A 109,271-nucleotide genomic window follows, 5' to 3' on the forward strand; every position below is an offset into this window, starting at 1 on the left:
ATGTATTAAGAATCTAGAATAGGGACTTAAAAGAGTTAGTTAATGGATTTTACCTAAAGTAGAGCCATACATTTTGACTCTCCCATCTCTTAGATCTCTTAGGTAAATAGGGCAGCTTTGTCTCCAATGCCCCTTCTGTCACACCCCCAAACCAAAACGCCGGAAACGTTCGGGGGCGAAGGACGTCATATTCAGTATCATAACAGTTCATAGAAAGGAAAGTACACACCACCATACATATATAAAGGTTTTAAAAATGTTTACATAATTGTATTATGTTCAAAAAAATAAATACATAAACATCTTTCAAAAGAAGTAATTAACGCCAGCGCGTTAATCCCCAAAAGTTGATTTCCAAACCTGCTTAGCGGTTCCCTGAGAATACAAGTTATTTCAAAGAGAAAGTGTCAACAATTGAATTGGTGAGTTCATCAGTGGTTTATAAAATTTGTATGCCATTCCAAATTGAGAGTATGTTTTCCAAGAAAATCCCTTATTTTCTTATAAAAGTGTGAAATGCATGAGAATATTTGTATTGAATAATGTAGATAGTTAAATCAAGAAAATCCCTTATTTTCCTATTAGTTGTTTGTTTTGTATACAGGAAAATCCCATATTTTCCTAAAGTAATAGTTAGCCTAATGTCCCAGACTAAAAACCGAAAGCAAATGACATGCTTTAGAAGGTTGAAGCATAGATTTATATAATAAAACCTATTAGAAGATTTCGGTTTGCTAGATGAAGAATAGTTTTAAAAGCTACTCATTCATTAATCAGAAGTACTATAATAATTGTATATCCGATGAGTTTTATAACCATACTAAACATAATATGCCAGTAGCGAAGTTCTTCAGGCGTCGTAGCGTTATGACAAACTGTCACCCCAAAGGACGGACTGTAGCTAACAGTCAGGGCGCGGGATCATGACTTCCCGTATAGATCTATACACATTTGACACGTTCTCCGAACGGGAGACTCTGGTTATAGACAGGACTTGTAGCGGTACCTTTTAGCAAAAAGGTATTATTTTAAGATATACACGTCTCACGGATTCTCAATTAAGTCTGTATTAAAGTAGTAGTTTTGTATGCAAAGTTTATCCTTTTTCACAATGTTTGACAAAGCATAAATCATAAGTTCTTTGAATGCATAAAATGATTTATTAAAGAATGTTACCCTTGATATGATGTATTTATATGTAAACGTATAAATAAAACATTATTTCTATTTATAAAACATATGGTATCCCAAGATGGTAAAGTTGTGTTGTGAGGTGTTTTGCATGATGATGACTTCATAAGATAGTTAAAACAACAGTATGAAAAGTGTAGCAAAAGATCGATGTTTCACACGATTTTTGTCATGTGTTTACTTGTATTCCCCCCTTAAAAGTGTTTAAAAAGCATTTAAAAATGTGGTTGTAGGGGTATGAACTCACCTGAAGGTTTGAAGAAAGCGAGATGGAAACCGGGCAGAATTTCGTCTCGGGAAACGGATTTCCTCGGGATTCTCGGGAATCTCGGGAGTAAAAACGACCTTCGGGACTTGAGCAAAATGACCGGGGCTTCGGGTTAGAACGGGCACGGAAAACGAGGCAAGAACGCACAAGAGAGGAGAGAAATGTAGCCCTTTCTTCGGAACCCTCGCATCCCTTTTTATAGGGGCTGGAACCGCCTCGGTACGCGGGGCGTACGCGTACGTCATGCATGACCGAGTCCTCGACTGCCTCGGATCTTGGATGGGACAAAGGGTAGCTTCGCATAGGTCGGGACATGGACGATCCGAGGCCTAGGCCTTGAGTACGCGGGGCGTACGTGGGTACGCAGGGCGTACTTCGGCCCTATCTGCTGACTCCCTTCGGATAATACCAAACAATTATAATTAAATTTATATTTAATTTAATTAATAAACTTCTAAAATTCATATCTTCTTCATACGAATTCCGTTTTTGATGGTCTTTGTATCTACGCGTAGGTGAGACTACGCTCTACAACTTTCGTTTAGACTCTGTCGGCAAATTTTGAAATTATTTTTATTATTTATTTTTAAAAGGGTCGTGTTTAAGGAATTTCTTTAGAAATTCATAACTTCTTTATCTGATGTCGGTTTTTGCCAGACTTTTTACCGCTGAATTACCATTGTCGAGACCTTCGATTCTCGTTTAGGTCATTCCGGCCAAAAGTCGCTCGATCTCCGATTCGAGTTTTTACCTGCCTGCTGCTAAGCCGAACTTGGAAAAATCATAACTTCAATATGCGAAGTCGGATTTGGGCGTTCTTTTTACGTATGATCACGGTTTAAAGACATCTATCAGAGTAGGTCATTAAATAGAAACTTTTTGGACATTTTATTTTCGAAGTTAATTTCATTATTACAAAAGTGGTTACAATAATTGACTTTTTAGGTCATTACATAGAGTTGAAATATCGGGTTGTCACACCTTCTCTTGGCAATAAAAGCAAATTGACTCTTTTGGAACAGCACACGGAACTACTTCTGACTTTGCCTTTATCTTATGATCAAACTTTTCGATCATGGCATGCCTTTCGTTGCCATTGCCTATATCCATAGAGGTCTGGAAGGCAGATTCACCAATCAACTTTGCTTTTTCAGTAAGCCAAATCATTGCTGATTCAGCAACAATAAGCATATAGGTGATATCGATGAGGGTTACGTCGTGGTTCATCATATAGTACTCTCTTACGAACTCACTATATGAATCAGGAAGTGACTGAAGGACCCAGTCAATAGCCATCTCCTCATAGACAACAGATCCCAACATTCTTAACCTATCAATGTGTAACTTCATCTCTAGGACGTGTACACACACTGACTTTCCTTCTTCATGTTTACTTGCCAAAAGGACTTAAGTGAGTTTGAACTTTTTAATCTTTTGAACTTGTGGGTTAGGGAGAATAATAGGAGGAGGTAGAGGAAGTGAAGCATGATCTCTTGTTCCCCAATCGAATCGTGGAATATCATCTTTATGTGAAAAGCTTGTTCCACGGGATTTGGGAAGACCATAGTTGTCATACTTTGACATCTACAAAACGGGAGAAAAATTCAAGTTAGTTGATTGATTGAATCCTTAATAAATCACCCAAATGAGATATTAAGGCTAGGACCCAACACAATACTCTACAATTTGGGAGAAGGATGTCGTAACCCAAATTGCAGAGCATTTGAAGGTAAGTGAATGACGATTCACTAATTTCCACCATGAAAAACGAAAAAGAAATTTAAGTTTTAAATCTATTGAAAATTCATAGATCTTTTGAGATTCATTGAACTTTTCAATGGCATGTTTAAATCTCGATATGCCCCTCGATTTGTGACTGGGATGCCGAGAATCACAAAACAGGGTGTGAATAACCATGCAAACTTACATGGTGCCCCCAATGTTACAGTCACCTATTCGATGTGCCGGTTAACCACACACGCTCCACCGAACTATGACAAACAATGAGTCACCCTTTGCTACCTTTACTTAGAACCATTTAGTGTGCCGGTTAACCACACGCGCTCCACTAACGTCTTCGCAAGGGCACAAAGTGTAATTTCGTAGAACTGCATCAATTCACATTTGCCTAAAGTAACTAAGATTGGGAATTTTGGAAAAACATTTAGTTACTTTATACTTCATTATACTTTTAATGGAAAGGGTTTGCCCTATCCTACCCGTTCGGCTAACGACCCTCCACCAATCAAGGAAGCGCTGGGTGAGAGTGGACACCCATTAAACGGCCATTTTATAGGCCATAACCTTATACCCCCTTATAGATCGGTTTCGTGAATGAGGCCTACTAACGGTAAGACTAGCATTTTAGTTATACATATATAATAATAGACTTTCAATGTTATATATATATATATATATATATGTATATATATAGTATAAGGGTGTATTTTACACTTTTAAAATACTAGGTGGTTTAATTTTATAAATTACACTTTTAATTTAAATATAAACCATATCATTATGGATTTATTAACTCTCTTTTAATTATACACTTAATTAATTTAATAAAACCATAAAGGTGTAATTTGAACTTTTCAAAATTAGGGTTTTAGAATTTAGATTTTTTCAAAATTAAACATTTTAATCAAACAATTTAAATTCCAGAACTTGAGGGAAAGTTTTGAAACTTTTCAAAACAATTAGGTTTTAATCTCACTTTAAAATTTTCGAAATTTAATACTATTTAAATTAAAGTTTTAAATATTAAAACTCTTGTTTTAATAATTATCTTGAATTAAACTATTAATTTAAATTATTAAATCATAAGGGATTATCTAAATCATAAAGGATAATTACCAATTAAACAATTAATTTATCCTAATCCTTTTAATCCCTCTAAAATTCAAAAATCATGGGATATGATAATTCAAAATCTTAAATTACCATATATAACCATTAAAGGATAATTACAAGATATAGGATAATCCAAATCCCTAAAATTTAGGATCTTATCTTGGGGAGGAGGCTAATTTCGAAAATCATGGAGTTTTCAAACCCCAGATTTCGAAATCTTGAGGCTTAAGGAAAGGATTTCAAAACCCTTTCAAATTTTCACAAATTAGGGTTAGGAAACCCTAATCTCGAAATTTCTTGCCTCCTAGGGTTTATTGGCTATAAACCCTAATATGTCAAGTTCATACAATTTTATAATACTAATTGAAAACGGTTTAACCTAAGGCTCTGATACCACTAATGGGTTTTGTACAAACAATCCTATGTGTACATGCAACCCTAGAATTGGATCTATGTTATCACTATTATTTATACAACATTATGAACACTTGAAGAACCCTAAAAGGCTTCTAGGAATTTCGAAATCTACAAGGAAAGATGAAACACATACCTCTTGTTGTTATACTCTAATAACAACTTAAATCTTGAATCTTCTTGTCTTTGAAAGCAAGTACCACAAGTGTAGTACCTCTAATGGCTCACAAACACCAAGAGAAAATGGAGAGGCAAGAGAGAGAGAGAGAGAGAGAGAGAGAGAGATAAGGTATGAAATTCTTCCCTAGGAACCCTAGACAAGGCATGGATGAATTTCATTTGCCAAGGGGTCTTTATATAGGTGTAGGGATTAGGGTTTCAGTCCTTATCCTTATCTAGTTGTTTGCCCACCAAGGAACAATAAGATAAGCCTTGAAAACCCTTATCCTTTATCCTTTGGACGATTTCAAGGATCCTTATCTCCTTGAATTCGTTCAACCCATATTTAGGATAACCATTACCATATTTTGTAACTATCACATAATTACAATTCAGCCCCTCTAGTTTAATTAATTACACTTGATCACAAAATTAATTCTTAATTAATTATTGACCAATATTAATTAAACAAATATGATTTCTCCTTTAATATATTATTCCTATAACATATTAATAAATCATAATAACTTCTTTCTCTATTATTTCTCCAGTCAAATTGCTCTGGTGAAGGCAACCCAAAAGGACCATGCACAATCGGGTCAAGTACTTGACAAATATGGTTACGGGCTTAGACACTAATCCAACAGGCTCTTCGTCGTTGTCGGCTGAAGAAGGAGAAGGAGAAGGGTGGCGGCTTCTTGTGGTCGCTGTCGTCGGTGGAACATCAGCAGCGGTGGCGCCATCGGCCGGGGGTAGCGGCGGCGACAACCCGTCTTCAACTGAAATGGTGTAATGGCGGTGGAGATGCGAATCCGACAACACCCCAAAGGTCGCCTGCTGTCAGTTGTTGGTCCCGGATCTTGGAAGCTCCTCCCTAACAGCTCTTTGACGATGGGCGCTCGAGTGTTCTTTAGCTGCGACAAGAGTGGCGGCTGGAGGGAGTGAAGGTGTAGGGTGGCGGCTAAGATGAGTGCCACTTTTAGGTTTAGGTTTTTAGGAATGAAGGGTTATAAACCCTGATTCATACAAGCTTCTCCCCATAATGACACCTTTAGCCCCTTATTCCTATTTTCTTTAAATTTAAATCCTTAATTTACCATTTAGGGTAAATTAAAACTCAATGGAGCACTTGACGTTCTTGGAGCACGTGACAAAGGAATGAATAATCTGAGAAAGGAATGGATCGTCTGACAAATAAATAGATCAAGTGCCAAATGAATGGATCGTACAGAAGGGGGTTTGGAGCACCTGGAAGAGGTTTGGAACACTTGGGAGTGATATGGAGCAACAAGGGGACCTTGTTGCGCCATATGATGAAGACTTAGGGCAAAAAGGATGTTGTTGCGCCAAGGGTACTCCTTCTTGCGCCAAGATACTCCCTCTTGCGCCATGGGGTATCCCTCTTGCACCATGGGGTACTCTTGTTGCGCCATGGAGTATGATGTAGTGCCAAGCATGGCCTTGTTGCATCATGTATGTTATTGTTGTGCCAAGATAGAGATGTTACTCCAACCTATATGCTCTTGTTCCACACTCGATGCCTCTTGCGCCATCCATATTCCTGTTGCGCCATGATGGCGCAAGATGGACCATCTTGGTCTATGATGAACCAATTATGTTATGAAGTACTCAATGATGCTCAATATCGTTCAAGGATGCTTAGAAGTTGGTATTGATCAAGATATACAACATGTTGTGCCACCATGATGGATGTTGGGCCATTAGTGTTCATGATGCACCACCTATGCATCATGATGCTCTACTATGGTCAAGGTGGTCCATCATTATGATGTCGATGCTCATGGGTTGTATGACATGGAAGAATGTTCCAGAAGATGTTGCATGGAATAATATGATCGGTTGTCACCATTCATGGGCCTATGGGCCAATGAGCTTGGCCCATTAGGGTTTTAGGTCCGATCCCTTAAGTATAAATAGACTCATATCTCCATCATTGTATGTGTGCATAAATTTCAAGAGAGTAATCACTATGAGGTTGAGAGCACTCCTTTGGAGCAGTTAGTAAGCAAGAGAGATTCTTCTGTTTTGAGAGCTCAAGTGAGGTGTAACCTTTACGTGTGATTGTATTTGTTCTTGGAAGTTAGTAAAATCCTCTCTCTCTCTCTCTTTATCTCTCTCGTTCGCCCGTAGATGTAGGTGACCTTCACCGAACCACGTTAAATATTGTGTTCACTTGATTTACATTTTCAAAAGTTTTATTTCTGCAAGTTCACTGAAGTCTGTTTTGATATTTGTCTGATGTGGTTAACTTGTTTTATTGTCACCCAACATTATGTTCTATCAAATCTGTTCGGCTAACGACCCTCCACCACCCAAGAGAGCGGTGGGTAAGAGTGGATACCTAATGATGGTTATTTTATAGGTCACTTCCTTAAACTCCACTTATAGTATGACTTTGTGAATGAGGCGTACTAGCGATTTGACTAACTTGTCTTATACATATAATATATAAATATTTTAATTATATATAGTATAAGGTGTATTTTAGGACTTTTCTAAAATAATAAGTTTAAATTTAAATTTTCGAAATTAAAATAAAAATTAATTTAATTTAAAATAAACTAATTTTGATTTAATCTTTATCTTTTAATTAAACAATTAATTAAATTAGGTAACTCATTATGGATTAAATAATTAGTTACAATTAACCAATTAATAAAATAATTCAAATTTAATCCTAATCTCAAGCCTTCTAATTTTCGAAAATAGGCTAGGGTTTATCAGGTTTTAATTGTTCGAATTTTAAGGCTTTTAAAATAACAAATAAAGAAACAAGTTATACCCTACAAGGGACACCTCAATTTTGAAAATGGGCAAATGAGGCTAGGGTTTCTAAAACCTTGCTAAAAACAAAAATATAAGGGTGGAGGCTAAGGTTTCAAGAACCCTAAGAATTTTTGAAAATTGCCTCCTTAGGGTTTAGTTTCTATAAACCATAATTTTGACCTATTTAACTTTGTGCAAGATCAATGAGAACAATGACTCTTATACCATTGATGGATTTTATAGGTTACAAAAATCTTATTTTGGCAGAAAAACTTAAACCCTAAGTTCACATGCAACCTAAAGGATTTATGTTCTCACTATGATTTGCAACAAACAACTGAATATCAAGAACCCTAAAAATACATTGCTATTTTCGAAATTATGAAAGGGTTATTAGAAAAACATACCTTTTGTTTATTATAGCAAATAACAAATATTCCTTCTTGATTGGTCTTTAGAAAGCCAGCACCAGAAGTCACGTTCATCTAATGGCTCGCACCCAAACCTTAACATTTGGAAGCTATAGAGGAGAGAGGAGGAGAAGGAAGAATTTCGAATCTAAGCTCTTAGAATAAGATGATTTCAAAATTCTAAACCCCAAATGATTTCATATAGGTATTAGGAAGGTTGTATGTAAGACAAATTCCTTTTAAATAACCCTTACCTCATTTCTTCCTCTTTAAGGCATTCCAAACTTCCTTAGAGCCCAAGAATACCTCTAGAAACCGTCCCCTCTATTGGAGGTTCTAGAATTGGTCAATGTTTAACTTTTGAACATTTTCACCTTTAGTCATTCTACTTTTAATTAATCTAATTAATCCCAAAATTAATTCCAATTAATTTCTGATTAATTCTTAATTAGATAATAATAATTTTAATTAATATATTATTTTCATAATATATTAATAAATCATTTATTTTGATTTCTAATTAATTTATTAATCATATAATAAATTAACAAATCAATCAATCTCTTTCTCTCTCTCTCTCTCTCTCTCTCATTCTCTCCAAAAGGCATTCTAGTCGATTACTAGGTTTGAGAGCAACCCAAAAGGATTTTGCTTATAGTTCAAAATTATACTAATCTAGTTATTGGCTTAGACATCTAATCTAACAAGTTTTTGATTAGACTTTTTCATCGATCATTAAATACAATATTGGAGCATCAATCCATAATAATCACCAAAAAATTATACTTTATCAATCATCCAATCGATTACAAGAAATCGATAATCCAATTTCATCATATCTCAAATTATGTTCTTTCTGGAATGAAACTTTGGTATCATCATTGTGAATCAATTATATAGATGATCGTGTTTCCAAAATAGAGCGAAACATGAAAGAACTTGCCAACTCTAACCATAAAAACACAAATCAATGATAATAAAATTGGAAATGAATTAGAATGCTAAAAACATAACATACATGGTGCGTATTGGAATGGTAAAGAGGGGCAGAGAAGAGTATAAAGTTGAAACATATCTCCTCACCAAATCAGCTACCAAAGCAAACTATAATCACTGTATTTGTAACCTATTGGACCTAATTCGATTAAAGAACATGGAAAAAAAATGAGAAACACACACAAGAGACTCGTTCAACACTCTTTCAATTCAGGACCAAGTTAAAGCTCTTGGTCTGGGTCAGAGGCACAAGATACTCACATCAAACACCTTGATCGGACCGAGTTAGATGTAAACGTCTGACCGGACCTGGTTAGACCCTTATCTAACAACCCCTTAATTGGTTATTGCATTGAAAGACTTTCCACAAATCCCGTCTATTAATGCAAATATACATTCTCAATACGTTTTCTATCCGTTAAAGTCGGACAACTTATACAAGGTTCCTATAATTAAGCAACTTGAAAAACTATCGTAGTGTGGAAATCAAATTAAGTTTGTTCACTTTCAGTTAATTTATGAAAAAGTTCTAACAAAAGGTTATCTTATGGATTCTCTAAGTATTTTAGGTGACTCATACAAGAAACCCTAAACCTACCTCTCCCCCTCCTTTTTCGGCAATCCCTCCTCCCTCATCCCCTTGTTCATATGAAGAACTTAAGACGAAAAAGAGTTGCTACACCAAAAATTGAATACAAGACCAATAAATTGATTGTGTTGTACATTATTGCAAAAAAAATCTTGGATGACCAAAACTAATGTTTATTGAGATCCGTCGGTCGATCATTCTGATTATTTGATCAAATGTAGGTTTGCAATCATTGATTTGCAAACGAAGATCGAAAAGATTTTGAGTATATCATCTGTTGGATTAGTGTCTAAGTCCATAACTATTTTGGTATGTACTTGACCCGATGGTGCATGGTCCTTTTGGGTTGCCTTCACCAAAGCAACTTGATAGGATGAATTATGGAGATAAAGGATTAAATATGATTTATTAATATATTATGGGAATAATATATTAAAGGAAAAATCATATTGTTTAATTAATATTAGTCAATAATTAATTGGTAATTAGTTTTGTGACTAAAAGAGATTAATTAAACTTAAGGGACTGGAATTGTAATTATAAGATAATTGCAATTTGGGCCATGGATTGTCTTAAATCAAGAGGTGGACGAATTCTTATGGGAAGCCCATAAGGAAATCGTCCAAGGGCTTGATTAAAGGAGTCTATGAGTTGCTTAGGGCTTAAGCAACCAAATTAGGGTTTCCTTGTTAGATAACCCTAATAGCCTCACTATATATAGAACCCTTAAGGCTCAAAAACGTGGGGAACTTCTTGTCTAGGGTTAGAACACGTTTTGGGCAGCCTCCATCCTCTCTCCTCTTCATCCTCTTGCTTATGGTGTTTGTGATCCATTAGAGGAGTGACACTTGTGACTCTAAGCCTTCCAAAGTCAATTCAAGGAGGATTTGGGATTGTTATTGCTACATAACAATCAATGTAATATCTTAAACCTATTCTCATGTTAATATGATTACTTGAATGCTAGAATTAGGGTTTATAGTCTTGGATAACTTGCATGTACAATAGAGAAACCTAGATCCAAGCATTAGGGTTTGTATGAGCACATAGGATGTCTTATGACCAAAACCCATCAGTGGTATCAGAGCCTAGACTGGTTTCTATTGTATTGATGCTTGATTTGTCTGAAAAATTCGATTTTTGGTGTTCTGGAGGCTGGAATTGCCGAGTCCATAGCTGAACTCGCCGAGTCCATGCAGACTTGACGAATCCAAGCCTGACTCGACGAGTCAACTCGTCAGATGGGGATATCTTTGCGATTTCTTGTTGTTTTTGCTTATGGATAGTTACCTTATCATATTAGATCAATATAAATCCGATATTATGATATATTTGACTATATTCTTGATCTAATTGAAGATATTTATCAATTAATAAGATAATTGTTTCCTTATGTGATAATTGATTAATTATTTTGACTTAATTGGTAAATTGTTTTGCAAGAAATCATTAAATAAATCAAATATGGATAATTATTTAATTAAATGTTAATTTAGATTATTTGTTATTTGATCCTTGTTGTTATGAAAAGTTTCATATTTTCCCCTTAGGTTTTATAGTTTAAATTTGAACCCAAAAGTTTTGTTGTTTTGAAATTTAAATAGTTAAAACCCTAATGTTTTGAAAAAAGGTTTCAAAACTTGCCCTCAAGTTTTGGAATTTAAATTTTGATTAAATGGTTTAATTTTGATGTATATTTAAATTCTAAACCCTAATGTGTTGAAATGTTTCAAAACTTGCCCTCAAGTTTTGGAATTTAAAAGTTGATTAAAAGTTTAATTAGGAATGTTAAATTCTAAAACCCTAGTATTGTTTTGAAAAAGTTCAAATCACACCCTTATTGTTTTATTAATTAATTAAGGTGTATAATGAAAGGAGGTTTAATAAATCCATAAAATTTTAGGTTTAAAATTTAATTGAATTAAAAGTATAATTGTTAAATTTGACCACCTAGTATTTTAAAAGTGTAAAATACACCCTATACTATATATAACATTAAAAGTCTAACATCATATATATGTATGAGTAAAAGTCAGTCTTACCGTTAGTAGGCCTCATTCACGAAGCCGGTCTATAAGGGGTGTTTAAGGAAATTGCCTATAAAATGGCGATTGAATGGGTATCCACTCTTACCCACCACACTCTTGACTAGTGGAGGGTCGTTAGCCGAACGGGTAGGATAGGACGAAACCTTCCATTATAAGTATAATGAATTATTAAAGTAACTAAATGTTTTCATAAAATTCCCAATCTTAGTTACTTAGGCAAAAGTGAATTGATGCAATTCCATGAAATTACACTTTGTGCCCTTGCGAAGACGTTAGTGGAGCGTGTGTGGTTTACCGGCACACTAAATGGTTCTAAGAAAAGGTAGCAAAGGGTGACTCAATGTTTGTCATAGTTCGGTGCAGCGTGTGTGGTTTACCGGCACATCGAATAGATGACTGTAACATGTGAGGGCACCATGTAAGTTTGCATGGTTATTCACACCCGCTTTGTGATCCTCGGCATCCCAGTCACAAACAAGAGGGGCATATCGAGATTTAAACATGTCATTGAAAATTCAATGAATCTCAAAGGATCTAGGAGTTTTCATAGATTTAAAACTTAAAATTCTTTTTCGTTTTTCATGGTGGAAATTAGTGAATCGTCATTCACTTACCTTCAAATGTTCTGCAATTTGGGTTACGGCATCCCTCTCCCAAGTTGTAGAATATTGTGTTGGGTCCTAGCCTTAGTATCTCATTTGGGTGATTTACTAAGGACTCAATCAATCAACTAACTTGAATTCGTTTTCTCCCGTTTTGTAGATGTCAAAGTTTGACAACTATGGTCTTCCCAAATCCTGTGGAACAAGCTTTCCACATGAAGATGATATTCCACGATTCGATCGAGGAACAAGAAATCATGCTTCACTTCCTCCACCTCCTCCAATTATTCTCCTTAACCCACAAGTTCAAAGGCTTGAAAAGTTCAAGATCACTCAAGCCCTTTTGGCAAGTAAACATAAAGAAGGAAAGTCGGTGTGTGCACACGTCCTAGGAATGAAGTCACACGTTGATAGGTTAAGAATGTTGGGATCCGTTGTCTGTGAGGAAATGGATGTTGATTGTGTTCTTCAGTCACTTCCTAACTCATATAGTGAGTTCGTAAGAGAGTACTATATGATGAACCGCGACGTGACCCTTATAGATCTCACCTATATGCTTATTGCTGCTGAATCAGTAATGGTTTAGCGCAATAGAAAAGCAAAGTTGATTGGTGAATCTGCCTTCAAGACCTCTATGGATATAGACAATGGCAACGAAAGACATGCTATGATCGAAAGGTTTGATCATAAGAGAAAGGCAATGTCTGAAGTAGTTCCATGTCATGTTCCAAAAGAGTCAATTTGCTTTTATTTCCAAGAGAAAGGGCATTGGAGACGAAGTTGCCCTATTTACCTAAGAGATCTAAGAGATGGGAGAGTCAAAACGTATGGCTTTGCTTTAGGTAAAATCCATTGACTAACTCTTTTAAGCTTCTGTTCTAGATTCTTAATACATAATGTGATAAGATTACAATTGATGTTTTGTAGGATCGAAGAAAAGAAAGGAAGCTTAAGGGAAGAAGTGAGCAAAATCTAACCGTGAAAGAATGGATTTCGATCGCATTTCTCGAAGATTAGATTCTTGAGCTACTACTGAGAGTTAGAATTAGATTCCTAAGAAAGATGTATTAGCATAGTTTTTCAATGATTGCATTGTAAGGACAAAATTTTTTCCGCAATAAAATAAATTTTGATTTTTATATTATTTATTTATCCTTGCAATGGCGTATATGAAGAATTGATGTTTGAATGTTTCTATTGGCAATAATGGAGTTGATTCTTAATTATGTTGTTTATGGAAATGTCGAGAATTTACCAAATATGAAGAGTTTCTCATCGCCCAAGTTTCAATTGGACAGACATTTGGAATCATGCAACTTGGTTGCACGATGAATGAGAAATTTCATATTTGGAAATTAGACTAATTCATTGACAAATTGTCAAATAAAGGACTTCAAGATCGAATACACAAAGTTGCGTGTTGATCAAGTCCACCATAAGAGTAACAGAGATATTCGTCATGATTTACTAAAGGTGTAGTAAATATGATTATACTTACAAGATTAAGTGTAATTCTGAATTGATTAAAGGGTTTAGATCAATAGCAGAACGAATAAGAAGAATCAAGTAGGCAGAAAGATAAAAGTTTCTCCATTCTAAGAAAAAGGGAGAGTACCTTTTATGCTTTATGATAGGTCTTAATGATTAAGAACCATATATCAATTGATCCTCTAAGCGAGTCTTAGTACAATTGTATGTTTGTAACGCCTGTGTTTCCGGGCTTGCCATTTTTAGCAATGTAATAGTCTAGGTTAACCTTTGTAACCCATTTTGAAATAATAAGATTGTATTATTTGAGTATTACGTGTTTTGTGCTTAATTGCTTAATTATGTGGTTTGATTAATTAAGAATAAAAATAAGCGTCAAAATTTAAGTGTAAAATAAACTTGATATCTTTGGTTAATGTTGTAGTAGTTGAAACGAGGTTTCCAAATATATATAGAACGCCCAAATCTGACTTCGTATGAGGAAGTTATGATTTATCGAAGTTTCGGCTTAGCGGTGTGCAGCCCGAAATACTCGATTTGAGATCGAGCGGTTTTGAGTCGAAGCAATCTAAACGAGGATCGAAGAACTCGTTGTTGGTATCAAAGCGATAAAAAGTTAGGCGAGAACGGACGTCAAACGAAGAAGTTATGAATTCATAACGAAGTTTTTCTGTCCCGGCCTATTAAAATAAATAATAAAAATAAAGTTAAAATTAGCCGACGGAGTCTAAACGAAAGTTGTAGAGCGTAGTCTCACCTTCGCGTCGATATAAAGAACGTCGAAAACGGAGTTCGTATGAAGAAGATATGAATTTCCGAAGTTTATTAAATAATTTGTATTTAATTTTAATTGGAAAATCCGGCATTATCCGAAGGGGAGTCAGCGATCCGATCCGAAGTACGCCCCGCGTACACCGAAGATGTCGACACTCGCAACAAGTGGCTTCGGATGACGAACGCAGTGACGAATTCGGACCAGTACGCCCCGCGTACTCCGAGGCTCCAGCCTCCTATAAATAGGAAGCGAGGGCAGCCGAGTTCTTTTGCTATTTTCTCTCTTCTCTCTCCCGTTTTGCATCGATTTGCGTGCCAGAAATATCCCGAAGCCCCGATAATATTCCTGAGTCCCGAAGCAAGTCCCGAGATCCCGAAGATCCCGAGAAGTGCGGTTCCCGAGCCGAAGCTCTGCCCGCGAGAAGTTCGATTTTTTTGAAGATCTTCCAGATCTGCTGAGATTTACTACTTCTGCAAGTCGTAGTGCTGTCTGATCATCTTCTGATCAAGTGAGTGTATACTACCTTTCATAAACACGATAATAATACAAGTATGGTTTAAGTGTATTAAGTATATTGTTGTTTATATGCGTGAATGTGTATTCACTTTCTTCTATCTCATAGATATGATTTATTCTCTATGAAATATGTGTTATGTGTGTGTGCCTCATCTGTTATGTGGAATATGTATTGATTAAAGCATGCTATACAGGTTTTTAAACTATGTATAAAAATGTATATTTTTATCTACTAATATGTTGGGTAGAACATGGGTAGATAGTTGGTGTGTAATAAACAGATGAGAGGCCTCGTTGTTGTTTGATTTAGTCATCTAGCGGAGCTTAGATGACGACCACGGACTTTTCTAGATAGTCTTGTGGAAACATTAGCAAGTTCGCCACCTGTAGGTGTTAATGAACTTGGGTGTTCATTCGCTGTACTCCATCCCCCTCATGGTTGCCTTATTTGACTTATATTGCTGAGGAACCCCCGAAGCATGTGTTGTCGCCCCGATGAAATATTTTTAGACTAGGTCCCTTATGTTAGTTGTTTTAGGGACATAAAGTGAGAATAACGAGAATGGGTAATTGGGTTATTGTTGGTTGGTGGAAATTAAATATAATTATTTATTGTGGGTTGAAAACCCTATATGCTCACCAGGCTCTCAAGCCTGACCCACTCAGTTTTAATTTGTATGACAGGAAGTGGCGCGAGGGCATAAGATGGATGAACCATCAAGTTGTTTTGTTTACAAGTCTGTATATATATATATATATATATATATATATATATATTTGTTGAATGACTTGTAATGTTATCGTTTATGCTTATTGGTCTGTATCGGAACATGACACCCCGAGTTTTGATTATACAATGAAAAATACATTTCTTTTATGAAATGCTTTGGTAAACATTGTTTTATCATGTTTTGTTTTTGGGAACAAATTCCGCAACTCTTTCAAATCAAAAGGATTTACTCTGAAATTATTTTAAAAGCATAAATGAAAATCGGTCTTTTCTGGCCGAGATTTTGGGGATGTCACAGTTGGTATCAGAGCATTAGTTTAAGCGAACTAGGAATTTGTAGGATTTCTAGACTTAAACTTAGAATGCTAAGTGAAGTTTTGAGATGTGTGTCTGTTATATTTTAGACACGAGCACTGGTTTATTTTAGGAAATTTGCCTAAAATGCTTTATGTGCTAAATGTTATATGTTGCCATATATGATATTATTTGTTCGGATCTATGGTCTGTTGCCGACCGGATCTAGAAACCTTATGTGTGTAGGATTCTAAGCGTACGTCTACGATATTAGAACTAGCATGTAAACGTTTCGGAGTGATAAGGAAGATTTGAATATCTATCATGATTGAGGATCTAATTTCACCTTATTCGGTGTGTAGATCAAAATGGTGAGAACCAGAAGTGGAGATGGAAATGCTGATGAAAACAGGAATCAACCACCAGTGATTGAACAAGTACCTGTCGTAGCAGCAGCACCTGAGCCAATAACCGTGGCTGGTGTGCAAATGATGATTCAAACAATGTTGGATCGTCAGATGGATGAAACTAGACGGTTGCTTCAACAGAATCGTGAAGAACTGTCAATTCGTGTGGAGGAGCCTGAATTAAATGAAGGGCACTCGGAAGGTGGAAACTTCAGTGGGTCTGTTGGTCAAGCCAACCCACCGATAGTTAGGCAAAACAACCATGATGGAAGGGACGATGGAATGGGATGCAAGTACAAGGACTTTCTAACTTGCAAACCATCGACCTTCAATGGAGGCAGCTATCTGGGCTGCCAAGTCTGTTGAGAACATGATTAAGGGGAGAACCACCGACAAGGTTGAGGTTGGTGAGAAAAGAAAGTTTGAGGGAACATCTGGTTCCGGTAAGAAAAGCAAATTTTCGAAATCTGATTCGAAAAAGTTTGGTGGAGGAAAAGGAGGCGAAGCGAAGTGGTGTGATAAGTGTAAGAAAAAGCACTTTGGGAAATGTAGCGAGGATGTAACCTGCTACAAGTGTGGGATGGTTGGACATTTTGCCAATGAATGTCCGAACAACAAAAGGATGTGTTTTGGTTGTAATGAAGAGGGGCATATTATGAAAGACTGGCCGAAGAAGAAGGAGGCAGCTAAGCCCAACATTCCACCAAAGCCGAAGGCGGGAGCCTTCCAGATGACACTTGAGGCTGCGAAAGATGAAGCTGATGTCGCTTCAGGTACCTTTCTTGTTAATGAATTACCTGCTCAAATTTTGTTTGATTCTGGAGCCAACTACTCCTTTATTTCGCATGAGTTTGGTAGAAAGCTAGCTTTGCCTGTTGATAGACTAGATGATGTTTTACTAGTCGAAGTTGCTAGTGGTAAGTTTGTACCTGTTAGTCATCGTATGAAAAACATCTTAATCGACCTTAATGGGAATAAGTTGCACGAGGAATTATTGTCTATCGAGTTTAATGGTTTCGACATCGTTTTGGGAATGGATTGGCTTAACGCCAATGATGCCGAAATTTTATGCAAGAAGAAGATAGTTAAAGTAAACCCGTCTGGGAAAGATTCGTTTATGGTGTATGGGGACAAACGCAGAGTGAATTCTGGAATCATTTCTCTAATGAAAGCCAGAAAGTGTTTGACCAAGGGATGTACATCATATTTAGCATTCGTGATCGATGCTAAGAAGGAAAAGAAGGTGATGCAGAGTATTCCAGTGGTGTGTGAGTATCCGGAAGTATTTCCTGAAGATCTTCCTGGATTACCACCTGATAGACAAGTGGAGTTCAGAATAGACTTGCTACCAGCAACCACGCCAATAGCAAAAGCACCTTACCGATTAGCACCGACGGAGATGAAGGAGCTGATGATGCAACTTCAGGAGTTATTGGACAAAGGTTTCATTAGACCTAGTTCATCGCCCTGGGGAGCTCCGGTGTTATTTGTAAAGAAGAAAGATGGAAGTATGAGAATGTGCATTGATTACAGAGAGCTGAACAAGGCAAAAATAAAGAATAGATATCCGTTGCCAAGGATTGATGACCTGTTTGATCAATTGCAAGGTTCGAGCTATTTCTCGAAGATCGATCTTAGGTCAGGATATCATCAGCTAAAAGTAAGAGAGCAAGATATAGAGAAGACTGCATTCAGAACTAGATATGGACACTACGAGTTCTTGGTTATGTCGTTTGGACTAACCAATGCTCCAGCAGCGTTCATGGATTTGATGAATAGGGTTTGTAATCCGTTCCTTGATAAATCCGTGATAGTGTTCATAGACGACATTCTGATTTACTCGAAAAGCCAGGAGGAGCATGGCGGACACTTGCGAGAAGTGTTAGAAGTTTTGAAGCGGGAGAAGCTGTATGCAAAGTTCTCCAAATGTGATTTTTGGATTCGTGAAGTCCAATTCTTGGGTCACGTGGTCAACCAAGAAGGGATAATGGTTGATCCAGCAAAGATTGAAGCTGTGATGAAGCGGGAACAACCGAAGAGTCCCACGGAGATTCGAAGCTTTTTAGGATTAGCCGGATATTACCGAAGGTTTATCCAAGGCTTTTCTTCGATTGCTACTCCATTAACAGCTTTGACCCACAAAGGAGCTACTTATGCTTGGAGTGATAAGCATAAAGAAGCATTCGAGAAGCTAAAGAAGAAGCTATGCGAGGCACCGATACTTTCTTTACCCGATGGAGTTGAAGACTTCGCTGTTTATAGCGATGCGTCTGGGGTTGGATTGGGTTGTGTTTTGACCCAAAGAGAAAAGGTGATAGCATATGCGTCTCGACAGCTGAAAGAGCATGAAAAGAATTACCCAACTCATGATTTGGAGTTGGCAGCGGTAGTTTTCGCTCTGAAAATATGGAGGCATTACCTCTATGGCACGAAGTGCAAACTTTTCACTGATCATAAGAGTCTCCAATATCTCTTTAATCAGAAAGAATTGAATATGAGGCAACGACGCTGGCTAGAGTTAGTCAAGGACTACGACTGCGAGATACTTTACCACCCCGGTAAAGCTAATGTTGTTGTTGATGCTCTCAGTCGGAAAGTCAATCTTGAAAGGAAAGGGCCAAGAGCGTTGAGAATTGAAGTTGTCTCGACTATTTTGGAAAGTATAAAGAAAGCTCAAAGCGAAGCTTCTGAAAAGAATGACCGAAAGGAGGAACGTTTGGGCAAAACGTTGGTGTTCGGTGTAAACAATCATGGACTGAAGGTGTTCCAAGATTGGATTTGGATACCTAAGACAGGAGGAGTCAAAGATCTTCTGATGGAAGAAGCTCACAAGACCATGTACTCGATTCATCCTGGTAGCACTAAAATGTATAGGGACCTGAAACCCTACTACTGGTGGCCGACGATGAAGCTTGATGTTGCAAAGTATGTGGCCGAGTGTGTCACTTGTGCGAGAGTCAAGACACAACATCAGAAACCGTACGGGAGTTTAGAGCCTTTACCTGTGCCTATGGGTAAATGGGAAGACATTGCTATGGATTTTGTCACTAAACTGCCCAGAACAAAGAATGGTCACAACATGATTTGGGTGGTCGTTGATCGATTCACTAAGAGTGCGCATTTTGATAGCAGCCAAGGAGAAATGGTCTATGGAGAAGCTTGCGAATTCTTACGTGAAGGAAATTGTGAGGCTTCACGGTGTTCCGTTAACGATTGTATCGGATCGTGATAGCCGTTTCACCTCGAGGTTTTGGAAAAGTCTACAAGAGGAATTGGATACCAAGTTGTGTTTAAGTATAGCTTACCATCCGCAGACTGATGGTCAGAGTGAAAGAACAATACAAACACTTGAAGATATGCTGAGAGCATGTACCCTGGAATTCCTAGGTAACTGGGATGAGCATTTACCTTTGGTAGAATTTTCCTACAATAATAGTTTCCACTCGAGCATAAAGATGGCACCTTATCAAGCTTTGTACGGACAGAAGTGTCGCACGCCGTCTTGTTGGTTTGAGGCTGGGGAAAAGCAGTTTATGGGACCAGAGATGGTTCATCAAACTGCTGAAAAGTTGAAAATAATTAGGGAAAAAATGTTAGCAGCTCAAGATCGTCAAAAGAGCTATGCTGACAAGAAGCGAAGACCGATGAATTTTGAAATTAGAGATTCGGTTTTGCTTAAAGTCTCGCCGTGGAAGGGACTTATAAGATTTGGTAAAAGGGGAAAGTTGAGTCCAAGGTTTATTGGACCGTTTAAAGTTCTTCAGAGGATTGGGAACCAAGCTTACAAGTTCGAACTACCAGAAGAACTGAATGGAATCCACAACACTTTTCATGTGTGTTATTTGAGGAAGTTCACGGGAGAAGTTCCCGACATAATTCCAATTTCTGAATTGAGAATTGATAAGAACAAAAGGTTGATTGAAGAACCAGAGGAAATTGTTGACCGAAAGACTAAGAAGTTGCGACGCAAAATGGTTGGGTTAGTGCTTGTCCGATGGAAACACACGAATGGGCCGAATCTCACCTGGGAGACGGAGAGTGACATGTTGAGTCGCTATCCGCATTTGTTTGTTGATGTGTGATTCCGGGGACGGAATCATTCTAAGGTGGAGAGAATTGTAACACCTGTGTTTCCGGGCTTGCCATTTTCAGCAATGTAATAGTCTAGGTTAACCTTTGTAACCCATTTTGAAATAATAAGATTGTATTATTTGAGTATTACGTGTTTTGTGCTTAATTGCTTAATTATGTGGTTTGATTAATTAAGAATAAAAATAAGCGTCAAAATTTAAGTGTAAAATAAACTTGATATCTTTGGTTAATGTTGTAGTAGTTGAAACGAGGTTTCCAAATATATATAGAACGCCCAAATCTGACTTCGTATGAGGAAGTTATGATTTATCGAAGTTTCGGCTTAGCGGTGTGCAACCCGAAATACTCGATTTGAGATCGAGCGGCTTTGAGTCGAAGCAATCTAAACGAGGATCGAAGAACTCGTTGTTGGTATCGAAGCGATAAAAGTTAGGCAAGAACGGACGTCAAACGAAGAAGTTATGAATTCATAACGAAGTTTTTCTGTCCCGACCTATTAAAAATAAATAATAAAAATAAAGTTAAAATTAGCCGACGGAGTCTAAACGAAAGTTATAGAGCGTAGTCTCACCTTCGCGTGGATATAAAGAACGTCGAAAACGGAGTTCGTATGAAGAAGATATGAATTTCCGAAGTTTATTAAATAATTTGTATTTAATTTTAATTGGAAAATTCGGCATTATCCGAAGGGGAGTCAACGATCCGATCCGAAGTACGCCCCGTGTACACCGAAGATGTCGACACTCGCAGCAAGTGGCTTCGGATGACGAACGCAGTGACGAATTCGGACCAGTACGCCCCGCGTACTCCGAGGCTCCAGCCTCCTATAAATAGGAAGCGAGGGCAGCCGAGTTCTTTTGCTATTTTCTCTCTTCTCTCTCCCGTTTTGCATCGATTTGCGTGCCAGAAATATCCCGAAGCCCCGATAATATTCCTGAGTCCCGAAGCAAGTCCCGAGATCCCGAAGATCCCGAGAAGTGCGGTTCCCGAGCCGAAGCTCTGCCCGCGAGAAGTTCGATTTTTTTGAAGATCTTCCAGATCTGCTGAGATTTACTACTTCTGCAAGTCGTAGTGCTGTCTGATCATCTTCTGATCAAGTGAGTGTATACTACCTTTCATAAACACGATAATAATACAAGTATGGTTTGATTGTATTAAGTATATTGTTGTTTATATGCGTGAATGTGTATTTACTTTCTTCTATCTCATAGATATGATTTATTCTCTATGAAATATGTGTTATGTGTGTGTGTGCCTCATCTGTTATGTGGAATATGTATTGATTAAAGCATGCTATACAGGTTTTTAAACTATGTATAAAAATGTATATTTGTATCTACTAATATGTTGGGTAGAACATGGGTAGCTAGTTAGTGTGTAATAAACAGATGAGAGGCCTCGTTGTTGTTTGATTTAGTCATCTAGCGGAGCTTAGATGACGACCACGGACTTTTCTAGATAGTCTTGTGGAAACATTAGCAGGTTCGCCACATGTAGGTGTTAATGAACTTGGGTGTTCATTCGCTGTACTCCATCCCCCTCATGGTTGCCTTATTTGACTTATATTGCTGAGGAACCCCCGAAACATGTGTTGTCGCCCCGATGAAATATTCTTAGACTAGGTCCCTTATGTTAGTTGTTTTAGGGACATAAAGTGAGAATAGCGGGAATGGGTAATTGGGTTATTGTTGGTTGGTGGAAATTAAATATAATTATTTATTGTGGGTTGAAAACCCTATATGCTCGCCAGGCTCCCAAGCCTGACCCACTCAGTTTTAATTTGTATGACAGGAAGTGGCGCGAGGGCATAAGATGGATGAACTATCAAGTTGTTTTGTTTACAAGTCTGTATATATATATATATATATATATATATATATATATATATATATATATATATATATATATATATATATTTGTTGAATGACTTGTAATGTTATCGTTTATGCTTATTGGTCTGTATCGGAACATGACACCCCGAGTTTTGATTATACAATGAAAAATACATTTCTTTTATGAAATGCTTTGGTAAACATTGTTTTATCATGTTTTGTTTTTGGGAACAAATTCCGCAACTCTTTCAAATCAAAAGGATTTACTCTGAAATTATTTTAAAAGCATAAATGAAAATCGATCTTTTCTGGCCGAGATTTTAGGGATGTCACAATGTTTAAGAAGAGGAATCAAGGATTGAAGAAATGGTTAAATCAAGAAGTCAATCATACTTCGTTCCAATAACAAGTCTTAAAGTTAAGATTGTGACATTGAGTGAAAAGTATTAAGAAGGTTTGTAACATTCATCAAATGTGGAAAGTTGTGATGTCTTGGATAAGACAAAGACCAAATAGGACCAATTTATGAAGAGTTTTGATTAAAGCTACACTAACTGTTGAATATTTGTTTGTCAAGAAATGTTTTGACAAGAGAATCTTATATGTCAAGGAGTCAGTGGAAGTCTTAATGGTCTTGAAAGGTTTCAAGAACAAATCAAATAAACCTTACCGATCATCACTAGCACACGAGTTGAGGTTTACAACCTATCGTGTTGACATTATTTTGTTTCTGTGTCGTTCCACTTGAGTTAATTATGCATATGAGTCCTATGAGCTCTCATTTTGAACGCATAAAAGGCAAAGCACCTTAATCAATGAAAGGTACATTGATAGGAAAGGGTGAGCTGCTTAACTACTTGGAAGACATGGTGGGCAGCTGTGCTACCATAAGGCAAGAAATTGAGATTAAGAAAGTTCGATCCATGTGAGGTTGAATTTGTCGTGAACTTTGGTTTTGACAAATTCACATGGATAGGAACAAATACACCGTTTTAAATCTAAGTGTCATAAGATTTCCTCCTTCATGGAAATGATTGTGAGGAAATACTTTCACTAAGAAAGATTTTAAGAAGATAGTGATTGTAAAATTGCATTCTCGAATTTGATTATGGTTACGGTATCCCTTTCCATAATTTGAATTGTGAGGTTTGGCAATTATTTACACACACATATGAACTATCTAAGGCAAAGGTGTATAAGTTCAAGAAGCCTTGATAAAAGATTATCAAAGCATTAAGTATTAGAAACATGAATTTAAGAAATCAATAAGTATTGTTTTTCTAAAAGTTTAGCTGTTTCTGAATACATGTCGAAGCTAGTGGGAGCATAAGTGTTATGTTTATAATAATCATCATGATAGTGGGAGCACAAAAGTTATGAATGTATGATTATTAAGGCACGTATTGCAAGTTGGCAATATTAATTATAGAAAACAAGAGTTATACCTTGCAAAGTCGTAAGGGTTGTAAGGTTGTTTTGCTATAATTAAGGGAGAGAATATTATGCTTCATTTTGAATCTAAAGGATTAGGTTGAGAAATGTTAATAAATTTAGTCAAGGGTACATAGTGTGTTCTTAAAATTTCGATTATGATTACGGCATTCCTCTTCACAATTCGAATTTTGAGAACATAGCAAATAAAACATTATGCGTCGTGTCCCATACGCTTCAGGTATAGGATCGATTGCAAATGCTTTAATGTTTGACCATTCTAAATTTTTCCAAATGTCGAGCGCATTTAGAGGGAAAAGGGACTAGAATTGGTTTTGACTAAAATAATTAAACAACTATCGAAGGACAATCCAAAGTTCGACGAGGATTGGTCGCTTGTGAATAGTTGGAAGTATAGTATTGGAAAATATGGAAATGTTTCCGTATTGGATGGACCATATCGATATCATTACGAATAGATAAGATTCTATTAAGAATAAGTTGTCATATGAAAAAAATGGAACTGTATCCATATTGGGAATTGAATATTGAAAATCTATGACTAGATTAGAAACTTTTATGCAAAAGGATGTTCAAAGGAAAGTACTTTGAGTGAGAGACATCATATCTAAGGAATTGTCTTGTAACAATCTCCGATAGAGGACTTTGTAATATCATTGGCAATAGTCTTTGTGACTTTGATGCAGTGACATTACAAAAGGACCATTGCATAGAATGTTAGAATCTAGCATATTTTATAAGTAACAAGAATTTGATATTCTCACACTTATGAAAAAGGATTTGGAGTTGTGAAATGAGAATGATTGGAAATGTGTTCAATGTGATCTATTTCACAAAGTAAGAACCATAGGTAAACATTGTGTGCATGCTAAGAGCATGGGACAAGTGTAATAATTCAAGTAAGAAGTTGATTACCCGAAACGACAAATAATGAGTAATCAATATGGTGATAAATAAAAGGTGTTTTATTTATGCTCAAAGGGTTGAGGCCATATGGGATTAGTATTATTATTGTGTTTCACATTTGCATGTTTTGACTTCCAGAATAATTGAATTTATTAAGAATAATCGAATTATTCGAACGGGCCACAGTCGTTCATATGTTGGAAGTAGATATGAATGAAGACTGTCGTGAATTGGTGTGTGGATTGTCTAAAAGAGTATTAGACATAAGCAAATGGTTGCTGCAACGTTCATGAGTGCTTATGAATGTGATTTGAGCATTGGATTAAACCCACGCTCATTTGGATCACTCCATGAATTGTATCACGAGTGATTGGTGAGACGATAACATCTTATATTCTTGAAACCGAGATGTGTGACTTGTATCTTGCAAATTGGTTGCACATTGATAATATGTAAACACACTAGTAACTTGGTGTTATAAAACATATTGTTGTGTGTGATTCGGTGAGTGAGTGCAAGCAAGCATTGTATCAAAGTTTATCCGTTCCTTTTATCTAAAGTAGGATAAAAGCGATATCTTTGGGCCCCTCGATGGTTTAGTGATGACAAACGTAAATGCTCGGACGAGATAGGGCTAATTTGATTTGTTCAATTAGTTAGTCGTCATAAATCGGGAATCGAGATATAGTACAAAGAGAATGATTTGAAATCATATCTCATATGATATCTAGAATGGAGGAATATATGATCCCTTATCTAAGGACACATGTATCTGATAGGATCAGAGATGACAGCGGCTTTGGAAAGCTACGATTGCAGATCAGGATCTGAAGTCATACACATAATAGTTATTAGACTTATCCAAGTGGGAGACTATTGGATTAGTGTCTAAGTCCATAACTATTTTGGTATGTACTTGACCCGATGGTGCATGGTCCTTTTGGGTTGCCTTCACCAAAGCAACTTGATAGGATGAATTATGGAGATAAAGGATTAAATATGATTTATTAATATATTATGGGAATAATATATTAAAGGAAAAATCATATTGTTTAATTAATATTAGTCAATAATTAATTGGTAATTAGTTTTGTGACTAAAAGAGATTAATTAAACTTAAGGGACTGGAATTGTAATTATAAGATAATTGCAATTTGGGCCATGGATTGTCTTAAATCAAGAGGTGGACGAATTCTTATGGGAAGCCCATAAGGAAATCGTCCAAGGGCTTGATTAAAGGAGTCTATGAGTTGCTTAGGGCTTAAGCAACCAAATTAGGGTTTCCTTGTTAGATAACCCTAATAGCCTCACTATATATAGAACCCTTAAGGCTCAAAAACGTGGGGAACTTCTTGTCTAGGGTTAGAACACGTTTTGGGCAGCCTCCATCCTCTCTCCTCTTCATCCTCTTGCTTATGGTGTTTGTGATCCATTAGAGGAGTGACACTTGTGACTCTAAGCCTTCCAAAGTCAATTCAAGGAGGATTTGGGATTGTTATTGCTACATAACAATCAATGTAATATCTTAAACCTATTCTCATGTTAATATGATTACTTGAATGCTAGAATTAGGGTTTATAGTCTTGGATAACTTGCATGTACAATAGAGAAACCTAGATCCAAGCATTAGGGTTTGTATGAGCACATAGGATGTCTTATGACCAAAACCCATCACATCGACCATAACAACATCAATTTTATTTAGAAGTTTAGCTATTTATACGATTATATATTTTACTATCAAAGCTAGAGCTTTATTTCAAGTTTCGCCTCAACATACAATTTGAAAGTGCGAGAAGCAACCATGCCACTATCTAACAAATAACATGTTACATATTATTTGATTTTATATAAATTAAATATAATAAAACCTTTAGTTAAATCTTTTAAAGAAGTTTGAAATATATATAAATGGAAAAATGGTCAAATTTGTAACGATTTATTGATTATTTACTTTGAGGATAGAAAATAAATGCTAATTTTACACATACTCCGAAATTCTTGTTGTACCTGTATTTGATTTTTTATAACATCCAAAATAAAATCCGCAAAATTTTATTATTGGATTTTGCTTATATTATTAACCTAGTAGTTAATGTCTTAATGAAGTAGACAAATTTATTAAATATTTAAAAAAGAAATATAAAATTATAAAAATAATCCCATCTGAAATATATATAAATGGAAAAATTGTCAAATCTTTTAAAGAAGTTTGAAATATATATAAATGCAAAAATTGTCAAATTTGTAACGATTTATTAATTATTTACTTTGAGGATAGAAAATAAATGCTAATTTTATACATATCCCGAAATTCTTGTTGTACTTGTATTTTTATACTAGTATTTGATTTTTTATAACATCCAAAATAAAATCCGCAAAAATTTATTATTGGATTTTGCTTATATTATTAACCTAGTAGTTAATGTGTTAATGAAGTAGACAAATTTATTAAATATTTAAAAAAGAAATATAAAATTACAGAAATAACCCCGTCTGAAATATATATAAATGGAAAAATTGTCAAATCTTTTAAAGAAGTTTGAAATATATATAAATGGAAAAATTGTTAAATTTGTAACGATTTATTAATTATTTACTTTGAGGATAGAAAGTAAATGCTAATTTATACATATCCCGAAATTCTTGTTGTACCTGTATTTTTATATATATATTTTTTGAATCGACAAATACAAATATATAATCTACACCTAAACTAACACCTAATTCCACCTATGTCCACGACGGGACTTGAACCCTCGACTTCAAGAAGGGAGGGCACCACCTGATACCGCTAGACTAGAAGCCCATTTATACCTGTATTTTTATACTAGTATTTGATTTTTTATAACATCCAAAATAAAATCCGCAAAAATTTATTATTGGATTTTGCTTATATTATTAACCTAGTAGTTAATGTGTTAATGAAGTAGACAAATTTATTAAATATTTAAAAAAGAAATATAAAATTACAGAAATAACCCCGTCTGAAATATATATAAATGGAAAAATTGTCAAATCTTTTAAAGAAGTTTGAAATATATATAAATGGAAAAATTGTTAAAATTTGTAACGATTTATTGATTATTTACTTTGAGGATAGAAAGTAAATGCTAATTTTATACATATCCCGAAATTCTTGTTGTACCTGTATTTTTATATATATATTTTTTTGAATCGACAAATACAAATATATAATCTACACCTAAACTAACACCTATGTCCATGACGAGACTTGAACCCTAGACCTCAAGAAGGGAGGGCACCACCTGATACCGCTAGGCTAGAAGCCCATTTATACCTGTATTTTTATTCTAGTATTTGATTTTTTATAACATCCAAAATAAAATCTGCAAAATTTTATTATTGGATTTTGCTTATATTATTAACCTAGTAGTTAATGTGTTAGTAGTTAATGTGTTAATGAAGTAGTTAATGAAGTAGATGAATTTATTAAATATTTAAAAAGGAAATATAAAATTACAGACATAACCCCGTCTGGTCAACCTTGAGAGCCCTCCTTTCCCTTTCTTTGGCGAGTCTCCCCATTGAGCAGAGAGAGAAAGATTGCTTTCAGACACAGAAGAGAAGAAAGAGAAAGAAAGAGAGAGAAAGAGAGAATCAGACATATTCATACAAAAACTTTTAGAGAGAGATTCAGATATATACATCCAAAGTTTTATAGAGAGAGATAGATATTGATCGAAGAGAGAGATATAGAGGAGGGGGCAAAGGTGCAGCATTTGGTCCCTGCAATACTTGGCAAACTCTCCTTTATTAAAGCGTCTCCGGTCTTCATCTTGTCCCCCATCCACCTTTTCCGGCAACTTTGTGTTTTTTAATATAGGTTTGTCTATTGGTTTTTCTGTTTCCGGCGTGTTACGTCGGCTACCACCGCCGGTCATCTGATTTTAGGCGTTTTCTCCGAAGAGCAGTTTTCGCAGCTGGAATAACAAGCCTGTATAGTCAGTCAAACATCTTTCGGATTTGATTGATAGTAAACCTAAGCTCCGATGGATCTCTAGCGGTGGAACTCGCCGGACATTAATTATAAGACTACGTCAGCCGGCGATTTGATTTCAACTAGCAATGAAAACACCGGCAAACAGTTCCGGATCCTCTTTAACTACGGCGAATCCAGGCGAAGGTCAGCTCAATATCCTCTTTCTCATCTTAAATACTTATCCATTACATAAAGTTTGTTTGAAATTCTAGTTTCACTTGAATGATTTTTCTTCTAATTTATCGGAGCTTCATAGCGATTTCAATTCCTTTCTCCGAAATTTTTCTAAATCTCCGATCGATTGGATTTTTTTATGAAACTTTATAGATTAAAAAATGTAGTAGTAAAGTTCCTTTTCAATCGTAATTTCTTTTATTTACTTTCGTATTTTCGAAATAGTTGGAGAGAAGAATCGGTTGATAAATCCGGAGCTATGGCAAGCTTGCGCCGGACCTCTGGTCAATTTACCGGCGGCTGGGACCCACGTCGTCTATTTCCCACAAGGCCACAGCGAACAGGTTTCAATTCTCATTTTCATTTTCGCTTTCCTAAGCTTTTGCTATCATACGCCTATGTAGACTAACATGAACCAATACTCGAACAAATTCCTAGGTTTCCATCATTTTCATTCACGTTAGCAATTTTGATAAAGTTTTCTTAGAAGAAAATTCTTCCATTGGTACCCATTCACAAATCTAGAAAATGTACAACTATTGATGCTTGACGTACAACTACTCCAAGCAGTACTTTCTTGGAAACTTTACAGGCCATAAATTAGACATTAATGGATAAGTTGCTATAAAATTTGTGTTTCAGAGGATAGTGATAGAGCACTAGCATTTTGGTTAGAACAGTTGTATTTACAACTAATAAATGCATAAGAAAAAAGAGGAAAACGAGATCGATATCAGTTCTGGAATCATTGTACAGTGGGTTGTTGGTAATGGCGTTGCAAAAAATCAAAATTAATATTATTTCAGGAAAAAAGAATATTTGTTTGTACTAAGGAATAATAAAAATGGTAAAAGTTTACAATATCATCTTCTAAAAAGGTATTTATTATTTACTTATGATATATCATGTTTCAATATTTTTTGTTCTTCAAGCTCGATTTACTTCCAAAAATGGTAGTAACAAACTTGCCTTGTAAAAGTATATTAAGTTACACCCATAAAAAAAACATGTCAAGTTTAAGGAAAGTAAGAGTTTGTTTATTTATTTTTTTATTTTTTTATTTTCATATTAAATGTTGTATGTATGGAACTATGGATAAAGTGATTTTGGATAATTATGTTTACAAAGTATTCGAGAAAATGACAACACTTTGGAAAAAAAAAATCGACGTTGAATTTCTCTGTTAAGAATAGGAAAATGATGGATATGTAAATGTAATTTTTTTTTTCCTTTGTAAAGGATAAAGGAAACTTATATTCTCATATAAATAAATAAATAAATATATATATATATATATATATATATATATATATATATATATTCTATTATTACAAAAGGGTATAAAAGAATAAATGAAATTAATGGTGGATTGCTAGATGCACATGGTATGGTTATGGTTGGTGAGATGGAACTTTCTTCTCTGCAACTTCTCTTTATTACCACAAGTTCAACTAATTAAAGCTTTGATTTCTTTTGTCTTTTTATGATGCAAAAACTTAATAAATACCATATGATATGCTTTCTTGTGGACCCCACGTGTCATTTCCTTCTCAAAATAAATCTTCGAGCTCAAATTACCTAATTGCCCTCTATGTACAAGATTATTAACGATTTTGATTATAGTTATACTAAACAAATCAATGAAAGTAGATTGTTATTTCTTGTAATGAACCCGATTTAATTTACTAAAATAGATGTAATTTTTATCAATAATAATTCGTTATAACTTATAATACATGTTTTCAGGTTGCTGCATCTATGAAGAAAGATGTGGATGCACAAATTCCAAATTATCCAAATCTTCAGTCAAAATTGTTATGCATCCTTCATAATGTCACATTGCATGTAAAGTCAAATACAAATTGTTTTTGAAACAAAAAAAAAAAAAAGAAAATACTTTATTTATTTATATAATTAACTCCAAAAAAAATTTAATTTTCAGGCTGATACAGAAACAGATGAAGTATATGCTCAAATGACCCTTCAGCCAGTTCCTTCAGTATGATCTTCAATGACTTTAACATTTGTTTTTCCCTTGTCACAAATTAAATAAAATATATAATTATTTAATATTTACAATTATTTGCAGTTTGATAAAGAAGCGTTATTGAGGTCAGATCTTTTAATGAAAGCACACAAGCCACAAACTGAGTTTTTTTGTAAAACTTTAACAGCAAGTGATACAAGTACTCATGGAGGATTTTCTGTTCCTCGTAGAGCAGCTGAAAAAATCTTTCCACCTCTTGTGAGTAATTTTTTTATAAAAATATACAACATTTTATGGTTTATGTAATAATAAGAAATTATTTTTTTAATAGGATTTTTCAATGCAACCACCTGCACAAGAACTTGTGGCCAGGGATTTACATGACAATGTATGGACATTTCGTCATATCTATCGTGGTAAGCAAATATTAAAATCAAAAACTTTAAAAAATAAATAAATATATTTTTTTTTTGAAAGAAATAATTTTTTGAAATACAGGGCAACCGAAACGACACTTGCTAACAACTGGTTGGAGTCTTTTTGTTAGTGGGAAGAGGCTTTTTGCAGGAGATTCGGTCTTGTTTATAAGGTAATAATGGCATTAACAATTTACCATATCAAAACTTTATTTATTTTTCATGTGTTATATAATAATATATTTATGAACAGGGATGAAAAGCAACAGCTTTTATTGGGTATTAGAAGAGCTAACAGACAACCAGCCAATTTATCATCCTCAGTTTTGTCAAGTGATAGTATGCATATTGGAATCTTGGCTGCTGCTGCTCATGCAGCTGCAAACAATAGTCCTTTCACTGTTTTTTATAATCCAAGGTAATTAATTGACTTAAAATAATTTAAGTCAAAATTGCAAGAAATAGCAACATACTTTCATTTATTTATTCATTATATCATCCTACTTTTACTTCTTTGTATTAAAGGTATAGAAGTGAAAACTGATTTGTATTTCAATGACATTGGTAAAATTTTCAAGGGTTAATCTCATAAAAAACCTTATATTTTGAGTTTTTTCTGGATTAAACCTCAAATTTATTTTTTGCCTTAAAAGACCTTGTATTTTTTCATTTTTTCCGAAAAAGCCCTCAACTTCGTTTTTTTTTTTTTCAACCTTCTAAATGCTTCCAAATAAATTAGTTTTTCTCGAAAAACCCCTCACGTTTTACAACTTTTTTTTTGGAAAAAAATGACTAAAAGGGTCAGACCGGAAAAAAATGAAAAAATACAAGGTCTTTTTCATGCAAAAAAAATAAATTTGAAGTTTAATCCGGAAAAAACACAAAATATAAGGTCTTTTACAAGATTCACCCATTTTTCAATGCTATGATGAACAAATTAAAGAAAGTACTTTGGTATTTGTGATTCATCACTCATGTGAATAAAACAAAAGACGAAAATGCCCTCATCCTCCCAGCTTTATCATTTCATTGATCTTGTAAACCAGGGCAAGTCCGTCGGAATTTGTGATTCCGTTAGCCAAGTACTACAAATCCGTCTGCAGTAATCAAATCTCTCTCGGAATGCGATTCCGGATGATGTTTGAAACAGAAGAGTCCGGAACAAGAAGATATATGGGAACAATTACAGGCATCAGTGATCTTGATGGTGTTAGATGGAAAAATTCTCAATGGCGTAACTTACAGGTAATTCTTATTTTCAATTATTAAATAAAATGGTTAATTTTATAAATCTATAAATTTATAATTAATTTACTATTTTAATTTTTGAGTGAAGGTTGGTTGGGATGAGGCGACTGCAGGGGAAAGACGAAACCGGGTCTCCGTTTGGGAAATCGAACCGGTTACCGCTCCGTTTTTCATCTGCCCCACAACACCATTTTATCAACCGAAGCGCTCACGACAAGGGATGTTAGGTACAAATACAATTGCCATGTCATACATTTTCCTTTTGTTTAGTTTGTCCAATGGAATGGAATGGAACATTCTAGAAGGAATCTGATTCCTTTCGTTTTGTTGACAGGTGATGAATCATTGGATCTTGACAACATATACAAAAGAACAATGCCATGGATTGGTGAAGATATGTCCATGAAGGATCCTGGATTAAGCTTAGTTCAATGGATGAACATGCAACAAAATAACCAAATCCAAGTCCAACCCAACTACTTAAACCCATTAACAGGATCTGTTCTCCAAAACTATAATGGACAAGATCTTTCGCGACAGTTAGGTTTGCAACAGTCGCAAATACTCACTCAAAACAACCTACAATTCAACCACCAAAAGCCACCACAACCCGCCCCCACCATGATGGTGCAGCCACCACAGTTCATAGACCTCACCCAACAAACCACTAGACAAAATCCAATCAATCAAACCCAAATTCAGTCTCAAAATGTTCTTCACCAACAAAACTTTCAACAGCAACAGATGGCGGCGGCAACGGCGGTGGTGGTCAACCAAAGTCAACAGAAAAACAACCAGTTTCCCGATCAACAAATTAGCCAAAAGATGCCGGAAAATCAGATTCAACTTCTACAGAAGCTTCATCAACAGCAACAATCACTTTTAGCACAACAAGATCAAAGCTTTCCGAGGTCGATTCCAACCACCCAAATGACCGAAATACCCTCGCAAGCACCAATCGCGTCACTACCTCAACAAACAATGAGAAATAACAATAACAACAACAACGAACACAACTTTCGATTTTCTCATCTTTCTCAACAAACAAAAGTCACAGGGCCAACGAATCACCTCGCGACAAATGGCAGCAGCTTATTGACTGGAACCGGAACCGGAACCGGAATCGGAATCAGTGATGACATTCCGTCGTGTTCCACATCGCCTTCAACGAACAACTCCATGGTGGTGCCGATTATGAACAGTGGTTCTGGAATGAACACAAGTGGATTGGAAATGATATCAGGGAATGGCAATTTTGGTAAATTTCAGCAAAAGCCAGATGTGAAACCTTCAGTGGAGGTTTCCAAGGTTCAAAACCAAGGATTTTTAGCTCCACAGACATATTTACACAATCTTGGTGGACCCCAAATGGATTATTTAGACAGTTCTTCATCAGCAACTTCAGTTTGCCTTTCACAAAATCAAATATCTTTCAATTCTTCACAGGCATTGCCATTTAGAGATACGATTCAAGATGGTGAAGTTCAAAATGATTCGATACCAGATATCCCATTTGGGGTGGAAATGGCATCCATGATTCCTGAGCCTTTGATTACAAAAGGAATGAAAGATTTTCAAAATAATATAAGTTCAGGGGGAGGTGGTATGATTTCAAGCTATGAAAACCCTGCGAAAGATACTCAACCTGAGCTTTCTTCTTCCATGGTTTCTCAGTCGTTTGGTGTTCCTGATATCACTTTCAACTCCATTGATTCCACTATAAATGATGGCGGGTTGTTAAATGGCGGTGTGTGGGCCCCACCTCCACAACCCTTCCAGAGAATGCGGACGTATACCAAGGTTTGATGTTAGCTTTTTAGGCATGTGAAACACAGTGTTGGGAGTTAAAATATAAAAGTGTTATTTGGATTGGTGTAGGTGTACAAGAGAGGAGCAGTTGGAAGGTCAATTGATATTAGCGCATATTCAGGGTATTATGATCTAAAACAAGACCTTGCTAGAAGATTTGGTATTGAAGGTCAACTAGAAGATAGACAAAGAATTGGGTGGAAACTTGTTTATGTGGATCATGAGAATGATGTTCTCCTTGTTGGGGATGATCCTTGGGAGTAAGTCCACTATATCATATAATCTACTTAATATATATCATATTCATATACTATTAGTCTAATATATTAACAATAACAATTTGGATTTTCCGATATATGCATGCATTTTCAGAGAATTTGTCAACTGTGTACGTTGCATCAAGATCTTATCTCCTCAAGAAGTCCAACAAATGAGCTTAGATGGTGATTTTGGCGGGAATGGTGTTGTTCCAAATCAAGCTTGCAGCAGTTCCGGTGGTGGAAAAATGTAAACAAAAAAAAAAAAAAGATTCCCAAGTTTTAACCTCTAGGTAATTCTTCTTAATTACTGTTATTATATCATTAGTCAGGAAGGGATTGGGAGTTATTTAGCCATTTATGGATCCACAATCTTGAGAGAAATGGAAGTAGCAGGTGTTAGTTCCAGAATATCTGTTTCTATTAGTATAGAAAATGTCATTATCCATTTGTACAAATAAATGCTTATAGACTTGTTTCTTATGAGTATCTAGCTGTTGAAGCCTTTTAATCACAGAATTTCTTAATGCTTAAATTAACTCAGTTTTCTTGATAATTGTTGTTACAAATAGTATCTTGTTTGGTTTTTCAAGTTTAAGTATTGGATAAACATAGGGGCTACCAAGTTACATTCATGTTGATAATATTTAAACAGTATTTTTAGTTAATTATTGATGCAATAGCATTTTATTTCAATGCAACCATGTTTTTTTTAATATAAAGTATATATTGAAATGAAAAAAAATAACAAATTAAATAGTTGTGAGTTTAAATGGCTTATTATTAGTTTTAAAGTTATTACCAAATAAAAAGATAAATTATGGAAACTTAAGTTAGGCCATGCTGTTTTAATGAAACAATGATCTTTTTAATGTACCAAAGCTAAAACAATTCGTATAACACAAATGTGATGAAGCTACCCCTCTAAAGACAACAAATGAAAATAGCTTCCAAGGAGCTTTGACTCTTAAACATTTAACCTTCACCACTGGATCCTCATAAGGCATAAAACAAACCATGGTTATAACAATTTATATTTTCAAATTATCTCTAACTGAAATGAAGAATGCCACGAAACCAACTTCTCAAATATTTTATTCAAAGCAAGTATGAAATTGAAAAAACATATAAAAAAACATAAACGAAAATTAACTCCATAATAACAACATATTAGAACATATCGATCAACCAAATTACAGAAAAAGACAACAATTCCATTTGTCAACCATTACAAGAGAGTTCTCGACTATCTTCCTCTCCAACCATAGTTATTAAACTTTTGTTGCAATTACACAAAAGAAGCCCATAAATGATACACAATATGTTGTTGCAATTTCATTAAAGCTAAAATTGCATTAAATTAATAAAAGGGTATAAGAGACTAACTTTCATGCTAAAATTGCATTAAAAATGGATTTATCTATCAATTACTTGAGCCATGAGCCATCAAGCAATGCAAATTTACATAGACATTAACAAACAGTTGGTTTGCAAATAAATAAAGCATTTCATGTCAAGAAACACCTAATCATCATCATTGGACATTATATAAATAAAACACTTATATGCACCATAAGTCAAATTAGGCTGCTATTTCTGATCCTAAACTGTTATAGCATATAAACAACAAAACCTATGGCATGGTGCAATAACAGATCAACGGTGGGGCATCAAAATAGTAAAAGATATCAAACCTTCGAACAGTAGACATCTTTGATAGGGGTGTTTGCAAGAAGATTGGACCGTCGATCAAGACACTAGCAATGTCGGATTTTCGACGGCAGAGATGGTGGCAGCGGCTGGAAGGTGATTTCGTTGCTATCTCTTGTGAAGTAGCAAAGTAGATAATGTTGGCGACTTGGTGGCAGAAGAAATCTTCATTTTTGTTGAGAGAGAGAGAGAGAGAGAGAGAGAGAGAGAGAGAGAGAGAGAGAGAGAGATTTGCTAGAACATCAATTCATAATTACACCATCGATCCACATAAATCATTACATGTATAAGACGCTTCCATTATCATGGACCAAAGTATATTTTACCTCTGATTACTAACTATTTCAAAAACCCACAAAATATACATTGTGACATCTCCATTTTCACGGTCAGAAAAGACCGATTTGTTTATGCTTATTTTTAAAATCAGAGTATCCATTTTAAAGATTAATATTTCAGAATTTGTTCCCTAAAAACATGATGATGATGATATTATCAAAGCATTTATAAAGAAATGCCTTTTATCTATATTAAAACATTGGGATGTCATCGTCAAAACAGAAATATAAGCATAACGAAATATTACAAGCCTTACAGTAATTAAACTAGTGGTCTAATATTTCTTGAATCTCTTAGCATAATGTATCTTTAATATCGCTACCAATGATAAAATAAACTGAGTGAGTTAGGTTGGAAAACCTGGTGAGTACATAGGGTTTTCAACACACAATATTATAATCAATATGTTTATTCATCAAAAAATTAACTCAATTTCTCATTCCCCGTTATCTTCTTTTATTCTTAAGGATCTTCCCTAAAGACCATTTATGCTAATAATTAGGGGTGAGCAAAAACCGCACCGCAACTAAAATTAACCATAAAATCCGCATAAACCGCAACCGCAATAAAAACTGATGGTAATGTTTTATGTTTTTCAAAAACCGCAAATTTGCGATGCGGTGCAGTTATTAGTTTTCAAAAACCGCACCGCACCGCATATATTACATATAATTTTTTATTATTAATTATTAAATAAGACAAGTTTCATGGATGAAAGATGGATAAAATACTAAAAGACAAAAGTGTTGGTTTTTTGTTATGTTTAACTTTGAAAAATTATGAAATTAGACAAGTTTAAGATATTTATTGTTAATTACGATTGATTTGACGTTTTTAAGACATTAGTTGTTTATGATTTAAGTTAATTGTCTTATACCTTATGTTTTTTTTATTATTATAAGTAATATGTTTGAACTCTTAAAACCGTTTGAGCTCTAAAATATGGTTAAACAGCACACAAAATAACCGCACCAAATTCATGCGGTTAATAACCGTAACACAAAAAAAAACCACACCGCAAAAATAACCTACCCAACCGAACCGCAAATATAACCGCACAAAGCGGTTTTGAAAATGGATTAACCACATTTGTGGTTAGTGGTGATGTTTTAGCTCATAACCACATCGAACCGCACCATGCTCACCCCTAACAGTACTAGTTCAAGGATTCCTCCTTGATACGTGTCAATAGGTTTCTTCTATATTTATTCCTAAGGATTTGTCCTAAGGAATAGGAACAAAGTCCATTGCTGCCAGGATTTATCTAATAGACACTAAATCCATAGATGCTAGTGTTATCCATTAGGGCACTAAATCCATAGCTGCGGATGTTCATCTATAAAACACTAAGTCCATAGTTGTCAATGTTCATATATAGGGTACTAAGTCCATAGATGTCAATGTTCATCTATAGGGCACTAAGTCCATAGTTGCCAGTGTTCATCTATAAGTCCATAGCTGCCAGGGTTTTTAGAGTACATATGGTGAACACGTCGTTCACAAACACCTATAGATTACAAGCCTGCTAACATTCCACTGGACTGTCTAGAATAATCCGTGGTCGTCATCTATACTCTGCTAGATGACTAGATCAACTTTCAAGTCAAGGCTTTTCATCATCTTACACCTCTCAACCTCTATATCATCTATCATCATCTATATCATCTTTCATCTACCCATCTTTACCCAATATATTTATAGGTATAAAAATACATATACAATTTAAATCAAGTGAAACATGTATAAATCGTTCATCTAGTATAGATATCAGGAACACGGATAATAAGCACATATAGCCTGTATTAATATTAAATACTTCATATCTATGTGTAAGATGAAAGTTGATGGGTTTTGAGCATATCTACATTCATATGTGATCATGCAACCCTAATTGTTTTGGATCTAAATTTTTCACTATTGAGCATACAAATATAAACACTGAAGCAATAACCCTAGATCTAGCATATACAAGTTTGATCATTACCTCACTTGTTATGTAGCAATAACAAGAACCACCTTGACTCTTAAAAGCTTAATGCCCCAAGTGTTGCACCTCTAATGGAGTCACAAACACCCAATGCAAAGGATGAGATGGAGAGATGAAGAAATCGGCCAGGGTTATCTTAGAATAGCATAGGGGCCGAAATTTCTTAGGTTAAAGGGTTTTATATAGTTGTGGCTAGGGCTGTAAACGAACTAAACGAACACGAACAAGGTCTTGTTCATGTTCGTTCGTTTAAGTTATCCGAACAACAAACGAACACGAATGGATAAACGGACGAGATTTTCTTGTTCATGTTCGTTCGTTTAACAAATTAATTTGTTCATGTCCGTTCATTTATGTTCGTGAACATGCTAAACGAACATAAACGAACAAATAATATAGCAATATAATAAAAAATAATTGAATATAGATGAATATAAATAAACTTAAACGAACGTAAACAAACATCATAAATGAACGTTCACGAACATAAATGAACGAACGAGACCATTGTTCATGTTCGTTCATTTAACTAAACGAACGATAATTTTTGTTCATGTTCGTTCATTTATTAAATAAACGAACATAAACGAACTTCCCGCCGAACAGTTCACGAACGATTCGCTGAACGTTCAGTTCGTTTACAGCCCTAGTTGTGGCTACTAGGGTTTTCAAGTGGAAACCCTAACACCTTGCTTAGGCACCAAGCAGCCCATGGACACCTCCTTATGAGGCCTTGGACGAAATCTATACGGCCTCCCTATAGGGTTTTGTCCACTCCTAATTAAGGAGTCCATCAACCCAGTTTTTGCAACTATCAATGATTTACAAAACCAATCCCTCCATTATTAATCTGTTCATTTAATCCCAAAATTAATATCAAATTAATTACTAATTAATAATATGATTTCCAAATAATATATTAATCTTATAATATATTAATAAAATCATTTTGAGTACCAATTTATTATTCATATAATAAATCCTACTCTCTCTCTCTCTCCATTAGTCATCTTATCAAGTTGCATGAGTGAAGGCAACCCAAAAGGACCATGCTACAAATAAAATCAAGTACATACCAAATATAGTTATGGGATTAGACACCTAATCCAACAGTCTCCCACTTGGATAAGTCTAATAACTATTATTGCAAGTATGACTTCAGAATTTGACTAGCAATCGTAGCTTTCAAAAGCCACTGTCGAACTCTGATATTATTAGTAACACGTCCTTTAGACAAGGGATCAAATATCCCTTCATTCTACAAGATATTGTATGGACATGAGACATAGATCATAATCATTCTCTCTGTCCAAGGTTTGTTTCCCGACTTCCGATTTATGACGACTGACCCAGACTACAATTGAACACATCAACTTAGTCCAGGCTTGGCCAACCACTTAGGGTGTCATCATAAATCATTGAGGGGCCCACATATATCGCTTTTATCCCATTTAGGGTAAAAGGAACGGATAAAATTCGACTCATATTCTTGTACAATTTACTCATCAAATCACACACAACAATACGTTTTATAACATCCAGTTACTGATGCGTTTACATGTTATCAGTGTATAACCGACTCGTAGACAACAACGATATGTCTCTATTTTAAGAATATAAGACATTATCGTCTCATAATCACTCATGATAAAATCCATGAAGTGATTCAAATGAGTGTGGATTTAATCCAATACTCAAATCCTATTTCAAGAGTACTCATGAACACTGCAACAAACATTTGATATGTCTAATCACTTAGACAATATACCGTTGCATTCATGGCAATCTTAATTCACTACTTACTTCCAAAGTATGACCGACTGTTGATGTTTTAAATAATCCTATTATTCAGGTAGTAAAACATGCGAAGTGAAACACAAGAATAATCTAATCCAATATGGTCTCAAAATTTTTGAATATAAATAAAACACTTATTATTTAATCGCCATATTAATTAGACCTTATTCATTGTTTAATGTTTTGACTAATCAACTCAATACTTATATTAAAACAACAATCATCCCATGCTCCAAGCATGCACACTATGTTTATCTATGGTCATTTCACAATTCCAAATCCTTGTCACAAGTGTAAGAATACCAAAATTTTGCCACCATTAGAATGTGTTAGATTCTAAACTACCATGCAATGATCCTTTTTGCAATGTCGAGGCTCCAAAGTCACAAAGACTTAGCCAATGATATTACAAAGCATTCCATTGGAGATTGTTACTAGACAACTCCCAGGAAATGAAGTCTCATATTCAAGGTACATTCCTTGAACATCCTTCTTGCTTAAAAGTTTCTAACTTACACATAGATTTTTAATATCCAACTCCCATTATGGAAACATTTCCATAATTTCCATATGACAATACATTCTTAATATAATCCTATATATTCAAAATTATATCAATATGGTCCATCCATTACTGTACTTCCAACTGCCCAACCAATCTTTTGATTAAACCACAAAGTGTCCTTGACAGTTGTTTAATAACTTCAATCATACTTGTTCTAGTCCTTTTTCCCTCTTAATGGTCTAGTTATTTGGAAAAATTAGAATACATGAATATTATAACATATGTGATTAATCCTATATCTGAAGCATATGGGATTCGATACATAATGTCTTACATAAAAACATGATACTTTATCAGTATTCTGCTATAATATTTCCATATATAGAATTTCCCATGTTGAATCATTTCAAAATGACATTCATATATGTCCATGACTAAGATCCATTAAAATTTCAATCTAAACTTTTAGATTCGAAACGAAGTATAAGTATCTTCTCCCTTAAGACTTATTATAGCAAAACAACTTTTCAAACTTTGGACTTTGCAAATTTGTAACCTTTGTTTCCTATGAATAGCATTGCTAACTTGCAACACCTTACATAATAATCATGTTCCCACTAGCATAACAATTATGTTCTTACCAACATAACAATTATGCTCCCACTAGCTTTGACATATACCCAGAAATCAGCTGGACTTTTAGAAATCAATACCTATTGACTTTCTTACCAAATTTCAGATTTCTAATACGTGGTGCTTCGATAAGTCTTTATCTAGACTTCTCAAGCTCATACACCTTTCATTAGACAACTTATGTGTGTGTCTAAACCTTTTCAGAACTTATGGCAATAAGTCCGAAATGTTCAAACTATTTGCCATTTATCACAATTTGAACTATGAAAATGGATGTCGTAATCATACTCGAATTTGAGAATGCAATTACCATAACTGCTTACTCTAATCCTTTAAAATCTACTCGTGAAAGTGTTTCCTCACAATCATTTTCATGAAATAAAGAAAAACCCCATGCCACTTATATTTTATGGTGTATGTGTTCCTATCCATGTTAATTTTTTCATTTCAAACCACCATTATAAGACAACGTTTATGACAAATTCAAACTCATATAGACTGAACTTTCTTGATCTTAATTTCTTGCCATCCGGTTGCACAAGGGCCTACCAACGCTTCCAAGTTATTGAGCAGCTCACCCATACAGATCAATGTACTTTCACGGATCAAGGTGTTTTTCCTTATGCAATCAAATGAAAAACCATAGAACTCATAAGTATTGCCAACTCAATTGGAATAGGCACAGAAACAAGAATATTTCAACACGATAGGTTGTAAACCTCAGGTCATGTGCTAGTGATTTCTAAAAGGTTCATTCTTGATTGTCTCCTGAAACTTTTCAAGACAACCTAAGACTCCCACTGACCTCTTGACATATAAGATTCTCTGTCAAGGAACCATTCCTTGACAAACAAATATTCAAGAGTTAGTGTGAGTTCTTATCAAGAAACACTTCATACAATTGATATTAGTTGATCTTTGTTTTAACCAAAACATCACAACTACCAATTTCAAATGTGCAAGAGTAAGAAACATTCCTACTCCACATTTCATGAGGCGTTATAAACCTACTTTAGTATACGTCACTCAAGGCACAACTTACTTTACCATCTCTAAGATCTCTCAGGAAGTGTGGGAAGCTTTGCTTCCAATGCCCCTTCAATTGGCAATAGAAGCAAATGGACTCTTTAGGAGTGACAAATGGAACTATCTCAGAATTTGCCTGTCTCTTACAATCAAACTTTTTGACTTTGGCCAATTTCTCTCCCTTAGGATAAGAAATCATTTCTGGATTATCACGGTTCTCATTGCCTATGTCCATGGAAATTTGGGAAGTAGATCTTCCAGACAAAGTTGCTTGACCAGTGCGCCAAAGCATTGCTGTTTCAGCAACAATTAGAATATATGTCAGATCGATAAGGGTCACGTCGTGGTCTGTCATATAGTAGTCCTTAATGAACTGACCATATGACTCAGGAAGTGATTGAAGAACCAAGTCAACAACCAACTTCCTCGGGAAAATGACACCCAACATTCCTAGTCTGTCAATGTGCAACTTCATCTTCAGAACGTCTGCACACACAGGACTTCCATCTCGATGTTTACATGCGAATAGGGCTTGAGTGACCCTGAACTTTTCGATTAAGACTCTTGCAACCTATGCATTGTTATTGGCTAACCTCATAAAATCATACGTCTCCCGTCTTCTTCAATATGTTCCCTTGTCGACTCAGTTTGTTTTTCATTTCACCGCCTAGATTTAGGTTAATGCTATACACTTCTCGTTCTCATAGATACCTTCATTTTCCAATAGAATTAGGCCTATAATGGAATTACTATATATGCACTTCGACATGCCCCTCCTGAATCTGTTGCCTTGTGTCGTTGCCTAAGTCGCCCATGCCCTGGGTCGGGCCTAGAAATTTAGCAAAACATAGATAAGCTAGGTTACTAATCGATAACATAAACACAGATGGAATCACAATGGTAAACTCAAAATCCTCAATTCAAAGCAAGGAAACTTAAGATTTATTTAATCACAAAATCAAATTTTAATTATCGTATATGTGGATCTGATCGTTCTTTTTCACTCGATGTTTTTCCATTCTCCTTTGCTTTTACTTATGGGCTCGATGTTTTCCAACAGTCTGAGAAATAAAAAAATCAAGAATAGAAGCTCTTTAAAAGAGGATATGGGCTTTATTCATGATGGTGAGAGAGTAGCTCGAACCTAAAAATGTAGTACCTTAAAAAAACTATAAAAAATACCTTCAAAAAAATACCATCAGACCAACCATTAAATCAAACTCAAAACATACATTAGACAACAGAAGAACATTGAATTGCCTATTCTTGAATCTACACAACTGAACAAACACACATGTTAGAATAAAAAATAAGAAATCATGGTGGAGAAAAAGAGACGATGGAAGACACCGATGTATCTACAAATTCTTGCCTTCGAGGGTGTGCGATGTTAGAGAGATGAACACAAAAGGAAGCCATTGTTGTTGATGCAAAACTCTTCCAAATGAAAATTAAAACTTTCAAAAAAGGATACGACTGACAGAGGGAAAGTGGTTACCATAGGACTCTATCACTTCCATTTCAACACCGTTTGGGCTAATAAAACTCTAGATATATTAAGATATATAGGAAATATTGAGGGATTTTTGTGATGCTAAATGAGAAGATAATGTGTATTCGAAGACGGGTGTGCCGAGATTTAATGGATTTGGGTTTGAATGTTGATTTTGATTTTGATTTTCATAATTTCTTACTTTATTTAGGTACAAAGAATGCGATGAGAATTAGAATATTTTGGCTGATTTTTTGGGATACCATTTATGAAACAAAATATTCAAAATGAGTGGGAAAACAAAGCATGGATGAACTACTACATGCCATGTGGCAAAGAAGAAGTGTAGAAAATTGACATGTGTCATAGGAAAGAGTCTTTTATTAAAAGAGAAGACACATGGATTATGTTATCATTAATTTTGGAATTATTATGGTAATTATTTAAAGTTGTTGGTGGACCAATTTTATCAATAAGTCAGGATAAACATTGACCATGTTTACCTTGTGGGTTGAGTTTCTGATTTAACTCAAGATTTCTTATATCTCTAATATCTTTTTCATTCGGCTGTATCTTTATCTATATAAAATATAAACACGTAATGTGTAACATACAATCTTTCAAGTAGCTTCAAATTCATCCCTTGGATTTTAATTATGTCATTTTTGGCCCTTGGTTGGGAAGGAAGTGGCAAAAGGAGGCCCTAGCGGCAAAATGGTGATATTAGGAACTTGAGTAGTACGTTGGGCGTACATGTGAGTACGCTAAGCGTACTAGGGAGTGCCCTAGTACGCTGGCCGTACACATATGTACATTGGGCGTACGAGTGCCGGGGTAAAACCCTAACTTTTATGGTTTATGGAGTATTTAAGCATCTTATGGACCATTTCCTCTCATCTTTTCCAGCCTCCAAGCCTTTGAAACGTTCTTAGAAAACCCTAGCCCATAAGAGAGAGTTTCAGAGCCTAAAGTGTGTTGTTGGTGTGATTGAATGAGAAGAAAGAGCATCAAGGAGTCAAGGAAGGAATCAAGCTTGTAGATCTGGGGTAATAACTATCTTGGGAAGCTTCAAAAGGTATAAAGCTTCTACCTTTATGCTTGAATGTTCTAGATCTCATTTGGGTTTCTTTTTGGTATTCTTCTTGTCTCAAGAGTACCAATATTATGCATGCTTTGTTTGGTCAAGTCAAACTGTCCTTTCAGACCTTAGGGTGGGTCCTAAGGCATAAAAATGAGGTCCCTTGAGTCTGGTCCCTAGTTCTTTGTAGGAAGTCTTAATGAATTAAGACCATGTATTAAGACCTTTATAGTCGACCAAAGTCTTAAAGTTTGAGACTTTATGGTTCTAGAGCACATTGGAGTAGTGGATCTGAAGTTTGAACTCAAGAGCTTGAACCATTAAGATCTTATGGAAGTTTTAAGACCTGCGAGAGTATGCCCCGCATAAGAAGGAGTACGCACCACGTTCTTGGTTATCATCACCGTTTTTCAGTCAACACGTGAGTCGCGTACGCCTAGTGTACCAGAGGAGTACGCCCTCTGTTAGGCCTTTGGTGATTTGGGCTTTGGGATTGGGCCGACTTTGGGCTAGTCTGACTTAAGACTTTGTTGGACTTTTTAAATGAATGTGTTTTGGGCCAACTGTAGGAATAGGTATTTGGATGAGGCCCAATTAGGAAGTTAGGCCCAATTTAGAAAATTGGGCCAATAATGGGCCTTGTATACGTGGACTTTTGGATCATGGATTTGGTATTGGGCTTTGGCCCAAATTAAAGAAAAGGAAAAATGGAGTATTACCCTATGTGGGACCCTTGGTCAAGATTGATATTCCAATTGTTGACTTAGCATTCGTTATCCTTGGATAGTTCGGTATTTTTCGGTAAGACAACGGTCGGAGATTTTCAGTCCAGTTCAACACTACTGTGAGGTTAGTTCTCCTCACTATACCCGAGGGTATACGACACCAAGGCCGACCCTTTGAATTTTTATCCAGATTTGTTACTGTTATGATATGTCAGATTGGTATCCTGGTAGATAGGATGGTTATATGTTGTTATGATCTGTTAGATCAATATCCTGATAGATATGATGATGCTATGTTTAGTGACTGGTAGTTCGGTCTGATTGTCTGTTAGGTAATTACCTGTTATATGTGCACATGCTTGATTGGTAGTTGAGGGTATTCCATCCATGAGGACTTAAGGCCTTTATATAGGGTACAACACCCAAAATTAGGATTTTATCATTATTCATGTATGCCCTGCGTACATATATGACGCCCAGCGTACACGACTGGAGCCCCATCCCACCTTCGCATGAGTACACTAAACGTACCAAGTGGTACGCCCCGTGTACTGCCCAAGGACCAAATTGATTTTTTAAACAATAATACAATAAAGAAACATACCAGGACTTGAGTTTTACATATATCATGTTTAAACATCATTTAATTTCCGGACCTTAAATATGTTAAGTACAATTTTCCTGGTAACATGCTCCCTAAACCTCTATTTAAAAGATATAACAATTTTGCATTGAAATGCCTCCATAATACCTTTCACTGTTATTGCTAGTAGATTTTTTTTTGAATATTTTGTATTTGTTTGATAGTATATATTGGGTTTTCACTATGCGTTGGAGTAGCTCCACATACCAAGTCTAGATTGGGTTGTATATGAGGCATACCAAATAATGGTGTTTCTATGTATGTGTATTTATCAACCGACTATTCAATTTAACTATCAGCTTTTTTGTAAGTTAGATATGAGTATGTCTTAACAAAACTCATGTGCTCTTCATATATTATATAATCATATTTAAGAAATAGGTACTATCATCGTTACCAATATCATTAGTACTTGTGCAAACATCAACATTATTTTGGTAAAGGAATTAAAACTATTATAATTATATTTATGTATTTTATAAAATAAAATTGTATTTTAGTGCTTAATTAATAATTAACCTAGAATGAAGGGATTTATTTGACATTTAAGCTAATAGAGGATATTAAATGTCATAAAAGGAAACTATAATGAAAAGTAATTTTATAGAAAAAAAAATTCAAATGTCAATTTATAAAGTTTAGAGGCTAAATATAATCATCTCTAATAAATGAATTTTTTTTGTCACATGTCAACCTCTAATAAGTTTTGACACTTGTCATTTTATGATATTTTTTTAAATAAATAATATCCACATGTCAATTTATGGTTTTTTTCAAAATTTAAAATTAAAAATGTACATAATCTTATACTTATATATGTAAAGTATCAAATATAATAAATATTATACTAAATTGCAATGCTTAACTTTCACAACTTACTAGTTGATCTATAACCATTAAAATTGTCTTCAAGCTAAACTTTCTGTCACTTCTGTTGAAAAGGTCTTCAAGGTTTGGTCCAAGAAGGTCAATAACCATTATTGTATACTCCCCTTCCACTCCAAAACCACTTGAGGCTTGGTATTACTCTTCATTAAATTAAACAAACACAATCATATAATACGTAAAATAATCAATAAAAAATGTCCAAATCATATATCACTTTAAACATCATTTAGCTTTTCGTTACAAACCAACCATCATTCTCATGAGTCCACCAAAAGAACATTATAATTTGCAATAATGACCGACTATATCTGTGAGTTTTTGTGTGTATGATTCCTCTCGTGTGCCCCCTCAAAATAATATGTAAAATAATATGTAACAACCCAAAAATTCAAGTAAAAATTTTCATCTAATAATCAGAAATCTCATTCATATTTGTTTTTCAAAATTCAATTACATAAACACATTGTTCAAAAGATCAGAGTATCCAAAACAACTAATGCGGAAATAATGGAGAGTCCACACTGCGCCATCAAGCTGAGCCCTTGCCCTTAGATCCCAAAGTACCTGAAACAACCAACAAATTGTAAACTAACGCTTAGTGAGTTTCCCAACATACACAAACAAATAACCACATAATGTCATGCAACATACACATAGGATTGCCATGGACTCCCTCTATGGTCTTCATCCAGAATGCCATGGGCTACCTCCACAATCTTAGACCCGTGGGCTATGGGCTCATCCATGGTCTTAACCAATTGCCATAAGCTTCCGTAATGGTCTTCACATAAAACATAACACATCAAATAACAATTCACTGCACATTCAACTATTAAGAATTCATATCAATAATGGGACGACCTTGGTGCCTTTTACCCATTGGTATGGTGAGGAGACTCACCCTAGTTTGCTGAACACAAAAGCTGCTCGACTACTAGCCCATAATCTCACATTGAAAACTATACATATAACCCTCTTTAGAAGTATGAAATAACCTAGACATGGGCCAGGATCCTAAGTCCAAGTCCCTTTATAATAGCCCAAAGGCCTTTCCATAACTAATGGGCCCAACATTAAAATCCAATTCGATATAGGCCCACATGGCCCAAAAGGCCCAACATCTCAGTCTAAGGCCCTCAATTAAAGCCCAAATGTCTATCCTACATTAATGGACCTAAGATCAAAGTCCAAACTACAATGGGTTACATGGCCTAATAAGGCCCAATCATGACACCAATGCCCCAAACTAGAACAAAGTCCAATAACTCTGAATAGGACCAGGCTAATAGGGCCCAATAAGCTTGCAAGCCCAAACAAAGCCCAACTCTTTTGTGGTGTGTACGCCCAGTGTACCACATCAGTACATCTAGCGTACTCAGCCCTTTGGCCGTACGCGGGGCGTACGCAATCTTATGCCTAACGTATAAACAGTCCATGCATAAAGTCTATTTAGTGGTTAATGCTTTAGATCTCAACGTCTAATCTTCAGATCTGAGTCTATTAAGATGTCCTAGGGCATAAAGTTGGCAACTTTATGCCCTTGCATGTCACATGGGTCCCCAATACTTTATTTCTCTCATTAAGACCACTTTTAAGACCCTAAAATCATGTATGGTCTCAATGCAACCTTCAAGATGACATTTTTTATGCATCAAGCATGCTCAAAGAGCTTAGATTAACAATCCTAGTCTCTAGAGTTGCTCAACTCCTAAGAAAGGGTCCAAGAACCAAAAATGGACTTCTTAACAAAACCCTAACTCAAACTAACAAAAGAGATGGCAATGTTAAGACTTTTTACCTACAGAAGTTCTTCAAGATGAACTAAATGCAAAATCTAGAAGCTCAATAACATCCAAGGCTTGATCACTACCTTCTCTTTCTTTAAACCAACTAAAAATGGCCACCAAAACACTTTTAAGCTCAAATCTCACAAGTTCTTGCAAAAATAAGGTTTAAGGACGAAATACGACTATGGAGGCTGATCAGGGTTTGGTCCAAATGAAATAAGGTTGTTTAAATAGGGTGCAAGTCAAGGAATTAGGGTTTTAGTCATCTGCCACGTACGCCTCACGTACATTATCGTACGCCCAACGTACGAGGCTTAACCACCCGATGCACACACACGTGTACGCTAAGCGTACCCAAATGTACACAAAGCGTACGGAAGGACCCTTTTTTTTTGTCAAAAATGAAATACTTGAGGGTAAACAATGGTATACCTGGTTTGGAGTGTTACATAATAAGCAAGTGCTTTTTCGCATATCATGCTTGTTTGTATGAAACATTTCGTTTGTACTTAGAATAGAAATCTTACTAGATATCAGTTTCACAGTAGAATCTAAAATGATCAATATTTAACACCTTGGGAACTAAGTACTCAACACATTTTTATTCGCTTGAAGATGGTTTGAGTACACATGTGTTACTCCATAAGTTTTCGGACCTGTAACATGCTACCATTGACTGGTTTACCAGCCGAAATACGTCACACTACTAGAAAAAAGGCCTTTTACGATGCTCATTGCGCGTCGTAAAACGCTCAGACGACGCGCAAATGCGTGTCAAGCAAGGCCCTGTCATAAAGAGAGACGACGTGCTTTTGCGTGTTGTCTATAGACGACGCGCATTTACGACGCGCGTTTATGACACGCAATGCGTATCAAGGAAGGCCCTGTCATAAAGGAAGACGACACGCATTCGCGTGTCGTAACCTTACGACGCGCGTGTTAATGACACGCAATGCGTATCAAGAAAGGCCATGTCATAAATGAAGATGACACACATTTTTGCGTATCGTAAATTTAAATGTTTAAAAAATATATATTTATATATTTATTAATTTTTAAGTGAAATTTGCATTTAATGTCTCATAATAGAAATAAAATACCATATACAAAAAATACAATCCATTGCATAAAATTTAATGTCATACAATTCTATTTCTTACAATATATAAATTTTCATTCATCTAATCTACTGTGTTTCATACTAACAATTTAAATGAAGAATGCAACACTTGCATTTGTAGCATCTTATCTCTTTTAGCTTGAGCTTTCTTTTCCTCTTCTAATTCCAGAATTATTCGCTTTCATCAACCCTGTAAACACAACACAAAATCACTTGTCATTTTCATTCTACATTTAAAATTAATTCTTATTAGGACATTCTACTTTTAAACCTACCAATCTAGCAATTTTTTCAAAGAATATAATTTATAATTTTTTTTGTGGAAAGTACATTGTTATTTCTTGAATACAAGATGTTACAAAACTTACCTTTGCAGCCATACATGAATCAATTATTTTCTTAGCTTCAGAAAGAACCTGAAACAAAAAGCTTATGTTCCATATTAATACTAAAAGAAAAAAAGGCTTTGATTATTTGAAGGGAAAAATGCATACATCAATGAGGATATCAAGTAGGAAGTATACTGATGAACAAAAGAGTGAATGTGATCAAAAGTCAATATGTACGACACCTGTGCCTTGTGATCTCACTTAAACCATTCCCCTGTCAAATTTATTAAAAAATAATGCAAATTTGAGATAAATAAATATGAAAAGGAAGGATATTATAATTATGTATAATAATCTAACTCTATGAAAGGTTTCTTATCTTTTCCAGCAGTTGAAGCAACCTCCAAAAACTCCTTATACTCCTGTGTTCACCTTCTAACTGGCAACTCAGTGATGTGGAGGGTACTTTCGTCCTCATCTTTAATTCCTCAACAATTCCAATGGTTGTGTATCCAGTGTCATTTGAATCAAAATATGTCCTAGCCTGTATAAAGAAAAGTAAATAAATTATCATTTACTAAATGGGGTAAATGCAAGAATAACTTCAAACAAACTGTAATAATACACAAAAAACTTCACAAGAAATGATTTTATTTTGAAATCTTTTGCTCTTGCACTAGATTGAAGAATTGGGATCTCAACATTCTTCCTGATAATATTTGTCAAATTTTATTCATCTTTCATAAAAATCAACAATTTGGAGATGAAATTAAGATTGAAACTTACATTTGATGTCCTGCCCTGCAATAATGTGCTCTACTCCATGAAATCTTGACATTTATTCTTGAATTATTATTTTAATAAATAAAATCAAGATTATGGAAATAAACTTACTTAGGGGAGGAAGAAATTGAGTAGTATCTGGGTTGTAAGCGAGGGGCAACAGATGCAAAGAAAACACCAAATGGAGGTTTAGTTGAAGGGAAAGCCTCTATGACTTCAAGAAGGCTTATTTGGCTTGACACTATCCACTGAGCATATTCATCCTGAACAATATTTATCCAACAAATAAATAAATAAATAAATATATAACATCAATTTTCATATTAAGAAAAAGAAATCCCAAACGTTTGGGGGAAAGTTGTTGTGGATATGTTGGCTACTTCTGAGCCCTGTTAACATGAATAAGAAAAATATGAGAAGTTGACCAAATTTCATGTTGTTAATTTAAGAGAAAAACAAGTGATGCTAATCAGTTTGTCTTTATCCTGAAGATGTCCACAAAAAAATAAACTTTTAACTATCCAAGTTAATATACAACTCAAAGTGAAAAAGACACATCCTTATATAATTAGAAATAAGTTAAAAGAAAAAAAAACATTCTACCTTGATTGGATATTTGCTGAATTTACGTGTAGATATCCACTCTTCTATAAGTTTGCAAGTATCTGGAAGCACTGCAAATATGAAAAACGAACCCATTGGCATAAACTGTACCTGGAACCCCACATCTCCAAGCAACTTGATGTGGCAGCTATCCAGGAACAGGAGGCTTACTTACATAGCTAAGATTCAAGCAATTATACTTTGGAAGAATGATAATACCTCAAAAATAGTACCTCATATAGTTTAAAAACAAATTGCTATTTCTTTAAAAGATTTGTACAACAGAAATTTAGAAAAATATGAGTAAAAACTGAAATTATGGATTTACCGTCCATGCTGCGTATTGTACTGTGGGGTATTCCTTCTTGATTTTAGATTTCACTTGGATCCATGATCTTCCTGCATATATATACATGACCATAAATTATTATATGACTTTAAAGTTGAAAAATGATATCAACTTTAAAAAGGTTAAATGCAAGAAAACTTATTTACAGATTATATAGAAAAACTTATTTCTATCATTACTCATGATTTTGTTATTTTTCAAAACAAAATAATAACTTTCAAATCATACATCCAAACACCCCCATTAGCATTAAACCAATTCATAATCGTTTATCTACTAAAATAATTATAGTCAACATATTTATTCAAACAAGGAACCAAAAAGACCTTACCCTCGATAACAAGCCCATAGTAAAGCATAAAAATCAAGTTGTTCCATGGAGAAGATGTCACTTGTTCAAGCAACACCTACAAATATATAGATCAAATCGCGAATTAGGTGTCATATAATTCAGTTGTAAGATTGTAAATTTCCATTGTTATCCTTATTATCAAAGGTTCTTAGGATACCTTTTTGGCAACTGTTGTCGTGTCTTTTTTGCCCTTGAACAACTTATCCAACAATAAGTGGTAGAAATGCCCAAATGGTCCAAGATATGCACACCCAAAAAGCTACAAACACTCCCGCATTAATATTCTATACTGATTCTTATATATATATATATATATATATATATATATATATATATATATATATATATTTGACTGGTGCTTTTTCATTTATTGCAGAGAGAATAAGTTATGTGACTTTCATATCCTGATATTTTATATGTGACACCCCGACCTTATGGATACTGTCATTTATTCTTAGTATTCTTTAATTCATTAGGATAAAACCTTTTATTTGGTTTAACAAAATTACATAAACGGAAATGCATTATTGTTTAAATCCTGAACAGCAGGAGAAAGAGTAGTCATAACATCACTAAGCCCTCCTATTCCCTTCTGATGATCTGAGCTTGCATTGAGATTACTGTGGAGAAGGAAATGATGAAAAATAGAAACAACAACAATTATTATTATTGTTATTTAAAATGCTAATACCTCAAAAATAGTACCTCATATAGTTTAACAATATTAAAATAACCTCTATTTTTGGTCGTTGTGTGTGAGTATGTCAAGTAATGGTAAAATGGTAAAAAACATTTTCAAATGATTCAGGTTCAGGTTCGCCAATGTATGAAGGGGTTGTAATATCAATAAGGGGCATTTTAGTCTTTTAAACATATTAGGGAAAAAGTAAAGTTGAATAAATTCAAAACGTGGAAGGAATGGTGAAAAGTTTAACTAGTATGTGTAATTTTAAAGGAATGGTGAAAAGTTTAACAGCAGAACATGGTAACCTGCTATCTGGTAACACCAATGGTTCCTAAGTGCAAATCAAGAAAATAAGAGCAACAAATATCGCAGGTTTCTCTCCCTCCTTGAAATTGAGCACAAGTCTAAAACAAAAGAAATATGATGAAATTGAACACAGGGCCTAAATTCTTTGAGAAATTTTCAGAATTCAATGAAGAACCATACATGTTCAACAGAAAAATCATAAATCAAAACCTATATATTATCAAAAAATCGGACCTGATGAGAAGAGGAAAAAGGAAGAAGCGTACCTGATGAGAAGGGGAAGGAGACTTCAAAAAATTGGAACAGATGAGAAGAGGATCGTCGACGATTGGTTGTTGCGGGAGAAGAAAATTGGCGTTGAAGTAGGAGAAGAAACGATGGAGTCGCTGATTTCTTCCTTTGGTAGGGCAAGGGTATAATTGGAAACCCTTCTCCCTTTCTTCCTCCTTTCTCAGTCAGTCGATTTTTTCCATCTTACCCGATTAGATTAAGCTTTCCGAATCAGATACACAAATTTAGTTCATCAAACGTCTTTATCTGACCGGGTCATCAAAAAAAGTCGTTGATGTCTGAGATTCGATACCTTGAACCAAGAAATCCCTAAATCTCTATGAGATAGGAGCACCGACACCTCGATCGATTTTGTTGAGAAGCATCGAGCATAACACTAAATCTTTTGGGAGTCGCAGTCGCATGCCAGGAGAAGTGAATGTGATGTTGCAGTGGTCTGTTAGAGATAGACAGAAAGGAGGGACATGGATGGAGGAAAAGGGTGGCCTGGTGGTTCTAGGGTTTTTATACAAATGGTGGTGTTAGTAACCAACGATGGTGATTGACCATGGAGTTTCGAGACCTTGACTTTAATGGAGCTATTGTTCTACTTGATATGGAAATCACTCTAAATTTGTAGTTGTAATACAGCTCTTCTATTGATTGAGAGGCTAAGAAAGTACTTGAGGAACTGAAGATCGAGGGAAGTAGATGAAGGGTTTTTGAACTGAAACCCTAGTTCCAACAATAGTCATGGTTCCAAAAACTGTACCCCTTTGATCAATTTCATGGCCTGGTGACCAAAAAACCTTCGATTTCACTAAGAACCGGAACCCTAGTTCCAACAATAGTCGATTTTTGGTATTTGATTGAGAGAGAGAGAGAAGAACGATTGAAAGAAGGTAGAGGAGAGCTTGGCGGGGTTTTTAATTTTTTCAGAATTTCATTTCCCCCTTTCCCCCACTATTAAAGGATGGAACGCGCGTTCCATTAAAAAATATAAAGCGACATCCTTAGACGACGCGCATTTTATTATAAGTGCCCTCCGTGTTTTTTTTAGACACTAATTTAAGGGCGCGCAATAATGTGTGTCTTCTATCCTAAATTTTTTTGAAGAGATGACATTTTTCTAATGTCACTCTCCTTTGCGTAACATAGATCAATGAGCGTCGTATTTTGCGCGTCGTAAAAGGCCTTTTTTCTAGTAGTGTCAAGTACAATTTTCCTCGTAACATCCTCCTAAAACCTATATTTAAAAAGATATAAGAATTTTGAATTGAAATGCCTCTAGAATAATTTTGACTTTTATTGCTAGAAGAAAAAGTTTTTTTTTTTTTTTTGATAGTATATATTGGGTTTTTGCTAGGCGGTGGAGTAGCTCCATATACCAAGTCTAGACGGAGCAGTATATGAGGCATACTAATTAAGAATGGTGTTTATATTTTCTCCAAGTTAGATAAGATGTCTTAACAAAACTCATGTATTTAAGAAATATGTACCAAGTACCATCATCATTACCAATATCATTGGTCTTGTGCCAGCATCAACATCATTTTAGTAAAGGAATTAAAAATATTCTAATTATATTTATGTCTTTTATAAAATAAAATTGTTTTTAGGGCTTAATTAACAGTTAACCTAGAATGAAGGGATTTATTTGACATTTAAGCTAATAGAGGGTATTAAATGTCATAAAAGAAAACTATAATGAAAAGTAATTTTATAGAGTCAATTTAAAAAGTTTATGGTCTAAATATAATATTTTTGAAAGCACTAGATTATAAAACCAATTTCATTTTGGTGTAGGAAGTATAACAAGAGGGAATACTCAAGGACCATCTTTGTAACTTCGATTTTTAAAATACAAACGTACTTTTCTCTTGTGGCGACTGGCGAGATTCCTGTTAAATATCCAGCCAAACGATTTAATAATATTTATTAGTATTAATGTAATACAGTATCTAAAAGTGGGTCAACATTTATGTCGTTTGACAGTTAACAGTCATATGACAGTTACCAAAACTATGTATCTATGTATCTGTGTCTTGATTCCAACAATTCCTTACTCAAAAACGGATCTGGAAATGTGATACGCTCAAAAGAAAAAAGTGATTTCAACCATATATACCCATTTATATGCACACGTAAGGATATGTTCTTTTCTGCTTCTCTTAAACTTCAAAACAAAACGTTATGAGAGACCTCTGGTAAGTGAGCTATTTCTCCTTTATTTTCTTTTTAGTCTTTTCCCACATCGTCGATCTATTGTTGTAATCGATACAATGTCTCTATCTGTCTTCTATATATCGTTCTAAACATTCAGCTTCTCAGCGCTACTTTCAGTTTCTTTTTTTTTTTTTCTATGATTTCGTTATTTTAGAACATTGTTCACTTGATCTCAAATCAAATATAAACTAACTTGAATTTCTACTTGTTATGAACTTTTTTTTTTCAAAGGTACATCATTATTCAAGAACTATGAACAAATTTTCCCATTGTAACAATCTTTAATTTTGATATTAATGCCCATTAGGATAGCTGGTCTGGATCAGGATATAGATGATTTTTTTAAAATAAAAAAAACTTACCTTCTTGTCTAGCCTCTTGTTGATTCTATGTATTAATTACATAAATTATTATTCTATAATCCTGTAAATTGAAACGTGTATATGGTCTCTCTATGTTGTGTAGCTTTTCAGTGAGCAACAATGAGAGTGCTTGGATGACTATTGATACAAAGGTACACACCCTTATCCTTCGTGTTTTGGGATTGTCACGATGGGTTAATTAATTTGAAAAGATATTCTTGGCAATCCCATTTATTTATCCATTTATATAGTGCACTCTATTATTGGTTTATCAATAAAAATATTTTGAACTTGATAAGTGTGAATGTACTCTCAATAAAGAAGGAAATTACCCATTTTATTTGGATAAGTAACTAAGAGTGATTAAATAATGGGAAATTAAGTAATCTAATAACTTTTTAATATATATTTGAAGAAAATAACCAATTTTTTTTTTAGCAAAAATAACCACTTGGTTTGGAATAGGCAATCAAGACAAAAAAAAAAGCATTTTTTTGACAAAAAAAAAGCATTTTCAGAACCACGGAGTAACAAGGTAAAAAAAGTTAGAATGCATATAATTTTGAAATAAAACTAACAAAATGTAGCTAGTAGTTCCTATATGTACTACTCTTTTTTAAGTTGTAATGATTTTGTTTTGTTGTACGTATAAGTTAAAAGTTTTTAAATATAAGTACCATTAAGTTGAACAAAGAGAAAATATTGTTTATATGAATATCCATGTTTAATAATAAAATATAGGTTTAAACCAGTAGCATCTAATTTGATATAATTTTTAAAATTTTGATCCTTATGCAAACATCTAATGGTTGTGTCATTATTATAGTTATATTATTATAACTTAATAAGAAAAATAAATTGTATTGTATGATGTTAAGAGTTAATGAAAATTGAATAAAATTAATTCAACTAATGTAAGTGACATATGTAAGTTTCTATTAGTAAGTATTATTACAAGGGCGTTAGGGGATTGCAAATTGACTAGTGAAGCAACTTATAAGATTGATACAGATTAGGATCAATTACTCAAAATTTAAACCGTAATTGAATGATTACGGAAATAACCCTACAAATTACACACCATACGCTCTTTATGAGACACCTAAACTCTTTCAAGATCATTCTTATGAGTTCAATATACCAATATAATCGACTAATTGTTACTTAACCGATATTAACACCACATCTAAACCAATCTGAAAGACATTATGCTAAACCTGCCAACTATAGTTTATTACAACAACTAAGAATAAAGCCAAACATGCTAATAAGAATAGACAAAAGTCATAGTCAACAATTATTCTTTTCTACTCTTTCTGGCGTATCTAAACTTCAATGGAAGCTTATCAAAGATTAATTCAATTACTAATTGTATTAAATAATAACTCAATTTCATGTTAATTATTAGATTTCAAAAATATATAGAAAATTGTTATTAAAATAAATATATTCATGTCATTTCATTTCATAAGTGTTAGTATTTCAATGGTTTTCTATCAAACTTTCAGGCATGTCTAAAACATATCCAACCCGAAACCCAAATTTTTGGATCGTTTAGCCTTTATACTTTCAACATCAGAAACCCGATCTACCTAAAACAATCCAAATTATTAGCCTTTTAAGTGGATATCAAAATTTATGTTGTAACGAATACTAAAATTGACAATGGTAAGACTTATTGATTTTATTAACTTTTTTCTACAAGCATCGACCTCGCAATCCTTAATGAAATATGCTTCAAGTTTAAATGTCTTTTGGAATAGCTTTGTTTATTTTATTCTTTATTTACAAATTTACAAATTTGACTAAACTTTTAGTTGTTTTATAGTTTTGGTCCATTTTTTATAAGTTATCCTTATTTTTTTAACTTTTTATTTTATGTTTTCAATATATATATATATATATATATATATATATATATATATATATATATATATATATATATATATATATATATATATTAAAAAAAAGGTTTAATGTATATTTTCTAAATCTAATTACTAACAGTAAATTGAGTTTTTTTTTTTTTTTTTTTTTTTTTTTTTTTTTTTCGTAAGTTGTTAGTAGTTAATTAGAATGGGCAAGGTGGTATTTTGGTCATTGTTTTTCAAAAAGGTTAGATGTTTTGTTAATGTCAATTAGTCAACTATGTTGGTATTGAACTCACAAAAGTGATATTGCAAGAGTTTTGGTTTGTATCAAAGAGCATATGGTGTGATGTGTACGATTTCTTAGTAATCATTCATTTTTATGTCAGTTTCATAATAGTTTAACTATAAATTTATTAAAATTGAAGTCATATTCACAACCGAAAATTGAAGTCGTGATGTCTGTTCCCCATAAATTGAACCAAACAAATGTTTTTTTTTTTCACTTGAATATAAATCAAACAAAACCAAATTTGAGATATTTGAATATAGTATCCATTTTGTTTGGTTTCCTTATAGTAAAACATAAACAACAAATTAAAGTAATGCATAAACATTGATACAAATGTTTTTTCTGTCTTCATATTAAAAAATAACATTTAAAAATAGTATTTAGTGTAGAACAAAACAAAATGTTACTATAAATAATGTAAAACTTTTTACCTCACCCTCGACTGTCACCGGATGAAATCATATATCGCCTAAACACCATTAGACAATGCAATAGACAGTTGCTTTAGTATTAAGTCGTCTAAATTTTCAATATTACCAAAAAGGTTATGCATAATAGAATCAACGACATGAGGTGGAGGTTTTTAAAGACGTGGAAGCTTTAGTTAAAATATGTTAAGCGCATGTGAGTGGGTGTGGGCTTTGCTCCTCCTTTAAACCCTAGGATGCGTCGTTTGAATGGGATGATACCTTATTTTGGCTTATGCGATTGTTTGGCTGTTTATATAGTTTCTTGTGGTCATTTTGGTGGGCAATATTGATTATAATATTGGGTTATGTTTATCCGAATAAGATAACTTATATTTTATTCTATTACAACAATACCACAACTTCTATGTGTTTCTAGTAGTTAAACATTTAACATAATTTTTTTATGGAGTTAGAATCGTTTGTAAATGTATAATCATTCTCACTCAATTATTTTAAAAATATGGATAAATGTCTAATAGTCATAAAATATTAATCAATTAAATATATTTAAAATTAATCTATTTAATAAGTAAGAATCTTCAACATAATCTCATTCATTTTTTTCGTTTTCTTAATATACGGTCCAACGACTACCACCTTCGTAGATGCCACTTTTTCGATTCATCATCGTCGACTGGCACTTCAAACGTTTTGTCTTCGCCACTCCAATTCTCCAACAATTACGGCACCAATACAATGTTAGAAATTTTACATGTTAGCAAAGATTTATCGTTGTTAAATCATTGTTCTTCACACAATCATTATTTACATGATTTGGAGATTTTTTTTCATGTGACGGTAACCAAAAAAAATCTTTTACCTTACATACATTTTTCTTGTGAAATAAAAAATTACATCTCTAAATCCCAATTGACTAGGAGTTTATTTTTTATTCATGTTTGTACAAATGCATTTTTAAATCGCAATAAAAAATTGTCTTCTTCGTTGTTCACGTAATTATTTGGTATTTTTACTTTTTTTATTCATTTTTCCATAATCCTTCTCGCCATGGAAAGTTCGATTGAATTTAAGCTTTGTAGTTGTTTAATTTACAACTAGGTGTGAGACCAATGTATTGCATGAGTTTAATTAAAAAAAATAAATATAAAATTTAACAATTTGAAAAGTTTGAATTTATAAGAAAAATGAGAAAAATTTGAATTATTAAAATTAATAAAACTTTAATGTATTAAATACATTACATATATAAACTTTTTCTAATAAATACTTTACATATATATTACCTTACACATTAAATATGGAATTTTAATTTAATAAAATAAAAAATACAATAAAATGACAAGTGGAAAATAGAAAATTTAAAAATTCTAGAAAATGACATGTGTCAAAACTCATGAGAGATTGACACGTGGCAAAAAAAACCTTTATTTATTAAGGAGGATTGATTTGTGTATTGAAGTTCAAATCCATCTTAGCTATTTTTTTTCCACCAACAACATAATTTTTGCCTTTGATGAAATAGACAGTTTGGGAAAAGTGGCTAAATTCTGTTATATATATATATATATATATATATATATATATATATATATATATATATATATATATATATATATATATATATATATATATATATATATATATATATATATAAAAGAGAGAGAGAGAATTTCATTTCTATTAATACGTTGAATGTATAAGGCTCTTAGCTATTTAGCTAGAGAGAGGGAGATTCCATGGGATTGGGATTGTTTGGTGTTTATTACATCATTCAACTGAATCGGTTTTATTTTTAATTTCATTTATTTTCTTCCCGTTTTTCTTTATTTTCATTAGGTGTGAGCAAACCCAAACCAAGAAACCGACTAAAACCAATGAAACCGAAACCGACAGTTAGGGTTTTAATTTTTTTAAAAACCGAAAAATCTGGTCCGGTTTTGGTTTTTACCGAGAAACCGACCCATATATATATATATATATATATATATATATATATATATATATATATATATATATATATATATATATATATATATATATATATATATATATATATATATATGGAAAATGGGTTAAAACCCAAAACTCATGGGTTTAAACCCAGAACGCGTGAGTATATGTGTTGAAGCCAAGAAACCGAAAATCGCCCAAACCGACCTTAGAACCCGTGAAACCGAACTAACCAGATACCGATCCTATTGGGTTCTGAAAACTAAAAACCGACTTATATACAACCCTAATTTTCATTATCACTAGATTTTTGTTTTCATCAAAACCCATATAAACCTATATTTTATTATTAGGATTAAGTATTTACTATTTATCATATAATCATTTCTCTACTTTGTTATATTTAATAATAATAATATTTTAAAATGTTCATACCAAAAAAAAAAGATTAACACATAAAAGGAACTAGCTACATTTTTTACGTCGTCATCATCATCAGGGTTTGACACCATATATGCTAATGATTTTCGTATAAAATTTCTGACACTAGATGTCATGGCAAATCACAACTTCTTTAGTGTTACGTCGTCTTCATTTTCTCTTTCGCCCGAAAGGCTACCTAAAAGATCATTAGGGGGAGGTGGTTGTTTTTCAGTAGAAGTGGAAGCTGAAGTATTTGAAATACGTTGAGTCTTTCTGTTCAAAAATGTTCTGTACACCCTTCATATTATCAATAATACAAGTTGCATTCCTGACATTTATGTTGTTCATCATTCATTAACTTAAAGTCTTGCAAACAAGCTTTGTTAAGATACAATTTAAGTTTTTTTTATTACTTGTTTTATTTTTTGTTGTAATTGTTGTTTAATTGTTTTTCATTTCACATCTTATTTATTGTTGAGTTGTTAAAGATCCAATAAAAAACTTTTATTATGCATATGTTCTACAAGCATCCAATTCTTTTATTAACAATGTATAAGTTTTTTTTCTCAACAATGTATGAATACGTTTAAATGTAAAAAGAATATAAAAAATATTTTTTAAGGTATAAAAATATATAAATACGTTTTTCATATGTATTTATTATATTCATATGTATCAATATTTTTTTATATGTATAAATATGTATTTATTTAATATTATTAATAATAAAAAATCTAAAAAATAATATATTTATTTGTGTTTTCAATAAAATAACGGTGATATATATTATTTTTATATGTATAAATATGTATTTATTTAATATTATTAATAATAAAAAAGATAGCCGGATCATCATGCACCTCCTTCGGACTACCATACATGTGAAAACCGCTTTTTCTTCGTATTCCGAAACTTCGATTTTCTCCTTCTGATAGACATATTGTACTATCAGACTCCAATAACGTGCACAAGAAATCCCCTGCTTGGCACTCGTCTTCGAAATGCTAGTTAAGAACTCTGTCCATAATTGTTCAGAGTAATCCACTTGCAGATCGTAATACAATCCAGCTACCATTGCATACACCTCCATCCTTCCTTTATCAAGACCCATAGTTCTTCCAGTAAGACATCGAAGAAATATGCCAAACAAAAAATTCCATATTGTAGGTAACCCCGACTTCTTGAAATCACTGATACGCGTCAGAGGAGGTTGATGGCCCATCTCATTGAACATGAACACCACTTGAGAAGAAGAAAGTTCATCATAAGGACCAGAATTTGGCATTCCCAAAATCTTGCAAAATAAACGCTTGGAGACCCTAATTCTCGTATCATTGACCATTGTGAACTCCACACAACCTGTCTCCTTGTTGTATGATGCAATAGAACCCGCCTTTGATAGCCAAGACATCGGAGCAGCAAAGGAATCAAACATTGCTTTAGACAGAACTGAATTCTGTAAAGCAACCACAAGTATTTGAAGTTCCTCCGGATATTTTGACAAATCCGATTCTACTTGGTAGTTGGAACCCTGGATCTTTAAAATCGGAACGCTGATTATTTCGTCCGCGGTTGGTGATGAAGTAGTCGCCATTGTTGATGATTAGAGCAATAAACGTTTGAAGAAGATGAATTGCAAAGAGAATTTTGTGTTACAGAAGGTTTGATCGCATAAAGTGTTATTGATTTCTGATTTGCCCTTTTATATGTAACCCTAGATTTTTGAATTTGAAGCGGGATACAATAAATGCTTGCTGACATGGCACCTTGAAATACGGAATGTACTCATCAAAAAGTAACAATCGTAACTGTCAACACGCCTTACACGCTTATCATAAACCATGCGTCATCAAGAAACAAGACTGTTTGATATTCCCCATAAGAATTGTAACCGTCGGATGCCTTCGGAATAGAGGTCAGGCTCTTTCACTTTGAGGTTTAAAAAGCGAAGTCATATGCCAGAGTTTCGAAATCGTCAGTTTAAGTTGGTGTTACTCAAACCTTAAGGATTTCGTGTGTGCTGTGTTCCAAAAGAAATTAGATGAGAAACAAAGAAATTTTTTTTGAAATCTTGTGATGTCAAAAATTTATTTTGACACAAAAACAGATTAATCCCAGGCAAAGATATCTTCGAAAATTATCAAGAGAGATAATTAACAACTTGTTTGGTTTCCCGTGAAATACAATCGATAACTTGTAGAAAAGTTTCGAAGGGTTTCTTTTATAAGGCAAATGGGTGGCTTCGAAAATTTCGTTACATGTAAACCATAACATAAGGTGATAAATTGTAAACAAAATTAGTTGTGTAACCAATGTAGTCAGTGACAACTTGGTTGCGAATGATATTCAGAGCAACTAGAATTTTTGAAATATACTCACACAGAAATCATATTCATAAAAAAAATTTATGTTGGATCTTGTTGGGAACAAACATCGTAGTTTTCGAGTGTTTGATTAAGATCACTCAAAAGAAATGAATATGATTTTGAGTAAAAAAGGTACTGAAACAAATGCTTCGTAAGATCTGGAACATTGTTCCCCGTCAATTCCTTAAGGTTTATGATATTTTGGGTTTCACTTCCATCACGGACTCATGATGTTAGATCATAAACACAGACTTGTGATTTGTCTAGGTTTTGATTGGTTTGATCAAAGACCTCAAGGACAAATCGCTTCGAAAATTTGGATTGTAAGAATTGTTTTGGTTTAAAAAGATTGGATAAGAATCGAAGTGTACCTCTGTTATAATGGACAAAACAGAAAACTCTTAACTCATTTGAGAAGAGTAAGGTAGCTCTTGTTGATTTATGCAAATACAAGCCTTGTTGGGAAGAAATTTTCATGAAATAATTTCATCAAGGCTTTCATTTCCCATACATACAATCATACGAGGCTTGAGACAACATGCAACAACATGCTTCTAGGGACATCCTAACTAATCCAAAGTGTGTTGAAATCATACCTTTCCATAGAAACCAGACACATGAATCCTTCGTATTTGAAACTTGACAAAACTCACAATACACATGTTAAAACCAAAGAGAACAAAAAATATTTTTGGTATTTTTTGAAATTTTTCAAAAAAAATTAAAAAAAACAACCCGAAACAAAATCTTTTTTTTTTTTTTTAATAAAAGAAAATATTTTTGATTTTTCAGGTTTTTCATATAAAAAAAATTAAACAAACTAAAAGTCTAACCTTAGTTGAAATGTGTACAAATACGAAGCATTCGAACCGTTGACTTGAACAGTAATCTCTGATTATGTATTTCAACAATGAATAAATCTTCCGAATGCGAAGCGTTCGAAGCGTTGACCATGAACAGTAACCTCTGATTATGTATTTCAACAAGGAATAAAACTTCCGAATGCGAAGCGTTCGAAGCGTTGACCATGAACAGTAACCTCTAAACACTGAATCACCCTTTCCGTCCGTGCACCAAATGAGTCAGACCCATGACTCTTCGCTTTTATCACATAGAAGTGAATTTCCATTAATCATACCCAATCCTTCTAAGATACGAAGAAATGATTTTTCATCCAATGCCTTTGTAAAAATATCTGCCAATTGTTCTGTTGTTTTCACAAAATGAACTTCAATATTTCCATCTTCAACATGATCTTTGATGAAATGATATCGAAGAGCAATGTGCTTAGTCTTCGAATGCTGCACAGGATTATGACAAATTCTTATTGCACTTTGTGAATCACAATATAAAGGAATATTTTTCATATTAATTGCATAATCTCTTAATTGACTTTGAATCCAAATTATTTGTGATGTACACGCAGCTGCAGCAACATATTCAGCTTCAGCGGTAGATATTGAAACACATGTTTGTTTCTTCGATTACCAACTGACCAACTTTCCATCTAGTAATTGACATCCACTAGTTGTGCTTTTCGAAGGATACCACAAACCTAACGAAGTAGTGCCTTTCAAATATCGAAAAATATTCTTCACTGCGGTTAGATGTGGTTCACGTGGATTCGATTGATACCTTGCACAATTACAAACAGAAAACATAATATCAGGTCTACTTGCAGTTAAATATAATAAAGACCCAATCATGCTTCGATACAGAGTGATATCAACAGCAGATTTATCTAACGAAGGAGTTAGCTTTATGCCCGTTGCCATTGGTATTCGTAACCTTGTGCTATTCGTCATTCCAAACTTTTCTAACAAATTCTTCGTATATTTCTCCTGATTAATGAAGATGCTTTCCCTGTTTTGACGAATATTCAAACCCAAAAAGTTATTAATTTTGCCCATCATACTCATTTCAAATTTTCTTTTCATCAGGTCTTCGAATTCTTTAGATAAAGCAGGGTCAGTTGAGCCAAAAATTATATCATCAACATAAATTTGAGCAAGCATCAGATGATTTTCAATTTTCTTTCGAAATAAAGTGGGATCAACTGATCCTTGTTTAAATTTAGATTGTTTCAAAAATGATGTTAAAGTTGCATACCATGCTCTTGGTGCTTGTTTTAACCCATATACAGCTTTATCTAAAATATAAACATGATCAGGATGTTCTGTGTTTATAAAACCTAGTGGTTGTTCAACATATACCGTTTCTTCAAGTTCTCCGTTTAAGAATGCACATTTTACATCCATTTGATAGACATCGAAATCTTTATGAGTTGCAAAAGCCAGAAAAATACGAACAGCCTCGAGTCTTGCGACAGGGGCAAATGTTTCTTCGTAATCAATTCCTTCTTGTTGAGAATATCCTTTAACAACAAGTCTAGCCTTATTTCGAATAATGTTTCCATCTTTGTCAGTTTTGTTTTTATAAATCCATTTGAGTCCAACAATTGACACATCAACAGGTTTTGGAATTAATCTCCAAACCTTGTTTCTTTCGAATTCAGACAATTCAGCTTGCATAGCAACAACCCAATCAGAGTGTTCCATTGCAACCTTAACTGTCTTTGGTTCGATTTTGGAAACAAAAACATTAAACATGCATAACTCTTGATGATTATTCAATACCTCATTTCGTGCATGAAGTTGTGCCCTTGTCATTATACCTGCTTGTGGATCGCCAAGAATTTGATCTTTTGGATGATTTCTTGTCCATTTATCCAATGGTGGATAATTAGGATCAAAATCCAAAGGTGCATCTTCGAACATAACATCTATTTCTGATCCATTTATGGAAATTGAATCTTCAGCATCATCAAAATGTTCTTCTTCAAGAATTGGATCCTTCTCAATTATGGGCTCCCCCTCGATGATTGACTCCGTTTCGATATTTTGCTCTGGTTCAATGATCGGCTCTTCTTCAATAATTGGCCCCCCCTCAATATTAACATTTGTTGACATGTTATCACTTTCACTATAACGCTCCCCCTGAACAAAACTATTTGAATCCAAGTGCTCCCCCTCCACTGGATCATCAGATTGTTCATTTGTGTTTAGATTCAAAATCGAAATTGAATCATTGTCATGCTTCAAATTTTCAGATGTTTGATTATCGGGTGCATTTCTTTCTGCATCAATTGCTTGATCTGAAATACCAAAAATCGATTCATAATTAACATCATCCATTTCAATTGAATCATCTATATTTGAAGAATTTTGTAAAATAGGATAATTTGCAAATTGATGATTAGACTTTTTAATGTAATGATCATCAAATGTCAAATTAAAAGTTTCTTCCACTTTGTGAGTTCGCTTATTTAACACTCTATAAGCAACGGAATTGTGTGAATATCCCAAGAAAATTCCTTCATCAGCTTTTTTTTGAAACTTCGAAAGATTATCCTTAAGATTCATTATGAAACACCTACATCCAAAAACATGAAAAAATTTGACATTAGGTTTTCGATTATTGATTATTTCATTAGGAGTAACATTAAACCGTCTATGAATGAATGATCAATTTTGAGTAAAACAAGCAGTTGAAACAGCTTCAGCCCAAAGATATTGAGGTAAATTTGAATAGACCAACATTGTTCTTGCAGCTTCGCATAATGATCGATTTCTTCTCTCAACTACACCATTTTGTTGTGGTGTATAAGGAGATGAAAAATTATGCGAAATTCGTTTCTCCACCAGAAATGAATCAAAAAGACAATTTTTGAATTCGGTTCCATGATCACTTTTAATTTTTCGAACTGACTTCTTCAATGAAACCTCCATTTTCTTGATAAAATCAATCATCATTTGTGGAACTTCGGATTTTAACATGAGAAAATAAACCCACGTAAATCTTGAAAATCATCTACAATTACCAAAATGTACCTTTTCTTGTTAAGAGTAGCAACTGTTGAAGGACCACATAAATCAATATGCAAGAGTTCGAGAGGTTCAACAATCTTCGAATCTATTGTGATAGGATGACCTTGTTTGTGTTGTTTTCCTACTTCACAAGCTGCACACAAATTGCCATTATCATATTTAAGAATGGGTAAACCTCTTACCAAATCTTGTCCAACAAGTTTGTTGATGTTTCGAAAATTGAGATGTGATAGTTTCCTGTGCCATAACCAGCTAACATCGGCAGCAGCCTTCGAAAGTAAACACACAACAGGTTTGCCTACAATAGGAACAATATCCAATGTAAACATATCACCTTTTCGTTTTGACTTAAGTAAAACTTCCTTTGTCTCAACATTCGAAATGACACTGCCTTCTTCATTAAAAAGAACTTGATTTCCAGTGCCCACAACAAGTTGTGAAACACTTATCAAATTGTGTTGTAAACCTTCAACAAATGCAACTCGGTTGACAGTGAAATTTCCATTCGTTATCTTTCCATAACCCTTGACTTTGCATTTGTGATTATTGCCAAACTTAACTACTCCTCCATTTTCTAGGCTTCGAAAATCACGCAAGTTTTCCTTCTTCCCAGTCATGTGACGTGAGCAACCACTATCAATATACCACTTGTTATCATATTGCTCGTCACAAAGTACCTGCGATTATTGAAAAAATTTAGGTACCCAAGCCTTGTTGGGTCCATTCATATTAGATTTGTTTTTCAATTGTAAAGTACAACCGTTAACCCAATCACAAACTTGTGTTTTGAAACTGTCAAAAAATTTAACATTTTCATTCGAAGGGTCAGATATATGAGTTTTTACTATTTTCAAATTTTCACTGATTATACCCTTCGCTTTTTGAGTTTGTGATTCTTCCCTTTTTGCTTTTGAGACCGGTTGCCAAACTTTAACTGAAATATTTGACTCTTTGGATGACGAACTACCATTCGTTGAAGGATTAGCATACTTGTCATACGCCTCATGTATCTGTTCTTTCGAAAACTTACTTGATTGATATATTTTTCCTTTTCCTTCCAACCAATGATCAATATTTCTTTTCGTTGTTATTCCCTTCGCATATGAGACTTTGTCAGCTTGTTTCTTCAAAGGATTATAACATTTTGCTGAACTTGGAACATAATCCACTTTTGGTTTTGAAATATATGATTCATGATAAGATGTATTGATTTGTGATTTTGAAATCTTTGTTTCAACCTTTTTCTGAAAACTTTTTCTTGGAAGTGTTGTTTTTGTTCTATTTGAAAATGAATCATTTTTCTTTTCAAAACTTTGAGACTTTAATTTTTCTCTAAAAACTTTTCTTCCTCTTGAAAAATTTGTTGATTTCATATTTAATGATTCAATAGTTTGCCAAAAAATTGTTTTTCTCGCTTGACGTTTCGAAATATTATTTTCCTTTGAAAATTTTTCAACTTGAGCTTTAAATTCTTTTGAATTTAATGTTATTGCTTTGTTGACTGTTTTAACACCTTCGTGCTTTGTAAACACATTTTCAGTTGAGTTAACTTTCTTCTTTTCAACTTTTGACTTTTCAACCCATACTCTTTTTGGTTTTTGATGTTGAAATTTATATGAATTCTTTGTAAGATTGTTTTCAACTGTGCTTTGATTCAAAAAGAAACCTTTATTTGAAGTTTGCATATTGTCTTCCTCAATCATCTTTTTGAATTCAGGCTTTATATTTTCAACATTACCTGTTGTTATGAAGACTTGATTTGGGAACACAACATCATCAGTGCATTTGAAGATTGGATACACAACAGTATTCGATTCAAGATAATGAGCACCTTTTTCACTAAGAATTTTCTCAAATTCTTGTGTATCCAAATAGACTTGATCAACAACCACTCGAGGAATTTCAATTTCTTTCGATCTTTGAATTGGCTTCGAATTTGTATTTTCTTCCTCATTGTCACTATCATCGGTTTGACTATCATGTATTTCCACAAACTCCATATCACAAACTTTCGAAGTTGAGGGTTCATCAGTGTCAATTTTTAAGAATAAATCTTCACACTTTTCTTTCCCTTTAAAAGAATTTGCTACATTTATGACAGACAATTGAGAACAATCTACATCCTCTAAATCACTAATTTCACTAATATTATCAGAATTATCTTCAATATCAGCAAAATTAGTTTCACAATTAGATGTAGAATTCTCAGTCTTTTTCAAAATTCGAAGTTATTCTGATTTAGATAAGGTCTCATTTACAATTTTTACTAAATCATTAGTATCAAGATAATCTTCGACTTTAGCAATTCCATATCTAAACCTATCATCTGGAACTTTGTTAAAATCAGAAATTTCTTTTTCACAATCATATGAAATACTATCTACCTTAGCTCTATCATAAGCTAAAAATGGTAGTAATTTTCTATGTTGTTCCTTACTTATCTCACTCGAATGATGTAACTCAGTTAATTTTCCATACAATCTTTTCGCAGAATTACAAAAAATATTTCTTTGTGCTAACAACAAGTTTATTTCCTTTGCTAAACTTTCCCTATCCTCCATAATATTTGAAACTTGCAATTCTAAGTAATCAATCCTAGTGACTTTTGAATCCAACTTTTTTCTTGTCTCTAGTAATTGATCACTTAACTTTTTCGCTTCATTGCTAGCAGACACAACAATTGAATCAAAATAAGTAACAGTTTCATAAAAAGATACTAACTCAGAATTATATGCAGAAACTGGAATGTTAAAAGATTCAAGAATGTTACGTACCTTGGTAGTCATGGGCGACCTGTCAGTAGACTTCGAAACGAAGAATTGCCCACACACTTCGTAAGTCTGTTCTTCATCTGAATCCTCTTCCATCTTTGCATATATAGCTCCATATGATGGATTTTTCATCTCTTCATCATCTGAACCCGAAGACCATATTTGATATGTGCCATCCGATTCAGTTTCTCCATGAGCCACCAATGACAAATTCTTTGTTTTCGACTTTACTTCCTCCAGTTTCTCAGTGTAATAAGCTTCATCCTTTGTTCTATTTTTCTTTTTCTCCTTCTTCCTCAACAAGCAATCTACTGCCAAATGATTTGCTCCATAGCAATAATGGCAATTAATCCCTGTATCACCTTTAAACATCATCTTCATTTGCTCCATTTGACTCTTCGAATCAGTCTTCACTTCTTTCTTCTTCTCATCCACTTTATTTTTGTTCTCAAAACTACCTTTCGAATCTGATGACTTTATCTTTGGATTAAAAGGTTTCTTGAAAAATTTCTTTACTCGATTGTTTGAGTAAAATGCAACAGCCTCATCATCAGTATTCATCAGAAAACCTTCTTCTTCATCAGACTTCGATTTTTCATTCTCTCTTTCTGAAACCTTCGAAACAAGTGTCAATGGTCCACCAAGACTTGCAATCGCTTCCTCAGCTATTTCATTAACTTCATTTTCATGAGATTTTAATTGATTGTACAAGTCATTCAAAGTCGAAGTATCAAAACTCTGTTGATTTTTCACCATCATACTCACACTCCTCCGCTCTTTTCGAAGTCCCATTACAAATATCAAATTGTACTCCATTGATGACCTTATTATACTATAACAGTTACAACGATAGATTAGCTCGTTGAACCGATCATAGTATGTTTCAATAGACTCATTTTCTTTTTGTTTGAAATCTTTGAGTTCCACCAGGCATTGTTTCACAGATGTGATCTTCGTCTTTTCACTTCCTTGAAATTTGTCTTTGAGACTGTTCCAGATTTCTTTAGCTGTTGTGCATGATCTGACATAATTGTACACAACAGGAGGCAACGCACCTCTTAATTCCCTCATGCATTTCTTCTCCAGTTGTTTTAAACGATTGGTTTGATTATCGACTTCCGAACTGCTTGAAGACATACCGATTGGCTGAACTTGTGCAGGTTGGTTAATTTCTCCTGAGATGCATTTCCATAATTCTTCATCCAATCCGTTCAAGTAATCTTCCATCCGATCTGCCCACTGATCATAATATTCTGGAATAAGCATCGGAATTTTTGTGGATGATCCAAGCAAATGAGAAAATGATGTCATCGAATTCAGATTGAATGACGCCATTATTGTACGGACAAAAGCTTCAAGATGATACAAAAACTTTGAGAATATTGAAATCAAATTGTATATTTCAAATCAGAATCACACAAAGAACACTCGATTTACAAATATTTTTGCAGAATCAAATCCTAGACTGAGATCAAGAAGAATTTTTCACACTCAAAAAGAACGGAAACTTTTTGAATCAAACAGTAGATTCAAAAATCTTTTTGAACGTATGAAAATCAGATCACAGAAAGGATTCCTGCTCTGATACCAATTGATGAGATTTGTAATCGAGTTTAAGATCAATTCAAGTATGAATTCAGAAAGAAGAATAACGATGAACACAAGAGTAAATATAATATTTGTTCAGCTCATATTATGCTTTTGATTTTACAGAGTACAAAGAATAATCTGTAAAAGACTGAGTGAAAAGTTCTTATACTCACTTAGTACAGACCCCTATTTATAGGAGAACAAAAGCATAACAATACTAAGGACTAGACATTAAGACTACTCTTTATAATGCCTTAGTACAAATAACATTACATCCGAAGACCCTTCTTACGAAGACAAAATAAACTTCGTAACAATCTAACTGACACTTCGACTATTACAACATTTAAACCCTAACAAGTACGAAGCTTAGTGAGTTCCTCCAAATACCACATAACATACGAGCCATACATATCATACATATGAAACATGCGATTGGAGGTGCTATGTGCCAACCATAGTTTTGTCATTATGCCACGAGCCGTATCACGGTCTTTCCTTGCTAGGCCGAGTGCCAAAACCTTGGGTCTTACAGACAAGTACAATGTGCCACCTCCTGGTCTTCCATGCAAGCATCACAAAGACAACTAGCATACAATCTATAATTACTTATCTACTTAACCGCCGGAGTCCAAACTCTGGTATTGCATACAGATTTTCCAGGAGCCACCTCCTGGTCTTTGATATAAACACCAAGGGCCAATCCATGGTATTCCTATAATACATAAACCAAATGGACAGGCATTGGTGCCTTCGACCCATAGTATAGTGAGGAAACTCACATCTACTTAACCGCCGGAGTCCAAACTCTGGTATTGCATACAGATTTTCCAGGAGCCACCTCCTGGTCTTTGATATAAACACCAAGGGCCAATCCATGGTCTTCCTATAATACATAAACCAAATGGACAGGCATTGGTGCCTTCGACCCATAGTATAGTGAGGAAACTCACATCCACAGCTGAATCCGCGAATAAATCTCTGACTGCAGATCCGCTAAAATCCTCGCGCTGTCAAACATAAATAACTTTCAATTAATAACTGGGTCATGAATCACACTAGGAGTCCAAATCAGTGTAAAAGACCATTTTACCCTTCCTCAAACTTGGCCCAAGGCCAAGGCCCAAACTAGAGGGTCTAAAAGCCCAAGATTTGACAAAAGCACCTAAGGTCTAAATACAAATTGGGCCCAATCCCTTTCATGGGCCTAAACCCAAGAGAGTCCAATAAAATCTCAATCGCCCAACCATGAAATCTAGATAGCCCAACACGGCTCAAGACAACTAAGCCCAAACCCTGAAATGACACCACAAGGCCTAAAGTCCCAACATTCCAAATTAGGCCCAAGTGCCCAACCCATCATGGACCTATCCTGAGTGGGCCTAATATCCTAAAAGTCCCAAAAATATCCAATAATCAACCATGGTCAAACTTATGGTCAATGGTTAACGGATAAATGGTCAACACTTACAGAAATTCCAAACAGGCCGAGTACACCCCGTGTACTCAACTAGTACGCCCAACGTACACTCTTTGGGGCCTGTAGGCTCGGTGTACCAGATGTTTACATCCAACATAGTCCCCTGAATCCCATTCTACTTCATTAAGCACTTAACCACTTCAGGCCTTCCTTCCAACTCCCAGATCTGATTCCTATGGATGACTTAACACGTAAAGTTAGCAACTTTACTAGCACGCATGACTTAATGGGCTATAGAGCTCAAAAGACCTTATTAAAAAGGTCTTAACACATGCATGAATTCAAAAACTCCATAAATCTTGTACCTTTATGAATGTGGGACCCTTAATATGTCCAGATCTACTGGATTAAGCTTCTGAAACAACCATAGATTACAAAGACCAACCAAGAAGGACTAAAATGACCATAAGTATGCCCAAAATAAGATCTATATAATGAGTAGACGGGATAGGGACTTTATACCTCTAAAGTCTCGAAATGAAGATGTTAACATCTTCATTTCATTGAATTCTCGGATCACTTAGACTATAATACGTGCATTTAAAAAGGGCCAAATCCTTTCTTCCCCATGGCCCTAAGCCTTAAGATAATTGATGATTAGGCCACATCCCCTAATAATGAAGAGGTTCGAAACCGAGTGTTACAACGCTCCCCTTCTTAAATTCGATTTTGTCCTCGAAATCGTTCCTTACCATCCCTGGCATGCCCGACAGACTAAGGGGCACAACATCAAACTTGAGCATACAACGGCCTCCCTAAGGCACCCGAACCCAACGCAAGCAGAACTTTCCAACCCTAAGAATAATGAATCCTTATTCCCATGCAAAAAACCACCTCTACTTCCCCGAAACCTGAAACCTCGAATTGGTCTGACTCCCTGACAGACCGCCATGTAAAACCACTATCGGGCCAAACCCTAATTAAAGTCCAGACTTAAACAAAATACTTCCAACCTTTGATTGACTTGATGATTCAAATGGAAATAAAATCACTGACCATTACTGCTGCATAACACTTATACTTGACAGAAGGCTCGGATAATCCTTCGAGTAGAAGACTCATCCCTTCAACGGTTAGACTCAAACGAGAGCGACGCAACAGGTTCAAATGATTTACTCTGAGATTATTCAACCCAAGCTGCAAGTGACTTACCATATTTTCTGAATATCAAGCGACTCCACACACGAGTCCTAAATCACAATACCGCCTTGACTTGTCTGGATGCCCCCTAGCTTCTTTCCAAAAGCAGTCGATACCTCCCTTGATCCCAACTTATCTACCAACTAAATGAATCATCGGATCCCCACCTGGTTGCTGAGTTAGAAGACACACGTAGTCGCTCCACGCGACTTCCGAATAAAAGCCTCATCTGGCAATAATTGCCCAAGCTATCTCGCCACTTATGACTCCAACCGATCATAACAATCCGATAAATCTGATGCCACCAAAACCAATGCTAAGAGTGAATGCTACACAACCAATTGTAGTCTTATATCACAACCGGCCTCTAATGACCTACCATTTCATGATTCTATGCTTGTTGTGGCCTTCCCACGGTCTTACGAACTGATCCATCTTGATCTAATCCATCGGAACAAAATCCATGACTAATCATGGGTTTGCCACATCCTTACCGCTGCAAAAGGACCGGTGAATGCTACGGGTCACCCTGCATTCTTACAACACCCCCACACTAACTGCCAACTAGTGAATGCTACAGGCCACCCTACAGTCTTACAACACTCCACACTAACTGCCAATTAGTGAATTCTCTAGGCCACCCCATAGTCTTACAACACTCATATTTTTCTATGGCCTCTGCCCATGGTCTTACCGCTCATCTATCAATCCATCCATACATATCCAGAGTTGGACACGCACCCGACCAAGCGCCCCAAGCTAGGTTCGAGTCGTGCCTGGAACCTTAACTTGGGTCCACCAAGAGCCTACTATCCATCACCAAAAAGGCGCTAACCAACTGTTGGGAAGTTTCCTGAACTCCCAACTCATAAATTCTCAATCCAAATGGCCTCTTGGGCCGCCTTCCTCCCCGAAGGGGATGTGAAACTCATCCTAGTTCCACACTTGATTCTGCTCTCAGAAATTTGAATGGTTCTCCCCAAATTTGATTTGGAGAAGCTCTCCCAGCCCACAAGATTTGAAGGATTCCCATTCCATTTTACCCCTTATGATTGAACCACTGACAACCTGTGCTTACCAATGCTAGTGTTCCATTACTAGCCAAACCCAAAGGCCGCACAACCCTTGAATACCAGATGAACACTCCCTGAAATCTCAACAAATCCGAAAACCCCAAATGCTTCTGATGATACAGCCCCCATATCCTGAAGTCCTTTATGTTGGTGACAAGACTAAAACCTTAGTAATAAAACACTTCCCTTGGAACTCCCAGTGGCCAGCCGAGCTCAACTGCTAAAACCACTAAACCCGAACGATACTAGAGAACTAACCTGCTGAACCTGACCATAGACCTTCAACATAATACCCTTGAACCGATCTCGAACAAGAACCAGAATAACAACTGGACACATTGAAACCTGCTCAACAAGATGCAACCCCCTTTGACCCACTAATGATTCATGGCATGCAAAATGGCATATAACAATCCTTGATGATACAACTCAAACAATAACAAAGAACTAAACCAAAGATAACGCTTACCCAAACCGATACAAAATCCCAAGTAATATAAACATAGCTAAGAACCAAAGAGAGAGCAAAAGATACATCCCGCAATATCACCTAGTGAAGTCCCTGCCTCCCCTGACTGATACCGCAATGCCCGACTCCTCTCTGTTGGGGCTCCTACCATACCCTCACCACCATTAGTGATCCTCAAAGTAGCCAGAATAGGAGCACTCATTGCTCCCCTCTCCACATCGGACAGTTGGCCTACTTGTGGCCAACTAGGTTGCGGTGAAAACATAACGGGCTTGCTCCCTGAGGATAATCCCTGCTGACATGACCAACCCTGCCACACTAGTAGCAACCCAAACCCCTAGAACGACAAACCCCATTGTGCAATTTCCCGCACAATATGTACTGACCCCGACCCTGTTGGCCCCTCAATCACTGATCTGAAGTCTTGGGTCTCTTCCCGGGACCCTCCACTACATGCACCTGATCCAACCCTCTCTTCCCTAGATGCTCCAAATCGATCTCCCACTCTCGGGCTCTAGAAATCATATCATTCAGGGTCTTAAACCCCGATATACTGCTGAACCAATAAAGCCGCCTCCCGGAACTTGGCAGTGATCTCTGCCACAGTCTCAGTAGTCTTAGTAGTCTAGTGGAGATCCTGAAACACTCGTGGCAACTATTGCACCTCAATCACCGGTGCAAACTAAGCTCGAAACCTGGTTGAAAAATCATCCCATGACATCGCATCAACAACATCATCACCTACCTCTTCCCACTAATCTCGTGCCCTGTCTTTCAAAAGCCAAGAAGCAAATATGCCATTCGCCACCTTAGGGCATAAACTTGTGCTGAACTCGTTAGTCATATCTACTAACTATCTCCTACTGGCAATGAGTTCCTTCTCCTTAGAGAACGTGGGAGCTCCACAAGCACGAAACTAACAGAAAGAAAGAGTGTGAGCTCTAATGATAGCCATAACCCCAACACAGAACGTGCCTAAGGGCTCATCCAAAATCTCCAAAATCCCTCCTTGACTAAACCAAAGATTATAGGGGTCTGCTCCAAAATACCATGAGTAATCTCCGACGAGATGAACTCCCGCATTTGCTCGCTAATCGGCTCAATACCTACACCTGAGCTAGAACCAGAATCAGAACCTCCTTCCTAAGTGCTCATCATCAAACTGAAAAACATTATGCAAATGATCTGAACATACCTAAGAATCCTCAACCCACAAGCTTCCTAGATTCTCTAAGACTCTCCCCGATTCGAGTATGGATACTATGCTTTTAGTAGTACGAGACCAATACTACCTTCCATACCTTACCATACTTTTCTCAAGAATCATCATGAATCCTCTAATTCACCTTCTCAAGCTGATGCAACCAAAACTCACTAAACAGCGCAACTAAACTCACTGAAGCACATCCTAGGCTCTCTTAGGTTCCCGACCTCACCGTACCCTCAGTTGCTGAAGGGATCCCACCAATGTCAACTAACTACCCCATGAATATAGTCAAATGCAATAGAGATCAGGTAATCCTTGATACAAATGATCATGGTGTTATATAATGGTTAGAACATAAATTGAAGTTCTCTTCATTTCCCATGATCGTTCATATGCATAAAGGCATTAATTCATCAGTTGCAACTTATAGGTAAGCGATTGGAACCACACAAATATAGTCCCTCAAGTTATGGAAAATTGTCATATCCATCATACTACAAATATTTAAGTCCAGGGACTGACCTGTCATTATGGCAATTATTATGGTACACAATTTAAATGTACATAACATGTAAGAATCATTACAAAATAGTCCTATGGACACACTAATGGGATTTTTTCCAGTATTCTCCCACTTGGCTAAGAGACTATTTGTATGCATGTTTCATTATTTGGCTAAGATAAGTTCATCATGTTTTATATCAATATCAACAACAGAAAAGTACAGCCATGCACATCCATTTAGATACGAGACCCCCACCAATCATACTATGGTATTTCATACGCATTCATACCATTTGCATTTGATACGTTTGGTTTCCTTGCGCCGGATGCGGTGGAGCTTCTTAGTAGACAACGGATCATGCATAGCAATGTTATATCCCCTAGATCTATGGATGTAGTCTTCAAAAGAATTGGCTTTACCATACAAAAGGGCTTAACGACGCAACTTGTTGTCCGTTTTCCTTCTCATTCGTTGTATGATGATAACTAAAAATAACAGTACAATTTTATTATAAAAAAATTAATATAAACCAAATGACTTTAGAGTTAAGTGGTGATGCATTATATTTGTTTATATTGAAAATAATTGTACACAAGTTATTAATATAGACATATTGCATATTATGGAGGAATAATAATCATGTACTTGGATAATTGAAATTAAAAGTTCCTTTAAAGCACTATGCTAGAATTAAATTATGATAGGTCTAGTCTTAAACCCATACTGACGACATGTTGAAATACTTTGGGTGCTAGACTTTTCATCATCGAATCCGCTAGCATAATATTAGTACTGATGTGCACGATACAAATATAATTTTCCTCCACTTGCTCTAAAAAAACAAGTATTTTGTATCGAGATAAATTCCCACTCTGCTTTAACTATTTCGAGTGAAATTTTTTATAAAGGCAAAGTTATAGGAATTTACCTCTTTTAACAGAATAGAACTGGAATTTACAATAATGAGCCTTGTGATTAAATTTCTCAACAAGATTCGATGGCAAGTTGCATTATATATGACAACATATTTTGCCATCATAGTGGATATAGTCATTAATTTTACTTATGACTCTTCCATGATATTCGCTGGCTAATAACATAAAGATGTATCCCAATAATGACTATTCATCTTTGTATTTTGCAAAGTAGAGTAAAAAAACATATCATTTCCAAGTTGTAACTTCTTTTATAAACAAGTTTGTAATTATCAGTCTCATCACAAAACTTTCTTGGCAACATTTCAAGGATCAATACCATGATTTGATTGATGACGGCTCATCAGGCCAATAATATAAGCGATTTCGGGACGAATATAAACTTTGGCAAACATAAACTTCTAATTACTTAAGCATAAGATATTAATTTCATTTGATCTTGTTGTACCTTTATTTTTAGCATGGTTGTATAAATCGGCCTAGGGGAACGATTAATCGGCGCCTAGATGCTTAGTGGTCTCCATCCGCCTACAAATAAGGGTTAGAGGGTAAAATAATCGGCCTTAGTCAATATCGGTCAAAATCGGTACAACTCGGTCCAAATCGGACTAAATCGGTCCAACTCGGACTCAAAATTGGGCCAAATCGGTCCAGCTAACCAGGCTCGAAAGAACCAGCTAGCACACCGAGTAGTTGGGTTTGAATTTTTAAAGGAACCTAAGTCTCCTTTTATAAGATATGGGTGCCTTTGTTTATTTTCCCACCAGCGATGTGGGATGACAAACTTGTAACAGTTCTATACATATTTGCACATGATGGTCTATTGGTTCACAACTCCACCGATTCAATTCAAACTCATTGTGATGTCATTTTCTGCTAGATCGAATGCGGAAATTGGTAAAGTCGATTCTCTCACGACTTAAGGAAAAAAGAAGTAAAACATCAAAAAGTTGAATCTTCTTCCTCCGTTCACGCTATCGCCTTTTGCTCTAGTTTGTCATCCTCCTCCAACCTTGTTGTCGCATTGTCGACTCAAAGTTGTTGCCCTTCTCCTCCGATGTCATCCACGACTCTGAAAGCCCTTTGACCCAGTCCTTATCATCTATGAAGGTTTGTTCTTCAATCTATACTCATATTAGTTGCTAGGGTATTTTTTGTTGGTAAAATCGATTCTCTCTCGACTCAAATTGGCAAAATCAGCTTAGCGTTCTTCAATCTATACGAATGTTTGTTCTTCATATACACTCGATTCGCTGTTAAAACATATTTTAGACAAACCTGTAAACTCAATTGAAGGCAAACTTATGTTGTTACTATGTTTGTGTAAATGGTTGTCTGATCACTGGGAATCACGATTTCAGTGATTTTGGTCATATAATGCTTAATAGAAATTTCAGTGATATGGTTGATATGGTTGTTTGATAACTAGCATGCCAAGTGTTTGTTTAAATTCTTAAGAGAAATTTTAGCGATTTTGGTCATAAAATGCTTTGATGGTCCAACAACATTTACACGAATCTGAATTGCACACCATCTGAATTGATGTTACATCATTCAAACATATATCAGGTACCAAAAGAAAAACTTAATTAATCTGTTGGATTTGCTTTCTTTGCATACCATTGAAATCAAGAATCTGAATTGCATACCATCTGACTTACATTCTAGTTCTTTACATAGCATGTGCTCCATTGAAATCAAGAATCTAAATTTCATACCATTTGAATTGAAATCTGAATTGCGTTCTAGTTCTTTACTATTGCTGCTCATTCATCAAAATCTTCAAAGTCAAAGAAAAAAAGGATTCAAAGCAAAAAGGAATAGAGAAACAAATCTTGAAATGAATCAGCCGAAGAAACCAAGAGGGAGACTAAGAAAGAAAGCTTCTAATAATGTTCTTGCTCCCTTAACATTCACAATGTAGTAGTTCGTTATTTAGATGTGATGTATTAAGAATCAAAGGAATTTTTTGTAATCATAGTTTCATGTTACTAATGTTATATTTATTAAATTTTTAATATTTGTTTTTTTTTTAATTTATAATGTTATCTTTATTAATGTTGTATTTATTGTCATATTCTTAGGATTAATGATATATTTATTAATTTTTTTAATAATTAATGGTCACCGATTAATCCCCCGATTAATCTCCGCCAACCCGATTAATCTCTTAACCCCAGTCCACCAATTAGCCTACGTCGAACGATTTCTACAACCTTATTTTTAGGTATTGAAATGATCTGAAAATGTTTCCTTTAACTACGGAAACAACTGAAGGGAAGCATTATTGCATGTTATCCTAACTTAATACACACTCGATATATCCTTTTAGGATAATCCTATTCGATATATTCATATGCCTATAATATACAACGCTTCAGTAGGATCTTTTATATCGATGTGACATAATAGAAAATGTTTTGATTAATGCAACATATAAATGTCATTACTCGCCAAGAGAATGTCATCTACATATTATACAAGTATGATAAATTTCCTCCCACTAATCTCGAGGTATATACATTGATCTATTTCATTCTTAATGAAGTTGTTCCTTTTCATGACTTTGTCCAACCTTAGATATCATTAACACAAAGCTAGTTTTAGCCTATATGATGATTTCTTGAGTTTAAACACTATATGTTACTGACAAATAGAAATAAATCCTATCGGTTTGGTCATGTATACATTTTCGTGTTAGTCATTATTAAGAATAACTATTTGACGTCTATTTGATGTAGTTCTGAATCAAAATGAGCTACAAGGGCCATTACGATCATAAGGAAGTCATTTTGAGAAACGAGTGAGAACGTTTCTTAGTAATAAATACCTACATACCCTTGTTTTGTGAGTACCCTTTAGAGACAAATCAAGCTTTATTGTCCGATGTTAATCATTAGGATCCAACTTTGGCCTTAAAGACCTACTTTCATCCTATAGGTAGAAATCCTTTGGCAATTCGGCAAGTTCCCAAACATCTTTCTTTTATAACGAATGTGGAGCTCCTCAATAGAGTCCAAGGGGTCATGCATTCTAGTGACATATCTCCTAGATCCACAAATATTGTTTTCAAAAGAATTGGTTTTGCCAACCAGAAAGGGCTAGCGGCGCAGCTTGTTGCCCGTTTGCCTTCAATCGATATGCATTGAACCTTTATGTTATCGGTAAATACCGCTTTGTTATATTAAAAAAAAATCTCTTTAATCATTGCTTCATTCCACTTATTTGATTGATCACAAGTTATGATATCACTATACATAATTTGGTTACAATCCTTCCTTATGAAGATCAACCTCATTTAAATAGGTTATGTAATCGTTAAAATTTGTGGGCCGCTTACATCAAAGAAAATGTCTTATCGGCCATTTCGTTCATGGCTTTCGTGTCAATGTATTAAGTGGGCTCATTTTGTGGTATTTCATTTTCCTTTTCATTTGAGGGGTCTTGTTCATAAAGAAAACATGAATCTCCTTATGAAGTGCTAATCATAATTGGCACTTGAATTATAGTTGACGATTATTGGAGGTCAAAATCCCTCAAAGAACCACTCCTACTGATTTTGACTTCTCAAGATTTATGCTTCATTAGGAGATTCAGAATTTTAATTTAACAAGTATGGATAAATGTAAAAAAAATTATTTATGATTTATGATCACATACGTCCGCTGAGAAAATCCACAAATAGTGGTATAGATCAGCTTTTAGTAATCTTGAACTTATTGTGGATCTTTCCTTATTCTCATTTACATATTTAACACGTTTATTGAATATTGAGTAGTGAAAGTATAGTGGAACTTCATATTTTATGATATGTACCCTCTTATTATGTCATGAGTGGCCTAAGCTTTAATACCACAACATGGATGACCTCTTCACTTCGTAATTATGTTTGTTCAACTTATCATTACGTAAAAAGTGGTTGTTGAGTTTTAATTGATAGAGGTATCCCTTCAATCATATGAGAATTGAAACTAATAGTTACATTATTGTATCAAAACTAGGGGTGACAATTTATGACACGAAACGACAAAAATACACGACACGAAACGAAATTGGGACGAAACTGAAATTTGAATTCATGCTCGTGTTAACTGTTAAAAACATGATGTCGTGTCGTGTCATGTTCGTACTCAAAATTCGACATGAAATTGACACGATTTAATAGTTATTTATCGTGTTTGTTGTGTTATATTTGATAAAGTATTCATTAAATAAACTAGTTTTTAGTATATGTTATATTTGTCGTGTCGTGTCGTGTTTGTCGTTTTTTAATTCGTTCGTTTTTGTGTTAGTTAAAAAAAACACGACATTGTGTCGTGTCGTGTTCGTGTTACATAAAACTTTGTCATGGCTTAAGCAAATGTATGCAAAGAAGACAATAACTTGATTTAATGGGATAACAAGATTAAAACATATCATTACACCTATTATTAACACCATCAATAATAGGTCACAGACACATCATTCAATTGACAATTTCGTTTTGGCTAGACCACCAATTGTATTATGGCTTCCTAAATATTACACTACGCTACATAAATATTGCATTCACATATAGGCAGAAATACAATATTTATGCATATTATGCTAAAATTTCATTGTATGAATCATTATCCAACGTCAAACTTAAGCAACTTTTCTTTGGTCCAGTTACTTAAATATAACATTGACGTTACCACTAATCATTCAACATTAATATTCTTTGAATTCTATAAATAGTTTGCTAATTTGATGAACAAATCCTGAGAGCTAAGGTATATAATTAGATGCCAATTATAAATGTAATTTCTTAAAGTGACATATTAGACAAAAACAAATAAAATGTCAAGATCTTTTACGACAAATAAGATGTAAATAAATAAGATGACAAATGTATTCATACATCGTATTCTCCATAAGAAAAACTAATTGTAGCTGTAAATTAGTGGTCATTTAAAATAAATAATATATAATGCATCTATTTCGTTTAAATGACATCATACAATCAATATAGAAGAGTTCAGGCTTCTTATAGATTAAACTTTATATGGATGTCATATTAAGGTTGAAATGACATCATATATGTGGTCATAAATGACCATAGAAACATTTAAATGAACGTTGATAACAGTAGTTGCAGTCTTTACTTTAAATAAGCTGTCAAAATAAAAGTTTAACAGATTCTGAAACATTATAAAGTAATAAAATTAACTTCGATTATTGTAGGATATCACAATTAACCTCAATCATGTTTCTAGTTGGTAAATAATTAACTCAACTTAAGCGAATTTTAACTGATGAACTGTTAAATATGATGAGACCGTAAACTAAAAATTTCCCATCATAATTATTCAAACCATATTTAATAAGTTCATGGTAATTATTTAACGTTTCATGGATCATCATAAAATAACTTTGAATACCACTTTATTTGTTTTTATTTTTACTCCACCCAAATAAAATAAAATTTGATTTGAATGAACGAACTCATCTCAAATTAAAACAAGTCATTTGGTATGGCCAATTAAAGAACACCAATAAAAGAAAATTATTAGCCATGTGATTATCCTTTAAAAGGTATCACAGACACAAACGTATCCACATTAATTTAACTAAAGTCTCGAATATTAATTTACGTGAAGTTTAGAAGAGACAAACAAAAGCGAGAAGTAGGCCCGGTATAAAAACCTTTCGCACAAACAGAAGACAGCAACAACGAAAATAAATTTGATTGCGTTTGACTTTTGATTATGGTACGCACACACAAACGTATATCTAATATATTGTATATAGATTTCAAAACTATCTCCGACATCTAAAAAATTCAAATTGTAAATATTTTAATGGTGGCATGAAAACGCTTCATCTTGAAGGTATCAAATCGATAAAATCAAACAGTAACCACAAGTTATTCGTTTATTGAACTTCTATTTTGATCCCATCTGCTTTTAAGAAAAGGCCAAACATTACCATTTCATATATATTTCCAATTTGAAAATTCAATTGTAAAAGTGAAGTACCGATTGTTAGGAATCAAACGCCAAAACCTCTAATACCACAATGTAAATAATCAGGATCAATTAAGAAAATAGATTGACTTACTTGGAAATGTATGAGCTTTGAAGAAGAAGATGATGCCATTTCAGTGACCCATTTCTTCCCGTAATGTTGCCTTTAGATTGAGTTGATGCCTTGATACAAATGATCATGGTGTTATATAATGGTTAGAACATAAAATGAAGTGCTCTTCATTTCCCATGATTGTTCATATGCACAAGGTCATTAATTCATGAGTTGCAACTTATAGGTAAGATATTGGAATCTCTCAAGTTATGGACAATTGTCATATCCATCATACTACAAATATTTAAGTATAAGGACCTGATATGTCACTAGGACAATTATTATGATACACGAATTAAATGTACATAACATGTAAGAATCATTACAAAATAATCCTGAGGCCACACGGATGGGATTTTTTCCTAACATGTTTAACTTTCTTTCTTAGTTGTTAGTAATAAACTAGAGTGGGCAGGGTGATATTTTGGTCATCGTCTTTTGAGATCATTAGATGTCGTGTTAAGGCTGGTTAGTCGATTATGTTGTCATTGAACTTGTAAAAGTGATATTGGGTGAGCTTAGGTCTCTCAGAGAGCCTATCGTGTGATGTGTAAGATTCCTTGAATAATCATGCAATTTCGTTTCAATTTCTTGCAATTGATCCTGTCTATACCAATCTTATAAGTTGTTTCATTAATCCCCCTAACTGCTTTATAATAATGTGATTAATAGGAACTTTTAGATAATTAAATTAATTTTTGTTCAACTTAAATTAACTCATAACAAACTTATAAACAATTTATTTTTCTCATTTTCAACCTATGAAGTTGTAATAATATGGACTAATAGAAACTTGTAGATGGTTAAATTAGTTTTTTTATCAACTTAAATTAACTCATAACAAACTTATAAACATTATATTTTTAGGTTATTGTCGTTGTAGACCAACCAACTCTTGAATTTTAATTTAAAAAGTTCTTGACATATCTTGTTTGGTTGTTTAGATCACAAAAATTACATTTTATCTGTTAATTATACCAACAATATATTTTTTATCAGTTTTATTGGTTATCGTATGATAAAGGTCGGTCAATTCTCAGTGTGACCCAAGTCTACAAAGCCACGTGGCATGCATTGACATTTTCAACAAACCTACCACCAAAAGCTTTGACTCTATAATTTTTGCAACTTCCCATAATCATCACTTCAATTTTTTTCTTCATTTCTCACTTTCTTCCAAGTTGATTAATGAAGCACACAAGGCAACCTCCACAATCACAGCCACCATTGTATGCAGCAGTGGGTTGTACTCTCAGCATCACCAACAGTACCAGCAACAACATACAACACAGTTCATTACTCAAGAACTTCAAATCATACCTTGACATATCCATAACCTCAATATCACTACCCCTAAAAGCCCCATCAAAGAATGACAGAAGTTACAGAGAAAAACATTGACGAATCAAGCTTTGAAGATGGACAGTTTTGGTCAACGTGGGTTAGTTCAAGAAGCAGGACTAGGAAGTTGCCTCTAATGTTGGAAGTCTTGAAGATACTTAGAAGAATCATTTCTACTAGCAGTGGTAATGTTGAAGATGCCTTCTGGAAACCCAAGAAAGATAAGTCTCGTAGCAGATTCCTTATGTCAGCCAAAGAATCACTTAAAGTTGCAATATTATGTGTTCTTAGCAAGTGGCATAGAAGGTTATCGTTTTTTTGGAGACATTCGACTCGAGTTTTAGGAAATTTGTGGGTGAGTGAAGCTTAAAAAGGGGTAGTGATTCGAAATTGCTAGTTATTTCACGGGATTAAGAGTAGTCATCATGAATCAAATTTACTTAGCTATTTATGGGAACGATTCGAAATCGTTAATCATGCTAATTGCTTGGCTCTCGGAAAGCAGGGGAGTATGTTTATGTGTTCTACCTCAATTTTGCAAAGAAAAGAATAGTTGGTTGGCTATAGTTAACCCTATATTTTTCTAAGAACTTATTATAATTTAATTTATTACTAGATAATAATCATGACACCACTACTAGATGTTTGTAAAATGATCGAACTTTAAAATATTATTCTACTAGGTTAAAACCGTGGAATCCATGGGTTAAAAAAAATACTATTAATAATTGTAAATTGTAAATTGTATTATGATCGTTAATCAAAGATATTGCAAGTCTTGGTAAGAATTACTACTATAGTTTAGGGGATATTTTATAATTTTATATTCTAATAAAGATAAATAACATTTTGTAATTTTATATTCTAAAAATGATAAACATAAAAAAAAGGAAAAGAAAGATGAAGAATGTTTGTGTATTTGTTGTAAATGTCTTTATAATTATGATTTTGTTAATGATAAAAATAGTTAGATTTAAAGAAGTGGTTAAGACGTTATGACAATAAATTGATAATTAACCCAAAAATGACATATATTCGATTGAGTTATAATAATCACTTAAAAAACATATCAAAATTTGAATATAGATAAAAGTCAAGGAAATTAATGTTGCAATTATATCTTCTAAAAAGATAAAACACAACAAAAGAAGAGAAAAGAAAAGGAAGCAGGTAGTCGTTCATAGTAGACAAATCCAACATCTCTTCTACTCTCACATCGGTTCTACAACAAAGTTGATGTCGTTGGTCTGCCTTTTTCCATCGTCATTGATGTGGCTTTTTTCTATTTCTCTGCCTGTAGTTTTCTGAGGAGACGATTCAACTTTTGCTTTCATCGGTCGTTGATGAATCCCCAAAGGCATGACGCTGATTTCCGAAACTACAGGTTAATTGATTCAATTTTTTTGATTTTTGTTTAATAAGGGTTCTTACAATTGTGTATATAGGTTTGTTTTTTGTCGATTCGGAATCAACAACTGTGTTTTATTTGGTAAGAATAAATTCATTTGGGGATACATAGGGTTTCCTCTCACACCGAAGGTGAACTAGGCAATTGCAATGTAGAAGACAAAAATCTGGAATGGAAATCAGTTCATCTAAGCATTTCTCAGGTAACAACTATTATAATCTAACTCATGTTTTCTCAATTAAATTTTGTAGGTCAGAATATACAAAGTTGTTTGTTGTTGTTTATTTATGTATCAATTTCTGTTGTTGCAGGTGTTTGGAAAGGTCTACATTTCTTTATAAAACATGGGATCCATGGTAATATTTTCTTTGTGAAGATTACTTTTTTTTTCTTATTTTGAATTATGCATATAAGTTGTTTGATGAAAGTCCTGTTAGAACATGAAAGTCTTATGAAAATTAATCGTATGGTGCAGGTATAAGGTTTAACTTACTAATATGAATCATTACACTGCTATGTAGGTATAAGGTTTAACTTACTAATATGAATCATTAAATTCCATTTTGATTAAATAAAATGTATAAAGTAATTAAGAACTTCGTGGGTAAAAGATAATTTATTCTTTTGTATTATTCCATTTCAGTACCTATGGAGAAAAATGTTTTTAAATACCATTATTTAAGGTATTATCACTTAGCCCCTTGATTATCTACTAATTAGCAATGTATTCAGTAATCTTCCCCTTAAAATTATATGGTTACAGACTTACAATTTCTTTCTAGATGGCTTGATATCTAATTTTGAAAAAATTAGCCGATGATTACACTTTTCTGTTTCAACATGCAACTCTATTTTACCTGTTTAATTAAAGAAAATTACTAATTGTTTCTTAACAGTGTTGGCTATGGTGGTTGATTTTCCAAGAAATTCAAATCCAATAATTTAATACTTTCATAAAAAAGATTAATTAAAATAATTTCTTTTGGAATAAAACAGTTTAACATATTGTAAATACTCATATTGCCAAAATTTTATGTAAATTGTTTATTTTTTACATTTATAATTAATTGTAAGGCTGGTAGTAGATGAAAAATATGGTTTTTTTTTTCTTCAAATTTGCTATTAACATTGATCCTTATAAAGTGAATTTTTTTTTTAATCTGTTTGATGCGGCTATTGCTAATTTGCTATATATATATATATTCATATTATTTTTCAGAGATTTCCCTTTTATTTTATGATAGATTAAATGTGGAAACCTTTATTCATATTGACTTGGTTAATAAACCTGTTAAACCTGATGTATTTTCCTACCATTCTGTTTTGATATGCCTCTTACTACTGAGTGATATCACACTTATAAGCCTATGACTTAGTCCTAACCCCTCTGATGTATTAATGTTTATGATTATTATCATCACATGTGTTTATCTTTATTTTGCTCCTTTTTTGTTTATTTTGCTCCTTTTTTGTATTGTAGTGAAATAACACCGGAAGGACGTAGGATTACAAAGCTTGATCATATTTTGCTCAATGGAAATAACTTAGCAATTGTAGGTTTCATTGTCATGCTTCTTGATTTTTGTTTAACTTCAACACAAATCTGCTGTAAAAAAATCCCCTTTTACCCCTATTTGGGTCCCTCATTATTACATTGTCATGATGCAGCTGGTTCCTGGTGGTTCTCCAGATCCAGAATGATCGAAGATTTTGTGATATTGACAAATAGGGGCAATTTAGGATTCTTTGAAGATATTGGTAGATATTTTTTTAGCACAACATCTTCAGTCACCAAAGTGTACAGAGGCATAATGGATCATCTTCTATTGTTTAGTGAACTCCTATTTTCATTTGTCAAACAATGAAAATACATAAACTTTTTGAACTATTTTCCATTTATTTTCAGGAATGGTCATTCAAAGTAGAATCGTTTAATAAGAAAAAGTTAAGAAATTAGTTTTTTCTGAAAGTACAATACTATTTTCTTCATATGATACACAGTTTGTTGTCTATTTTACGTTTTTATAGAAAATAGTTTGAAACACAACACAATAGAAACACTGTAACGACCCAATTTTCACGTCCAAAAATTTCATTTTTAAAACATTACTTTAGAAAAACATTAATAATTAAAACATTGTTTGATCAAACCACATCACAACGTAAACCATGTCTAAAAGCCAAATCATACAACCAATCAAAATATCAGAGTATAATTCCCAGAGAAATCTCGTAAATGCGGAAACCAGTGTGTGTATGATGTGTCGCTACCGCGCTAGCTCCTTCCCCTTCGATGAAGAGGTACCTGAAACCAAAACTGTAAACTGTAAGCACAAAGCTTAGTGAGTTCCCCCATAATACCTCATACTATGCAAGCATATAACATACAACATTCAGCTAGGAGTTATGGGCCTCGCCCACACTCGTAAAGATACGGGCCCCGCCCATACTTCGCTAGCCGGGAGATACGGGCCTCGCCCACACTCGTGAAGATACGGGCCCTGCCCACACTTCGCTAGCCGGGAGATACGGGCCTCGCCCACACTCTACTATCTGGGAGATACGGGCCTAGCCCACACTCCACCCTCGGAGAGATACGGGCCTTGCCCACACTCAACCGCTAACTCATAATATACAAGTATCACACAGACAACAAGTATAGACAACTCTATCATACCGACACATATATCATAATTAACTAAACCAAGAGATACGGGCTCGGCCCACACTCTAGTGCTAACATCTCGTCTACACGGGTCGGCCTTGGTGCCTTAGACCTGTTCCTACTGGAAGGAAACTCACCTCGAAATAGCTGCTGGTCTGCGTGGGAATTGACTGACTGCTGCTGCTCCGGAAATCCTCCGGCTATAATTCCCACAAAACACTCAATCAAACACTGCTAACTGACCCTCGGGTAAATTGACCATTTTACCCTTAATCAAGTTAAAAGTCAAAGCCAGAGTGTCACAATTAGAAATTTTGTGTCATGTAATCTCTACACTCAAGTAAAATGTAGAATCAAAAACTTAATAGCATGTATGATGCTTACTCTATGACATCGAATTTTCAAACAAATACACCATACAAGTACTACAAATAGTCAACAAGCAATTGGAAACCCTAGAAGTTCTTGTTAGGTCTATTTTGGACTAGAACTTCCTTATTGGACTCATTGGGCCAATAAGCCTCCAATTTGACTATCATGGGATTAGAACCTTTAAATGGGCTCTAATTGGACCCACAATCATTTATTTCAACATTTTGGGCCATATTGGGCCTAGAATGAAATAAATTAAATATTATGAACCATTATTAACCTAAACTAGCCCAACAAAGTGTAAAAATCATATTATATTTTTTTTGGGGCCAAAAATCATCCAACTTAACTCCTATATGGGATTAGGGGCAATAAAGCCCAAAAACCTTTTCTTCCTTCCCAAATCTCGGCCCAAGGCAAGCCCATGAGAAAGGAGTTGACTTAATACATGCTACCTCACTTATATCCCACATATCTCCATGCATGGACCAACATGCATCAAGGAATGTCAACTCAACCCTTTCTCTCCTCTTTCTTCTTGCTCTCGGCCAAACACAACACACACACACTCACAAAAATCTATTCCACTCTCTCTAAATCTTGAAGAACATCTCCTCCCTCCTTCTTCAAAAATTTCGAGAATCAAGAGCTTCTCAAGGAGGTTTTTCCCACAAAATCATCATCTAAGGTAAGTTGATGACTAATCCATAATCTAGCTACTTCATTTCATCAAAAATCTCTTCTAAATCTATTCAAACTTGTGATCATGCACCTTAGAAGTCACCAAACTCGAGAACTTCCAAGGAAAGGTGCTAGGGCCGAAAATCACTTCATTTTTCTTCCATCTTTCTCCAAAACCGAAACCACACCCAAGGTGAGCTTCATACCCCCTTATTTTCGGTTTTTATAAGTTTTTTTTTTTGGGGGGGGGGGGGAATACAAGCAAATGTGTAGATCTATCATTATGTGTATGCCTTGTATGATTTCTATGTTTAGTTACATACTTTTGTGTGTTTATGGTGTTGAAACTAGTCAAAAGGACCTAAAAAAATCGAGATTTGTGTTATGATGCATGAAACAAGTGCTAAAACATATCATTATACATAAGTCATTACTAGAAAAATAACCAAGTTGGTTTAGATGAACATCTTGGGCTAAAAATCACATTTTTGGACTTAAAATGCTAAGAATATGAAGTTTAAGGGCCCAAAATGTCATAATACAAATTCTGGAGGTTAAGAAGTTCCAAAACAGTTTCATAAAGGAATTTTTCTAGAAATATACACTTTAGAATGTTTAAAATGTAAATTTCTAAACTTAATGGGCTAAAAATGAACTTTTCGGCCCAATAGGGCCCAATATGCGAAATTTTCCAATTTGAGGGACTGAAACTGTGTTTTTCCGTAAAACAGTGGACTACTAGTGTTCCAAGTCCTTTTCAAAGGTTAAAAAATGCTTTTCATAATTAAAAAGGACCAAAGTTGCAAAAAATTTCCAATTTGGGCCAAAAGTGTAAACATTTCGAAAAAGAGAGGTTACAGCCGAGAAAATTGTATTTTGAGGGACTAAAACTGTTTTCAACTAAAAATGTGCTGAAAAATATCAATTTAAATAAGTTTTGGTGTTAGAATGCCAAGAAAAATGGTTTAAGGACTAAACCGGAAATTAATTTATTCAAAGGGTTGAAAAAGTAAATTTACAAAATAAAGAGGGGCTGTAAACAGAAAAATTTCAATGTTAATTCAATACATCCGTTGTGATCAAATATTGACACTGCGACTACCGACGAATTACAATACACAACAACACCAAAAATCATTATCAAACGAATTGATTCGGTCTCGAATCAATAACAAATCCGAAACTACTAACACGACGACAACTCGATTCATACACGGAAAATTTGGGAATTCAATACACACGTGAGAGTGCACAGACGTTGATACACCATCTTTGGGCCCAAAAGTGTAAAATCTTGTTTGTTGGGCCTAGCTAGCCCAATGACCTGATCTTTAGGCCCGAAGACATCAACCTTACGAGTTGTTGGGTCTTACATGATCCAACACAGCGTAAAAGGACTTTCAATGGCAACGTGCTGCTGGTCCCCAAGGGTCCTTCGGTACTGCTAGCAAAGTCGAGAATTCACTAATGCGAGTTGGGCTAAGGGCCCTTCGCATTCACTATAGCCTTGAACGACGTAGGGAATTATCGGGGGCTTCGCACCTTCTTTTTCCCCTCGGTCGTGGGGCTACATGAGTCCGGGGGGTTGGGTTATGTGAATAAGTGCGAGCGACGCCTAAGGGATCGTTTGTACGGTTGTCAACTGGTCGTTTTCATTAACGTACGTTACAACAATTCACAACCCACTGTCAATCCAACGTCTCCGGAGCTCAACGAATACACCTGTCGTAACGAAATAACGAAACATAAAATTATTTAATGCAAAGTAATGGGAAAACGTCGGGTTTTCCTAGGGTTTTCAATTAATACACCTTCGAACTACATACCGAGTTTTACAAATCGTACTCTTACATTTATAGAAACAAACAAGCATACTTACGGATCTTCACACTTTTTATACTAAGTTCTTTTCAGAAAATATCGGATTTTCTGGTGATTTTCAAACAATACAAACCACTATATTTCAAACATTACTTATGAACTCACCAACATTTCATATGTTGACGTTTTTCAAAATACTTGTATTCTCAGGTAACAGATAAAGTGAAGGAAGAATTGTACTCTATGATGTTTTGCTGTTGTTTAATTAGTATCGAACAATCTATTTTTGAGAATGTAATGTTTTGAGACTATGTACTGAATGTAAACGCTATCAGTTGTAATATTCAAATGTTGGTGATGAATGATGTTATGTTTCATGTATATTCATTGTGATGGTATTCAATTGAGTCACAACAGCCCCCGGACGTTTCCGCCGTCTGGTTCGGGGGTGTGACACAGAGTCAACTTTCAGTTGACCCGACTCACCAAGTTAGCTCCCCGACTCGCCGAGTCCTTATCCAATCAATTGACCTGCAACCGGTCTCTACTCGTCAAGTTGGGCGTTGACTCGACGAGTTCTCCTTCTAAACTGATATCCAAGTCCTTCATCCTACTCGCCGAGTTGTATGAATAACTCGCCGAGTTCATCTTCATCCGATGAACAATTTATGCTGTGACTCGCCGAGTTGTATGAACAACTCGCTGAGTCTGTTCTTGATCTAAGAAGATTGTCTTGAACTCGCTGAGTCAGGGCGTTGACTCGCCGAGTGTCACTCCCCAAAACTGATAACGGCGGAATACGTTTCGGGGTGGGGGACGTCATGTACAGTATCATCACAATTGCATAATAGTAAAAACAAGAAACATACAACCATTGCATTTACATAGTGAATTTAATTACAAGAGTGTTTTATATTGTTCAACAAACACCAAAAGTAATTCAAAAATAAGAGATGGGTCTTGTATGCTCCACCTTCTCCAAAAATGTTGTGTCTGTACCGGTCTATCTTTGACCTGAAGATACAAGTTATTTTGAAAACGAAAATCAGCATAAAGCTGGTGAGTTCATAAGAGTTTAGTGTGAGTTTTTGTATAAAAAGCAATAGTGCGAAAAATGTGCTATTTATATTCATAAGCAGTAGAAAGCCTAGAAAATCCTATATTTTCCAGAAAATACATTGTAAGTGAAATGTATGAAAAGTAGGCATTCTCTATTTTTGAAAACAGTTTAATGTAAAAGTATATTAGAAATTCCCAAATAGTAATGTGATAGAATAGGTTAAGCCTGTATTTAGTGGTAGAGGTGCAAGCTTCCTTTAGTGATCGATTCTTACTTACTTCGGGATGTAATTTAGCGTTTAGTGTAGTATTTTAGAGTAGTTATAGTGTATTCCTTGTATATTACTATTAGTGAGGATAATAGAGGATCCCATGACCTTCCCAGTCATGCACAATGTAGTGAAGTAGTGGCATCCCTGGGCCTGCACGGCGCGGACTGAAATTAACAGTCGGGATATGATAGCGTCTGCCCCGTATAGATCTATACATGTAGTGTCGTCTTCCAGTCGGAAATCTCCGGGCGTAGTGGGTAACGAATAGAGTAACTCGTAGTGGGTTAGTGTATTATTGTTTGTTTAGTGTTTTCTCTTTTATTATAGTTGTAGTAATCTTTTAGTATTGATCATAGTGTATTCTCTTACTAGTGTATTGTTTGGTAATAGTAAGTATTATAATGTAGAGAGTAGTGACTTCAGCGAGTAATAGTAGTAGCAACATTAACTATACCTATTATGGTTAACTTAGTGTAGATGGTTCTTAACATGTTAGTGACTTTAGTATCTAGTGAAAGGAGAAATATTCGTGTTCCATATTGATATACAAGTTATATAACTAAGAAATCAACGACAGTCGGACGGATAACTACTACCCTAAGCCCACAATCAAACAAGAACACGAAATAAGGCGAGATATCGGTCCTAAGTCCTCCAAGTCTTACTTATATAAACATATCAGAGTGGTTACGTTACAAAGGTAAATTGATTTAATAAAAGTATTTTCCAAAAGAACATTTAAAATCTGTCTTGCTTGTCCAAAATAGTCTTGTAAAGGTATAAATCTGTTTATATGACATAGTGATAAATCACATGTGATTTGAACTAAGAATAGTGAATCACATGTGATTAATCCTCGTAACATGGAAAATCGTTCTGTAAAACTTTCCATAAACATCTATAAGCAACTTGTATCTCCCCCCTAAAACATTTAAAACATTTGAAAGGTTCATTAAAGGGGTATGAACTCACCTGAAATTGCGTAAATCGGGTGAATCGGGTAAATCGGGTAAAAGTGTTGGTTGAGCGTTTGGTACCAAATAACGACTTGAGCACCTTTTAGGACCCTAATGTCATATGAAATATGTATTTTACAAGAATTTAGTCATCTTATGCTTTTCATTATAGTATTTGGACATTCTAGCATCGTTTTCGGGGTTTTAGGGCCTAGAAGGGGTTCCCGGGAGTGGTACAAGGCCAAGAATGATTTACGGGAGGGTCCATGAGTTCACTCCCTTGGAGTTTACGGCCCAAAGGCCACTCCTTGGGAGTTTACGGCCGTAAGCCCCCTAGGCTTGGCCGTAAACTCATGTGGTCCTCCAAATTGCATGTTTAAGGCCTTATTTCACTTCCTTACTTTAATGGCATGAGCCTTGGACCAATATGGAGGGATTAAACTCTTATTTTTGTGACATTTTGGGGAGTTTACGGCCAAGGCTTGTTCTTAGGCCGTAAACTCCATTTAATCCATCAAAATGGTTGTTTAAATGGTACAACATGTTCTCATTCACCTTAGGTAAATTCTAGAAAGTCTTAAAATGAGTTTTGGGACAATTTGGCATGAAAATTGGGGAGTTTACGGCCCAAGAATATCCTTGGCCGTAAACTCTTCATTTGGCCTCAAAATGGGAAGTTTAATGGTACAACACACATCCAAGGGCCTTAGCTAAATTCCTTACATGCATTAGAGAAGTTTTGGGACTTGTTTGACACAAAAACTTGGGTGTTTACGGCCCAAGCTTAGCCTTGGCCGTAAACTCCTCTTTTTGTCTTCAAATGATGTTGTTTGATGCATTTAAACCTTCCTTAGTGTCAAGTCTAAATTACCAAACACCTTAGATGAGTTTTTGGGGCTTTAAACAAGGATTTTTGGGGTTTTTGGGGTGTTTACGGCCTAAGCACAAGCTTGGGCCGTAAACTCCTTTTTAAGCTTCAATTCCTTGTGTTTTAGTGTCCAAACTCTCCTAGGTATATGCCTTAATTAGTCCATAAGATTAAAGGATGGGAAAATGAGGTTTTTGGCAAGTTTCTAGGGGTTTACGGCCTAAGGGGCTTCTTAGGCCGTAAACTCCTTTTTGGTCCTTGATTTCTATGATTTTGGCCTCTAAATACAGTGAAGTATGTCTAGATTAAGATAGGGAACGAGTCCTTACGTTTGGAAGCCGGAAATTCGCGGATTTGGGGTCGAGTTTGGGTCTAGAGAGAGAAAGTAGTGAGAGAGAGTGAATGTGAGGTAAAAGAGTGTTCAAATGTTGTTTACACTCATTTCATATGCCTTGGGTATCGTACCCGATACACGGCTACCCGATGCTTAAAGTTTAACAGGGTTAAAACTTTTTACCCGGGTGAAGTGGTTGAAAAAGTAATATAACTCTATTAGGTTAAACGGGGTTAACACATACATGTTATATTTACTTATGATAATATCAAGACATGCAAATAACTAGATATTCGGTTATTGACGATTCCAAATATTAAAGAAAATAACGTATAGTGATGCATTCCGTTAGTGAAGATGGGATTTGTAACGGGAATAGATTTGGGGTTGTCACATTGAGTTCCTTCATGGGTGAGTTCGGCTACCAACTCACCGAGTCCACCCAGGACTCACTACTCAACTCGACACAACGAAAAGGGGATAACTCGGAGACTAGCCGAGTCTGCTTCATGCAAAAGCCAAATACGCGATTTTGCTCGAATCCAGTCCATGCCATTCATAGATCTGGGCTCCTAGGGCCTGGTTTACACGTAAAGTTTCCAACTTTACGTGTAGATCATCACCAATAAAGGTTCCAAGGCTCAAAGTGCACCAAAAGGGGTAGATCTAGGGCTTGTGTGCAATATGACTCCATAAAGGCAGTAGATCCAAGCTCCAGGGACTGAATAGGGTCTAGATCTAAAGGCTAACAACTTGAATCAACCAACAATGCACAACCAAGCTTGGGACATGGTTCAAAAAGGACTTTAATGGAGTAATAAGCATAGAAATAGAGGGAAAACGAGTTATACCTCCAAGAAATTACTGAGAGAACACGGAGATGCTTGGCTTCCTTCCCTTCCTCTAGATCTACTCCTCTTCCTTCCCAAAATCTTCAAGGAAACACACTAAAAAGCCTCAAACTCACAAGAACAAGGGTTATACTGTATGGAGAGCTTCTGAGGGTGAAGGGGGCGGAGTTGGGGCGCAAATAGTCGGTTTAAATAGGGTGCAAACCCTTGGAAATTAGGGTTTCATCAGACAGCGCGGACTCGCCGAGTCCATAATATGGACTCGTCGAATTGCCAAATTAACCGCGTCCCAAGTCCCGTCTCTACTCGGCGAGTCGGGCCTCCAACTCGCCGAGTCCAAGGCTAATAATACAAAATACTCAGATAAATCTTACATACCAGGAACCAGGTGCTACAAATCTCCCCCACTTATTTTAGACTTCGTCCTCAAAGTCTGCTGCTCGATCCTGAAACAGCTCGGGGTAATGCTCCATCATCTCTTCCACCGGCTCCCAAGTCCACTCCGATCCCTTTCGGTGCTGCCATTTCACCTTCACGAGTTCCACTCGCTTGTTCCTCAAATCCTTCGACTTCCTGTCGAGGATTGCGACTGGGCGCTCAATGTAATTCAGGTTGTCATCAACCTGTATATCCTGTAACGGCACTACTGCTGAATCGTCTACTAGGCACTTTCACAGCTGAGAAACATGGAAAGTGTTGTGGATCTGGCTGAGCTCGACTGGCAGATCTAGCCTATACGCTATCTTGCCCACCCAGGCTACAACTCTGAACGGTCCGATGAATCTCGAGCCCAACTTGCCCCGCTTCCTGAATCGAATGACGCCTTTCCAAGGCGACACCTTCAGGAGAACCATATCCCCGACTTGGAACTCCAAGTCGGATCGACGCTTGTCGGCGTAACTTTTCTGTCAACTCTGAGCAGTCTGAAGCCTGCTCCGAACCTGCTGGATCCTCTCGGTCGTCTTGAGTACCACCTCGGTGCTCCCCATGACTCTCTGGCTAACCTCCCCCCAGCATATCGTGGTCCTGCACCTCCGACCATACAACAACTTGAATGGAGGGCGGTCAATACTTGTGTGGTAGCTGTTGTTGTATGAGAACTCTATCAAGGGAAGATAGGTATCCCAGCTACCCCTGAAATCTAGCACGCATGCCCGCAACATATCCTCCAAAGTCTGGATGGTCCGTTCGCTCTGACCATCCGTCTGCGGGTGAAAGGCGGTGCTAAAATGCAGACGAGTGTCCAACTCGTCATGAAATATCTTCCAAAACCTGGAAGTAAAACGCACATCCCTGTCCGAGATAACCGATACTGGCACCCCGTGTCGCGCTACGATCTCCCTGATATAGATGTCGGCCAATTTCTCGGCCGATATGCTCTCCTGAATCGGGATAAAGTGAGCACTCTTGGTCAATCGATCCACGATGACCCAAATCGAATCTACTCCACGCGCAGTCCTGGGAAGCTTCGTGATAAAATCCATCGTGATATCTTCCCATTTCCACAACGGGATGTCCAACGGCTGCATCTTGCCATGCGGTCTCTGATGTTCGGCCTTGACCTTCCTGCAGGTCAAGCACCGCTCAACGTACCATGCCACATCCCGCTTCATGCAGGGCCACCAATATTCTGGACGAAGATCCCTATACATCTTCGTCGCCCCTGGATGAATAGAGAATCGGGATTTGTGCGCCTCCTCCATCAAGATCTAGCGCACGCCTCCATGATACGGCACCCACACCCTACGGTGTAGTGTCAAAATTCCTCGGCTATCATAATCGAAGGAGGAAACCTGACCCACCACACGCTCGCTCTTCCGATGCTCCTCCTTGATAGCCTCCTGTTGAGCCTCCCGAATTTGCTCCAATAGGGGAGTCACTACGGTCATCCTCATGCAAATATCCCTGATCGGCGCCGCCTTTGCGGCTAAGCGCATCGGCCACCACATTGGCCTTCCCAGGGTGGTAAAGGATCTCACAATCATAATCTTTCACCACGTCCAACCACCGACGCTGCCTCATGTTCAGATTTGGCTGATCCATGAGGTACCTCAAACTCTTGTGGTCCATGTAGATGGTACATCGAACCCCGTAGAGGTAATGCCGCCAAATCTTGAGGGCAAAACCCACCGCCCCCAACTCCAAATCATGCGTCGGGTAGTTCGCCTCGTGGGGCTTGAGCTGCCTTGAAGCGTAGGCAATGACATGCCCCCTCTGCATCAGTACCGCACCCAACCCTGAAATGGACGCGTCACAGTAAACCACAAAATCCTCTACGCCCTCTGGCAGGGCTAAGATTGGCGCCTCGCATAATCTCTGTCTCAGCGTCTCAAACGCAGTCTGCTGCTTGGGTCCCCACCAAAAGACTACGGCTTTCTTCGTCAGCCGCGTCAGGGGTACGGCTATCTTGGAGAAATCCTGAATGAATCTCCGATAGTAGCCTGCTGATCCCAGGAAGCTCCGAATCTCGGATGGAGACTTAGGAACCTGCCATCTCATCACGGCCTCGACCTTGGCCGGGTCAACTAGAATCCCGTTCTAGTTGACAAGGTGTCCGAGAAATTGCACCTCGCGTAACCAAAACTCGCACTTGGAGAACTTGGCATACAAGCCCTCCCTCCTCAGGGTCTCCAAAACCTCTCTCAGATGCTCCTCATGCTCCTCCTGTGTCTTGGAATAAACCAAGATGTCGTCAATGAAAACTATCACAGACCGATCCAGCATCGGTCTGCATACACGGTTCAAGAGGTCTGTGAACGCAGTAGGAGCATTGGTGAGCCCAAACGGCATCACCACGAACTCATAATGGCCATAGCACGTCCGAAACGCGGTCTTCTGCGCATCCTCCTCTCTGACCCTCATCTGATGGTATCCCGAACGCAAATCGATCTTGGAAAACCAAGACGCTCCCTGAAGCTGGTCAAAGAGATCATCAATCCTCTAGAGTGGGTAACGGTTCTTCACCGTCACCTTATTCATCTCCCGGTAGTCTATGCACATCCGGTGCGACCCATCCTTCTTCTTCACAAACAGGATCGGGGCTCCCCAGGGTGAACTGCTCGGACGAATAAATCCCTTGTCTAGCAGCTCCTGCAGCTGCGTAGACAACTCCTGCATCTTGGGAGGAGCCAACCGATACGGTGCCTTGGCTATCGGAGCCGCACCAGGAACGAGGTCAATCCTGAACTCCACCTGTCGTTCCGGAGGTATCCCAGAAAGCTCCTCTGGGAAAACATCTGCGAAATCTCGAACCACCGGAACCTCGCTCACTGTCGCCTTACCTGCCTCCCGGGTATCCATCACATATGCGACATATCCTGCGCATCCCTGCTGGAGATAGCGTGTAGCCCTCGCTGCTGAACATACAGTGGGTCCGCAATGTGACCTCTTGCCATGAATCACTAACTCTCCCCCACCTGGGGTCTTAACTTGCACTAGTTGTTGTGCGCAGTCTATCACCGCCCCATTAGGGCTCAACCAATCCATGCCTATAATCACCTTGTTCCCGCGCAACGGAATGGGAACCAAGTCTACCAAGTAGCGCTCCTCAAACAAACGCAATACGCAATCCCGAAACACCATCGATGCTCGCACCGATCGATCATCAGCAATCTCTACCTCTAAAGGGCAATCCAATATGCCTGAAGACTCAGGAAACTTCTTGCTAAGCGCAAGGGAAACAAATGATCGGGAGGCACCCGAGTCGAACAACACCTGAACTGGGATGTCGTTCACATGGAACGATCCTAATGCATACATATACACACAGAGCACATATCAATATCATAACATCATAAAATAAAGTAGAGGGAAAGAATCATATCCGTCACCATGTCGGGTGCGGCGCGTGCCTCCTCGGTAGTCAACTGAAATGCCCGACTCCTCACCACCGGAGCCTCTGCCTTGCCTTGCCGGCCATCAGTGATCCGCAAGGTCGCTGGAGCTGGCGCCTTTACTGGCGCAGATGCTGTCAACTAGGGGCAATTGGCCTTCTTGTGGTCCCTCTGGTTGCAGTGAAAACACAACAACTCTGAAGTCCGAATAGCCGAAACAGGAGTAGTACAATCCCTGCTAAAGTGCCCTGCCTTGCCGCACTTGTAGCAGCCTGCTAATCCCATCCTACATGCTCCCTCATGTGTCCTGCCGCATTTCCCGCAGCGGCCCGGTCCCCCTTGGCCTTTCGGCCTCCCATCTGATCCCCTGGGCTTTTTCCCTGAAGCCCCAACCGCTTGCCCCGCCTCTACTTTCCGTTTCCGAATGTGCTCTAAATCGATCTCTCTTTCCCTCGCCCTGGCAATCATGGACTCCAGGGTAGGGCAAGCTGAAAAGCTAACCTGCTCTCGGATGTCAGCCCGTAGCATATCATGATAACGGGTCCTCCTCATATCCTCGTCACCCGTATACTGGGGCAACAATAAAGCCCTCTCCCGGGACTTGGCGGTGATCTCCGCCACAGTCTCCGTCGTCTGCCTCATGTCCAAAAACTCCGTGGCCAGCTGCTGAAGCTCGACAGCTGGTGCAAACTCTGCCCTGAATCTGGTCACAAAATCCAACCAAGTCATAGCCTCGATCGCTGAGGCTCCTAACGAGTCACCCACTGACTCCCACCAATCTCGAGCTCGGTCTCGTAAACACCCTGCGACATACCTCACCTTTGACCCCTCGGGGCAGAAGCTAGTCAACTGTGCAGACTCGATGTCCGCAATCCATCGTCTGGCGGCAATGGGGTCTTTCACCCCATGGAAATCCAGCACACCACTGCCCCTGAAGTCCTTAAAGGATAGTGTGCGAGATCCCGACTGGCCAGATGCCATGTCGCTCCTGAATGCCCGAAGGCGATCTTCCATGAACTCGATGATCCCCTCCTTGATCGACCCGAAGATAATGGGGGTCGACTCAAGGATACCCCTGGTGATCTCTGACACGATGAACTCGCGTAGTCCCTCATCTACTGGCTCGGAACTTGATCCCGAACCTGACCCCTCTCCTGAACCGCCATCTATCAGCCTCGATCATAGTACCACCATTCTGCAATACATAGTAACAATCATTAGTGATACTGATACTTCTTGAGGGATCACAACTACTTACAAGTTCCCTGGTCTTATCTTGGCCTTCCTTGGTTCGGGTACGGATCCTCTGCTTTCAGTAGTACGGGCCTATACTACCTTCCACATCTATCTGTACCTTCTTCAGGGACTGCCTCGACTCCACCAGATTCCTTCCACTACTGCTGATTACCGCTATACTCATCCTAGGCTTGCCTTAGGGAAATCTCTGACTCTACTCTATCCAGTCCTCAGCTGCTGCAGGCCTCCTTGTAATGCCAATTAGTCATTACCCGAATACCATCACATGTGATGAGGCTCAGATAATCCTTCGAGTAATAGACTCGTCCCTACAACGGTTGGACTTAAACAAGAGCTACGCAGTAGGATCGAATCCAGCACTCTAAGATTATTCAACCCTGATCACAGGTGACGTGACGTATTTACCTAATGGCTAACTCCCATTATTCAGAGTCCCACAAAGCACGAAGCAAGCAGCATTCAGACAAGGGTAACAATCTCAATCAACTCTTTCTGCTTACAGGAACTGTACTAGCATAAAATGCTAAGCTCATACTACCAGGCATAACCTAATCAGGTTATCCTACTCGCTGTCTACTTAATACTAGCATGCAATTCTCATACAACTGAAACACATAAAGCAGGCACATAAGGCATCACTCCTAGATCCTTAGTCCTATTCTAGCATGTTGTTCTACAAAAGCTGATAAACATAACATAAACTTGTATGGGTACTTTGGGGAATACTTACTTGAGCTCGGTCGGTCGCGCACATCACACACTTCGTTCCTTCTTGAAATATTTTACTTACCCTTTTAGAAAACGTTTTCTTTTACAAAATCTTTTGACCCCTCGATTTGAGTTCAGACACCCCCGAAGGTGTGTCCGAATCCCTCAAACCAGGGCTCTGATATCAACTTGTAACGACCCAATTTTCACGTCCAAAAATTTTGTTTTTAAAACATTACTTTAGAAAAACACTAATAATTAAAACATTGTTTGATCAAACCACATCACAACATAAACCATGTCTAAAATCCAAATCATACAACCAATCAAAATATCAGAGTATAATTCCCAGAGAAATCTCGTAAATGCGGAAACTAGTGTGTGTGTGTATGATGTGCCGCTACCGCACCAGCTCCTTCCCCTTCGATGAAGAGGTACCTGAAACCAAAACTGTAAACTGTAAGCACAAAGCTTAGTGAGTTCCCCCATAATACCTCATACCATGCAAGCATATAACATACAACATTCAGCTAGGAGTTACGGGCCTCGCCCACACTCGTAAAGATACGGGCCCCGCCCATACTTCGCTAGCCGGGAGATACGGGCCTCACCCACACTCGTGAAGATACGGGCCCTGCCCACACTTCGCTAGCCGGGAGATACGGGCCTCGCCCACACTCTACTATCTGGGAGATACGGGCCTAGCCCACACTCCACCCTCGGAGAGATACGGGCCTTGCCCACACTCAACCGCTAACTCATAATATACAAGTATCACACAGACAACAAGTATAGACAACTCTATCATACCGACACATATATCATAATTAACTAAACCAAGAGATACGGGCTCAACCCACACTCTAGTGCTAACATCTCGTCTACACTGGTCGACCTTGGTGCCTTAGACCCGTTCCTACTGGAAGGAAACTCACCTCGAAATAGCTGCTGGTCTGCGTGGGAATTGACTGACTGCTGCTGCTGCTGCTCCGGAAATCCTCCGGCTATAATTCCCACAAAACACTCAATCAAACACTGCTAACTGACCCTCAGGTAAATTGACCATTTTACCCTTGATCAAGTTAAAAGTCAAAGCCAGAGTCAACTTTCAGTTGACCCGACTCGCCGAGTCCTTATCCAATCAATTGACCTGCAACCCGTCTCTACTCGTCGAGTTGGGAGTTGACTCGACGAGTTCTCCTTCTAAACTGATATCCAAGTCCTTCATCCTACTCGCCGAGTTGTATGAACAACTCGTCGAGTTCATCTTCATCCGATGAACAATTTATGCTGTGACTCGCCGAGTTGTATGAACAACTCGCCAAGTCTGTTCTTGATCTAAGAAGACTATCTTGAACTCGCCGAGTCAGGGCGGTTACTCGCCGAGTTCCTTCATGGGTGAGTTCGGCTACCAACTCACCGAGTCCACCCAGGACTCACTACTCAACTCGACACAACGAAAAGGGGACAACTCGGAGACTCGCGACCAGACTCGCTGAGTTAGATGAGCGACTCGCCGAGTCTGCTTCATGCAAAAGCCAAATACACGATTTTGCTCGAATCCAATCCATGCCATTCATAGATCTGGGATCCTAGGGCCTGGTTTACACGTAAAGTTTCCAACTTTACGTGTAGATCATCACCAATAAAGGTTCCAAGGCTCAAAGTGCACCAAAAGGGGTAGATCTAGGGCTTGTGTGCAATATGACTCCATCAAGGCAGTAGATCCATGCTCCAGGGACTGAATAGGGTCTAGATTTAAAGGCTAACAACTTGAATCAACCAACAATGCACAACCAAGCTTGGGACATGGTTCAAAAAGGACTTTAATGGAGTAATAAGCATAGAAACAGAGGGAAAACGAGTTATACCTCCAAGAAATTACTGAGAGAACACGGAGATGCTTGGCTTCCTTCCCTTCCTCTTGATCTACTCCTCTTCCTTTCCAAAATCTTCAAGGAAACACACTAAAAAGCCTCAAACTCACAATAACAAGGGTTATACTGTATGGAGAGCTTATGAGGGTGAAGGGGGCGGAGTTGGGGCACAAATGGTCGGTTTAAATAGGGTGCAAACCCTTGGAAATTAGGGTTTCATCAGACAGCGCGGACTCGCAGAGTCGCCAACTTAACCGCGTCCCAAGTCCCGTCTCTACTCGGCGAGTCAGGCCTCCAACTCGCCGAGTCCAAGGCCAATAATACAAAATACTCAGATAAATCTTACATACCAGGAACCAGGTGCTACAAACACACAAAACACACATGCACTAATATACATTAAGCATATTTTTGTTTTGGATTGAGAAATAGAAGATGAACAAATTACATATAAAATACACAGGGAATGATTAATATAAGTACAAAGAAAAATAACCTGGTGTTCTGTTTTTTGTTGTATATGATGTAGGGATGAAGAAACGTATATTGGAGCTCCATAAGAAATATAGAGAGAATGAAAACATAAACAAAATAAGGCTTGTACAATTTCGAAAATAATATGAAATTGACATATGAAGAAGAGGTAATAGGAAAAAGAGAATGCATACTTTTATATGTCTACTATTACAGGAATGTAGAACAACAAACCTAATGATGAATCTCTAATATCGAACAGAAAGAGGAAGAATGTAAGCGTATACATGTATATACGAATGGGAAGTCTAAACCCTGTTTATATATATATATATATATATATATATATATATATATTTGAGATAGAAACTATCGGTAATTTAGAAATGTATAAATGTTTAAATTAGGAACATATCATATTTAATTGTTTTATTGTTATTAAATGAAATTCAAATTGATTTGCCTGATTTTTTAGGCTTAAATAAAATCATGATCGTAATGGCATATGTGTATAACATTTTTTTTTTCAGATTTTTTTGCAGATATATATGGACAATTTGAAAATTGAAAATTGAAATTTCCAGGAAAAAAAGGAAGACAGTAAAGGCATTCGAATGGAAGGGCAAACTCGAAAATTCAGTTTCATGTTTTAAGCGGGAAAAAGAGAGCCGGAGGTGCTAAGGGAATATCATGTGGCATTTTGGGTACTGTTTTATTAGAAGAGAGGATATACTAAATAAATGAATAGTGAACTTTAACATTTGAGGTTTTTGTGACAAAAGTTTTTAATATTGGCAGATTTAGTCCCTAAAAGTTTTATATTTTAGACTTTTGCTACAAAGGTTTTCAATATTGACAAATTGAGTCCCTATAATTTTTATAGAAAAGGTACCTATGAAGTTTCTTTTTATAGGTTTAAGGTTTAAGGTTTATTTATTTATTTATTTTATAGAAACAGTCCATATGTTTTAAGATTTCGTATATTGACAGGTTTGAGCATTGTGTAAAAAATAAATTGCACGAGATTTTAAGTGATTTTGGAAGGGTGGATTCTTTTGCAATGCAAGTTTAAGACTTCAAGTCTTCATCGTTTTTTATGTATTGTTCTTTCAAAATGGTACATATAAGTATATTGCTGTTGTTTTTCAAAATTTTCAGATTTTAAAATGTCCTAACTGATTTTGACATTTATCTTTTTTGTTTGATTAGAACATGACGGAAAAATTAATGAAACCATGGAGAATACAGTGTTCATGAGTACTGACCTAATAAGATACTCTCAAGCTATTATGTTATGCCACTTAAGAAAAAAAGTCTCATGTTCTTTTTTAAACTCTTTTCTAAAAGTTCACAAAATGCGTATAAAACATCTATTAACAAATCTTAAGGATAAAACCTTGATATTCTTGATATTCCTTTGGGTTACACATAAAATGTTTTTATAAACCTTAAACAGATCAAAAGGCAAGTCATTGTAAATTTCTTATATATCACCAATGTTATACCATACACAACATCAACTATTGTTATAAAATACACAATATCAAGAACATGGAAAATTAATTCTTCGGGATGTAATCTAAAACATTCTACAAAATGATAAAAACCTTAAACAAAATTATGATTCTTTCACTTCTTCGCAACTCTATGTCCACGATTGCTTTACACGTGGCGCGTTCGCCTTTGCTGTCTGCCAGAGATTTTCAGGATCGGATTGCTGTGGATAAAGAATTTATCAGGTCAATGCTATATTTGTAACAAATTCTGTTTCTAGAATGTTGTGGAATGTTGATTCTAGAAAACGATTCTACTGAATCATGGATATCTTGAGTAGGGGGATTCTAAATACACCTATTTAAAACCACTAATCACTTAGTCAAAACCACTAATAAAAAATTCAAATAAAAAATATATAAAAAATGTAATAACCTAATCATATTTAATGAATTTAATGAATGGAAGAGTTATAGGGTCCTCCCCTTTTAGGCTATGCGGGTCAAATTTCTTATAACTATTTTCATTTCTGTTTAGATAGTTGGTTATTATATTAATGTTTATAATTCTCTAATATCTGTTTTTATTCATTATTTAACACATTTTATTGTTTATTCTTTTATATTATAATATCTAAATTAAACTATCTCATAATATAAAATAGATTTGTTATAAACTATTATAATTGTTGTCTTTTTATTTTTTGATTAGTTTCGTATTAAACATTTATTAATCGGGCCTCGCCCGGCATCGAGCCCCGCCCGACATACATTGTTAACACATACAATGATCATAAAACAATAGCATACGATCACTAATCGGGCCTCGCTTGACATCGAGTCCCGCCCAGTATACATTGCATCACATAACACATGCAAGGGTCACGCATACTCCTAGCATCCTAACATAAACAATAAATGTCAACATTGGTGCCTTAGACCCGCTAAGCCAATGAAGAAACTCACCTCAATCCACAGATAAAAGATCTTACACTCGCTGCTGCTGCGAACCAACGAATCTCCGAGCTATCAATACCACATAACATCCTATTAATAATTGAATTCCAATCCATAATTATCAGTTCATAATTAGGGTAAAAAGACCACTTTACCCTTTACCTAGTTTAGACCAAGACTTAGGCTCAAACCTAACCTAAAAGGCTCAAAAACCAACTAACCAATCAATGCTAATACTTGGCTTAATTTTTCAAATTTGGCCCAAACCCTTATATCTGCCTTACCCTAAAGCCCACCAATTCTCCTAGTCTAAAACACTTGTACTATCAAACCCAAATGGTTGGTTTACAACTATATATATATATATATATATATATATATATATATATATATATATATATATATATATATATATATATATATATATAAAAGTGACGTTAAAAGAATTAGTATAAAATATAAGTTATATATTTTATAACTTTTATATATATATATATATATATATATATATATATATATATATATATATATATATATATATATATATATAAAGTGCCGTCAAAAGAATTAAAATCAAAATATAAGTTAAATATATTTAAGAACCAAAGGGCTTGGAGCCCAGCGGTATCAGGTGGTGTCTTTCCTCTTTGAGGTCGAGGGTTCAAGTCCCGTCGTGAACATAGGTGCAATAGTTGTTGTTAGCTTAGGAGTAGAGCCGGTTAAAAAAAATATATTTAAGAATAATTTGTCAGTTAAGTAATTTATAAACATGCTCTAATATGTATATATAATACTACTTATTAAGATATACATCATTAATTTTTCTTTATTATTGTTTTTTATATTTTATATTCAAG

At 35.6% G+C, this 109,271-nt stretch overlaps 1 protein-coding gene and 2 long non-coding RNA genes across 3 annotated transcripts; 2 read left to right on the top strand and 1 right to left on the bottom strand.

The window, feature by feature from the left end:
* The first annotated feature begins 28,350 nt into the window (after positions 1-28,350).
* On the top strand, positions 28,351-35,259 carry LOC145053440 (auxin response factor 19-like). Its single transcript, XM_079001485.1, has 13 exons — positions 28,351-28,956; positions 29,212-29,330; positions 30,733-30,831; positions 30,929-30,985; positions 31,076-31,231; positions 31,305-31,389; positions 31,472-31,562; positions 31,643-31,807; positions 32,436-32,634; positions 32,726-32,864; positions 32,972-34,437; positions 34,516-34,706; positions 34,819-35,259. The coding sequence occupies exons 1-13, from the start codon at positions 28,899-28,901 to the stop codon at positions 34,955-34,957; spliced, it is 2,964 nt and encodes a 987-aa protein (XP_078857611.1). The 5' UTR covers positions 28,351-28,898; the 3' UTR covers positions 34,958-35,259.
* A 17,187-nt stretch (positions 35,260-52,446) lies between these two features.
* LOC145051392 (uncharacterized) lies at positions 52,447-53,126 on the bottom strand. Its single transcript, XR_013683593.1, has 3 exons — positions 53,007-53,126; positions 52,829-52,904; positions 52,447-52,547 (listed from the first exon to the last, which is right to left on the bottom strand). It is a non-coding gene; the product is annotated as an uncharacterized LOC145051392 (long non-coding RNA).
* A 3,008-nt stretch (positions 53,127-56,134) lies between these two features.
* LOC145051393 (uncharacterized) lies at positions 56,135-81,103 on the top strand. Its single transcript, XR_013683594.1, has 3 exons — positions 56,135-56,317; positions 56,802-56,850; positions 80,835-81,103. It is a non-coding gene; the product is annotated as an uncharacterized LOC145051393 (long non-coding RNA).
* The last annotated feature ends 28,168 nt before the right edge of the window (positions 81,104-109,271 follow it).

This window comes from Lactuca serriola, chromosome 5, assembly GCF_051521515.1.
Source record: "Lactuca serriola cultivar US96UC23 chromosome 5, Lser_US96UC23_V15, whole genome shotgun sequence".
In the NCBI taxonomy this organism is placed as follows: Eukaryota; Viridiplantae; Streptophyta; class Magnoliopsida; order Asterales; family Asteraceae; genus Lactuca; species Lactuca serriola.

Bases quoted from the DNA above. Each gene is read 5' to 3' on its own strand.
- LOC145053440 (XM_079001485.1), top strand. From the start codon at position 28,899: ATGAAAACACCGGCAAACAGTTCCGGATCCTCTTTAACTACGGCGAAT. The intron at 34,438-34,515 runs GTTTGATGTTAG...GGATTGGTGTAG, and splicing joins GAATGCGGACGTATACCAAG to GTGTACAAGAGAGGAGCAGT. The intron at 34,707-34,818 runs GTAAGTCCACTA...ATGCATTTTCAG, and splicing joins GTTGGGGATGATCCTTGGGA to AGAATTTGTCAACTGTGTAC.